General features: G+C 35.9%; 1 protein-coding gene and 2 long non-coding RNA genes across 3 annotated transcripts in view; all 3 read left to right on the top strand.

Moving 5' to 3' along the window:
• The first annotated feature begins 15,648 nt into the window (after positions 1 to 15,648).
• Positions 15,649 to 86,029, top strand: LOC129256771 (general transcription factor IIH subunit 1-like). The gene is made up of 45 exons (XM_064097634.1): positions 15,649 to 18,186; positions 18,681 to 18,793; positions 19,671 to 19,886; positions 20,515 to 20,632; positions 26,033 to 26,073; positions 26,754 to 26,836; positions 28,800 to 28,848; positions 29,104 to 29,186; positions 31,027 to 31,075; positions 31,331 to 31,413; positions 36,388 to 36,436; positions 36,692 to 36,774; positions 38,607 to 38,655; positions 38,911 to 38,993; positions 40,828 to 40,876; positions 41,132 to 41,214; positions 46,192 to 46,240; positions 46,496 to 46,578; positions 48,414 to 48,462; positions 48,718 to 48,800; positions 50,638 to 50,686; positions 50,942 to 51,024; positions 52,844 to 52,892; positions 53,148 to 53,230; positions 55,064 to 55,112; positions 55,368 to 55,450; positions 57,133 to 57,181; positions 61,828 to 61,876; positions 62,132 to 62,214; positions 64,050 to 64,098; positions 64,354 to 64,436; positions 66,283 to 66,318; positions 66,574 to 66,656; positions 68,505 to 68,540; positions 68,796 to 68,878; positions 70,709 to 70,757; positions 74,244 to 74,292; positions 74,548 to 74,630; positions 76,459 to 76,507; positions 79,990 to 80,044; positions 80,300 to 80,382; positions 82,216 to 82,264; positions 82,524 to 82,606; positions 84,083 to 84,136; positions 85,456 to 86,029. Exons 1-5 carry the CDS (start codon positions 18,109 to 18,111, stop codon positions 26,045 to 26,047), a joined length of 540 nt encoding a protein of 179 aa, XP_063953704.1. The 5' UTR covers positions 15,649 to 18,108; the 3' UTR covers positions 26,048 to 26,073; positions 26,754 to 26,836; positions 28,800 to 28,848; positions 29,104 to 29,186; positions 31,027 to 31,075; positions 31,331 to 31,413; positions 36,388 to 36,436; positions 36,692 to 36,774; positions 38,607 to 38,655; positions 38,911 to 38,993; positions 40,828 to 40,876; positions 41,132 to 41,214; positions 46,192 to 46,240; positions 46,496 to 46,578; positions 48,414 to 48,462; positions 48,718 to 48,800; positions 50,638 to 50,686; positions 50,942 to 51,024; positions 52,844 to 52,892; positions 53,148 to 53,230; positions 55,064 to 55,112; positions 55,368 to 55,450; positions 57,133 to 57,181; positions 61,828 to 61,876; positions 62,132 to 62,214; positions 64,050 to 64,098; positions 64,354 to 64,436; positions 66,283 to 66,318; positions 66,574 to 66,656; positions 68,505 to 68,540; positions 68,796 to 68,878; positions 70,709 to 70,757; positions 74,244 to 74,292; positions 74,548 to 74,630; positions 76,459 to 76,507; positions 79,990 to 80,044; positions 80,300 to 80,382; positions 82,216 to 82,264; positions 82,524 to 82,606; positions 84,083 to 84,136; positions 85,456 to 86,029.
• A 15,152-nt stretch (positions 86,030 to 101,181) lies between these two features.
• Positions 101,182 to 111,237, top strand: LOC129256774 (uncharacterized). Its single transcript, XR_010293159.1, has 4 exons — positions 101,182 to 101,252; positions 101,933 to 101,998; positions 107,384 to 108,592; positions 109,202 to 111,237. It is a non-coding gene; the product is annotated as an uncharacterized LOC129256774 (long non-coding RNA).
• Positions 111,238 to 129,869: 18,632 nt separating this feature from the next.
• LOC135153667 (uncharacterized) overlaps positions 129,870 to 134,270 on the top strand; it is a 6,756-nt gene continuing 2,355 nt past the window's right edge. The window contains exons 1-2 of the long non-coding RNA XR_010293158.1: positions 129,870 to 130,363; positions 131,888 to 134,270. The exon at positions 131,888 to 134,270 is cut by the window's right edge and continues 2,355 nt beyond it. This is a non-coding gene — a long non-coding RNA (uncharacterized LOC135153667). The remainder of the gene's footprint in view (positions 130,364 to 131,887) is intronic.

The raw sequence follows: 134,270 nt of genomic DNA, 5'->3' as shown, positions 1-134,270 counted from the left end.
TCTCTGTTGAATGATTATGACAAAATTAAGTCACACACCAATTATGTGATACTCTGGTATGATGTTTTGCCAGAAAATAAAAAAACTCCATGTATATAGATTGTAAAGTTACATGCATCCTGTATCAATTGTTCACCTTATTTTGGATATTATAAACATTTGCCATGAAACAGATGACTATTTTCCTCTTATTCTTGTGAAACAACTGATTTTGAAAATGCAAGAGCAAGACATTGTGAAAAGAATTTGTTCCTTTAACTGTCACTATGGAATGCATGGTAACATTTAGATGAATGAAAGGAAAGAGAAATAGCATTGAAGTAAATTGGAGCAATACAGTGATGAAAGATTGAAAATAAATTTTGAACTCAGTGACCCCATATTCTGAAGTTTGGTGTAATTTAAACACACACACACAATATATATATATATATATACACAACAAGAAAAGTAAGTCCCCCCTAAATCAAATTGCTGTAACTATTGAACGGAATTATTTTGAGATTTTCTACACTCATTAAGCAACTCCTGGTGAAAAATGAGATTGATCGGTTGAGTCATGCATGAGTAATTAAAGATTGAATTAAAAATGACCATTTTTGACAGTCACAAGAGTCGTTTTTCAGATTGTGCAAATACAAAGTTGGGCAAAAAAATGGTGTTATGCTGTTTTACTATCCATCATTTAGCCACTCCACACACAATATTGATATCGTATGTTCATGGTTGAGTGAGCACAATGTATTGCAGGCCCCCCCCCCCACTTTTTTCCAAAAGCATGTACAAAAATGTAAAAATTACCATATGATTGTGATTTTTTGCATGGTCAGCCCCTCCCCCCCCCCCCCCCCCCCTTTGAAAACCGTTCCGCGGCCCTTGTATTGTGACGTATCATCATAGGTGATTATGGTAGTATCCTCTACAACTTGTTAGATCATGTTAAAATTTGAAAATGTTGGTGTCTCCCCCGATTATAGGCCCCTCCCCCATTTTAAAATTCTGGATCCACCACTGGTTTGTCCATAAATTAAACTGATCATGAGAAATTGTTAGGAAAAGAATACATTTATGTAGTATAAAGAGTATTCAAGTTTTCGAATGTGCTCGCTCAACCATGAAAATGTTTAAAGTTCGGAAAGTGTGTGGTGATAGAAATGATGGATGATAAAAACAACAGCAATTAAAGTCACATTTAAAACCGAATTTGCCCCCAATATTTACTTTATTACCCTTTAAAATGAGTCTGTGACATTGAAAATACAAATTTTCCCACTTTGATGCGTGCTCACTCATCCATGAATAAACAAATCGATTTCATTTTTGCACATAATTCTGCCCATAGGTTGATAAACATTACTGCCAAATGACATTGCTAAAGACAGCCTTGAAAAAAAGTTCCACCATATTGAATAAGGGGTTACTTATTCTTGAACATATGCACCCATAATGTACACAGGTCTATGAGAGAAGAAGTCCAAATTTTAACAGATATGAAATGAGGGTTTGTTTCATGGACGGTTTTTGTTACTTCTGCCAACAGTTATTTCATAAAACTTCGCACATGGCTTCAGAGTAACACTATCCAAAAGGCGTGCACACCAAAATAACCATTCGATACGGCACAGAGTGGGGCCAAGGCCTTGAACTTTCTTCTCATTTGCATAATTTTCTAATATTGTGTGCTCACTGATGCATTAAACATCGGGATTTTCATAAAAATCAAATCAAATGGACTATGCAAGGAGGTTTGTGACAGATATCCATAGTTACAAATTGCATTTTTTCCAATAACGTAAAAAATAGCTGATCACATTCCACATGTTCATTCAAGCGTGAATATTTAATTAAACGCCTTTGAATCATTGAAGCATGTTAATTGGTCATTAAAATAACGAAAAAGTTGAGAGAACATCATTTTCAGTAACCAAAATGAAACAATACATGCCTATGATATTTGAAATTCGTATTTTTTGTTTTCAATAAATGTTCATTGAACCGTGAAACGATGAATATTGTTGAAGATACTCTTCCCAAAAAATAACCGTCATCATATTCTATCATTTTTATTGATAGAAATGTGTAAAAAATCAAATTATAGCTAATTTGGACTTGTGTTTATAGTCCAGGAAAAATAAGGTTTGACCGCAAACAAATTGCAATATAATTTATTTAAACGCAATGCATTTCTATGAAGTCCCGAAAATGACATACTAAAAGTCCAGAAAAATCTATTTAGTGGAAAGATGTCTAATTTGCATAAATCCAAAATGGCGGCTACTGTGAGAAATTTTCATGATTATTGATAGTACTACAAACATTGTTCTGATCATAGCACTTTAAAAAATCATGATAAAAGCATAAAACTTTCACCAGTGTTATATCTTACTATAGGCTTCATTTTGAAATCAGAATGCAAGTCAAATTTGACCTCCGCTGACCTTTAGAGGTCAATGACTTTAAGGTCAATGACCTCTAAATATCAGAAAATTGATGTTTTGTATCATTAGTTCATAATAAGTATGGTTATAATGGAAAAAAGTTTAATAATTACTTTGAAGGTATCTTGATATTGTAGAGAGAATTTTGTGCATTATAAGTTTTGACCTGTGACCCTGGAGAGCTGGAAAAGGTCAATGACCTTAACATTTTAGAATATTGTCACTTATCATCTCTGATTTATGATGAACAGGCTTCGAGTGTAAAATTTGCAATACAATTAATTTGAGCACGATGCATTTCCATGAAGTCACTAAAATGACATACTAAAAGTCCAGAAAAATCAATTTAGTGGAAAGATGTCTAATTTGCATAAATCCAAAATGGCGGCTACCGTGAGAAATTTTCATGATTATTGATTGTAGTACAAACATTGTTCTGATCATAGCATTTAAAAAAAATAATGATAAAAGCATCAAACTTTCACCAGTACCATAGGCTTCATTTTGAAATCAGGATAAAAGTCAAATTTGACCTCCGCTGACCTTTAGAGGTCAATGACTTTAAGGTCAATGACCTCTAAATATCAGAAAATTGATGTTTTGTATCATTAATTCATAATAAATATGGTTATAATGAAACAAAAATGTTTAATAATGACTTTGAAGGTATCTTGATATTGTAGAGAGAATTTTGTGCATTATAAGTTTTAACCTTTGACCCTGGAAAGCTGGAAAGGGTCAATGACCTTAACGTTTTAGAATATTGACACTTAGCATCTCTGATTTATGATAAGCAGGCTTCTAGTGTAAAAATTGCAATACAATCAATTTGAGCACGATGCATTTCCATGAAGTCACTGAAATGACTTACTAAAATTCCAGAAAAATCCATGAAGTGGAAAGACGTCTAATTTGCCTAAATGTAAAATGGCAGCCATCATGAAAAAAATTTCATGATTATTAAAAGTAGTACAAGCACTGGTCTGATTATGGCACTTTTAAAAATTATGACTGAAGCATTGAACTTTCATCAGTGTTATATCTTACCATATGCTTCATTTCAAAATTAGGATGCAAGTCAGATTTGACCTCTGCTGATCTTCAGCCCCCCCCCCCACTTTTTTCCAAAACTGTACAAAAACGTAAAAATCACCATATGATTGTGATTTTTTGCATGGTCAGCCCCCCTACTTTTGGCTCAGCCCCCCCCCCCCCCACTTTGAAAACCGTTCCGCGGCCCCTGAACAACAATTGTTAAAAAGCATCTGCATGGATGCAAAGTTCATCCATTTTATTTTAAAAGAATTTCACTCTCGGCTTTGAAATGAGACAAAATTGGGGTAAAAACAGGAACAGCTATTTATGAAGAGCTTGTGGTTATATAGGTTGAATCTAATTCCCCGGGGGGCAGTCAAATGTATTGCTGTACACATCGTGACCAAATTATTTCCAAACACGTACCCCTAATTAAACGAGTTTTTCTCTGCGTGTAAATTAACCCCCTAAACAAGTTTTTAGCGGGCTTTATTTACACATTTTGGCCCCTAAACAAGTTGTGGCCAGACATGACCTCGGGGGAAAAAGGTTGGGGAAAAAATACCCTAAAAACGTTTGGATAGTCTTAAAAGAAAAAAAATTAAGCTTTGGAAAAAAAATACCCTAAATACGTTTGACCCAGTTATATGCACATCCTGATTGGTATGCAAATGAGGAGACTGATAACATCACTCACTCACTATTTCTTTTGTATTTTATTATGTGAAATATGAAATATTTAAATGTTTTCCCTATTGTCGTGTGAAACAACGAATTATTCCTCCCTGAACATGTGCAATTAGCATTGTTTAATCATGGAGCTATTAATAGCTCTATGGTTTAATACTATATGGTTCAATCAAGTTGGTCCTTATTGTCAAATCTGTAAAAAATGAAATATTGTACTATTCAAACAATAAAAAAGAAATAGTGAGTGAGGGACATCATCGACTGTCTCATTTGCATGTCACTGAGTTGTGCATATCACTGTTTTGTGAAAAATAAGCGAAAATTTAAAATGTCATAACTTTCTTATTCTACATCCGATTTTGATGAAATTTTCAGCATAATGCTTCCTTGATTTCTCTCTATTTATTCAAATCAACATTTTTCTGGGGTGGACTTGACCTTTAAATTAAGGAGACCAGTATTGTGTTTTTTTAAACCCATTTCAAAACACCTTTTTCAATAATTTACATTACAATTCTTAAATAAACACTTCAGTGTTGTGGGGGCGTTGTGGCGTGCGCCTGTAATCCAATTAGCTATGTGGGATCGAAGTTACAAATTGAGAGGTTCGAGCCCTGGTCACGTCTTTCGGATGGTGATGTTAAAGGTCGGTCCCAGACGTAAATAATCATATATGATTGACACACGTCTGACAAAAAAAATACACACACACACACTCGGCTCTAAAGTTAATTTTATTGAAAAAAGGAATTTGCAAATAATTGGCATCATTCATTGCAGTCATGCGCCTTACTTTAATTGGCACAAATCAAAATTTACATCTCTGACAGCGGATCCAGGATTTTCCACGGGGGGCACATTTTACCGAGGAAAATTTGACAGAAAAAACAGGGCCGGTTTTCACCAAAAATTTAAGGTCATTTCGTCCACGAATAATTTGACAAGCAAAAAGAAGAAAGGTCCTCACTTGTGTATGAACGATACCATAAAAGGGGAATCCAACCCAAATAAAAATGTGTTTTTATAAGGAAAAAAAAATCAGACAACTGAGTTGATAGGTGAAAGTCAACAATATTGGACAAACAGCAAGAAATTAAAGTTATGAATTTTTAAAAGTTGTAAATATTGGTAATCACTATACCCATGGAGACTTCAAATTGGCCGCATATGGGATGTCTTAGTTATGTAAGGCAAGGACTACTCTTCCATGTACTCCAATACATATTATGGCTAAAATGTAATTTTTCCCAAAAGTTTTATTTCAAATTGTATTTTTTTTCATGAGGACATAAAACAATACACTACCTGGGTTATATTTAGATTACTGCCCCAGGGGAACCACAAATCCCTGTTAATAAAGTACATGGCCTATGGTAAAGTTGTCCTTGCCCCTTGTCATAATTTACTTACCCAGTTGCCAATTTGAAATCTACATAGTATTGGCGATCTCAATTTTAAAGCAGCTATAACTTTCTTATTGCTTGTCCGATTAAAACTTTCACCATTCTGTTTTTTCTTTTCCCAACACAACATTTCATGGCCAAGGCTGGATTCCACTTTAAAATATATGATGTGCTCTCAAGGGGGGGGGGCACACTTGCATGCGTAAGAACGGCATATTTACATTACAAATTTTGATTATGGCTCTTAAAAGAGGGGCTCCCTGGATCCGCCACTGCCTACTGATTATCCAAGCGTGAAGACATCACAGAAATATGGTAATTATTTGGGAGAAGATACAGTACAGCATAATGATTATGCGCAGCAAGAGCTCTGGCGCCATCTGTTGCTTTATACAACACAGCTTATCATATTTGATCAAGCACGTGGCCGTGGCGCGTACGTGTAGCAGCTCGCCATTAACATCTCTATGCAGCTCGCCCATTTACGAAAAATACGCCAGCGGTACCGCCGAACGACATGCCTGACCGGCCGGCCGGCCTTTACCTAGGCTAAGCTTTGGCGTGATGCAGCTCAGGTGAGACTGCCAGAGGCAGAGGCGCTCCGCTTGTTTGATTATTTGAGGCGTTCCTTTATTTGATTTTAGCCTTCAGGTAGAAAATATTCATGATTTTTTTCTTTGTTTACAACTCCTGTCCTGATGATGTTCATGTTTTATTATTGTTATTTAGATCTAGGACTACATAGGCCTACATTAATTTTACTTTTGTGAGTAGGCCTACGTATGGCAGTGAGTGTATCCTATTGCCGGACACCTTTATTTCAGTGCTTTAAAAATGACAACTAGAGGAAATACAATCAAGAAAAAATCGCACTTGCTATTCCAAATATAATGAAAATAATTAATATGATAAAATTATTTTATATTTACCAACCATTTTCTTTGCATCGCACTTGCCGCATACGGTACCCCTCCACGAAAAACAATTATTTTCGTGCGTGACAAATTACATCATGATTCTGGACGCGCGCCGGACGGGTAAAGATATCCTTGATTATAATGATGTAAACTAAGAACAAATTTCTGTGATTTTTTCTTCTTATATCATATCATGAATAAATTATAACTTTTTGTTTGCTTTTTTTATATCGAATTTGAGCAGATGTTGGTAATAAATTCGTGTTTAATAACTTAATTTTTTTTTTATTTTTTGGTTAGCTGCATGTTTCATGGCACTTTCCAGTGCTCGTTCGTATCGTGACGCTCATCAAGTTCTATCGATGCGCTGCCGATCGTCGACGGCTCTACTCACGGTAAACCTCGCGCACGGTACCTTGAGAACTAGCCGTTGACGATCACCCACAATACACCTCACCTCATCATTCGATCGAAGGAGCCGACGAGATTGAAATTCGGCAAATCAGGCCCATATTTCCGTTAGAAAATTTACAAATTGTTAATGCAAAACTATGTTATATGATATTTTAAGCATTTTCTGTCATTTTAGAGATAATTAAGGTAAAAGTTTGATTTTTTTCGCCTTGTTTTTGCAATCTTGTTCTATGTATTGATCTGTGAAAATGAATTGCGGAAGTCTTACGGCAAGGCTCCACATTAACTTTTTTTGGTGGTGGCCCGTTCGGGCCACCAAAACCATCAAATATTTTTTTTGGTGGCCCGATATTAAAGTTTGGTGGCCCAAAAAATATAAAGAAACACATTAAAAATTAATAAAACAAACTGCAGCCACTACCAGTACCACTAAGTTACTTTCACTTTATCATCTTGTATCTAAACCTTGTTTGCTGTTATTTTACTTTGCTAATTGGCTTGTGGTAAAATATGAATTGTTTCTATCGTAAAAATGAAATGATAGAACGAGAATAAATGAATTTTATTGTTCGCAGGTTGTGTGGACTTTTTTTTAAATCTCCGTATAGACACACACTCATAATGGTAAAGTAAATAATTAGTGCATAGCAAACTCAGATAGATGTACAAAACAATGGTTTTTCATTTCTTCCTCTTTGAATCCTAAAACCTAGATTATGCAGGCCCCAAATCCAGTTTATTTCTGTTTTCTCTTTTGCAGCATATTATAGCTGGAGAAAATCACAGAAAAATATGCTGCAAAATTAGAACAATGCAGAAAAGGGGGAAACAAGTGAAAATAATTTTCAAAAAGTATATTACAAAAAGAAAACAAAAATGATAAAAGAAATAAGTGAAATAAAACAAAAGAAAGAAAATGAAGAAAGAAAAAACAAAGAACAGGGAAAAAAAGAAAAGAAAAAATTTAAAGAGAGAAAAAAAAAAGAAAGTGAAAGAAAAATGAATAAAACAAAATTAATATAAACATGGGGAAAAGGGGAAAATTAAGAAGCCATTATGAATATTTTTAACAGCTGTGGCAACAGTCTATTCTGACTGGAATATATTTAAAAGCCAAGCAAAATAGCAAATAATTTTCACTTACCTTCTGGGAATGGCACATTTCTATTTCTATATCCTTTAGTTTGTATTATTTTATTTTCAGTAGAAACATATTTTTAATCAGGCATATTCAATGGGAAGGGGTATAAATGGTTTAACCACTGTAAAAAAAATAAAAGAAAAAAAATAAGAAAACGGCAAAAGTTATATCTGGACTGAAAAAAAGTGTGAGAAAAGTCCTTCCCTATATTTGCCAAAATGTTGGCAAAATTCACATTTCATATCAATGAAATGCCTTCCCAAAGTATTTACTTTCTCAAGAGTGGTTTAAGAAGTCATTTTTAAAGAAAGAAACTGTCTTGTTTATTTTTGGCTAGAAAAGACACAGCTTCGAAAGAAACCAAGTATCAACATACACAAATGCACACGTGGGACTGTGATGTACTTGCCTATGTGTTTTTGTCTCACCTGCATAGCAGAGTGAGACTATAGGCGCCGCTTTTCCGACGGCGACGGCGGCGGCGGCGGCGGCGGCGGCGACGGCGGCGTCAACACCAAATCTTAACCTGAGGTTAAGTTTTTGAAATGACAGCATAACTTAGAAAGTATATGGACCTAGTTCATGAAACTTGGCCATAAGGTTAATCAAGTATTACTGAACATCCTGCCTGAGTTTCATGTCACATGACCAAGGTCAAAGGTCATTTAGGGTCAATGAACTTAGACCATGTTGGGGGAATCAACATCAAAATCTTAACCTGAGGTTAAGTTTTTGAAATGTCATCATAACTTAGAAAATATATGGACCTAGTTCATGAAACTTATACATAAGGTTAATCAAGTATCACTGAACATCCTGCATGAGTTTCACATCACATGACCAAGGTCAAAGGTCATTTAGGGTCAATGAACTTTGGCCGAATTGGGGGTATCTGTTGAATTACCATCATAACTTTGAAAGTTTATGGATCTGATTCATGAAACTTGGACATAATAGTAATCAAGTATTACTGAACATCCTGTGCAAGTTTCAGGTCACATGATCAAGGTCAAAGGTCATTTAGGGTCAATGAACTTTGGCCAAATTGGGGTATTTGTTGAATTACAGCCATAAATTTGAAAGTGCGTTGGTCTAGTTCATAAAACTTGGACATAATAGTAATCAAGTATCACTGAACATCCTGTGCGAGTTTCAGGTCACATGATCAAGGTCAAAGGTCATGTAAGGTCAAAGAACTTTGGCCACGTTGGGGGTATTTGTTGAATTGCCATCATATCTCTATAAGTGTATTGGTCTAGTTCATAAAACGTGGAAATAAGAGTAACCAAGTATCACTGAACATCTTGTGCGAGTTATAGTAGTTTTCAAAATCAGCACTGCTGCTATATTGAATCGCGTGATGCAGGTGAGACGGCCAGAGGCATTCCACTTGTTATGTGTATTAATTCATTTGGAAATCGGTCTTTTGTAGTCAAAAGAGAGGTCATAATTCCTCTTCTTAATGCTTGCAAATAATCAGGGTACACCAAATTTTCGTAATATAGACTGTAGAATGTCATTTCGTTGGTGTAAAATGTGACTTTGACTCAGATTTTCAAAGTTCTGTGGAAGATTTCTTAGCAGCAACATTTTTTATCGCAGCTCCCGAAGTCTGAATAGGCTGAGCTAGATCTAGAGCACAGCTGTATGCAGTGGCTTCATGTAAAGCTCACGCCAGCCGGCCGGCGCGGCTGGCTGGATAATAGCTACTGTATGCTATAGCTGTAGGCCTAATATGCAAACTTTGTGTGTGTGTATTTGTGTGTAGATCAACAAAAAGGGCGCATGACGCACTGGGTTGCAATTTGAACTTTAGAAAGTTGATAAATGCGTGCAAAATCGGGAGAAAAATGGTGCTAATTTGAAAATTATTGGTTGCCCGATTCGGGCCACCAAAACTTAACATTTTATCAATAATGGTTGCCCGAGGTGAATTTCTAGTCGCCCCGGGCCACCGCTAATGTCGAGCCTTGCTTACGGTACGAAATTGTTTTCGAACACATTTATATGCGCGTCCGGAATCACAATAGTGTCCGGTAATACAATACGTGACTATACCAGTAGGGCCTACCCACTCACACTAGTACGAGGTTAGTATATATACACTACTCAAAAAAAGTTAAGGACCACTTTTTAATGTGTGTATACAATTTTCAAACCGGGTGTTGTATTTCTAGAAATACCCGAATATGGCTGTCTTGAATCTCCTCAAACACCCTGTAACAATTTCACACATGGGTGGTTTCAGTTGTTGCATGATGTCTCTCGCATTATTGCATATCCTGAAAAGTGGGCCCATTGTGAAGTGGTACAAATGTGGATTCAAATGCATTTTCTGTCTTTAGTCTCTACAATCAACAAATTGCTGACAACAGCAATGCCAAGATACAGCTGTCCAGGATGCCATCAAACACAATGAAATCAATTTCACACATGCAGTTCTTTCATGTCTCTTGCATCATTGCAATGTGCCCGTACAAAAGTGGCTTCCAAAGCATTTTCTGTCTTTAGTCTCTACAATCAACAACTTGCTGACAATAGCAATGCCAAGATACAGCTGTCCAGAATGCCATCAAACACAATGACATCAATTTCACACATGCAGTTCTTTCATGTCTCTTGCATCATTGCAATGTGCCCGTACAAAAGTGGCTTCCAAAGCATTTTCTGTCTTTAGTCTCTACAATCAACAACTTGCTGACAATAGCAATGCCAAGATACAGCTGTCCAGAATGCCATCAAACACAATGACATCAATTTCACACATGCAGTTCTTTCATGATGTCTCTGGCATCATTGCAGTGGGCCCGTACAAAAGTGGCTTCCAAAGCATTTTCTGTCTTTAGTCTCTACAATCAACAACTTGCTGACAATAGCAATGCCAAGATACAGCTGTCCAGAATGCCATCAAACACAATGACATCAATTTCACACATGCAGTTCTTTCATGTCTCTTGCATCATTGCAATGTGCCCGTACAAAAGTGGCTTCCAAAGCATTTTCTGTCTTTAGTCTCTACAATCAACAACTTGCTGACAATAGCAATGCCAAGATACAGCTGTCCAGAATGCCATCAAACACAATGACATCAATTTCACACATGCAGTTCTTTCATGATGTCTCTGGCATCATTGCAGTGGGCCATAAGACAAGTGTCTTCCAAAGCATTTTCCGTCTTTAGTCTGTACAATCAACAACTTGCCTACAACAGCAATGCCAAGACACCACCTAAGTGAAACAGATGTAGCCAGAGCCCTAGGGATGCTGGAAGCTGGCCTCAGTCAGCGAAGAGTAGCCAGAATGATGGGCGTGTCACACAGTGTCATTAGCAGAGCAAATCAAAGACACCGAGAGACAGGGCTATACTCCGAGAGACCCCGCAGTGGCCGACCAGTTTCGACAACCCCTAGAGATGATCGCTACTTGACGAATCTCAGCCTCCGCAACCGCTTTCACAGTGCACGCCGCCTCAACAATGACTTCGCTGCAGCAACTGGAGTGATTGTTTCCACTCAAACAATCCGTAACCGACTTCACAGAGCCAATATGCATGCCAGACGTGTCCCACTCACCCCTGCTCACAGAAGAATTCGTCTCAACTGGGCCCGGGAGCATGTCAGATGGACCAGACAGCAATGGCGTAGAGTTCTGTTCACAGATGAGAGCAGATTTTCCCTTGACCACAATGATGGACGTTCGAGAGTCTGGAGGCGACCAGGAGAGAGATTTGCAGACCCCTGTATTGCAGAACATGACCGTTATGGGGGAGGCAGCGTCATGGTGTGGGGAGGCATCACCTACGCCAACCGTACTCGTCTCTACGTGGTCCCAGGGGGAGCAATGACAGGAGTGAGGTACAGGGATGAGGTCCTTGAACCTATAGTGGTGCCATTTGCAGAAAATGTGGGACAAAACATCATTTTCATGGATGACAATGCCCGTGCCCACCGAGCTAGGGTGGTGACCGAGTTCCTTGAGGGCCAGGGGATTGAGCGTATGGAGTGGCCAGCGAGGTCCCCGGACTTAAACCCGATAGAGCACGTCTGGGACATGATGGGGAGGAGTCTCGAGCAGCTCGAAGCCCATCCACTTGGACTGCAGCAGCTGGGTGTGGCTCTGGAGGCTGCATGGGATGCACTGGACGTCAGAGACATCAATCGCCTCATCAGCTCCATGAGACAGTGCTGTGAAGCCGTTATTGCTGCAGGAGGTGGTCACACTCGTTACTGAACTGCCTGAAAGACACTCAGACATTCGTTTTTACCACTTCATGTCGGTAGCTGATACCCCTCGGGGCCCACTTTTCAGGATGTGCAGTGATGCGAGAGACATTGTGCAACAACTGAAACCACCCATGCGTGAAATTGATTACAGCGTGTTTAAGGACATTTAGGACAGTTGTACTGAGGTATTTCCAGAAATAAAACACCTTGTATAAAATCTTTATGTACGTTTTAAAAAGTGGTCCTTAACTTTTTTTGAGTAGTGTATATACTAACCTCGTACACCGAACCGTGTTTGACCCTTGATTTCGAAGTAGTCGGCAAACATCGCTTCATTGCTGAAGTAATATTTGCCGAAACTCCTTCTCGCTACTCACGGGGCTCTTTCCGGTAAGTAGCAATACATTAAAAAATTAAAAATGTAATTTGAATATAATAATCGGTAAAAAACTAAAGAGCAAATTTCGCTTACCTCGGACTGGAAAGTAACTTCGCTTGTCTCTTCTACGGAAATACAAGGAGGCCCGTTGGTGGCGCTAATAAATTTCACAACTTTGATTCAGCTCCTCGGTAATTTTATAACTGTGTCTAAATTCTTTGAATGCGCAATTCTTATGATTAATTTACTAATTATGGGCACCAATAAATGAAATACCTTCAAACATGTCAAAAACATAATTCAAGATTATTATTGGCGATGATAACACTTTTCTGCAATTAATTTAAAACGATGACTAATATTAAGTGAGTAATAAAGAAAAATTGAAAAAAATATACGTGCCTGGAACGAAACCAGCAGTACAGGCTTTAACGAACATCAATAATACGGTATACCAAAGTCTTTACAATAAAAAGATTGGACACTTCACGGACTTTGCGTAATGACCTACGTCAATTTGCGTGTAAAATAGTGTAGGTGCCTAGTCTTTCCCTTGTCGTGTCTTTGATATGAATATAAATCGCGCGCCCTCTTTAGACGAAAATTGATATTGGCGCTGACCAAATTTTATCTCCGTGAAATCTTCACTAAAGATCAAGAAAATATACATATTTTTTAGAAGAAACTTCAATTTTCAAGGAGAAGTCACGGAAGGATCTAAATGATTGGGTAAGTGTCATAGCAGAATGTGAAATCCCTAATTATGTGTGATGTTTTATGTGGGCGAAAGCCCAGTAGTATGTGGACGTGTCGTGTGTGTCGCGTTATTATGAATGATATTCCTTCACACGCGAGATGATATGAGCCCATGGGTGGGGCCTACCAAGACCAAGTACCATGTCCATGCCCTACCGAGTACCGGTATAAATAAAGTCAAAGAGCTTCAGTCAGAGTTCAGATATTAAATTATGATGGAAATAATAGATCTGTATCAATTATGATTAGTTTAGTTTACTCCAACGATGTTGCAGACCTGCCAACCAGTACGTTGTAGCCGTATTTAGTACGTTTTTGCAACCAAAATACGGCAGTACGTTTTTTCTTTAAGTTTAAAAAATGCGTTTTTGTAAAAAAAATAAATAAAAAAAAATTGTAATTTATTGAGAAAAATTATCTCTATAACTATATGTCTCTATTTCATAAAACGTACACAAATATGGTTATTAGATCAATGTAATTTCAGGTAACTTTTTTTTTCAATCATTTTGTAAAAACCAGGGACAGGGTGAGATACACACAAGTCAATGGTTATGATTTTTCATCTGCAAGAGCAGTGCGCATTTTAGCTTGCATGCAGCTTGAGCGCCGTGATGGGCGAGTGCGCCAAGCATTTTATTATGAAATACACTTTTTTGGGGAAAAATACAAAATATTTATCTCACATGGATGGTAAAAATACTGATTTTTTGGTCAAAATACTGATTTTGGGGGATAAGAATACTGAAAATGCAAAATACAACTTGGCAGCTCTGATGTTGTAGGACTAGGCCTAAGCCTATTCATCGATCAAAGTAGAATGTCTATTGCTGTTCTCCTTCAGACAAAATTAGATCATGCGCTACTTATGTTGGCAGGGCCAGGGAGGGGTGGCAGGGGTATCGTAGTACTAGTAGGTATGTGCCACGGGCGAGACAAAAATGGGGGCCTTGGAGCAGGCTTATTGTAAAAAGGAGGGTCCTCGGAACGGGCTTCGGAACTAGAAATGTTTGTGAAAACGTGTCGCCTGCGTGCGAGTGCGTATGCATTCCTATGGAACGTGCATGTAGCTAGCCCGGCGGCACAGGCGACAGGTGCGCAAGCGCATCCAGAGGCGATGGTCCGACAGCGCTCTGCGGCTGCTTATCACCAAAATTGCGGCTCATTGTAGCAGATCAATGCGGCGGGAACAACATAACGGAAAATATGCGAAGCTTTGGAGCGGATTTCTTTTTTCTCGATAAGAAAATGCTATGCTTTGGAGCGGCTTTCTTTTTTTTTTCTCAATAAGACAGAAATGCTGCTTTGGAACAGAAATTTGAGTGTAAAAATGGTGGTCCCCTGCGCAGCACATACCCACTATGCATTATATACTGAGTGCAACCCCCCCCCCCCCCCGGGATCGTAGACAGCAAAAAATTCCATGAAAAACACACGAGAATCGAAAATCAATTAAAATCATAGGCAATCTTCTCCCAACGCTTATCCAGTCTATTCTTAAATGCAATCACTGAACAAGCAGTAACTTAACAGGCCTCTACAAATTATTTTTTTGTCACTTGCCCTGTTGGGCAAGTGATGAAAAAATTTGCTTGCCGGATAGAAAAAACTGCTTGCCTAATATGTTTTATCATTTTATTATGACGGCACTACTATTATTTTTAAAGGTCATACAAAATAACAATCGAGAATCATGTATTGTATAAAGAACACACATTTAAAAGTTTACTCAGCAACGTAGGCCTGAGTCATTAAGTTTATTTTGAAAAAACTTTTTGCATATTTATAAATGGGCGTTTAAGGTTTGATATGATATGAGAGATAGTTGTGATTATCCAAAAGATATTGAAATTTAGATGGTTTAATGATATTTTTATTTCCAAAACAACCACTTGCCCGATCGGGCAATTGACTTCGAGAAATGCTTGCCTGCACGTCATTTTCACTTGCCCCGGGCAAGCAGGTTTGTCGCGCCCTGAACTACATCTTCTGGGAGACTGTTCCACACATCTATCACTCGGTTAGCAAAGAAAAACTAACGCACATCAAGACGTAAATATCTTTTCTCTAGCTTTAAGGAATGCCCACGTGTTTTACCACCATTTCTCAGACAGAAAAGCTCAGAACTTGTATCATAGTAACCATGCAGATATTTGTACATGTCAATCATGTCACCTCTTTTACGTCTGTGACTGAGTGATGGCAATTTCAGGAGGCGAAGACGTTCAGAGTATGATAGGTGCTTAATACCTGGGATCAATTTAGTAGCTCTACGTTGGACACTCTCTAACCGCCTCTGCTCACCCAGCTTATACGGTGACCACGCAGCTTGGCCATACTCTAAGATTGGGCGAATAATCTTAAACAAAAGCTTAATAGAGGTCTTATCCAAATGTACAAAAGTACATGATTAGATCTAGATCTATAGAGTCTACCGGTAGGTAAAAAAAAAGAAACAATGTCATGAATGTGAAATATATAGATCTAGCCACGTACCGGACACTGTCTTGATTCTGGACGCGCATATTACTGCATACGAAAACAATTTCGTACCGCATGCAGAAGTGTTTCTACCAATATAATGTAAAAACAATTGGATTGACAACTGATTAGATCTAAGTGCATTAGTTATTTATTGCCGCAACTTATTTCATCATAACTGAGACACATCATTTACACATGTATGAGAAAATGAAACATTTATGATTTCATGTAATAACATAAGAAAAAAGAAAGTGGGGATGTGACATCATCAGCCCACCTAATGAATATTAAATGATTTTTAAATTTATAAGCCTCCAAACATGCACCCCAAAACGTTGACTTGGGTTCTTAACACCATTTTCGGTGACCATTTTTAAAAGTCAGTTGTATGCATTGGTTGCTAAGGGAGGCTGTATCTTAGCAACCATTTGACCTTTCGGAATTTCCCGTCAGACACTTAGGGGAGCATTTGGTGCGAGTTTGAAGAAAATCGGAGGGAGTCGGCTGACAAATTGTCTGAAAATTGGTTGATTTGATATGGATTGACTATTATTACACTGTGTAAACGTATCTGTATTAGTTGCATTGACGCCATCAATGGCGACAATGCATTGTTGTTGTTCCGTATTCCTATTCCGCAATCTTCTTCTTCTTCTTCTTCGTCTTCTGCCAAAAACCCCATTCACTTAACACATAGAGTTTGTTAACTCTGCCCAGGCCACGTCCCTCATCCAAATCCCTCCAAACTTGGTAGACATGTTGTCCAGCACCCCTAGTTGTACACCTATTTCATTTTCCAAAATCACTCATGCATGACCATCCAGGCGCCATTTTGTAAATTCCAAGTCCATTTGCATACCATTCTTAATTTCGTCCTAACTCCCGCATCCTGCATGCTACAGACTTCTAACAAATTGCAGTAGATTTTGAAGAGTTGCCCTTTCATATAAAAAATACGACTTGCCCTTCAAAATGCCGTCTTCTTGCCCTAAATTCGAATCGAAGATAGTCTACGTTCAAAATGTTCATATTTATTGAAATGCAAATTAGGAAAATCGTAAAATAGTAATAACTTCCTTGTTTTTGTCTCACCTGCATAGCAGAGTGAGACTATAGGCGCCGCTTTTCCGACGGCGACGGCGGCGGCGTCAACACCAAATCTTAACCTGAGGTTAAGTTTTTGAAATGACAGCATAACTTAGAAAGTATATGGACCTAGTTCATAAAACTTGGCCATAAGGTTAATCAAGTATTACTGAACATCCTGCCTGAGTTTCATGTCACATGACCAAGGTCAAAGGTCATTTAGGGTCAATGAACTTAGACCATGTTGGGGGAATCAACATCAAAATCTTAACCTAAGGTTAAGTTTTTGAAATGTCATCATAACTTAGAAAATATATGGACCTAGTTCATGAAACTTATACATAAGGTTAATCAAGTATCACTGAACATCCTGCATGAGTTTCACGTCACATGACCAAGGTCAAAGGTCATTTAGGGTCAATGAACTTTGGCCGAATTGGGGGTATCTGTTGAATTACCATCATAACTTTGAAAGTTTATGGATCTGATTCATGAAACTTGGACATAATAGTAATCAAGTATTACTGAACATCCTGTGCAAGTTTCAGGTCACATGATCAAGGTCAAAGGTCATTTAGGGTCAATGAACTTTGGCCAAATTGGGGTATTTGTTGAATTACAGCCATAAATTTGAAAGTGTGTTGGTCTAGTTCATAAAACTTTGACATAATAGTAATCAAGTATCACTGAACATCCTGTGCGAGTTTCAGGTCACATGATCAAGGTCAAAGGTCATGTAAGGTCAAAGAACTTTGGCCACGTTGGGGGTATTTGTTGAATTGCCATCATATCTCTATAAGTGTATTGGTCTAGTTCATAAAACGTGGAAATAAGAGTAACCAAGTATCACTGAACATCTTGTGCGAGTTATAGTAGTTTTCAAAATCAGCACTGCTGCTATATTGAATCGCGTGATGCAGGTGAGACGGCCAGAGGCATTCCACTTGTTAATTTAATGTAGCCACATTCGAGTTCGAGTGAACGGAATAAAAAAAAGTGTAAGTGACTGAAAATGTATGTTATGAATGTCTATATAGCTGATGATAAACAAACAAGATGATTTAGAGATTAGGAACAATTTATTCTCCTTTTAAAATGATGCCTTACATGTATATATCTCCTTTTTGTTTTACTGATTAGATATGACGGAGGAAGCAAACCAAACTGTAAAAGACCCTCTTCTTGATATACAGGGGTTATCTGACAGGACACTAAATGAGGTAAAACTCTCAAATTCAAGATTAATCTCTGTTACCTGTAATATTTCTTTCAGGTGGAGAAAGAAGCTGTTTCTTAGTTTTGTATGACTTTATGTAACTCTGTTTTAAAAATGAAGTTCTGAAATTTTAGTGCTCCAAAAAAGTGACCAAAGAAGAGACCTAAAGCACCATCTCAATAGTATTCTGTAATACACTTAGACTTGCCAGGAGATTAATAAAAAGATGAATTTCAGTCACAGATATCTAGAAAGTGTCTGCACGAATTCGTTATAATTTCCCTTGGTGTTGTTTAAAAAAAAAAATCTGTCAACAATATTAAATACTACACACGTCAAAGTTTGGGTTATTTTAAAGAAAGACATTTGTAATTTTGACCAATGTATTTAAGGCTGGGATGCCAGATCTTGAAACATTGCTCTGACAACCAAACTATTATATAAGATACCATTATTTTTCTCATTTGTATTATTTCATCATCTCTTTTTTTTCTTCAGGAATTCGGGTTTTCTTTGGACAATGTAAAGCATTCAAGTAACGCGGTCAATAAATCCATCATTAAACGGTTTAATCATCACAACACACGGGTATTAGCTGCATCAGAATCAAAGTAAGTTTCAACATGTAAAGGCAGTAATGATGATAATAATTATTCTTGCTTATATACACTTACTTTATCAGAAAGTGCTCTACAGTAATGCCGCATAATTACCCTGGCTTTAGCAGAGTAGCAGTTACGTGCTCTGCGTTTCAAGAAATAAATTTCTACCAGGTACCCATTCACCTCATCTGGGTTAAGTGCAGCACAATATAGATAAACATTTAAAGAGTATCTTACAGATATGTAATCAATTGTTTGTCGGATTTGAGCTTGCCCGCATAAAGTGACATGACGATCTCCACTTCCTGAGCAAAGTGACAACTTGGATGCTGTCTTACAAGTATTAATCCTATATGGTTTTTGTTTGTTTTTGAGCAGATTAATCATGTGTTTATTGTTTATTTTGAGCAGACTGTATGTTATAAATTTGACGTTCACCACCCCAAAATGGAAAATAATTCCCCCCTTGCTATGGAGAAGCTCTCGATAAGTTTTGGGCTATATCAACATTTTATAGAATTGGGAGAGAAAGATGAGTATTTAACAAATTCAGATGTCAATAGTTTTACCCACAATAATTTGAATAAATAACTTGATTTTTATTCAAGGCCTATTTCAGAACAGATGTTATTCCCAATGCATCTTAAATCCTCACTTGATGTAATAATAATGATGATGATATTGATAAAAAAGTATATGTAACTAATAAAGCGTTACATCTACTGTGTAGAGTAGAATGCTCATAAGAACTTGTGAGATAAATAGAAATGTCTTGGGCATCTTTTGAAAAGATTCAAAAGATGTTTACAAAGTAATGAATGAACAGTTAAAGCATATTGACAATTATTTTTATTTCAATCATGTTCTTTCAATGACATCATTACAGCAAGAGAAGCATAGACGACGTCGATGGACCATCAACCAGCTCCCAATCTTCCACACCAAGTCAGAACTCAAACACAAATCATCGAGTGGAGGGAGGAGGGGATGGAGACGAGAGCACTGCAAAGAAAGCCAGGTTACGAGAAGCAATAGAGATTGAAGATCTAGCATCTACCTCGAAGCAAGATGGTGTTTCCTTGAGGCTTGAAAGGACAGACAGGTATGGCATGACTTGTTGGGTATTACAAGATTCTTGAGCTTAATTTTGATTGTCTTTATGATCTTCACAACCTTCACTGTCAACAATCAGCAGTATCATGTTGTTATCATCACCATAATTAGGATACTCTTATCTTGCAGGTACATGTATTATCATGGTCACTTGAAGCTTTCATCATCTGGAATATTTATCATTATCATCATCATCACCACCACCACAACCACCATCACCATCATCATCACTGTCTCCATCATCATCACCACCATCTTCATCATCATCACCATCATCATCGCCATCATTATCATCATCATCATCACCATCATCACCATCATCACCATCATCATCATCATCATCACCATCATCACCATCATCATCATCATGATTCATCATCATCGTCGTCATCATCATCATCATCATCATCATCATCATGATTCATCATCATCATCAATCATCATCATCATCATCATCATCATCATCACCATCATCATCATGATTCATCATCATCATCGTCTCCATCTCCATCATCATCATCATCTTCATCATCTTCATCATCATAGTGATCATGATCATGATCATCGTCATCATCTTCTTCACCATAATGCTAATATTCTTTTGATGTTTTCTCTAGGTATTATCATGGTCCAACCGTTGTCCAGTCTACTGATTACTTCTCTTCGGAGGAAGTGCTTGGTGCCTTGAGAGCTGTCCAGTCCGAGGTCATGTCTTCTGTGCCTAATCTACATAAGGTAAAACAAAACAAAGAAACAAACAAACAAACAAGAACACTGATTCGATGGAAAGGCATCCTAAGACTGCCTCTTGTATATTGTCATGTAGTAAAACACCTATAAAAGGTCCCCAGACAAAAAAGTAAGAAGGAGAAACAGTGTTGAGTGCCCAATCAGTCTTCTGTTCTTAAATTACTCAAGGCAAAACTACAGTAGTACATGTACAAATAACAAAGAAACAAATAACCAAATCAATGAGTTTCAAGCAGTCAACCCAGCAGAAAGTAATCAAGTATCACTGAACATCCTGTGCGATTTTCAGGTCACATGACGAAGGTCAAAGGTCATTTAAGGTCAATGAACTTTGTCCATTTTGGAGGTAATTATTAGATTGCTGTCATAACTTTAAAAGTTTATAAAATCTGGATATAGGGGTAATCAAGTATCACTGACAAGTCTTAGGCCGCATGATCAAGGTCAAATGTTATACAAATAATGAATGTTTATGAGTGCAATGGACAGAATACTTCATGAGGTGAAAGATGAAATGATCCATTCAACGAGGCGCAGCCGAGTTGAATGGATCATTATTTCATCTTTCACCGAATGAAGTATTCTGTCCATTGCACGAATGAAAAAAACATTCATTATTTGGTTTATATGACACATAAAAATAGATTTTTTTTTTCATGTGAAATTTATTAATTTCGATGCAAAACATGCTCATGCAGTGCGAGTTCGGTCTGTTGATTGTTACGTCATTACAACATGCGTATTTATTTGTCTCGGTGCGCGCGTGCAATGGACAAAATCGTATGGATCCAAAATTGCACGATGAATGGATACAAAATTGCACGGTTGATGACGTCATTGCAAAATGGGCTGAATGAACGATATCAAACAACCAATCAAATCGCAAGGATCTATCTAGGTGTCATATAATATTTATTATCAATGAACATAGTATTGTATCATTATATGAATGGTGTTTTTTGTGAATAATTATTTTATAGTAGTTTTCAAAGTCAGCACTGTTGCTATATTGAATCCCGTGATGCAGGTGAGACTGCCAGAGGCGCTTCACTTGTTACTCATTTTCGGCTTATATTTTAATGGTTTAGAAGTGGTATCATCCTTCATTATTCAACAATTTTTTACGCATCAGTGACTTTTAAATTTAAAAATAGCGCCCTCTATTGCAAAATCAACAAATAGTAAAATGACAATAACTTTGTTGTTGTCATTCATTTCGGTCTTATATTTTCAAAGCTGGCTTATGACATCATCCTTCATAATCCATATTCTTTTTACGCATCAGTGATTATTACATTTAGAAATAGCGCCCTCTATTGCAAACTAAAAAAATGTTAAAATGGCCATAAGTTCCTTGATTTCATTCATTTCGGTCTCATATTTTCAGGGTATATTTATTGTATCAATACTCATAATCTGTTATGTTTTTCTACGCATCAGTGACCATTACTATTAAAGAACAAGTCCACCCCAACAAAAACTTGATTTGAATAAAAAGAGAAAAAATCAACAAGCATAACACTGAAAATTTCATCAAAATCGGATGTAAAATAAGAAAGTTATGGCATTTTAAAGTTTCGCTTCATTTCACAAAACAGTTATATGCACATCTCGGTCGGTATGCAAATGAGGAACTGATGACATCACTCACTCACTAATTCTTTTGTATTTTATTATATGAAATATGAAGTATTTTTTAATTTCTCGTCATTGTCATGTGAAATGAAGTTTCATTCCTCACTGAACACGTGGAATTCCATTATTTTATCATTTTGTGCTTCAGGCAAGGAGGTCCTAATCGTCAAATTCGTAAAAACTGAAATATTGTATAATTCAAACAATAAAAAACAAAAGAAACAGTGAGTGAGTGACATCATCGACTCTCTCATTTCGATGTAACTGGCTCGTTCATATAACTATTTTGTTAAAAATAAGCGAAACTTTGAAAAATCATAACTTTCTTATTTTACATCCGATTTTGATGAAATTTTCAGCATTGTGCTCGTCTGATTTTTCTCTATTGATTTAAATCGACATATTTCTGAAGTGGACTTGACCTTTAAGAAATGGCGCCCTCTATTGAAAAGTTGAAAATACTAAAATGGCCATATCTTCCTAGTTTTCAATCAATTTTGTCGCATATTTTCAGGGTTTGCTTAAGGTATCATCCCTCATAATTCAAACGTAGTAATACGCATGACCACTACCTGAATAAATAGCGCCCTCTATTAAAAAGTGCAAAATAGTAAAAGAGCCATAATTTACTTGTTTTCATTTATTTCAGTCTAATATTTTCAGAGTTTGCTGATGGTAATATGTTTTCTAATTCTTGGTTTTTTTACGCATCAGTGACTATTAACTTAAAAAATAGCGCCCTCTATTGAAAAATTCAAAATAGTAAAATGGCCATAATTTCCTTGTTTTCATTCCTTTTGGTCTAATATTTTCAGGGTTTGCCTACGGTAACATCCTTCATTATTCACTCGTTCGTTCTGCATCAGTGACCATTATCTTAAGAAAAAGCGCCCTCTATTGAAAAATCGAAAAACAAATAGTTATATGACAATAACTTTAATGTTATTATTCATTTCGGTCTTATATTTTCAGGGCTGGCGAATAATATCATCCTTCATGATCCATATGCCTTTTTTACGAATCAGTGACCATTACATTTAGAAATAGCGCCCTCTTTTTGCAAACTAAAGACATTAAAATGGCCATAACTTCTTTGCTTTCAATCATTTTAGTCTCATATTTTCAGGGTTTGCCAGTTGTATCATTTCACATAATCTAACTGTGTGTTACGCATCAGTGACCATTCCTTTAAGAAATAGCGCCCTCTAATATTTTCAGAATGTATATCATCTAGAGTTTTCTCTCTATATCCTTCTGTTTCTTGCCCTCCATTAAATCACAGGCGTCAATGCATGCACATCGTTCTGAAACGATTGCAGATCTAGTTTGCTTTTTCCTTTCATTTTGAGTCTACAAGAGACCTTTTCCATAATTTAGTTTTACAGAATAATCTGTTATGCATATATAATTGATTTATTTTCCTTGTATACATGTGTATTCCTAAGTTGGATAAAAGAGACCTGGAAACTCAGATCTTTGCTCTTTTACACATCCAGTAATAAAATTATACTTCTTACTTAGGTATCAATTCAAATTGTCCAGTAGACTCTTGAGGAGGATTGGTCCAATTTCTAAAAATACCTCATTAACCTTGCTGTTAAAAAATAATCTGATACTGAATAACAAATCAGCAAAGAAACTGCATGCCTTTGGTAAAATTCAGCCATGCAATTTTAAACTGATTGGAACCAAGAATAGTTGTCAGATCTGACAATTTTTTCGATGACAAATATCGATGAAGACTGCTAATTGCAGAGATATCAATTAAGGTTGTGTTTTGTCAAGAGTTCAGTATATATGATGATTATCCGTTATACCCCCATCTCACTAGATGGCGATTCCACTGCGATCGTCAAAAATCGACAAAGCGTGGTATAACGTAGCTTGATCGTGCCTTGATCTTTTCAATCTTCTCCGTCGTACCTTGATCTTTTCTGAAGCGGCAAGGATCGCCACCATCTTCCTGGTCGCCACAAAATTTTGAACATGTTCAAAACTTATGTAGCGAGATCGCGGAGGTGCTAGAGCGCATCACAATCGAGTCATGAGCGTATTACAAACGACATATTCGTAGCTGTAACGGAGCCCCAACGCATAAAGCGTAGTATAAGCGCATTAAAAGCGGCACCGATCGCCCGTGGTTTTCAGGCCCGTTCCCAAGACAATTCTGCTACGCTGCTTCCGTTTACAAGGCAACTGCCTTGCGCTCGACACGCTTCACACAGCTTCCACCACCACGCTTCCTTCTTTGTTGGGTGGCATGTGGCACAGGTACTCAGCCCGCTACAGGCGTTCGCGTTGCGCTTTTGCTGCGCCGCTGATGACTAGGCAGCGATTGCGCAACAACCGTCCGCGCTGCTATAAAACGCCGTGCCGATGGTGGCGGATTATCATATTTGCAACAGATTACGAGGCGATACCACGGCGTTTTCAAACATACCTCCCAGAAAAGGGAAAGCTGCCCAAGCTACCCCTCTTAGGCCGGCGGTCGAAGAGGAAGATCAAGGGGTTATGGTGGTGGTAGAGGAGGAGGAGGAGGTAGAGGAGGAAGAGGAGGGGGTACAGGAGGAGGATGAAAATCTTACTGCTGAGCCAGCTGGAAAGAGAAAAAAGACGCTCACATGTCTTGATGACGAAATGGGTTACCTTTGCAGAAATAAATAAATTGATTATGTTTTGAAAATAAATTGAATTCTAACCACAGTGACAGTAGACAACATCAAATTTTGTTAATGATTCGATCAGTAATGTATTGATTGGGAAAGGCAATCTTTAGGGAGATTCTGGCATTGTGCCCCCCTTTCCCTCCCTTTTTATGAGTGCTCTCACATCAGTAGACTACTTCTTGTCAGCAAATTTGAAAGGAATTTACCAAATATTTTTGAGTGACAAACTTTTGTGGAAAAAAATAAACAGAATATCAAAGATTTTTATGCTCTTTTATGAAATTCTGGATGCATCCCTCATATTAACTATTAGGCTCATCGACATCTTTTGAATGAAATTTTGAAAATATTGTATATTATGACTTAGGTGACAGCCAGGATCGGACCCTGTATCTTTTTGGCCTCCTCCTTCTCCTGTCCTCGCATTCAACTTTTAACTGATGTTCTTTTAGAATGTCAAGATGTATAAGTCCAACCAAATTCTGGACATCCATGTTGGTCGGAGGTTGGCAATCGACTGAAAAATGTGTCATGTGCCGTGATTAGTATGCCGATTGCTTGAAATCGTTTCAAGAGCCCATCATGAACGTAACATAATCGCTTCATTCGTAGCACCACCGTACCGAGGTCCTAATTAGCGTATGAACCTCGTTGTACGATCGCTTTGATCGCAGAAGCAGCGCATCACATCTGCCTCGAATCGTCGCAAGAAAGTGGCATCGTTGTACTTTCAGCGTATTACCATCGCCTTCAGCGCAGGTCGGTCGCATAGAAGTTGCAGTGCAATCGTCTCGCAGGCTAAAAATAGAATTCGAGGAAGATTCTGCTACGATTTGCGGGATTTACACAGATCGCCATGGTCGCCACGATCGCCTTCCTAGTGAGATGGGGGTATTAGACTCTTGAGGAGAATAGGTCCAAAAATCATTAATCATGCTGTTAACAAATAATCTGATACTGAATAACAAATCAACAAAGGAAATACATGCCTGCATTTTATCTGTCTCTGATCTTTAATAAATATTTCTGAAATGCATGGTAAGTATGTGTAACGTCATTTTGTTTTCTTATTCATTAAATGCAGTCTTTTTATCCATGATGAAACAGATGGGTCAAGAAAATAAGGTGAGCCATATTTCTGCACAAATACTGAAACAATGAGTGTCTAAAAGATTTAAAAGGAATAAATTTCTTTTTTTCTTCAGTCTTTTCATAATTGCTTTACTTCTTACAAATGTATTTGTTGTATGAAGGGAATGGATGTATACATGTAGTCATTTTAGAAGCAAAATTTTGGTTTCTTAACTGACAATGTTGTAGCCATTTACTTGCATTCAGTATAATTATTTATAATGATTATTTGTTAGACACTTGAGGAGGAATGGTCCAAAAATACCTCATAAACCATGCTGTTAACATATATTCTGATACTGAATGACAAAGATGGTAGTTTGCCTTAATTTTCAATTTAGATTGAAGGTAATATTTAATCTCGTTTTCTTTTTATCATTTTCTATTTTCTACACTTTACCATTATTTTCAGTTGCTCTTTTTTAAAGCAGCACCTATTTTCATTTAATTTTTCATATGATAATGTACTTCAATATAGTAAAACATTTTGAGTCTTCAATATGATGATTCAAGTTTCCCTATTGGTCTGATCAGCCTTGATGTGAAATGTGATGAATCTGATGTTGGCTCGTGATACAACTTTAAAGTCCAAATTCTTTATAACGTATTAACTTTTGTGTTAGATTACTCCTTGTTTATTATCTTTTATGTTTATGTTTTCATTCTACTTCAAGATACAAGAGTCCTTTTCTTTAGTGAAGTGGAAGTTGTTGTGGAATCAATCCATTTACGTGGGTTATACAACCAATTCTGAGAGGTAAGTAGAATTTGAATTTGTAAATCTGTAATGGAAAACGTACCTTAGAAAATGGACCTAATTCATAAAACTTAGACATAAGCGTAATAGTGTATCACTGAAGATCCTGCCTGAGTTTCAGGTCACACGAACTCTGCCCATGTTGGGGTTATTGGAGGAATTATCATAATAGCCAAAGTTTACGGATCTAGTTCATGAAACTTGGACATAAGAGCAACCATGTATCCCTGAATATCATGTGCAAGTTTCAGGTCACATGACCAAGGTCAAAGGTCACTTGGGGTCAACAAGCTTTTGCCATGTATTAGAGGAATTGCCATCATAACTTTAAATTTTATGGATCTAGTTCATGAAACGTGGACATAAGAGCAATCAAGTATCCTTAAACATCCTGTGCGAGTTTTAGGTCACATGACCCAAGGTCAAAGGTCACTAATAGAGTCAATAAACTTTTGTAATGTTGGGGGTATTTGTGGAATTGTCATCATAACTTAGAAAGTTTATGGATTTAGCTCATGAAACAGTGACATAAGGGTAATCAAGTATGAATGATTATTTTGCACATGTCTTAGGTCACATGATCATGGTCAAAGGTCATTTAGGGTCAATGGACATAACATTTTATTATCATGTTAGTGTTTTTTCTGTGAATAATTATTCATTAGCTGTTTTCGAAGGCAGCACTGCTGCTATATCAAATTGCGTAATGCAGGCGAGACTGCCAGAGGTGTTCCACTTGTTTTTATTATCAAACTCTTTACTAAATTGTTCTTTTTTATAGTCTAGACATTAAGTCATTTCTTTTGATTTAAAGAAGGAAATCAGCCATTATTGTCCAAACTTTCACAATAAAATAATAGTATGTATATATTTTGAGAACTACTTAGAATAAATATATTTCCAGTTTCGTTAATCAGGGTAACCAGATGTCCTCATCTGCTAAAAAAAAAAAAAGCTGTCACTGAGAAGCCTGCAAAATAGAAATAGAACATGAAATGAGAGACTTGAAAATACAAGCATTGTGTTTCTGACTTTTTATATTGATTCAAAATTTACTCATGGATATCTACTTGGGCAGAAGTGACACTTTATTATCCTGTGCAAATAGTGCAATAAATGATCCCTATGTTGAAGCTATTTAATTGGGTACTGGTATATAAGGATTATATGAATATTCATAAGTATTATACACAGACTTGCTTAGTTGAATTTATTCAAAGAGACTACACGCAGATCACTTCTCAGAGCTTGGCGGGGTTATATGCAGTCTGTTGTTATATTATATTTTACATGGGGGGGGGGGGGTTTCATGAACTTTGTCATTACTGACAAGTTGTTATTTGATGGTTAACCATAAAAGAGCTTGAATCAAACCAAGGCCATGACCAGTCATGCTCCAATGCGTGTACCCTTCTCATTGGCTGGTCCTTGGATATTCGTTGTGCCTTTTCTTTTTCCTATTTTTGCTGAAATTCAGAAAAAGTAGTGGTTTGAATTTGAAAAAGTCACCTTGCCACCACAATATTAAGTATTAAGGGCTTTGGTGAAATTCAGTCATGTCTTTTTTTTTTTTTATTGAAACCAATAATAGTTGTCAGGTCTTGAAATTTACCACAAGAAAAGATCACCAGTCGCTCTTAAAGTCGCTCTTACAAACGGCTTTATGAAACACCCACCAGAACTGACAAGTTTGTAGATGAAAAACATTGATGAAGACTGCTCATTGCAGAGATTTCAATTGAGGTTGAGTTTTTGTCAAGAGTTCAGTATATATGATGATTATCCGTTAGACTCTTGAGGAGGATTGGTCCAAAAATACCTCATAAACCATGCTGTTAACATATATTCTGATACTGAATGACAAAGATGGTAGTTTGCCTTAATTTTCAATTTAAATTCAAGGTAATATTTAATCTTTTCTTTTTATCATTTTCTATTTTCTACACTTTACCATTATTTTCAGTTGGTCTACTTAGATGAAAACGGTGGTGGAAGTTAGCGGAGAAACAAAGGTAAGAAAGCAGCACCTATTTTCATTTAATTTTTCATATGATAATGTACTTCAATATAGTAAAACATTTTGAGTCTTCAATATGATGATTCAAGTTTCCCTATTGGTCTGATCAGCCTTGATGTGAAATGTGATGAATCTGATGTTGGCTCGTGATACATCTTTAAAGTCCAAATTCTTTATAACGTATTAACTTTTGTGTTAGATTACTCCTTGTTTATTATCCTTTATGTATATGTTTTCATTCTACTTCAAGATACAAGAGTCCTTTTCTTTAGTGAAGTAGAAGTTGTTGTTGAATCAATCCATTTACTTGGGTTATACAACCAATTCTGAGAGGTAAGTAAAATTTGAATTTGTAAATCTGTAATGGAATATATAACTTAGAAAATGGACGTAATTCATAAAACTTAGACATAAGCATAATAGTGTATCACTGAAGATCCTGCCTGAGTCTCAGGTCACATGACCAAGGTCAAAGGTCACTTACGGTCAACGAACTTTGTCCATGTTGGGGTTATTTGAGGAATTGTCATAACTTTAAAGTTCACGGATCTAATTCATGAAACTTGGACATAAGAGCAACCATGTACCCCTGAATATGTGCAAGTTTCAGGTCACATGACCAAGGTCAAAGGTCCTTTAGAGTCAACAAACTTTGGTAATGTTGGGATTATTTGTGGAATTGACATCATAACTGTAACTTTATGGATTTAGCTCATGAAACATTGTCATAAGGGTAATCAAGTATGAATGATTGTTTTGCACATGTCTTAAGTCACATGATCATGGTCAAAGGTCATTTTGGGTCAATGGACATAATATTTTATTATCATGTTATTTTTTTTTTCTGTGAATAATTATTCATTAGCTGTTTTCTAAGGCAGCTATGGTGATAAATCGAATTGCGTAATGCAGGCGAGACTGCCAGAGGCGTTCCACTTGGTTTTTTTTGTTGTTGATCCAACTCTTTATTAAATTGTTTTTTTTTCATAGTCGAGACATCAAATTATTTCTTTTGGTTTAAAGAAGGAAATCAGCCATTATTGTCCAAACTTTCACAATAAAATAATAGTATGTAGATATTTTGAGAACTACTTGAAATATATTTCCAGTTTCATTTATCAGGGTAACCAGATGTCCTCATCTGCTAAAAATGAAGAATCTGTCACCGAGGAGTCTGCACAATAGAGATAGAACATAGAATGGGAGACTTGATAATACATGCATCGTGTTTCTGACTTTTTATATTGATTCAAACTTTACTCATGGATATCTACTTGGGCAGAAGTGACACTTTATTATCCTGTGCAAATAGTGCAATAAATGATCCCTATGTTGAAGCTATTTAATTGGGTACTGGTATATAAGGATTATATGAATATTCATAAGTATTATACACAGACTTGCTTAGTTGAATTTATTCAAAGAGACTACCGGTAAACGCAGATCACTTCTCAGAGCTTGGCGGGGTTATTTGCAGTCTGTTGTTATATTATATTTTACATGGGGGGGGGGGGGGGGTTTCATGAACTTTGTCATTACTGACAAGTTGTTATCTGATGGTTAACCATAAAAGAGCTTGAATCAAACCAAGGCCATGACCAGTCATGCTCCAATGCGTGTACCCTTCTCATTGGCTGGTCCTTGGATATTCGTTGTGCCTTTTCTTTTTCCCATTTTTGCTGAAATTCAGAAAAAGTAGTGGTTTGAATTTGAAAAAGTCACCTTGCCACCACAATATTAAGTATTAAGGGCTTTGGTGAAATTCAGTCATGTCTTTTTTTTTTTTTATTGAAACCAATAATAGTTGTCAGGTCTTGAAATTTACCACAAGAAAGGATCACAAGTCGCTCTTAAAGTCGCTCTTACAAACGGCTTTATGAAACACCCACCAGAACTGACAAGTTTTTAGATGAAAAACATTGATGAAGACTGCTCATTGTAGAGATTTCAATTGAGGTTGTGTTTTTGTCAAGAGTTCAGTATATGATGATTATCCGTTAGACTCTTGAGGAGGATTGGTCCAAAAATACCTCATAAACCATGCTGTTAACATATATTCTGATACTGAATGACAAAGATGGTAGTTTGCCTTAATTTTCAATTTAAATTCAAGGTAATATTTAATCTTTTCTTTTTATCATTTTCTATTTCTACACTTTACCATTATTTTCAGTTGGTCTACTTAGATGAAAACGGTGGTGGAAGTTAGCGGAGAAACAAAGGTAAGAAAGCAGCACCTATTTTCATTTAATTTTTCATATGATAATGTACTTCAATATAGTAAAACATTTTGAGTCTTCAATATGATGATTCAAGTTTCCCTATTGGTCTGATCAGCCTTGATGTGAAATGTGATGAATCTGATGTTGGCTCGTGATACAACTTTACAGTCCAAATTCTTTATAACGTATTAACTTTTGTGTTAGATTACTCCTTGTTTATTATCCTTTATGTTTATGTTTTCATTCTACTTCAAGATACAAGAGTCCTTTTCTTTAGTGAAGTAGAAGTTGTTGTGGAATCAATCCATTTACGTGGGTTATACAACCAATTCTGAGAGGTAAGTAAAATTTGAATTTGTAAATCTGTAATGGAAAATATAACTTAGAAAATGGACCTAATTCATAAAACTTAGACATAAGCATAATAGTGTATCACTGAAGATCCTGCCTGAGTCTCAGGTCACAAGACCAAGGTCAAAGGTCACTTACGGTCAACGAACTTTGTCCATGTTGGGGTTATTAGAGGAATTGTCATAACTTTAAAGTTCACGGATCTTATTCATGAAACTTGGACATAAGAGCAACCATGTACCCCTGAATATGTGCAAGTTTCAGGTCACATGACCAAGGTCAAAGGTCCTTTAGAGTCAACAAACTTTGGTAATGTTGGGATTATTTGCGGAATTGACATCATAACTTTGTAACTTTATGGATTTAGCTCATGAAACATTGACATAAGGGTAATCAAGTATGAATGATTGTTTTGCACATGTCTTAGGTCACATGATCATGGTCAAAGGTCATTTTGGGTCAATGGACATAATATTTTATTATCATGTTAGTGTTTTTTTCTGTGAATAATTATTATTAGCCGTTTTCTAAGGCAGGTATGCTGCTAAATCGAATTGCGTAATGCAGGCGAGACTGCCAGAGGCGTTTCACTTTTTTTTTTGGTTGACCAAACTCTTTATTAAATTGGTTTTTTTTTTATAGTCGAGACATCAAATTATTTCTTTTGATTTAACCCTAAAATGGCCGGGGGGGGGGTTGAATCAACCCCCACCTCAACATTTTCTGCGATCATTCCGCCGTGCGAAATTTTTTGACCGCGCCACTCGCAGAGTTTATACTTTTAAGTCTTGCGCATCTTTTGAGACCAAATTTACGACGCCCGGGTACGCGGTTCCGAAATTACGCAACATTTTGTAAGTGCATGTCAGACCAAAAATTGTTCCAAAACGTGAATTTGTGTACAAAGTCAATGCAAATTGAGTTTTCTTATCTTATTCATAAAGATATGATTATTTTTACTGTAAACAGCTGAAAGCAATTGATTTTAGCATAATTATGCTTCAAAAAGGTTGTGCAATAAATCTGGTGACAAAAACAAAGAAAAACAAAAGGTTGAAAAACAACGAAATACATAAGAAATTCATAAAACAATAAAATACATAAGAAATTGATTTCCAAACCGAAGTTTTTTTCAATTGCCATTGTTAAGAATGCTACAAAGAATATTTTTACCAAAAATTAGCATTCTAGGAGCTTTATTTAGTGAATTAGAGCAAAAAGTATGATTCATGCATAAATTAGCATAATTAATTCATATAAAATAAAATCTCATTATTTTGGAAAATGTTACCATACAGCCTTGTAGATTACATCGCACACTACCAGCGATCAAATTTTTGCGGCGCTCGTGCGATCGGCGGCCGAGATCTCAGGGGGGGGTTGAATCAACCCCCCCCCCCCCGGCCACAGAGCAGCCAAAAAAGCCCGGCCTTGTTAGGGTTAAAGAAGGAAATCAGCCATTATTGTCCAAACTTTCACAATAAAATAATAGTATGTAGATATTTTGAGAACTACTTGAAATATATTTCCAGTTTCATTTATCAGGGTAACCAGATGTCCTCATCTGCTAAAAATGAAGAATCTGTCACCAAGGAGTCTGCACAATAGAAATAGAACATAGAATGGGAGACTTGATAATACATGCATCATGTTTCTGACTTTTTATATTGATTCAAACTTTACTCGTGGATATCTACTTGGGCAGAAGTGACACTTTATTATCCTGTGCAAATAGTGCAATAAATGATCCCTATGTTGAAGCTATTTAATTGGGTACTGGTATATAAGGATTATATGAATATTCATAATTATTATACACAGACTTGCTTAGTTGAATTTATTCAAAGAGACTACACGCAGATCACTTCTCAGAGCTTGGCGGGGTTATATGCAGTCTGTTGTTATATTATATTTTACATGGGGTGAGGGGGACTTTTTCATGAACTTTGTCATTACTGACAAGTTGTTATCTGATGCAGGGTGCGACATAAGCGCTTGCCCGATTGCCCGGGGCAAGTAAAAGTTAGAGTAGGGCAAGTGTTTTGAAGCAAAGACAAAAACTGCTTGCCCGAATCGGGCAAGCAAAATTCTCCTATGGAAATTATATTTTATAAAGATTCCCCATATTTCACCATCAAAATATAGAAAAGAAAAAGAGACCAAATAAAAGCAATATCATTAATTTCTTCTTTCAAAAAAGTTTATAATTCGAATTGCAAAATTTGCGCCATTTTCTGCAATAAACACACAGCTCAGAGACGTACACACACACACACAGAATCAATGGCAGTCTAGCATACCTAGCTAGCTAGCGCCTAGTCCACGAAGCCGGTGCATGTAGTTAAGTTTCTACAGAGTACGGTGCTGCACCAACGAAGTTTGCTCTGGAAGAAATCTCCCACAGAACTGTCAAAATTCACATTTCTTACAATGTCCATATTTCTTAAACATTGGGGTAGCTCTGTCATTTGTAAGCAGTAAAAGGAGAAATTTTCACTTCTGTTATGCTTAAAAAAGATTGGGTTTCGAATGATCGTCTGTATCGCACACACTGAATTACATTGTTTGAAAGTCCCACATATGCATTTGTGTGTATGTTGATAAACGTGGTTTCTTTCGTAACTATTTTTTTTTAGCCAAGGAAATTGATAAATTTTCTTCTTTATTTATGACTGGATAGTTTGAGCTTTCTTCCTCTCCATTTTCTTTCTTTCTGCCTATCTTTCCTTCTTTTGAATATCTCTTTATTTCTTTAAATTTCCTTCCTTCTTTTGTTCATTTTTTCTGTTACTATAGCTGTCTTTCTTTTTGTCATTCTTTTCTTTCTATCTTTTTTTCTTTCTTTCTTCCATCCAACCTTTTTTTACCTCTTTCTTTAATCCTTCCTTCTTTTTCCCCTTCCTTTAATTCTTTCTTACTGTCTTCCTTCCGTCCATCCATTCTTTACCTTTTCTTCCTGTCTTTTTTTTCTTCCTTACTTTCTTCATCCCTTTCATTCTTTCTTTTCTTTCTTTATTTCTTTCCTTCCTTTCTTTTTGTCTTTCATTCTTTCTTTCTCCTTCCTTTCTTTCCTTCTTTTATTTTATTTATTTCCATTTTTATTACAGCAGGGTTGCCCTTTCAGTTACAAAACTGCTCTATCAAGGGGCCCTTTCTTTTTTCCATCCATCTTCTTTTCTTCCTTATTATTTCTTTCTTCCTTCCTTCATCTCTTTCCTTCATTCCTTCCTTCATTTCTTTCTGTCTTTCGTTGTATCTTTCTTTTCTTTTTTTCTTTTTTTTCCTTCCTTCCATCTATCCTTATACCTTTTCTTTCTTCCTATCTTCCTTCTTTCCTTTCTCTCATTTTCTTTCTTTCTTTCTCTTTTCCTTCCTTCCATCAATCCTTTACCTATTCTTCCTTTCTTTTTTTTAACCTTTTTTCTTTATTTTTCTTTTTTTATTCGTTCCTTTCTTTCCTTCCTTTCTCTTCCCCTCAGTTTTTTTTTCTTTCCTTCTTTCTTTCTTTCTTTCCTTCTTTCTTTCTTTCTTTCTGATTTTCTTTTTTTTGTCTTTTGATCTTTTTTTTTCCATCCATCCTTTCTTTTCTTCCTTATTTTTCTTTCTGCCTTCCTTCATCTCTTTCCTTCATTCCTTCCTTCATTTCTTTCTGTCTTTTGTTGTATCTTTCTTTTCTTTTTTTTCCTTCCTTCCATCTATCCTTATACCTTTTCTTTCTTCCTTCTTTCCTTTCTCTCGTTTTCTTTCCCTTTTCCTTCCTTTCTGTTTACCTTTTTTCTTTCTTTTTTCTTTCCGTCCTTCTTTCCCTTCTTTCTTTCCACCTTTCTCTTCCCCGCAGCCATTCTCTCTCTCTCTTTCTTTCTTTATTTCTTTTTTTCTTTCTTCCTTCCTTTATTTCTTCATCCTTTCTGTCTTTCTTCTTACTTTTTTTTCTTTCATTCTCTCCCCCTCTCTTAATTTTTTTTTCTCTGGTTATTTTCAGTGATTTCCCCTTTTTTTATTGTGTGTCCTAGTCCCCTCCAAAATATATGGAAAATATATGAGATTAGGAAATTAATTAAAGAGCATATTTACCATTTATTTTGTCATGATGTTCAAGATAAAAATCATTAAAAAAAAGAAATAAAACTACAAGGTACATCAGTAGTCATGTTGAAAAATGTATTTCAAAAGCCGTCAATGGTATGGTATGTAAGATTATAAGGCTATAACTTGTTTTGAAGCGAAAAAGATTTGTTTTGAATGATTTTTTCGGGCAAGTGAAATCTATATTCGGGCAAGTATTTTCCAACTATTTGAAAACTTACTTGCCCGACTGGGCAAGTGCTTCAAAAAAGTTATGTAGCACCCTGTGATGGTTAACCATAAAAGAGCTTGAATCAAACCAAGGCCATGACCAGTCATGCTCCAATGCGTGTACCCTTCTCATTGGCTGGTCCTTGGATATTCATTGTACCTTTTCTTTTTCCCATTTTTGCTGAAATTCAGAAAAAGTAGTGGTTTGAATTTGAAAAAATCACCTTGCCACCACAATATTAAGTATTAAGGGCTTTGGTGAAATTCAGTCATGTCTTTTTTTTTTTTTTTGAAACCAATAATAGTTGTCAGGTCTTGAAATTTACCACAAGAAAGGATCACCAGTCGCTCTTACAAACGGCTTTATGAAACACCCACCAGAACTGACAAGTTTTTAGATGAAAAACATTGATGAAGACTGCTCATTGCAGAGATTTCAATTGAGGTTGTGTTTTTGTCAAGAGTTCAGTATATATTATGATTATCCGTTAGACTCTTGAGGAGGATTGGTCCAAAAATACCTCATAAACCATGCTGTTAACATATATTCTGATACTGAATGACAAAGATGGTACTTTGCCTTAATTTTCAATTTAAATTCAAGGTAATATTTAATCTTTTCTATTTATCATTTTCTATTTTCTACACTTTACCATTATTTTCAGTTGGTCTACTTAGATGAAAACGGTGGTGGAAGTTAGCGGAGAAACAAAGGTAAGAAAGCAGCACCTATTTTCATTTAATTTTTCATATGATAATATACTTCAATATAGTAAAACATTTTGAGTCTTCAATATGATGATTCAAGTTTCCCTATTGGTCTGATCAGCCTTGATGTGAAATGTGATGAATCTGATGTTGGCTCGTGATACAACTTTACAGTCCAAATTCTTTATAACGTATTAACTTTTGTGTTAGATTACTCCTTGTTTATTATCCTTTATGTTTATGTTTTCATTCTACTTCAAGATACAAGAGTCCTTTTCTTTAGTGAAGTAGAAGTTGTTGTGGAATCAATCCATTTACTTGGGTTATACAACCAATTCTGAGAGGTAAGTAAAATTTGAATTTGTAAATCTGTAATGGAAAATATAACTTAGAAAATGGACCTAATTCATAAAACTTAGACATAAGCATAATAGTGTATCACTGAAGATCCTGCCTGAGTCTCAGGTCACATGACCAAGGTCAAAGGTCACTTACGGTCAATGAACCTTGTCCATGTTGGGGTTATTTGAGGAATTGTCATAACTTTAAAGTTCACGGATCTAATTCATGAAACTTGGACATAAGAGCAACCATGTACCCCTGAATATGTGCAAGCTTCAGGTCACATGACCAAGGTCAAAGGTCCTTTAGAGTCAGCAAACTTTGATAATGTTGGGATTATTTGTGGAATTGACATCATAACTTTGTAACTTTATGGATTTAGCTCATGAAACATTGACATGAGGGTAATCAAGTATGAATGATTGTTTTGCACATGTCTTAGGTCACATGATCATGGTCAAAGGTCATTTTGGGTCAATGGACATAATATTTTATTATCATGTTAGTGTTTTTTTTTGTGAATAATTATTCATTAGCTGTTTTCTAAGGCAGCTATGCTGCTAAATCGAATTGCGTAATGCAGGCGAGACTGCCAGAGGCGTTCCACTTGGTTTTTTTGTTGTTGATCCAACTCTTTATTGAATTTTTTTTTTTTTCATAGTCGAGACATCAAATTATTTCTTTTGGTTTAAAGAAGGAAATCAGCCATTATTGTCCAAACTTTCACAATAAAATAATAGTAGGTAGATATTTTGAGAACTACTTGAAATATATTTCCAGTTTCATTTATCAGGGTAACCAGATGTCCTCATCTGCTAAAAATGAAGAATCTGTCACCGAGGAGTCTGCACAATAGAAATAGAACATAGAATGGGAGACTTGATAATACATGCATCGTGTTTCTGACTTTTTATATTGATTCAAAATTTACTCATGGATATCTACTTGGGCAGAAGTGACACTTTATTATCCTGTGCAAATAGTGCAATAAATGATCCCTATGTTGAAGCTATTTAATTGGGTACTGGTATATAAGGATTATATGAATATTCAGAAGTATTATACACAGACTTGCTTAGTTGAATTTATTCAAAGAGACTACATGCAGACCACTTCTCAGAGCTTGGCGGGGTTATATGCAGTCTGTTGTTATATTATATTTTACATGGGGGGGGGGTTTTGATGAACTTTGTCATTACTGACAAGTTGTTATCTGATGGTTAACCATAAAAGAGCTTGAATCAAACCAAGGCCATGACCAGTCATGCTCCAATGCATGTACCCTTCTCATTGGCTGGTTCTTGGATATTCGTTGTGCCTTTTCTTTTTTCAATTTTTGCTGAAATTCAGAAAAAGTAGTGGTTTGAATTTGAAAAAGTCACCTTGCCACCACAATATTAAGTATTAAGGGCTTTGGTGAAATTCAGTCATGTCTTTTTTTTTTTTTATTGAAACCAATAATAGTTGTCAGGTCTTGAAATTTACCACAAGAAAAGATCACCAGTCGCTCTTAAAGTCGCTCTTACAAACGGCTTTATGAAACACCCACCAGAACTGACAAGTTTGTAGATGAAAAACATTGATGAAGACTGCTCATTGCAGAGATTTCAATTGAGGTTGTGTTTTTGTCAAGAGTTCAGTATATGATGATTATCCGTTAGACTCTTGAGGAGGATTGGTCTAAAAATACCTCATAAACCATGCTGTTAACATATATTCTGATACTGAATGACAAAGATGGTAGTTTGCCTTAATTTTCAATTTAAATTCAAGGTAATATTTAATCTTTTCTTTTTATCATTTTCTATTTTCTACACTTTACCATTATTTTCAGTTGGTCTACTTAGATGAAAACGGTGGTGGAAGTTAGCGGAGAAACAAAGGTAAGAAAGCAGCACCTATTTTCATTTAATTTTTCATATGATAATGTACTTCAATATAGTCAAATATTTTGAGTCTTCAATATGATGATTCAAGTTTCCCTATTGGTCTGATCAGCCTTGATGTGAAATGTGATGAATCTGATGTTGGCTCGTGATACATCTTTAAAGTCCAAATTCTTTATAACGTATTAACTTTTGTGTTAGATTACTCCTTGTTTATTATCCTTTATGTATATGTTTTCATTCTACTTCAAGATACAAGAGTCCTTTTCTTTAGTGAAGTAGAAGTTGTTGTTGAATCAATCCATTTACTTGGGTTATACAACCAATTCTGAGAGGTAAGTAAAATTTGAATTTGTAAATCTGTAATGGAATATATAACTTAGAAAATGGACGTAATTCATAAAACTTAGACATAAGCATAATAGTGTATCACTGAAGATCCTGCCTGAGTCTCAGGTCACATGACCAAGGTCAAAGGTCACTTACGGTCAACGAACTTTGTCCATGTTGGGGTTATTTGAGGAATTGTCATAACTTTAAAGTTCACGGATCTAATTCATGAAACTTGGACATAAGAGCAACCATGTACCCCTGAATATGTGCAAGTTTCAGGTCACATGACCAAGGTCAAAGGTCCTTTAGAGTCAACAAACTTTGGTAATGTTGGGATTATTTGTGGAATTGACATCATAACTGTAACTTTATGGATTTAGCTCATGAAACATTGTCATAAGGGTAATCAAGTATGAATGATTGTTTTGCACATGTCTTAAGTCACATGATCATGGTCAAAGGTCATTTTGGGTCAATGGACATAATATTTTATTATCATGTTATTTTTTTTTTTTGTGAATAATTATTCATTAGCTGTTTTCTAAGGCAGCTATGGTGATAAATCGAATTGCGTAATGCAGGCGAGACTGCCAGAGGCGTTCCACTTGGTTTTTTTTGTTGTTGATCCAACTCTTTATTAAATTGTTTTTTTTTCATAGTCGAGACATCAAATTATTTCTTTTGGTTTAAAGAAGGAAATCAGCCATTATTGTCCAAACTTTCACAATAAAATAATAGTATGTAGATATTTTGAGAACTACTTGAAATATATTTCCAGTTTCATTTATCAGGGTAACCAGATGTCCTCATCTGCTAAAAATGAAGAATCTGTCACCGAGGAGTCTGCACAATAGAGATAGAACATAGAATGGGAGACTTGATAATACATGCATTGTGTTTCTGACTTTTTATATTGATTCAAACTTTACTCATGGATATCTACTTGGGCAGAAGTGACACTTTATTATCCTGTGCAAATAGTGCAATAAATGATCCCTATGTTGAAGCTATTTAATTGGGTACTGGTATATAAGGATTATATGAATATTCATAAGTATTATACACAGACTTGCTTAGTTGAATTTATTCAAAGAGACTACACGCAGATCACTTCTCAGAGCTTGGCGAGGTTATTTGCAGTCTGTTGTTATATTATATTTTACATGGGGGGGGGGGGGGGGTTTCATGAACTTTGTCATTACTGACAAGTTGTTATCTGATGGTTAACCATAAAAGAGCTTGAATCAAACCAAGGCCATGACCAGTCATGCTCCAATGCGTGTACCCTTCTCATTGGCTGGTCCTTGGATATTCGTTGTGCCTTTTCTTTTTCCCATTTTTGCTGAAATTCAGAAAAAGTAGTGGTTTGAATTTGAAAAAGTCACCTTGCCACCACAATATTAAGTATTAAGGGCTTTGGTGAAATTCAGTCATGTCTTTTTTTTTTTTTATTGAAACCAATAATAGTTGTCAGGTCTTGAAATTTACCACAAGAAAGGATCACAAGTCGCTCTTAAAGTCGCTCTTACAAACGGCTTTATGAAACACCCACCAGAACTGACAAGTTTTTAGATGAAAAACATTGATGAAGACTGCTCATTGTAGAGATTTCAATTGAGGTTGTGTTTTTGTCAAGAGTTCAGTATATGATGATTATCCGTTAGACTCTTGAGGAGGATTGGTCCAAAAATACCTCATAAACCATGCTGTTAACATATATTCTGATACTGAATGACAAAGATGGTAGTTTGCCTTAATTTTCAATTTAAATTCAAGGTAATATTTAATCTTTTCTTTTTATCATTTTCTATTTCTACACTTTACCATTATTTTCAGTTGGTCTACTTAGATGAAAACGGTGGTGGAAGTTAGCGGAGAAACAAAGGTAAGAAAGCAGCACCTATTTTCATTTAATTTTTCATATGATAATGTACTTCAATATAGTAAAACATTTTGAGTCTTCAATATGATGATTCAAGTTTCCCTATTGGTCTGATCAGCCTTGATGTGAAATGTGATGAATCTGATGTTGGCTCGTGATACAACTTTACAGTCCAAATTCTTTATAACGTATTAACTTTTGTGTTAGATTACTCCTTGTTTATTATCCTTTATGTTTATGTTTTCATTCTACTTCAAGATACAAGAGTCCTTTTCTTTAGTGAAGTAGAAGTTGTTGTGGAATCAATCCATTTACGTGGGTTATACAACCAATTCTGAGAGGTAAGTAAAATTTGAATTTGTAAATCTGTAATGGAAAATATAACTTAGAAAATGGACCTAATTCATAAAACTTAGACATAAGCATAATAGTGTATCACTGAAGATCCTGCCTGAGTCTCAGGTCACAAGACCAAGGTCAAAGGTCACTTACGGTCAACGAACTTTGTCCATGTTGGGGTTATTAGAGGAATTGTCATAACTTTAAAGTTCACGGATCTTATTCATGAAACTTGGACATAAGAGCAACCATGTACCCCTGAATATGTGCAAGTTTCAGGTCACATGACCAAGGTCAAAGGTCCTTTAGAGTCAACAAACTTTGGTAATGTTGGGATTATTTGCGGAATTGACATCATAACTTTGTAACTTTATGGATTTAGCTCATGAAACATTGACATAAGGGTAATCAAGTATGAATGATTGTTTTGCACATGTCTTAGGTCACATGATCATGGTCAAAGGTCATTTTGGGTCAATGGACATAATATTTTATTATCATGTTAGTGTTTTTTTCTGTGAATAATTATTATTAGCCGTTTTCTAAGGCAGGTATGCTGCTAAATCGAATTGCGTAATGCAGGCGAGACTGCCAGAGGCGTTTCACTTTTTTTTTTGGTTGACCAAACTCTTTATTAAATTGGTTTTTTTTTTATAGTCGAGACATCAAATTATTTCTTTTGATTTAACCCTAAAATGGCCGGGGGGGGGGGTTGAATCAACCCCCACCTCAACATTTTCTGCGATCATTCCGCCGTGCGAAATTTTTTGACCGCGCCACTCGCAGAGTTTATACTTTTAAGTCTTGCGCATCTTTTGAGACCAAATTTACGACGCCCGGGTACGCGGTTCCGAAATTACGCAACATTTTGTAAGTGCATGTCAGACCAAAAATTGTTCCAAAACGTGAATTTGTGTACAAAGTCAATGCAAATTGAGTTTTCTTATCTTATTCATAAAGATATGATTATTTTTTACTGTAAACAGCTGAAAGCAATTGATTTTAGCATAATTATGCTTCAAAAAGGTTGTGCAATAAATCTGGTGACAAAAACAAAGAAAAACAAAAGGTTGAAAAACAACGAAATACATAAGAAATTCATAAAACAATAAAATACATAAGAAATTGATTTCCAAACCGAAGTTTTTTTCAATTGCCATTGTTAAGAATGCTACAAAGAATATTTTTACCAAAAATTAGCATTCTAGGAGCTTTATTTAGTGAATTAGAGCAAAAAGTATGATTCATGCATAAATTAGCATAATTAATTCATATAAAATAAAATCTCATTATTTTGGAAAATGTTACCATACAGCCTTGTAGATTACATCGCACACTACCAGCGATCAAATTTTTGCGGCGCTCGTGCGATCGGCGGCCGAGATCTCAGGGGGGGGTTGAATCAACCCCCCCCCCCCCCGGCCACAGAGCAGCCAAAAAAGCCCGGCCTTGTTAGGGTTAAAGAAGGAAATCAGCCATTATTGTCCAAACTTTCACAATAAAATAATAGTATGTAGATATTTTGAGAACTACTTGAAATATATTTCCAGTTTCATTTATCAGGGTAACCAGATGTCCTCATCTGCTAAAAATGAAGAATCTGTCACCAAGGAGTCTGCACAATAGAAATAGAACATAGAATGGGAGACTTGATAATACATGCATCATGTTTCTGACTTTTTATATTGATTCAAACTTTACTCGTGGATATCTACTTGGGCAGAAGTGACACTTTATTATCCTGTGCAAATAGTGCAATAAATGATCCCTATGTTGAAGCTATTTAATTGGGTACTGGTATATAAGGATTATATGAATATTCATAATTATTATACACAGACTTGCTTAGTTGAATTTATTCAAAGAGACTACACGCAGATCACTTCTCAGAGCTTGGCGGGGTTATATGCAGTCTGTTGTTATATTATATTTTACATGGGGTGAGGGGGACTTTTTCATGAACTTTGTCATTACTGACAAGTTGTTATCTGATGCAGGGTGCGACATAAGCGCTTGCCCGATTGCCCGGGGCAAGTAAAAGTTAGAGTAGGGCAAGTGTTTTGAAGCAAAGACAAAAACTGCTTGCCCGAATCGGGCAAGCAAAATTCTCCTATGGAAATTATATTTTATAAAGATTCCCCATATTTCACCATCAAAATATAGAAAAGAAAAAGAGACCAAATAAAAGCAATATCATTAATTTCTTCTTTCAAAAAAGTTTATAATTCGAATTGCAAAATTTGCGCCATTTTCTGCAATAAACACACAGCTCAGAGACGTACACACACACACACAGAATCAATGGCAGTCTAGCATACCTAGCTAGCTAGCGCCTAGTCCACGAAGCCGGTGCATGTAGTTAAGTTTCTACAGAGTACGGTGCTGCACCAACGAAGTTTGCTCTGGAAGAAATCTCCCACAGAACTGTCAAAATTCACATTTCTTACAATGTCCATATTTCTTAAACATTGGGGTAGCTCTGTCATTTGTAAGCAGTAAAAGGAGAAATTTTCACTTCTGTTATGCTTAAAAAAGATTGGGTTTCGAATGATCGTCTGTATCGCACACACTGAATTACATTGTTTGAAAGTCCCACATATGCATTTGTGTGTATGTTGATAAACGTGGTTTCTTTCGTAACTATTTTTTTTTAGCCAAGGAAATTGATAAATTTTCTTCTTTATTTATGACTGGATAGTTTGAGCTTTCTTCCTCTCCATTTTCTTTCTTTCTGCCTATCTTTCCTTCTTTTGAATATCTCTTTATTTCTTTAAATTTCCTTCCTTCTTTTGTTCATTTTTTCTGTTACTATAGCTGTCTTTCTTTTTGTCATTCTTTTCTTTCTATCTTTTTTTCTTTCTTTCTTCCATCCAACCTTTTTTTACCTCTTTCTTTAATCCTTCCTTCTTTTTCCCCTTCCTTTAATTCTTTCTTACTGTCTTCCTTCCGTCCATCCATTCTTTACCTTTTCTTCCTGTCTTTTTTTTCTTCCTTACTTTCTTCATCCCTTTCATTCTTTCTTTTCTTTCTTTATTTCTTTCCTTCCTTTCTTTTTGTCTTTCATTCTTTCTTTCTCCTTCCTTTCTTTCCTTCTTTTATTTTATTTATTTCCATTTTTATTACAGCAGGGTTGCCCTTTCAGTTACAAAACTGCTCTATCAAGGGGCCCTTTCTTTTTTCCATCCATCTTCTTTTCTTCCTTATTATTTCTTTCTTCCTTCCTTCATCTCTTTCCTTCATTCCTTCCTTCATTTCTTTCTGTCTTTCGTTGTATCTTTCTTTTCTTTTTTTCTTTTTTTTCCTTCCTTCCATCTATCCTTATACCTTTTCTTTCTTCCTATCTTCCTTCTTTCCTTTCTCTCATTTTCTTTCTTTCTTTCTCTTTTCCTTCCTTCCATCAATCCTTTACCTATTCTTCCTTTCTTTTTTTTAACCTTTTTTCTTTATTTTTCTTTTTTTATTCGTTCCTTTCTTTCCTTCCTTTCTCTTCCCCTCAGTTTTTTTTTCTTTCCTTCTTTCTTTCTTTCTTTCCTTCTTTCTTTCTTTCTTTCTGATTTTCTTTTTTTTGTCTTTTGATCTTTTTTTTTCCATCCATCCTTTCTTTTCTTCCTTATTTTTCTTTCTGCCTTCCTTCATCTCTTTCCTTCATTCCTTCCTTCATTTCTTTCTGTCTTTTGTTGTATCTTTCTTTTCTTTTTTTTCCTTCCTTCCATCTATCCTTATACCTTTTCTTTCTTCCTTCTTTCCTTTCTCTCGTTTTCTTTCCCTTTTCCTTCCTTTCTGTTTACCTTTTTTCTTTCTTTTTTCTTTCCGTCCTTCTTTCCCTTCTTTCTTTCCACCTTTCTCTTCCCCGCAGCCATTCTCTCTCTCTCTTTCTTTCTTTATTTCTTTTTTTCTTTCTTCCTTCCTTTATTTCTTCATCCTTTCTGTCTTTCTTCTTACTTTTTTTTCTTTCATTCTCTCCCCCTCTCTTAATTTTTTTTTCTCTGGTTATTTTCAGTGATTTCCCCTTTTTTTATTGTGTGTCCTAGTCCCCTCCAAAATATATGGAAAATATATGAGATTAGGAAATTAATTAAAGAGCATATTTACCATTTATTTTGTCATGATGTTCAAGATAAAAATCATTAAAAAAAAGAAATAAAACTACAAGGTACATCAGTAGTCATGTTGAAAAATGTATTTCAAAAGCCGTCAATGGTATGGTATGTAAGATTATAAGGCTATAACTTGTTTTGAAGCGAAAAAGATTTGTTTTGAATGATTTTTTCGGGCAAGTGAAATCTATATTCGGGCAAGTATTTTCCAACTATTTGAAAACTTACTTGCCCGACTGGGCAAGTGCTTCAAAAAAGTTATGTAGCACCCTGTGATGGTTAACCATAAAAGAGCTTGAATCAAACCAAGGCCATGACCAGTCATGCTCCAATGCGTGTACCCTTCTCATTGGCTGGTCCTTGGATATTCATTGTACCTTTTCTTTTTCCCATTTTTGCTGAAATTCAGAAAAAGTAGTGGTTTGAATTTGAAAAAATCACCTTGCCACCACAATATTAAGTATTAAGGGCTTTGGTGAAATTCAGTCATGTCTTTTTTTTTTTTTTTGAAACCAATAATAGTTGTCAGGTCTTGAAATTTACCACAAGAAAGGATCACCAGTCGCTCTTACAAACGGCTTTATGAAACACCCACCAGAACTGACAAGTTTTTAGATGAAAAACATTGATGAAGACTGCTCATTGCAGAGATTTCAATTGAGGTTGTGTTTTTGTCAAGAGTTCAGTATATATTATGATTATCCGTTAGACTCTTGAGGAGGATTGGTCCAAAAATACCTCATAAACCATGCTGTTAACATATATTCTGATACTGAATGACAAAGATGGTACTTTGCCTTAATTTTCAATTTAAATTCAAGGTAATATTTAATCTTTTCTATTTATCATTTTCTATTTTCTACACTTTACCATTATTTTCAGTTGGTCTACTTAGATGAAAACGGTGGTGGAAGTTAGCGGAGAAACAAAGGTAAGAAAGCAGCACCTATTTTCATTTAATTTTTCATATGATAATATACTTCAATATAGTAAAACATTTTGAGTCTTCAATATGATGATTCAAGTTTCCCTATTGGTCTGATCAGCCTTGATGTGAAATGTGATGAATCTGATGTTGGCTCGTGATACAACTTTACAGTCCAAATTCTTTATAACGTATTAACTTTTGTGTTAGATTACTCCTTGTTTATTATCCTTTATGTTTATGTTTTCATTCTACTTCAAGATACAAGAGTCCTTTTCTTTAGTGAAGTAGAAGTTGTTGTGGAATCAATCCATTTACTTGGGTTATACAACCAATTCTGAGAGGTAAGTAAAATTTGAATTTGTAAATCTGTAATGGAAAATATAACTTAGAAAATGGACCTAATTCATAAAACTTAGACATAAGCATAATAGTGTATCACTGAAGATCCTGCCTGAGTCTCAGGTCACATGACCAAGGTCAAAGGTCACTTACGGTCAATGAACCTTGTCCATGTTGGGGTTATTTGAGGAATTGTCATAACTTTAAAGTTCACGGATCTAATTCATGAAACTTGGACATAAGAGCAACCATGTACCCCTGAATATGTGCAAGCTTCAGGTCACATGACCAAGGTCAAAGGTCCTTTAGAGTCAGCAAACTTTGATAATGTTGGGATTATTTGTGGAATTGACATCATAACTTTGTAACTTTATGGATTTAGCTCATGAAACATTGACATGAGGGTAATCAAGTATGAATGATTGTTTTGCACATGTCTTAGGTCACATGATCATGGTCAAAGGTCATTTTGGGTCAATGGACATAATATTTTATTATCATGTTAGTGTTTTTTTTTGTGAATAATTATTCATTAGCTGTTTTCTAAGGCAGCTATGCTGCTAAATCGAATTGCGTAATGCAGGCGAGACTGCCAGAGGCGTTCCACTTGGTTTTTTTGTTGTTGATCCAACTCTTTATTGAATTTTTTTTTTTTTCATAGTCGAGACATCAAATTATTTCTTTTGGTTTAAAGAAGGAAATCAGCCATTATTGTCCAAACTTTCACAATAAAATAATAGTAGGTAGATATTTTGAGAACTACTTGAAATATATTTCCAGTTTCATTTATCAGGGTAACCAGATGTCCTCATCTGCTAAAAATGAAGAATCTGTCACCGAGGAGTCTGCACAATAGAAATAGAACATAGAATGGGAGACTTGATAATACATGCATCGTGTTTCTGACTTTTTATATTGATTCAAAATTTACTCATGGATATCTACTTGGGCAGAAGTGACACTTTATTATCCTGTGCAAATAGTGCAATAAATGATCCCTATGTTGAAGCTATTTAATTGGGTACTGGTATATAAGGATTATATGAATATTCAGAAGTATTATACACAGACTTGCTTAGTTGAATTTATTCAAAGAGACTACATGCAGACCACTTCTCAGAGCTTGGCGGGGTTATATGCAGTCTGTTGTTATATTATATTTTACATGGGGGGGGGGGGGTTTTGATGAACTTTGTCATTACTGACAAGTTGTTATCTGATGGTTAACCATAAAAGAGCTTGAATCAAACCAAGGCCATGACCAGTCATGCTCCAATGCATGTACCCTTCTCATTGGCTGGTTCTTGGATATTCGTTGTGCCTTTTCTTTTTTCAATTTTTGCTGAAATTCAGAAAAAGTAGTGGTTTGAATTTGAAAAAGTCACCTTGCCACCACAATATTAAGTATTAAGGGCTTTGGTGAAATTCAGTCATGTCTTTTTTTTTTTTTATTGAAACCAATAATAGTTGTCAGGTCTTGAAATTTACCACAAGAAAAGATCACCAGTCGCTCTTAAAGTCGCTCTTACAAACGGCTTTATGAAACACCCACCAGAACTGACAAGTTTGTAGATGAAAAACATTGATGAAGACTGCTCATTGCAGAGATTTCAATTGAGGTTGTGTTTTTGTCAAGAGTTCAGTATATGATGATTATCCGTTAGACTCTTGAGGAGGATTGGTCTAAAAATACCTCATAAACCATGCTGTTAACATATATTCTGATACTGAATGACAAAGATGGTAGTTTGCCTTAATTTTCAATTTAAATTCAAGGTAATATTTAATCTTTTCTTTTTATCATTTTCTATTTTCTACACTTTACCATTATTTTCAGTTGGTCTACTTAGATGAAAACGGTGGTGGAAGTTAGCGGAGAAACAAAGGTAAGAAAGCAGCACCTATTTTCATTTAATTTTTCATATGATAATGTACTTCAATATAGTCAAATATTTTGAGTCTTCAATATGATGATTCAAGTTTCCCTATTGGTCTGATCAGCCTTGATGTGAAATGTGATGAATCTGATGTTGGCTCGTGATACATCTTTAAAGTCCAAATTCTTTATAACGTATTAACTTTTGTGTTAGATTACTCCTTGTTTATTATCCTTTATGTATATGTTTTCATTCTACTTCAAGATACAAGAGTCCTTTTCTTTAGTGAAGTAGAAGTTGTTGTTGAATCAATCCATTTACTTGGGTTATACAACCAATTCTGAGAGGTAAGTAAAATTTGAATTTGTAAATCTGTAATGGAATATATAACTTAGAAAATGGACGTAATTCATAAAACTTAGACATAAGCATAATAGTGTATCACTGAAGATCCTGCCTGAGTCTCAGGTCACATGACCAAGGTCAAAGGTCACTTACGGTCAACGAACTTTGTCCATGTTGGGGTTATTTGAGGAATTGTCATAACTTTAAAGTTCACGGATCTAATTCATGAAACTTGGACATAAGAGCAACCATGTACCCCTGAATATGTGCAAGTTTCAGGTCACATGACCAAGGTCAAAGGTCCTTTAGAGTCAACAAACTTTGGTAATGTTGGGATTATTTGTGGAATTGACATCATAACTGTAACTTTATGGATTTAGCTCATGAAACATTGTCATAAGGGTAATCAAGTATGAATGATTGTTTTGCACATGTCTTAAGTCACATGATCATGGTCAAAGGTCATTTTGGGTCAATGGACATAATATTTTATTATCATGTTATTTTTTTTTTTTGTGAATAATTATTCATTAGCTGTTTTCTAAGGCAGCTATGGTGATAAATCGAATTGCGTAATGCAGGCGAGACTGCCAGAGGCGTTCCACTTGGTTTTTTTTGTTGTTGATCCAACTCTTTATTAAATTGTTTTTTTTTCATAGTCGAGACATCAAATTATTTCTTTTGGTTTAAAGAAGGAAATCAGCCATTATTGTCCAAACTTTCACAATAAAATAATAGTATGTAGATATTTTGAGAACTACTTGAAATATATTTCCAGTTTCATTTATCAGGGTAACCAGATGTCCTCATCTGCTAAAAATGAAGAATCTGTCACCGAGGAGTCTGCACAATAGAGATAGAACATAGAATGGGAGACTTGATAATACATGCATTGTGTTTCTGACTTTTTATATTGATTCAAACTTTACTCATGGATATCTACTTGGGCAGAAGTGACACTTTATTATCCTGTGCAAATAGTGCAATAAATGATCCCTATGTTGAAGCTATTTAATTGGGTACTGGTATATAAGGATTATATGAATATTCATAAGTATTATACACAGACTTGCTTAGTTGAATTTATTCAAAGAGACTACACGCAGATCACTTCTCAGAGCTTGGCGAGGTTATTTGCAGTCTGTTGTTATATTATATTTTACATGGGGGGGGGGGGGGGGTTTCATGAACTTTGTCATTACTGACAAGTTGTTATTTGATGGTTAACCATAAAAGAGCTTGAATCAAACCAAGGCCATGACCAGTCATGCTCCAATGCGTGTACCCTTCTCATTGGCTGGTCCTTGGATATTCCTTGTGCCTTTTCTTTTTCCTATTTTTGCTGAAATTCAGAAAAAGTAGTGGTTTGAATTTGAAAAAGTCACCTTGCCACCACAATATTAAGTATTAAGGGCTTTGGTGAAATTCAGTCATGTCTTTTTTTTTTTTTATTGAAACCAATAATAGTTGTCAGGTCTTGAAATTTACCACAAGAAAAGATCACCAGTCGCTCTTAAAGTCGCTCTTACAAACGGCTTTATGAAACACCCACCAGAACTGACAAGTTTGTAGATGAAAAACATTGATGAAGACTGCTCATTGCAGAGATTTCAATTGAGGTTGAGTTTTTGTCAAGAGTTCAGTATATATGATGATTATCCGTTAGACTCTTGAGGAGGATTGGTCCAAAAATACCTCATAAACCATGCTGTTAACATATATTCTGATACTGAATGACAAAGATGGTAGTTTGCCTTAATTTTCAATTTAAATTCAAGGTAATATTTAATCTTTTCTTTTTATCATTTTCTATTTTCTACACTTTACCATTATTTTCAGTTGGTCTACTTAGATGAAAACGGTGGTGGAAGTTAGCGGAGAAACAAAGGTAAGAAAGCAGCACCTATTTTCATTTAATTTTTCATATGATAATGTACTTCAATATAGTAAAACATTTTGAGTCTTCAATATGATGATTCAAGTTTCCCTATTGGTCTGATCAGCCTTGATGTGAAATGTGATGAATCTGATGTTGGCTCGTGATACAACTTTACAGTCCAAATTCTTTATAACGTATTAACTTTTGTGTTAGATTACTCCTTGTTTATTATCCTTTATGTTTATGTTTTCATTCTACTTCAAGATACAAGAGTCCTTTTCTTTAGTGAAGTAGAAGTTGTTGTTGAATCAATCCATTTACTTGGGTTATACAACCAATTCTGAGAGGTAAGTAAAATTTGAATTTGTAAATCTGTAATGGAATATATAACTTAGAAAATGGACGTAATTCATAAAACTTAGACATAAGCATAATAGTGTATCACTGAAGATCCTGCCTGAGTCTCAGGTCACATGACCAAGGTCAAAGGTCACTTACGGTCAACGAACTTTGTCCATGTTGGGGTTATTTGAGGAATTGTCATAACTTTAAAGTTCACGGATCTAATTCATGAAACTTGGACATAAGAGCAACCATGTACCCCTGAATATGTGCAAGTTTCAGGTCACATGACCAAGGTCAAAGGTCCTTTAGAGTCAACAAACTTTGGTAATGTTGGGATTATTTGTGGAATTGACATCATGGAACTTTATGGATTTAGCTCATGAAACATTGTCATAAGGGTAATCAAGTATGAATGATTGTTTTGCACATGTCTTAAGTCACATGATCATGGTCAAAGGTCATTTTGGGTCAATGGACATAATATTTTATTATCATGTTATTTTTTTTTTCTGTGAATAATTATTCATTAGCTGTTTTCTAAGGCAGCTATGGTGATAAATCGAATTGCGTAATGCAGGCGAGACTGCCAGAGGCGTTCCACTTGGTTTTTTTTGTTGTTGATCCAACTCTTTATTAAATTGTTTTTTTTTCATAGTCGAGACATCAAATTATTTCTTTTGGTTTAAAGAAGGAAATCAGCCATTATTGTCCAAACTTTCACAATAAAATAATAGTATGTAGATATTTTGAGAACTACTTGAAATATATTTCCAGTTTCATTTATCAGGGTAACCAGATGTCCTCATCTGCTAAAAATGAAGAATCTGTCACCGAGGAGTCTGCACAATAGAGATAGAACATAGAATGGGAGACTTGATAATACATGCATCGTGTTTCTGACTTTTTATATTGATTCAAACTTTACTCATGGATATCTACTTGGGCAGAAGTGACACTTTATTATCCTGTGCAAATAGTGCAATAAATGATCCCTATGTTGAAGCTATTTAATTGGGTACTGGTATATAAGGATTATATGAATATTCATAAGTATTATACACAGACTTGCTTAGTTGAATTTATTCAAAGAGACTACACGCAGATCACTTCTCAGAGCTTGGCGGGGTTATTTGCAGTCTGTTGTTATATTATATTTTACATGGGGGGGGGGGGGGTTTCATGAACTTTGTCATTACTGACAAGTTGTTATTTGATGGTTAACCATAAAAGAGCTTGAATCAAACCAAGGCCATGACCAGTCATGCTCCAATGCGTGTACCCTTCTCATTGGCTGGTCCTTGGATATTCGTTGTGCCTTTTCTTTTTCCTAGTTTTGCTGAAATTCAGAAAAAGTAGTGGTTTGAATTTGAAAAAGTCACCTTGCCACCACAATATTAAGTATTAAGGCTTTTGGTGAAATTCAGTCATGTCTTTTTTTTTATTTATTGAAACCAATAATAGTTGTCAGGTCTTGAAATTTACCACAAGAAAGGATCACCAGTCGCTCTTACAAAAGGCTTTATGAAACACCCACCAGAACTGACAAGTTTGTAGATGAAAAACATTGATGAAGACTGCTCATTGCAGAGATTTCAATTGAGGTTGAGTTTTTGTCAAGAGTTCAGTATATATTATGATTATCCGTTAGACTCTTGAGGAGGATTGGTCCAAAAATACCTCATAAACCATGCTGTTAACATATATTCTGATACTGAATGACAAAGATGGTAGTTTGCCTTAATTTTCAATTTAAATTCAAGGTAATATTTAATCTTTTCTTTTTATCATTTTCTATTTTCTACACTTTACCATTATTTTCAGTTGGTCTACTTAGATGAAAACGGTGGTGGAAGTTAGCGGAGAAACAAAGGTAAGAAAGCAGCACCTATTTTCATTTAATTTTTCATATGATAATGTACTTCAATATAGTAAAACATTTTGAGTCTTCAATATGATGATTCAAGTTTCCCTATTGGTCTGATCAGCCTTGATGTGAAATGTGATGAATCTGATGTTGGCTCGTGATACAACTTTACAGTCCAAATTCTTTATAACGTATTAACTTTTGTGTTAGATTACTCCTTGTTTATTATCCTTTATGTTTATGTTTTCATTCTACTTCAAGATACAAGAGTCCTTTTCTTTAGTGAAGTAGAAGTTGTTGTTGAATCAATCCATTTACTTGGGTTATACAACCAATTCTGAGAGGTAAGTAAAATTTGAATTTGTAAATCTGTAATGGAATATATAACTTAGAAAATGGACGTAATTCATAAAACTTAGACATAAGCATAATAGTGTATCACTGAAGATCCTGCCTGAGTCTCAGGTCACATGACCAAGGTCAAAGGTCACTTACGGTCAACGAACTTTGTCCATGTTGGGGTTATTTGAGGAATTGTCATAACTTTAAAGTTCACGGATCTAATTCATGAAACTTGGACATAAGAGCAACCATGTACCCCTGAATATGTGCAAGTTTCAGGTCACATGACCAAGGTCAAAGGTCCTTTAGAGTCAACAAACTTTGGTAATGTTGGGATTATTTGTGGAATTGACATCATAACTGTAACTTTATGGATTTAGCTCATGAAACATTGTCATAAGGGTAATCAAGTATGAATGATTGTTTTGCACATGTCTTAAGTCACATGATCATGGTCAAAGGTCATTTTGGGTCAATGGACATAATATTTTATTATCATGTTATTTTTTTTTTCTGTGAATAATTATTCATTAGCTGTTTTCTAAGGCAGCTATGGTGATAAATCGAATTGCGTAATGCAGGCGAGACTGCCAGAGGCGTTCCACTTGGTTTTTTTTGTTGTTGATCCAACTCTTTATTAAATTGTTTTTTTTTCATAGTCGAGACATCAAATTATTTCTTTTGGTTTAAAGAAGGAAATCAGCCATTATTGTCCAAACTTTCACAATAAAATAATAGTATGTAGATATTTTGAGAACTACTTGAAATATATTTCCAGTTTCATTTATCAGGGTAACCAGATGTCCTCATCTGCTAAAAATGAAGAATCTGTCACCGAGGAGTCTGCACAATAGAGATAGAACATAGAATGGGAGACTTGATAATACATGCATCGTGTTTCTGACTTTTTATATTGATTCAAACTTTACTCATGGATATCTACTTGGGCAGAAGTGACACTTTATTATCCTGTGCAAATAGTGCAATAAATGATCCCTATGTTGAAGCTATTTAATTGGGTACTGGTATATAAGGATTATATGAATATTCATAAGTATTATACACAGACTTGCTTAGTTGAATTTATTCAAAGAGACTACACGCAGATCACTTCTCAGAGCTTGGCGGGGTTATTTGCAGTCTGTTGTTATATTATATTTTACATGGGGGGGGGGGGGGTTTCATGAACTTTGTCATTACTGACAAGTTGTTATTTGATGGTTAACCATAAAAGAGCTTGAATCAAACCAAGGCCATGACCAGTCATGCTCCAATGCGTGTACCCTTCTCATTGGCTGGTCCTTGGATATTCGTTGTGCCTTTTCTTTTTCCCATTTTTGCTGAAATTCAGAAAAAGTAGTGGTTTGAATTTGAAAAAGTCACCTTGCCACCACAATATTAAGTATTAAGGGCTTTGGTGAAATTCAGTCATGTCTTTTTTTTTTTTTATTGAAACCAATAATAGTTGTCAGGTCTTGAAATTTACCACAAGAAAAGATCACCAGTCGCTCTTAAAGTCGCTCTTACAAACGGCTTTATGAAACACCCACCAGAACTGACAAGTTTGTAGATGAAAAACATTGATGAAGACTGCTCATTGCAGAGATTTCAATTGAGGTTGTGTTTTTGTCAAGAGTTCAGTATATGATGATTATCCGTTAGACTCTTGAGGAGGATTGGTCCAAAAATACCTCATAAACCATGCTGTTAACATATATTCTGATACTGAATGACAAAGATGGTAGTTTGCCTTAATTTTCAATTTAAATTCAAGGTAATATTTAATCTTTTCTTTTTATCATTTTCTATTTTCTACACTTTACCATTATTTTCAGTTGGTCTACTTAGGTGAAAACGATGGTGGAAGTTAGCGGAGAAACAAAGGTAAGAAAGCAGCACCTATTTTCATTTAATTTTTCATATGATAATGTACTTCAATATAGTAAAACATTTTGAGTCTTCAATATGATGATTCAAGTTTCCCTATTGGTCTTATCAGCCTTGATGTGAAATGTGATGAATCTGATGTTGGCTCGTGATACAACTTTACAGTCCAAATTCTTTATAACGTATTAACTTTTGTGTTAGATTACTCCTTGTTTATTATCCTTTATGTTTATGTTTTCATTCTACTTCAAGATACAAGAGTCCTTTTCTTTAGTGAAGTAGAAGTTGTTGTTGAATCAATCCATTTACTTGGGTTATACAACCAATTCTGAGAGGTAAGTAAAATTTGAATTTGTAAATCTGTAATGGAATATATAACTTAGAAAATGGACGTAATTCATAAAACTTAGACATAAGCATAATAGTGTATCACTGAAGATCCTGCCTGAGTCTCAGGTCACATGACGAAGGTCAAAGGTCCTTTAGAGTCAACAAACTTTGGTAATGTTGGGATTATTTGTGGAATTGACATCATAACTGTAACTTTATGGATTTAGCTCATGAAACATTGTCATAAGGGTAATCAAGTATGAATGATTGTTTTGCACATGTCTTAAGTCACATGATCATGGTCAAAGGTCATTTTGGGTCAATGGACATAATATTTTATTATCATGTTAGTGTTTTTTTCTGTGAATAATTATTCATTAGCTGTTTTCTAAGGCAGCTATGCTGCTAAATCGAATTGCGTAATGCAGGCGAGACTGCCAGAGGCGTTCCCCTTGGGTTTTTTTGTTGTTGATCAAACTCTTTATAAAATTGTTTTTTTTTATAGTCGAGACATCAAATTATTTCTTTTGATTTAAAGAAGGAAATCAGCCATTATTGTCCAAACTTTCACAATAAAATAATAGTATGTAGATATTTAGAGAACTACTTGAAATATATTTCCAGTTTCATTTATCAGGGTAACCAGATGTCCTCATCTGCTAAAAATGAAGAATCTGTCACCGAGGAGTCTGCACAATAGAAATAGAACGTAGAATGGGAGACTTGATAATACATGCATCGTGTTTCTGACTTTTTATATTGATTCAAACTTTACTCATGGATATCTACTTGGGCAGAAGTGACACTTTATTATCCTGTGCAAATAGTGCAATAAATGATCCCTATGTTGAAGCTATTTAATTGGGTACTGGTATATAAGGATTATATGAATATTCATAAGTATTATACACAGACTTGCTTAGTTGAATTTATTCAAAGAGACTACCGGTAAACGCAGATCACTTCTCAGAGCTTGGCGGGGTTATATGCAGTCTGTTGTTATATTATATTTTACATGGGGGGGGGGGGTTTTCATGAACTTTGTCATTACTGACAAGTTGTTATCTGATGGTTAACCATAAAAGAGCTTGAATCAAACCAAGATCATGACCAGTCATGCTCCAATGCGTGTACCCCTCTCATTGGCTGGTCCTTGGATATTCGTTGTGCCTTTTCTTTTTCCTATTTTTGCTGAAATTCAGAAAAAGTAGTGGTTTGAATTTGAAAAAGTCACCTTGCCACCACAATATTAAGTATTAAGGGCTTTGGTGAAATTCAGTCATGTCTTTTTTTTTTTTTATTGAAACCAATAATAGTTGTCAGGTCTTGAAATTTACCACAAGAAAGGATCACCAGTCGCTCTTAAAGTCGCTCTTACAAACAGCTTTATGAAACACCCACCAGAACTGACAAGTTTGTAGATGAAAAACATTGATGAAGACTGCTCATTGCAGAGATTTCAATTGAGGTTGTGTTTTTGTCAAGAGTTCAGTATATGATGATTATCCGTTAGACTCTTGAGGAGGATTGGTCCAAAAATACCTCATAAACCATGCTGTTAACATATATTCTGATACTGAATGACAAAGATGGTAGTTTGCCTTAATTTTCAATTTAAATTCAAGGTAATATTTAATCTTTTCTTTTTATCATTTTCTATTTTTCTACACTTTACCATTATTTTCAGTTGGTCTACTTAGGTGAAAACGATGGTGGAAGTTAGCGGAGAAACAAAGGTAAGAAAGCAGCACCTATTTTCATTTAATTTTTCATATGCAAAAAGAAGCTGCTGAAAACTGCTTATCTAATAAAAGAGAGCCAATGGAGTAAATTAGAAAGTCAAAAAGGGGCCTAAGCTTTCGATCCTAGCAGAATCTTCGTCGGAGGCAAAATGACAAACATATAAAGTGGAACAACCATGATATAGACCACAAACAAGCTACAGCAACTCTAGAAACGAGACAAAAGGGGCATTAGTGAGTAGAGAAGACCAATCAGGTTAGTGAAGGGGATGAAAGAAAAGGAGTAGGTAGACACAAAGGGAAGTTAGTGTAAGTAAGGCCAAGAGGGATTAAGATAATGAGGCAGGCAACATCAAACAGGATCTGGAACAAAACAGTGATAGAGGGATGAATAACTAGAGAATTAGTGAGAGGTGGGTCAAACAGGTTACAAAGAAAGGCATAATAAACTGGTGCATAATAGTGGGGGAAAAAAGGAAAAGAATGGGGAACAACTGATAATGTGCAAAAGACATATAAGTATATATGATAAAGCATTAAACAAACTAAGAGAAGAAGGTAAGTGTAAATATGTATCTATAAGTGATATGTATATAAATATATCCAAAAAAGAAATGTATATGAAAAAATATAAATACACATATGGTGTAACTGATATTGTAATCCGCCAGGCGTGACGGGAAAAAAACATAGGACTATACAGTAGGAAAAAAAACAAAAAAAACCTGTATATGTGAAAAAGAGGAAGCAAATTGCCTAAAAAGGTAAAAGCAAATATAGAAGAGAGGGGGTGTATTATGAAGAAACCATAGTATACAGTGCGTCCCAGAAAAAACGAAACCGAGATTTAGCGATGATTTATCATAACTTAATCAAAAATAGAATAGACAAATGACCTACCAATGTAAAGCTTAGAATCTCCTCTTTCATCTGATATTACTTAGATTATTCCTCATTCACGCATGAGTGAGCAAAAACAATTTGAAGGAAGGATACCAAAAACTCATTTGGCGGGGGGTATATGAATTTCAAAAGGAAAATCGCATGTCTTAAAAGTTCAATATCTGCTCTTTAATTTGATACCTCAATTACAGAAAATGGTCAAGAAATAACAAAGTTCTGGTTATTTGAAATAAGGCTTGAATTTCCATAATTTCATTAAATAAACTGTTTTCACCGATTTCCCACAGAAGCTATCGCATGGTTAACAAAAGACTTAATGCATGACTGATCGTAAACAAAACAGAGTGTCGAGTGAGTTTGAACGCTAGCCTGTAAAACCTCTTCATTTTATGAAATTATTGAAATTCAAGCCTTATTTCAAATAACCAGAACTTTGTTATTTCTTGACCATTTTCTGTGATTGAGGTATCAAATTAAAGAGCAGATATTGCATTTTTTTTAAATGTGGTTTTCCTTTTGAAAGCTGGATACAACCCGCCAAATGACTTTTTGGTATCCCCTCTTCAAATTGTTTTTGTTCACTCATGCGTGAAGGAGAAATAATCTAATTAATATCAGATGAAAGAGGAGATTCTAAGCTTTACATTGGTAGTTCATTTGCCTATTTTATTTGTGATTAAGTTATGATAAATCATCGCTAAATCTCGGTTTTGTTTTTTCTGGGACGCACTGTACATGTAAATAAGCAAATGTGGTAAATCTAAAAGAGGTGAGTGGAGAAAAAATAAAATATATATATATAATTATTATATCGCCTGAATAAGGAAGGAAAAATTGGAGCTGAGCTTGTATGAGATATGGGAGGAAAGTAGAGGAAGAAACTATAATGTAACTATTCAAAAGAGCTGAGGGGAAAAATGATATGTATATATAAATTGAAAGTGGATAGGAAAGAATAATCAGTCGTTCCCCTCTTGGATGTTCAGGCCATGAGGTTGGGTGGTGCGAAGTCGTCTCATCCAGAGCTTCTCTCTGCTAGTACGGACCGAGTCAGGACGGGTACCTAAAGATTCGATGCCCTGGAGTGGTTGGGGAGGTTAAAATGGCGGCCAACTGGAGTGTCCAGGTTTGCTGTGTTGACGGTGGATCTGTGCTTGTAGAATCGTCTCTTGAGTGTGCTCTTGGTTTCCCCTATGTATTGTACCCTACAAACTCTGCAAGTGATGAGATATACAACATTAGTGGTAGTGCATGTTATGTTGCCCTTGATTTGGTGAGACAGGCTGGTAGAGTTGCTGGTGAAAGTGTCGCCCTCGTGAAAGTGTATTTCACATATGATGCACCTGTTGCTGGTGCATTTGAAGGTGCCATGCTGTATGGGAGAAGAATGGTTAGTGAGGGAGGGCACTTCAGCACGAACAATGAGGTCCCTGAGATTCGGTGGGCGTCGGTATGCTAGAAGGGGAGTATCGGGAACGGCCTGTTGGAGACGATCAGAAGTGTGTAAAATGTGGTGGTTATCACACAGGATTTTGCGGAGAGGGGGTAGATTGGGATGGAAGGTGGTCACAAGCGGTATTCTGTCGGTAGTCTCCTTGTCACTTTTTGGTTTGAGAACTTCAGATCTGGCGAGAGAACGAACTTTGTTAATTGCCAGTTGGACTGCCCTGGCCCCGTGGCCCCTGGCACAGAGATGTTTCTGCAAATTCCTGGCATGGAAGGAAAAATCAGGGTCCTCGGAGCAGATACGGCGAAGTCTGAGGGCTTGACTGTAAGCGATGCCGGTATTGCAGTGACGGGGGTGGCAGCTGGATGAGTGGAGGTACTGGTGGGTATCTGTGGGTTTAGAGTATAGGGTAGTGGTGATACCGTTAGACTTTTTCTGGACTGTGACATCAAGGAAGTGGGTTTCCTGTTGGGAGAAATCAGAAGTGAATTTGATGGTCCTGTGGCAGAGCTTCCAAGTCTCCCGGATCCTGCGGGAGAATACTGGATTTCGATCCAATCTCCCGTTCTCCCGACCCCATGCCAAAATCTCCCGGATAATTGTGATTTTTAGCTGTTAAATTGTCAAATTCATACAAACGACTGTTTTACGAGTCTAGCATGTTCAACTCCCTTTACACCCACGTGGAAACTCCTTATCACATTTTCATTTTACCCAGTTACTTTTACCAGTTTTTGTATAATCGTACATTGATTTCCAATGTAAATGAAGATAATTTTACCGAACGACTGGTGAATTAGTCTAACAAGCAATTTTTTTTTTCTGGTTCTGCAATGTGCATGTGCATGATGGAAACACTTTAGCGGCACTCCATGCCTATGCCCCCCGACGCGCCCCGGCGCGGCACTGCCTGGTCTCCGGCAGACTGCGCCGCGGCAGGAGGCTATGCGAGAAAGGAAGTCCGATGTATTTTTCGGAAGCTTGTGTGCGCTTTATTCGAGCTGAAACTGTGGATCAACGATGGGTTACTATTATAATTACACCCTGACTTTTAGGAATAATTTTATTGACAATCCTGAAGAACAGAAGCAACGTGGAGATTTTTTTTGCCTACTTTTACTTGGGTTGATCGGATCCCGGGGATCGGATTCGAACATTTTCTCTTTCGTGAGTGAGCTAGCCTGGCGCCGGCTGGCTGTGCGTGCTTGCTACAAAAAGGCAATTTTCACAGGAATCCCTCGGCCCTCAGACTTTAAACAGGCCACATATAAGTCTTTACAGGGCCAGGCAAGCTCATCTTCCACTACTGCAGCCCTTTCCCCCTCTGGACAATAAAGGTATTTTCTTGTTGAATGCATTCTTTTGTGAATCATTTTATGTTCTACTGTATTGCCTGAAATCAGGCTTGAACTTATTTTTTTAGTCATGACAATGACAGACAATTCATCATTTCATGAAATCTCTCTAATGTGCATTTAATCTATGTGCCAAAAGTTTTGATGGTTTAGACAGCTGTCGGATACTATCAAATGTTGTTTCTTAATGAGTTTTGCTACCCAAAACTCCCGTCCGTGGGACATTTCGCTGCGTGCTCCCTCACAAAATCATACCTCCGCGAAATCTTCTGGATTCTATCATCCCAATGTTGGCAGCTCTGCTGTGGAAGGAATTGAGTTGTTATCTGATGGTTAACCATAAAAGAGCTTGAATCAAACCAAGATCATGACCAGTCATGCTCCAATGCATGTACCCTCCTCATTGGCTGGTCCTTGGATATTCGTTGTGCCTTTTCTTTTTCCCATTTTTGCTGAAATTCAGAAAAAGTAGTGGTTTGAATTTGAAAAAGTCACCTTGCCACCACAATATTAAGTATTAAGGCTTTTGGTGAAATTCAGTCATGTCTTTTTTTTTATTTATTGAAACCAATAATAGTTGTCAGGTCTTGAAATTTACCACAAGAAAGGATCACCAGTCGCTCTTACAAAAGGCTTTATGAAACACCCACCAGAACTGACAAGTTTGTAGATGAAAAACATTGATGAAGACTGCTCATTGTAGAGATTTCAATTGAGGTTGTGTTTTTGTCAAGAGTTCAGTATATGATGATTATCCGTTAGACTCTTGAGGAGGATTGGTCCAAAAATACCTCATAAACCATGCTGTTAACATATATTCTGATACTGAATGACAAAGATGGTACTTTGCCTTAATTTTCAATTTAAATTCAAGGTAATATTTAATCTTTTCTTTTTATCATTTTCTATTTTCTACACTTTACCATTATTTTCAGTTGGTCTACTTAGGTGAAAACGATGGTGGAAGTTAGCGGAGAAACAAAGGTAAGAAAGCAGCACCTATTTTCATTTGATTTTTCATATGATAATGTACTTCAATATAGTAAAACATTTTGAGTCTTCAATATGATGATTCAAGTTTCCCTATTGGTCTTATCAGCCTTGATGTGAAATGTGATGAATCTGATGTTGGCTCGTGATACAACTTTACAGTCCAAATTCTTTATAACGTATTAACTTTTGTGTTAGATTACTCCTTGTTTATTATCCTTTATGTTTATGTTTTCATTCTACTTCAAGATACAAGAGTCCTTTTCTTTAGTGAAGTAGAAGTTGTTGTTGAATCAATCCATTTACTTGGGTTATACAACCAATTCTGAGAGGTAAGTAAAATTTGAATTTGTAAATCTGTAATGGAATATATAACTTAGAAAATGGACGTAATTCATAAAACTTAGACATAAGCATAATAGTGTATCACTGAAGATCCTGCCTGAGTCTCAGGTCACATGACGAAGGTCAAAGGTCCTTTAGAGTCAACAAACTTTGGTAATGTTGGGATTATTTGTGGAATTGACATCATAACTGTAACTTTATGGATTTAGCTCATGAAACATTGTCATAAGGGTAATCAAGTATGAATGATTGTTTTGCACATGTCTTAAGTCACATGATCATGGTCAAAGGTCCTTTAGAGTCAACAAACTTTGGTAATGTTGGGATTATTTGTGGAATTGACATCATAACTGTAACTTTATGGATTTAGCTCATGAAACATTGACATAAGGGTAATCAAGTATGAATGATTGTTTTGCACATGTCTTAGGTCACATGATCATGGTCAAAGGTCATTTTGGGTCAATGGACATAATATTTTATTATAATGTTAGTGTTTTTTTCTGTGAATAATTATTCATTAGCTGTTTTCTAAGGCAGCTATGCTGCTAAATCGAATTGCGTAATGCAGGCGAGACTGCCAGAGGCGTTCCACTTGGGTTTTTTTGTTGTTGATCAAACTCTTTATAAAATTGTTTTTTTTATAGTCGAGACATCAAATTATTTCTTTTGATTTAAAGAAGGAAATCAGCCATTATTGTCCAAACTTTCACAATAAAATAATAGTATGTAGATATTTTGAGAACTACTTGAAATATATTTCCAGTTTCATTTATCAGGGTAACCAGATGTCCTCATCTGCTAAAAATGAAGAATCTGTCACCGAGGAGTCTGCACAATAGAAATAGAACATAGAATGGGAGACTTGATAATTCATGCATCGTGTTTCTGACTTTTTATATTGATTCAAACTTTACTCATGGATATCTACTTGGGCAGAAGTGACACTTTATTATCCTGTGCAAATAGTGCAATAAATGATCCCTATGTTGAAGCTATTTAATTGGGTACTGGTATATAAGGATTATATGAATATTCATAAGTATTATACACAGACTTGCTTAGTTGAATTTATTCAAAGAGACTACACGCAGATCACTTCTCAGAGCTTAACGGGGTTATATGCAGTCTGTTGTTATATTATATTTTACATGGGGGGGGGGGGGTTTCATGAACTTTGTCATTACTGACAAGTTGTTATTTGATGGTTAACCATAAAAGAGTTTGAATCAAACCAAGGCCATGACCAGTCATGCTCCAATGCATGTACCCTTCTCATTGGCTGGTCCTTGGATATTCGTTGTGCCTTTTCTTTTTCCTATTTTTGCTGAAATTCAGAAAAAGTAGTGGTTTGAATTTGAAAAAGTCACCTTGCCACCACAATATTAAGTATTAAGGGCTTTGGTGAAATTCAGTCATATCTTTTTTTTTATTTATTGAAACCAATAATAGTTGTCAGGTCTTGAAATTTACCACAAGAAAGGATCACCAGTCGCTCTTAAAGTCGCTCTTACAAACGGCTTTATGAAACACCCACCAGAACTGACAAGTTTTTAGATGAAAAACATTGATGAAGACTGCTCATTGTAGAGATTTCAATTGAGGTTGTGTTTTTGTCAAGAGTTCAGTATATGATGATTATCCGTTAGACTCTTGAGGAGGATTGGTCCAAAAATACCTCATAAACCATGCTGTTAACATATATTCTGATACTGAATGACAAAGATGGTAGTTTGCCTTAATTTTCAATTTAAATTCAAGGTAATATTTAATCTTTTCTTTTTATCATTTTCTATTTTCTACACTTTACCATTATTTTCAGTTGGTCTACTTAGATGAAAACGATGGTGGAAGTTAGCGGAGAAACAAAGGTAAGAAAGCAGCACCTATTTTCATTTAATTTTTCATATGATAATGTACTTCAATATAGTAAAACATTTTGAGTCTTCAATATGATGATTCAAGTTTCCCTATTGGTCTTATCAGCCTTGATGTGAAATGTGATGAATCTGATGTTGGCTCGTGATACAACTTTACAGTCCAAATTCTTTATAACGTATTAACTTTTGTGTTAGATTACTCCTTGTTTATTATCCTTTATGTTTATGTTTTCATTCTACTTCAAGATACAAGAGTCCTTTTCTTTAGTGAAGTAGAAGTTGTTGTTGAATCAATCCATTTACTTGGGTTATACAACCACTTCTGAGAGGTAAGTAAAATTTGAATTTGTAAATCTGTAATGGAATATATAACTTAGAAAATGGACGTAATTCATAAAACTTAGACATAAGCATAATAGTGTATCACTGAAGATCCTGCCTGAGTCTCAGGTCACATGACCAAGGTCAAAGGTCACTTACGGTCAACGAACTTTGTCCATGTTTGGGTTATTTCAGGAATTGTCATAACTTTAAAGTTCACGGATCTAATTCATGAAACTTGGACATAAGAGCAACCATGTACCCCTGAATATGTGCAAGTTTCAGGTCACATGACCAAGGTCAAAGGTCCTTTAGAGTCAACAAACTTTGGTAATGTTGGGATTATTTGTGGAATTGACATCATAACTGTAACTTTATGGATTTAGCTCATGAAACATTGACATAAGGGTAATCAAGTATGAATGATTGTTTTGCACATGTCTTAGGTCACATGATCATGGTCAAAGGTCATTTTGGGTCAATGGACATAATATTTTATTATCATGTTAGTGTTTTTTTCTGTGAATAATTATTCATTAGCTGTTTTCTAAGGCAGCTATGCTGCTAAATCGAATTGCGTAATGCAGGCGAGACTGCCAGAGGCGTTCCACTTGGGTTTTTTTGTTGTTGATCAAACTCTTTATAAAATTGTTTTTTTTATAGTCGAGACATCAAATTATTTCTTTTGATTTAAAGAAGGAAATCAGCCATTATTGTCCAAACTTTCACAATAAAATAATAGTATGTAGATATTTTGAGAACTACTTGAAATATATTTCCAGTTTCATTTATCAGGGTAACCAGATGTCCTCATCTGCTAAAAATGAAGAATCTGTCACCGAGGAGTCTGCACAATAGAAATAGAACATAGAATGGGAGACTTGATAATTCATGCATCGTGTTTCTGACTTTTTATATTGATTCAAACTTTACTCATGGATATCTACTTGGGCAGAAGTGACACTTTATTATCCTGTGCAAATAGTGCAATAAATGATCCCTATGTTGAAGCTATTTAATTGGGTACTGGTATATAAGGAATATATGAATATTCATAAGTATTATACACAGACTTGCTTAGTTGAATTTATTCAAAGAGACTACACGCAGATCACTTCTCAGAGCTTAACGGGGTTATATGCAGTCTGTTGTTATATTATATTTTACATGGGGGGGGGGGGGGGTTTCATGAACTTTGTCATTACTGACAAGTTGTTATTTGATGGTTAACCATAAAAGAGTTTGAATCAAAAATAAGGCCATGACCAGTCATGCTCCAATGCATGTACCCTTCTCATTGGCTGGTCCTTGGATATTCGTTGTGCCTTTTCTTTTTCCTATTTTTGCTGAAATTCAGAAAAAGTAGTGGTTTGAATTTGAAAAAGTCACCTTGCCACCACAATATTAAGTATTAAGGGCTTTGGTGAAATTCAGTCATATCTTTTTTTTTATTTATTGAAACCAATAATAGTTGTCAGGTCTTGAAATTTACCACAAGAAAGGATCACAAGTCGCTCTTAAAGTCGCTCTTACAAACGGCTTTATGAAACACCCACCAGAACTGACAAGTTTTTAGATGAAAAACATTGATGAAGACTGCTCATTGTAGAGATTTCAATTGAGGTTGTGTTTTTGTCAAGAGTTCAGTATATGATGATTATCCGTTAGACTCTTGAGGAGGATTGGTCCAAAAATACCTCATAAACCATGCTGTTAACATATATTCTGATACTGAATGACAAAGATGGTAGTTTGCCTTAATTTTCAATTTAAATTCAAGGTAATATTTAATCTTTTCTTTTTATCATTTTCTATTTTCTACACTTTACCATTATTTTCCGTTGGTCTACTTAGATGAAAACGATGGTGGAAGTTAGCGGAGAAACAAAGGTAAGAAAGCAGCACCTATTTTCATTTAATTTTTCATATGATAATGTACTTCAATATAGTAAAACATTTTGAGTCTTCAATATGATGATTCAAGTTTCCCTATTGGTCTTATCAGCCTTGATGTGAAATGTGATGAATCTGATGTTGGCTCGTGATACAACTTTACAGTCCAAATTCTTTATAACGTATTAACTTTTGTGTTAGATTACTCCTTGTTTATTATCCTTTATGTTTATGTTTTCATTCTACTTCAAGATACAAGAGTCCTTTTCTTTAGTGAAGTAGAAGTTGTTGTTGAATCAATCCATTTACTTGGGTTATACAACCAATTCTGAGAGGTAAGTAAAATTTGAATTTGTAAATCTGTAATGGAATATATAACTTAGAAAATGGACGTAATTCATAAAACTTAGACATAAGCATAATAGTGTATCACTGAAGATCCTGCCTGAGTCTCAGGTCACATGACCAAGGTCAAAGGTCACTTACGGTCAACGAACTTTGTCCATGTTTGGGTTATTTCAGGAATTGTCATAACTTTAAAGTTCACGGATCTAATTCATGAAACTTGGACATAAGAGCAACCATGTACCCCTGAATATGTGCAAGTTTCAGGTCACATGACCAAGGTCAAAGGTCCTTTAGAGTCAACAAACTTTGGTAATGTTGGGATTATTTGTGGAATTGACATCATAACTGTAACTTTATGGATTTAGCTCATGAAACATTGACATAAGGGTAATCAAGTATGAATGATTGTTTTGCACATGTCTTAGGTCACATGATCATGGTCAAAGGTCATTTTGGGTCAATGGACATAATATTTTATTATCATGTTAGTGTTTTTTTCTGTGAATAATTATTCATTAGCTGTTTTCTAAGGCAGCTATGCTGCTAAATCGAATTGCGTAATGCAGGCGAGACTGCCAGAGGCGTTCCACTTGGGTTTTTTTGTTGTTGATCAAACTCTTTATAAAATTGTTTTTTTTATAGTCGAGACATCAAATTATTTCTTTTGATTTAAAGAAGGAAATCAGCCATTATTGTCCAAACTTTCACAATAAAATAATAGTATGTAGATATTTTGAGAACTACTTGAAATATATTTCCAGTTTCATTTATCAGGGTAACCAGATGTCCTCATCTGCTAAAAATGAAGAATCTGTCACCGAGGAGTCTGCACAATAGAAATAGAACATAGAATGGGAGACTTGATAATTCATGCATCGTGTTTCTGACTTTTTATATTGATTCAAACTTTACTCATGGATATCTACTTGGGCAGAAGTGACACTTTATTATCCTGTGCAAATAGTGCAATAAATGATCCCTATGTTGAAGCTATTTAATTGGGTACTGGTATATAAGGATTATATGAATATTCATAAGTATTATACACAGACTTGCTTAGTTGAATTTATTCAAAGAGACTACACGCAGATCACTTCTCAGAGCTTAACGGGGTTATATGCAGTCTGTTGTTATATTATATTTTACATGGGGGGGGGGGGGGGGGTTTCATGAACTTTGTCATTACTGACAAGTTGTTATTTGATGGTTAACCATAAAAGAGTTTGAATCAAAAATAAGGCCATGACCAGTCATGCTCCAATGCATGTACCCTTCTCATTGGCTGGTCCTTGGATATTCGTTGTGCCTTTTCTTTTTCCTATTTTTGCTGAAATTCAGAAAAAGTAGTGGTTTGAATTTGAAAAAGTCACCTTGCCACCACAATATTAAGTATTAAGGGCTTTGGTGAAATTCAGTCATATCTTTTTTTTTATTTATTGAAACCAATAATAGTTGTCAGGTCTTGAAATTTACCACAAGAAAGGATCACAAGTCGCTCTTAAAGTCGCTCTTACAAACGGCTTTATGAAACACCCACCAGAACTGACAAGTTTTTAGATGAAAAACATTGATGAAGACTGCTCATTGTAGAGATTTCAATTGAGGTTGTGTTTTTGTCAAGAGTTCAGTATATGATGATTATCCGTTAGACTCTTGAGGAGGATTGGTCCAAAAATACCTCATAAACCATGCTGTTAACATATATTCTGATACTGAATGACAAAGATGGTAGTTTGCCTTAATTTTCAATTTAAATTCAAGGTAATATTTAATCTTTTCTTTTTATCATTTTCTATTTTCTACACTTTACCATTATTTTCCGTTGGTCTACTTAGATGAAAACGATGGTGGAAGTTAGCGGAGAAACAAAGGTAAGAAAGCAGCACCTATTTTCATTTAATTTTTCATATGATAATGTACTTCAATATAGTAAAACATTTTGAGTCTTCAATATGATGATTCAAGTTTCCCTATTGGTCTTATCAGCCTTGATGTGAAATGTGATGAATCTGATGTTGGCTCGTGATACAACTTTACAGTCCAAATTCTTTATAACGTATTAACTTTTGTGTTAGATTACTCCTTGTTTATTATCCTTTATGTTTATGTTTTCATTCTACTTCAAGATACAAGAGTCCTTTTCTTTAGTGAAGTAGAAGTTGTTGTTGAATCAATCCATTTACTTGGGTTATACAACCAATTCTGAGAGGTAAGTAAAATTTGAATTTGTAAATCTGTAATGGAATATATAACTTAGAAAATGGACGTAATTCATAAAACTTAGACATAAGCATAATAGTGTATCACTGAAGATCCTGCCTGAGTCTCAGGTCACATGACCAAGGTCAAAGGTCACTTACAGTCAACGAACTTTGTCCATGTTTGGGTTATTTCAGGAATTGTCATAACTTTAAAGTTCACGGATCTAATTCATGAAACTTGGACATAAGAGCAACCATGTACCCCTGAATATGTGCAAGTTTCAGGTCACATGACCAAGGTCAAAGGTCCTTTAGAGTCAACAAACTTTGGTAATGTTGGGATTATTTGTGGAATTGACATCATAACTGTAACTTTATGGATTTAGCTCATGAAACATTGACATAAGGGTAATCAAGTATGAATGATTGTTTTGCACATGTCTTAGGTCACATGATCATGGTCAAAGGTCATTTTGGGTCAATGGACATAATATTTTATTATCATGTTAGTGTTTTTTTCTGTGAATAATTATTCATTAGCTGTTTTCTAAGGCAGCTATGCTGCTAAATCGAATTGCGTAATGCAGGCGAGACTGCCAGAGGCGTTCCACTTGGGTTTTTTTGTTGTTGATCAAACTCTTTATAAAATTGTTTTTTTTATAGTCGAGACATCAAATTATTTCTTTTGATTTAAAGAAGGAAATCAGCCATTATTGTCCAAACTTTCACAATAAAATAATAGTATGTAGATATTTTGAGAACTACTTGAAATATATTTCCAGTTTCATTTATCAGGGTAACCAGATGTCCTCATCTGCTAAAAATGAAGAATCTGTCACCGAGGAGTCTGCACAATAGAAATAGAACATAGAATGGGAGACTTGATAATTCATGCATCGTGTTTCTGACTTTTTATATTGATTCAAACTTTACTCATGGATATCTACTTGGGCAGAAGTGACACTTTATTATCCTGTGCAAATAGTGCAATAAATGATCCCTATGTTGAAGCTATTTAATTGGGTACTGGTATATAAGGATTATATGAATATTCATAAGTATTATACACAGACTTGCTTAGTTGAATTTATTCAAAGAGACTACACGCAGATCACTTCTCAGAGCTTAACGGGGTTATATGCAGTCTGTTGTTATATTATATTTTACATGGGGGGGGGGGGGTTTCATGAACTTTGTCATTACTGACAAGTTGTTATTTGATGGTTAACCATAAAAGAGTTTGAATCAAACCAAGGCCATGACCAGTCATGCTCCAATGCATGTACCCTTCTCATTGGCTGGTCCTTGGATATTCGTTGTGCCTTTTCTTTTTCCTATTTTTGCTGAAATTCAGAAAAAGTAGTGGTTTGAATTTGAAAAAGTCACCTTGCCACCACAATATTAAGTATTAAGGGCTTTGGTGAAATTCAGTCATATCTTTTTTTTTATTTATTGAAACCAATAATAGTTGTCAGGTCTTGAAATTTACCACAAGAAAGGATCACCAGTCGCTCTTAAAGTCGCTCTTACAAACGGCTTTATGAAACACCCACCAGAACTGACAAGTTTTTAGATGAAAAACATTGATGAAGACTGCTCATTGTAGAGATTTCAATTGAGGTTGTGTTTTTGTCAAGAGTTCAGTATATGATGATTATCCGTTAGACTCTTGAGGAGGATTGGTCCAAAAATACCTCATAAACCATGCTGTTAACATATATTCTGATACTGAATGACAAAGATGGTAGTTTGCCTTAATTTTCAATTTAAATTCAAGGTAATATTTAATCTTTTCTTTTTATCATTTTCTATTTTCTACACTTTACCATTATTTTCAGTTGGTCTACTTAGGTGAAAACGATGGTGGAAGTTAGCGGAGAAACAAAGGTAAGAAAACAGCACCTATTTTCATTTAATTTTTCATATGCAAAAAGAAGCTGCTGAAAACTGTTTATCTAATAAAAGAGAGCCAAAGGAGTAAATTAGAAAGTAAAAAAGGGGCCTAAGCTTTCGATCCTAGCAGAATCTTCGTCGGAGGCAAAATGACAAACATATAAAGTGGAACAACCATAATATAGACCACAAACAAGCTACAGCAACACTAGAAACGAGACAAAAGGGGCATTAGTGAGTAGAGAAGACCAATCAGGTTAGTGAAGGGGATGAAAGAAAAGGAGTAGGTAGACACAAAGGGAAGTTAGTGTAAGTAAGGCCAAGAGGGATTAAGATAATGAGGCAGGCAACATCAAACAGGATCTGGAACAAAACAGTGATAGAGGGATGAATAACTAGAGAATTAGTGAGAGGTGGGTCAAACAGGTTACAAAGAAAGGCATAATAAACTGGTGCATAATAGTGGGGGGAAAAAGGAAAAGAATGGGGAACAACTGATAATGTGCAAAAGACATATAAGTATATATGATAAAGCATTAAACAAACTAAGAGAAGAAGGTAAGTGTAAATATGTATCTATAAGTGATATGTATATAAATATATCCAAAAAAGAAATGTATATGAAAAAATATAAATACACATATGGTGTAACTGATATTGTAATCCGCCAGGTGTGACGGGAAAAAAACATAGGACTATACAGTAGGAAAAAAAACAAAAAAAACCTGTATATGTGAAAAAGAGGAAGCAAATTGCCTAAAAAGGTAAAAGCAAATATAGAAGAGAGGGGGTGTATTATGAAGAAACCATAGTATACAGTGCGTCCCAGAAAAAACGAAACCGAGATTTAGCGATGATTTATCATAACTTAATCAAAAATAGAATAGACAAATGACCTACCAATGTAAAGCTTAGAATCTCCTCTTTCATCTGATATTACTTAGATTATTCCTCATTCACGCATGAGTGAGCAAAAACAATATGAAGGAAGGATACCAAAAACTCATTTGATGGGGGGTATATGAATTTCAAAAAGAAAATCACATGTCTTAAAAGTTCAATATCTGCTCTTTAATTTGATACCTCAATTACAGAAAATGGTCAAGAAATAACAAAGTTCTGGTTATTTGAAATAAGGCTTGAATTTCCATAATTTCATTAAATAAACTGTTTTCACCGGTTTCCCACAGAAGCTATCGCATGGTTAACAAAAGACTTAATGCATGACTGATCATAAACAAAACAGAGTGTCGAGTGAGTTTGAACGCTAGCCTGTAAAACCTCTTCATTTTATGAAATTATTGAAATTCAAGCCTTATTTCAAATAACCAGAACTTTGTTATTTCTTGACCATTTTCTGTGATTGAGGTATCAAATTAAAGAGCAGATATTGCATTTTTTTTAAATGTGGTTTTCCTTTTGAAAGCTGGATACAACCCGCCAAATGACTTTTTGGTATCCCCTCTTCAAATTGTTTTTGCTCACTCATGCGTGAAGGAGAAATTATCTAATTAATATCAGATGAAAGAGGAGATTCTAAGCTTTACATTGGTAGTTCATTTGCCTATTTTATTTGTGATTAAGTTATGATAAATCATCGCTAAATCTCGGTTTCGTTTTTTCTGGGACGCACTGTACATGTAAATAAGCAAATGTGGTAAATCTAAAAGAGGTGAGTGGAGAAAAAAAAAAATATATATATAATTATTATATCGCCTGAATAAGGAAGGAAAAATTGGAGCTGAGCTTGTATGAGATATGGGAGGAAAGTAGAGGAAGAAACTATAATGTAACTATTCAAAAGAGCTGAGGGGAAAAATGATATGTATATATAAATTGAAAGTGGATAGGAAAGAATAATCAGTCGTTCCCCTCTTGGATGTTCAGGCCATGAGGTTGGGTGGTGCGAAGTCGTCTCATCCAGAGCTTCTCTCTGCTAGTACGGACTGAGTCAGGACGGGTACCTAAAGATTCGATGCCCTGGAGTGGTTGGGGAGGTTAAAATGAAGGCCAACTGGAGTGTCCAGGTTTGCTGTGTTGACGGTGGATCTGTGCTTGTAGAATCGTCTCTTGAGTGTGCTCTTGGTTTCCCCTATGTATTGTACCCTACAAACTCTGCAAGTGATGAGATATACAACATTAGTGGTAGTGCATGTTATGTTGCCCTTGATTTGGTGAGACAGGCTGGTAGAGTTGCTGGTGAAAGTGTCGCCCTCGTGAAAGTGTATTTCACATATGATGCACCTGTTGCTGGTGCATTTGAAGGTGCCATGCTGTATAGGAGAAGAATGGTTAGTGAGGGAGGGCACTTCAGCACGAACAATGAGGTCCCTGAGATTCGGTGGGCGTCGGTATGCTAGAAGGGGAGTATCGGGAACGGCCTGTTGGAGACGATCAGAAGTGTGTAAAATGTGGTGGTTATCACACAGGATTTTGCGGAGAGGGGGTAGATTGGGATGGAAGGTGGTCACAAGCGGTATTCTGTCGGTAGTCTCCTTGTCACTTTTTGGTTTGAGAACTTCAGATCTGGCGAGAGAACGAACTTTGTTAATTGCCAGTTGGACTGCCCTGGCCCCGTGGCCCCTGGCACAGAGATGTTTCTGCAAATTCCTGGCATGGAAGGAAAAATCAGGGTCCTCGGAGCAGATACGGCGAAGTCTGAGGGCTTGACTGTAAGCGATGCCGGTATTGCAGTGACGGGGGTGGCAGCTGGATGAGTGGAGGTACTGGTGGGTATCTGTGGGTTTAGAGTATAGGGTAGTGGTGATACCGTTAGACTTTTTCTGGACTGTGACATCAAGGAAGTGGGTTTCCTGTTGGGAGAAATCAGAAGTGAATTTGATGGTCCTGTGGAAGGAATTGAGTTGTTATCTGATGGTTAACCATAAAAGAGCTTGAATCAAACCAAGATCATGACCAGTCATGCTCCAATGCATGTACCCTTCTCATTGGCTGGTCCTTGGATATTCGTTGTGCCTTTTCTTTTTCCCATTTTTGCTGAAATTCAGAAAAAGTAGTGGTTTGAATTTGAAAAAGTCACCTTGCCACCACAATATTAAGTATTAAGGCTTTTGGTGAAATTCAGTCATGTCTTTTTTTTTATTTATTGAAACCAATAATAGTTGTCAGGTCTTGAAATTTACCACAAGAAAGGATCACCAGTCGCTCTTACAAAAGGCTTTATGAAACACCCACCAGAACTGACAAGTTTTTAGATGTAAAACATTGATGAAGACTGCTCATTGTAGAGATATCAATTGAGGTTGTGTTTTTGTCAAGAGTTCAGTATATGATGATTATCCGTTAGACTCTTGAGGAGGATTGGTCTAAAAATACCTCATAAACCATGCTGTTAACATATATTCTGATACTGAATGACAAAGATGGTAGTTTGCCTTAATTTTCAATTTAAATTCAAGGTAATATTTAATCTTTTCTTTTTATCATTTTCTATTTTCTACACTTTACCATTATTTTCAGTTGGTCTACTTAGGTGAAAACGGTGGTGGAAGTTAGCGGAGAAACAAAGGTAAGAAAACAGCACCTATTTTCATTTAATTTTTCATATGATAATGTACTTCAATATAGTAAAACATTTTGAGTCTTCAATATGATGATTCAAGTTTCCCTATTGGTCTTATCAGCCTTGATGTGAAATGTGATGAATCTGATGTTGGCTCGTGATACAACTTTACAGTCCAAATTCTTTATAACGTATTAACTTTTGTGTTAGATTACTCCTTGTTTATTATCCTTTATGTTTATGTTTTCATTCTACTTCAAGATACAAGAGTCCTTTTCTTTAGTGAAGTAGAAGTTGTTGTTGAATCAATCCATTTACTTGGGTTATACAACCAATTCTGAGAGGTAAGTAAAATTTGAATTTGTAAATCTGTAATGGAATATATAACTTAGAAAATGGACGTAATTCATAAAACTTAGACATAAGCATAATAGTGTATCACTGAAGATCCTGCCTGAGTCTCAGGTCACATGACCAAGGTCAAAGGTCACTTACGGTCAACGAACTTTGTCCATGTTGGGGTTATTTCAGGAATTGTCATAACTTTAAAGTTCACGGATCTAATTCATGAAACTTGGACATAAGAGCAACCATGTACCCCTGAATATGTGCAAGTTTCAGGTCACATGACCAAGGTCAAAGGTCCTTTAGAGTCAACAAACTTTGGTAATGTTGGGATTATTTGTGGAATTGACATCATAACTGTAACTTTATGGATTTAGCTCATGAAACATTGACATAAGGGTAATCAAGTATGAATGATTGTTTTGCACATGTCTTAGGTCACATGATCATGGTCAAAGGTCATTTTGGGTCAATGGACATAATATTTTATTGTCATGTTAGTGTTTTTTTCTGTGAATAATTATTCATTAGCTGTTTTCTAAGGCAGCTATGCTGCTAAATCGAATTGCGTAATGCAGGCGAGACTGCCAGAGGCGTTCCACTTGGGTTTTTTTGTTGTTGATCAAACTCTTTATAAAATTGTTTTTTTTATAGTCGAGACATCAAATTATTTCTTTTGATTTAAAGAAGGAAATCAGCCATTATTGTCCAAACTTTCACAATAAAATAATAGTATGTAGATATTTTGAGAACTACTTGAAATATATTTCCAGTTTCATTTATCAGGGTAACCAGATGTCCTCATCTGCTAAAAATGAAGAATCTGTCACCGAGGAGTCTGCACAATAGAAATAGAACATAGAATGGGAGACTTGATAATTCATGCATCGTGTTTCTGACTTTTTATATTGATTCAAACTTTACTCATGGATATCTACTTGGGCAGAAGTGACACTTTATTATCCTGTGCAAATAGTGCAATAAATGATCCCTATGTTGAAGCTATTTAATTGGGTACTGGTATATAAGGATTATATGAATATTCATAAGTATTATACACAGACTTGCTTAGTTGAATTTATTCAAAGAGACTACACGCAGATCACTTCTCAGAGCTTGGCGGGGTTATATGCAGTCTGTTGTTATATTATATTTTACATGGGGGGGGGGGGTTTCATGAACTTTGTCATTACTGACAAGTTGTTATTTGATGGTTAACCATAAAAGAGTTTGAATCAAACCAAGGCCATGACCAGTCATGCTCCAATGCATGTACCCTTCTCATTGGCTGGTCCTTGGATATTCGTTGTGCCTTTTCTTTTTCCTATTTTTGCTGAAATTCAGAAAAAGTAGTGGTTTGAATTTGAAAAAGTCACCTTGCCACCACAATATTAAGTATTAAGGGCTTTGGTGAAATTCAGTCATATCTTTTTTTTATTTATTGAAACCAATAATAGTTGTCAGGTCTTGAAATTTACCACAAGAAAGGATCACCAGTCGCTCTTAAAGTCGCTCTTACAAACGGCTTTATGAAACACCCACCAGAACTGACAAGTTTTTAGATGAAAAACATTGATGAAGACTGCTCATTGTAGAGATTTCAATTGAGGTTGTGTTTTTGTCAAGAGTTCAGTATATGATGATTATCCGTTAGACTCTTGAGGAGGATTGGTCCAAAAATACCTCATAAACCATGCTGTTAACATATATTCTGATACTGAATGACAAAGATGGTAGTTTGCCTTAATTTTCAATTTAAATTCAAGGTAATATTTAATCTTTTCTTTTTATCATTTTCTATTTTCTACACTTTACCATTATTTTCAGTTGGTCTACTTAGGTGAAAACGATGGTGGAAGTTAGCGGAGAAACAAAGGTAAGAAAACAGCACCTATTTTCATTTAATTTTTCATATGCAAAAAGAAGCTGCTGAAAACTGTTTATCTAATAAAAGAGAGCCAAAGGAGTAAATTAGAAAGTAAAAAAGGGGCCTAAGCTTTCGATCCTAGCAGAATCTTCGTCGGAGGCAAAATGACAAACATATAAAGTGGAACAACCATAATATAGACCACAAACAAGCTACAGCAACACTAGAAACGAGACAAAAGGGGCATTAGTGAGTAGAGAAGACCAATCAGGTTAGTGAAGGGGATGAAAGAAAAGGAGTAGGTAGACACAAAGGGAAGTTAGTGTAAGTAAGGCCAAGAGGGATTAAGATAATGAGGCAGGCAACATCAAACAGGATCTGGAACAAAACAGTGATAGAGGGATGAATAACTAGAGAATTAGTGAGAGGTGGGTCAAACAGGTTACAAAGAAAGGCATAATAAACTGGTGCATAATAGTGGGGGGAAAAAGGAAAAGAATGGGGAACAACTGATAATGTGCAAAAGACATATAAGTATATATGATAAAGCATTAAACAAACTAAGAGAAGAAGGTAAGTGTAAATATGTATCTATAAGTGATATGTATATAAATATATCCAAAAAAGAAATGTATATGAAAAAATATAAATACACATATGGTGTAACTGATATTGTAATCCGCCAGGTGTGACGGGAAAAAAACATAGGACTATACAGTAGGAAAAAAAACAAAAAAAACCTGTATATGTGAAAAAGAGGAAGCAAATTGCCTAAAAAGGTAAAAGCAAATATAGAAGAGAGGGGGTGTATTATGAAGAAACCATAGTATACAGTGCGTCCCAGAAAAAACGAAACCGAGATTTAGCGATGATTTATCATAACTTAATCAAAAATAGAATAGACAAATGACCTACCAATGTAAAGCTTAGAATCTCCTCTTTCATCTGATATTACTTAGATTATTCCTCATTCACGCATGAGTGAGCAAAAACAATATGAAGGAAGGATACCAAAAACTCATTTGATGGGGGGTATATGAATTTCAAAAAGAAAATCACATGTCTTAAAAGTTCAATATCTGCTCTTTAATTTGATACCTCAATTACAGAAAATGGTCAAGAAATAACAAAGTTCTGGTTATTTGAAATAAGGCTTGAATTTCCATAATTTCATTAAATAAACTGTTTTCACCGGTTTCCCACAGAAGCTATCGCATGGTTAACAAAAGACTTAATGCATGACTGATCATAAACAAAACAGAGTGTCGAGTGAGTTTGAACGCTAGCCTGTAAAACCTCTTCATTTTATGAAATTATTGAAATTCAAGCCTTATTTCAAATAACCAGAACTTTGTTATTTCTTGACCATTTTCTGTGATTGAGGTATCAAATTAAAGAGCAGATATTGCATTTTTTTTAAATGTGGTTTTCCTTTTGAAAGCTGGATACAACCCGCCAAATGACTTTTTGGTATCCCCTCTTCAAATTGTTTTTGCTCACTCATGCGTGAAGGAGAAATTATCTAATTAATATCAGATGAAAGAGGAGATTCTAAGCTTTACATTGGTAGTTCATTTGCCTATTTTATTTGTGATTAAGTTATGATAAATCATCGCTAAATCTCGGTTTCGTTTTTTCTGGGACGCACTGTACATGTAAATAAGCAAATGTGGTAAATCTAAAAGAGGTGAGTGGAGAAAAAAAAAAATATATATATAATTATTATATCGCCTGAATAAGGAAGGAAAAATTGGAGCTGAGCTTGTATGAGATATGGGAGGAAAGTAGAGGAAGAAACTATAATGTAACTATTCAAAAGAGCTGAGGGGAAAAATGATATGTATATATAAATTGAAAGTGGATAGGAAAGAATAATCAGTCGTTCCCCTCTTGGATGTTCAGGCCATGAGGTTGGGTGGTGCGAAGTCGTCTCATCCAGAGCTTCTCTCTGCTAGTACGGACTGAGTCAGGACGGGTACCTAAAGATTCGATGCCCTGGAGTGGTTGGGGAGGTTAAAATGGCGGCCAACTGGAGTGTCCAGGTTTGCTGTGTTGACGGTGGATCTGTGCTTGTAGAATCATCTCTTGAGTGTGCTCTTGGTTTCCCCTATGTATTGTACCCTACAAACTCTGCAAGTGATGAGATATACAACATTAGTGGTAGTGCATGTTATGTTGCCCTTGATTTGGTGAGACAGGCTGGTAGAGTTGCTGGTGAAAGTGTCGCCCTCGTGAAAGTGTATTTCACATATGATGCACCTGTTGCTGGTGCATTTGAAGGTGCCATGCTGTATAGGAGAAGAATGGTTAGTGAGGGAGGGCACTTCAGCACGAACAATGAGGTCCCTGAGATTCGGTGGGCGTCGGTATGCTAGAAGGGGAGTATCGGGAACGGCCTGTTGGAGACGATCAGAAGTGTGTAAAATGTGGTGGTTATCACACAGGATTTTGCGGAGAGGGGGTAGATTGGGATGGAAGGTGGTCACAAGCGGTATTCTGTCGGTAGTCTCCTTGTCACTTTTTGGTTTGAGAACTTCAGATCTGGCGAGAGAACGAACTTTGTTAATTGCCAGTTGGACTGCCCTGGCCCCGTGGCCCCTGGCACAGAGATGTTTCTGCAAATTCCTGGCATGGAAGGAAAAATCAGGGTCCTCGGAGCAGATACGGCGAAGTCTGAGGGCTTGACTGTAAGCGATGCCGGTATTGCAGTGACGGGGGTGGCAGCTGGATGAGTGGAGGTACTGGTGGGTATCTGTGGGTTTGGAGTATAGGGTAGTGGTGATACCGTTAGACTTTTTCTGGACTGTGACATCAAGGAAGTGGGTTTCCTGTTGGGAGAAATCAGAAGTGAATTTGATGGTCCTGTGGAAGGAATTGAGTTGTTATCTGATGGTTAACCATAAAAGAGCTTGAATCAAACCAAGATCATGACCAGTCATGCTCCAATGCATGTACCCTTCTCATTGGCTGGTCCTTGGATATTCGTTGTGCCTTTTCTTTTTCCCATTTTTGCTGAAATTCAGAAAAAGTAGTGGTTTGAATTTGAAAAAGTCACCTTGCCACCACAATATTAAGTATTAAGGCTTTTGGTGAAATTCAGTCATGTCTTTTTTTTTATTTATTGAAACCAATAATAGTTGTCAGGTCTTGAAATTTACCACAAGAAAGGATCACCAGTCGCTCTTACAAAAGGCTTTATGAAACACCCACCAGAACTGACAAGTTTGTAGATGAAAAACATTGATGAAGACTGCTCATTGTAGAGATTTCAATTGAGGTTGTGTTTTTGTCAAGAGTTCAGTATATATGATGATTATCCGTTAGACTCTTGAGGAGGATTGGTCTAAAAATACCTCATAAACCATGCTGTTAACATATATTCTGATACTGAATGACAAAGATGGTAGTTTGCCTTAATTTTCAATTTGAATTCAAGGTAATATTTAATCTTTTCTTTTTATCATTTTCTATTTTCTACACTTTACCATTAGTTTCAGTTGGTCTACTTAGATGAAAACGGTGGTGGAAGTTAGCGGAGAAACAAAGGTAAGAAAGCAGCACCTATTTTCATTTAATTTTTCATATGATAATGTACTTCAATATAGTAAAACATTTTGAGTCTTCAATATGATGATTCAAATTTCCCTATTGGTCTTATCAGCCTTGATGTGAAATGTGATGAATCTGATGTTGGCTCGTGATACAACTTTACAGTCCAAATTCTTTATAACGTATTAACTTTTGTGTTAGATTACTCCTTGTTTATTATCCTTTATGTTTATGTTTTCATTCTACTTCAAGATACAAGAGTCCTTTTCTTTAGTGAAGTAGAAGTTGTTGTTGAATCAATCCATTTACTTGGGTTATACAACCAATTCTGAGAGGTAAGTAAAATTTGAATTTGTAAATCTGTAATGGAATATATAACTTAGAAAATGGACGTAATTCATAAAACTTAGACATAAGCATAATAGTGTATCACTGAAGATCCTGCCTGAGTCTCAGGTCACATGACCAAGGTCAAAGGTCACTTACGGTCAACGAACTTTGTCCATGTTGGGGTTATTTCAGGAATTGTCATAACTTTAAAGTTCACGGATCTAATTCATGAAACTTGGACATAAGAGCAACCATGTACCCCTGAATATGTGCAAGTTTCAGGTCACATGACCAAGGTCAAAGGTCCTTTAGAGTCAACAAACTTTGGTAATGTTGGGATTATTTGTGGAATTGACATCATAACTGTAACTTTATGGATTTAGCTCATGAAACATTGACATAAGGGTAATCAAGTATGAATGATTGTTTTGCACATGTCTTAGGTCACATGATCATGGTCAAAGGTCATTTTGGGTCAATGGACATAATATTTTATTATCATGTTAGTGTTTTTTTCTGTGAATAATTATTCATTAGCTGTTTTCTAAGGCAGCTATGCTGCTAAATCGAATTGCGTAATGCAGGCGAGACTGCCAGAGGCGTTCCACTTGGGTTTTTTTGTTGTTGATCAAACTCTTTATAAAATTGTTTTTTTTATAGTCGAGACATCAAATTATTTCTTTTGATTTAAAGAAGGAAATCAGCCATTATTGTCCAAACTTTCACAATAAAATAATAGTATGTAGATATTTTGAGAACTACTTGAAATATATTTCCAGTTTCATTTATCAGGGTAACCAGATGTCCTCATCTGCTAAAAATGAAGAATCTGTCACCGAGGAGTCTGCACAATAGAAATAGAACATAGAATGGGAGACTTGATAATTCATGCATCGTGTTTCTGACTTTTTATATTGATTCAAACTTTACTCATGGATATCTACTTGGGCAGAAGTGACACTTTATTATCCTGTGCAAATAGTGCAATAAATGATCCCTATGTTGAAGCTATTTAATTGGGTACTGGTATATAAGGATTATATGAATATTCATAAGTATTATACACAGACTTGCTTAGTTGAATTTATTCAAAGAGACTACACGCAGATCACTTCTCAGAGCTTAACGGGGTTATATGCAGTCTGTTGTTATATTATATTTTACATGGGGGGGGGGGGGGGGTTTCATGAACTTTGTCATTACTGACAAGTTGTTATTTGATGGTTAACCATAAAAGAGTTTGAATCAAACCAAGGCCATGACCAGTCATGCTCCAATGCATGTACCCTTCTCATTGGCTGGTCCTTGGATATTCGTTGTGCCTTTTCTTTTTCCTATTTTTGCTGAAATTCAGAAAAAGTAGTGGTTTGAATTTGAAAAAGTCACCTTGCCACCACAATATTAAGTATTAAGGGCTTTGGTGAAATTCAGTCATATCTTTTTTTTTATTTATTGAAACCAATAATAGTTGTCAGGTCTTGAAATTTACCACAAGAAAGGATCACCAGTCGCTCTTAAAGTCGCTCTTACAAACGGCTTTATGAAACACCCACCAGAACTGACAAGTTTTTAGATGAAAAACATTGATGAAGACTGCTCATTGTAGAGATTTCAATTGAGGTTGTGTTTTTGTCAAGAGTTCAGTATATGATGATTATCCGTTAGACTCTTGAGGAGGATTGGTCCAAAAATACCTCATAAACCATGCTGTTAACATATATTCTGATACTGAATGACAAAGATGGTAGTTTGCCTTAATTTTCAATTTAAATTCAAGGTAATATTTAATCTTTTCTTTTTATCATTTTCTATTTTCTACACTTTACCATTATTTTCAGTTGGTCTACTTAGATGAAAACGGTGGTGGAAGTTAGCGGAGAAACAAAGGTAAGAAAGCAGCACCTATTTTCATTTAATTTTTCATATGATAATGTACTTCAATATAGTAAAACATTTTGAGTCTTCAATATGATGATTCAAGTTTCCCTATTGGTCTGATCAGCCTTGATGTGAAATGTGATGAATCTGATGTTGGCTCGTGAAACAACTTTAAAGTCCAAATTCTTTAGAATGTATTAACTTTTGTGTTAAGGAGATTACTCCTTGTTTATTATCTTTTATGTTTATGTTTTCCTTGTACTTCAAGATACAAGAGTCCTTTTCTTTAGTGAAGTGGAAGCTGTTGTGGAATCAATCCATTTACCGGGGTTATTCAACCAATACTGAGAGGTGAGTAATATGTGAATTTGTAAATCTGTTATGGAAAACTTTTTTTTTAGTCTCGCCTGCATAGCAGAGCGAGACTATAGGCGCTGCTTTTCCGATGGCGGCGGCGGCGTCGTCAACATTGAAATCTTAACCAAGGTTAAGACAACTTTTTAGATTAAAAACATTGATGAAGACTGCTCATTGCAGAGATATCAATTGAGGTTCTGTTTTTGTCAAGATTTTAGTATATGATGATTATCCGTTAGACTCTTGAGGAGGATTGGTCCAAAAATACCTCATAAACCATGCTGTTAACATATATTCTGATACTGAATGACAAAGATAGAAGTTTGACTTAACCCTATCCTAACTTGGCTATTTCAGACCAGAATATACCTCGGCCGCTGATAACGTGATCGCCGCGAAAATGTGCGCGTAGAGCCGGATGTAAACTGCAAGACTGTATAGTAAAATTTTATAAAAATTAATTGTTTCTATTATTTTAATTAATCAATTATGCAAATATGCATATGAAATTTCCCTAATTTTATTTTATACACCCATCCTAGACGGGATGTATTATCGTATCATGCTCGGTGTCCGTCCATAGTTTGACTTAACCTAGGCTCATGTAACTTGGTGTGTATGATTCTAGCATGGATCCCAGGAAGCCTATTGATTTTTAGGTCCAAAGGTCAAGGTCACAGTGACATATTTTAATCTTGCCTACTGCAGTCCTTGTAAATGCGATAACTTCAGTTTTACTTAACGTAGTCTAATATACTTTGGTGTGTATTATACTAGCATGGTTCCCAGGAAGCCTGTCGATTTTGAGGTTAAATGGTCAAAACCCAAGATCACAGTGACATGTTATCATCTTACCCTTCTGAAGTCCTTGTAAACGCAATAACCTTAGTTTAACTTCACCTAGGCTCATATAATTTGGTGTGTATGATACTTGCATGGGTCCCAGGAAGCCTATTGATTTTGAGATGAGAAGGTCAAAGGTGAAGTCGCCACCTTCCACTTTTCATGCCTGACCAATAACTCCATTTTCCGCATTACAGGCGGGTGTATTATGTGCTCGCCTTAGCGACTCTATTGTTTTGATATTATTATCGTGATCGGTCCAACTTTTTATGCTAAAAAGACACATGTCCTGAAAGTCATACATCATAATGTAACAAGTCACAATTTCATTAATTGATTGACTTTAATGACAGACTCAATTGATGAAGAATTAACAACACGTATTAAATGCCAATATCAACTCCAGACACTATGGTATTTATTGGATCAGTATGTGAGTCACAATGAAAAAAGTGAATATGTTCAACAAGCATGACATCCAAGATTTCTGTTTAACAATGTGTATGTGCTAATTAGGGCCTTCCTTGAATGAATGAATGAATGAATGAATGAACGAACGAACAAATGAACAAACTTTACCTAAGTCTAATGAATGTCAGAATATTCATCTTAACTTTCTTTTCCAAGATGTAAGGCCTCTGGAAACCAAACCTCTCCTGTAGTTTTATTCGCTTCTGTGAGGTGAGTATAATATGAACTGGAAATTGATGGTGGTATTGGGAGGAGATATTTTATTTGTTTGATATTAAGTATTTTTCAGGTCAGATTAAATTTGGCTCATAAATGCAAACTTGAAGTAGGACAGACATGACACTCTTTAGTATTCCATTACCAAACATGTTCCTTGAATTCAAGCTTTTTTGGTTGATATAGGAAACACTCAGTGTGAATTCATGGGGTAAGACGGAGAATGTACCATGTAATTCTTCACTGGTACTGCACTAGCATAAATTACTGTGTGAGCTGTTAACCCTAATAAGGCGGGGGGGGGGGGGGTGATCCATCCCCCCCCCCTCGACAGTCATCGTGATAAAGCAGCAACACAAATTTTCTTACTGCGTCGGTCGGTGACTTTATACTTTCAAGTCTCGCGCAACTTTTGAGACCAAAATTGCATTCCCAGAGTATGCGGTTCAGAAATAACTCAACATTTTGTAAGTGCATGCAGACCCAATATTGCTCAAAAACATGAATTTGTCTACAAATCCAATGCAAATAGTGTTTTTTGCCAAAATTCATAAATGTATCATTATCTTTCCTTTAACAGATTAAAATCAATTGATTTCATCTTGTTTATGGTAAAAAATAGGTCCCCGACAATTTCCATTGAAAAAGCACAATAAAAAACGAAAAGTCGAAAAACGTAAATACATCAGAAATTTAGAAAACAATAGAATACATAAAGAAATAAATGTGATGTTGAAATTTATTTAAAGTACATTTGATCAGATTCCTATAAAGAGTCTGTGAACCAAAAAATAGCATTTCATGGGCATTATTTAGTTAATTAGAGCAAACTTTTGATTTTACGCATGAATTAGCATAATAAATTAGCAATGACATCTCTCAGATTTTGATGTTTTTTGTAGATAATGCCATGGGTAACGTGTGTGCCAATTTTCATCTCGATTGCGCGATTGACAGCCGAGATCATAAGGGGAACCGAATCAGCCCCCCCCCCCCCCCTCCCGGTCTTCTTAGGCCACGAAATAGCCCAGTCTATTTAGGGTTAAGTTTAAACAATTTAAGACATTGTTGAGAGTCTTCAATATGATGATTCAATTTCCCTATTGGTCTAATAAAGCCTTGATGTAAAATCTAAATCTGATGACTATTGATATTACCAACTTACATGTACAGCCATACTTCTGTTATTCGTAATATGAAGATTTTGTTGTGTTAAACATGCAGTATTAAAAGGCATTCTAGTTCAGATGTATCTTGAATTGCATACATTTTCTTCTTTTTTTTTTCTTCCTTTTTTTTGTTCTCTGCTTTAGCCGAACATGTCTCTGATGGAAACGTACTTATAGGCAACATTCTTCATTAAAAACTGAACAGGAGTCATGGTTGTAGATATGTCATTTGGAGACACTTTTGGAACTAAAGCTGATGGCCTGTGCATTCTTTGGTAAGGAATCATTTCCTATCTATTTTTGTCTGTCGGTCAGGAGCAACTCATGGATGGCAAAATTGTATAAGTTGGCTGTTAGGCCGCACAAAATATATTAGTGTTTGCTTGTAACACATTTTTTTTTTATGTTAAAAAAATCAGGTTTTTTTTTCTTCTCCAAATGCAAGCACTATATAATTGATGAGCACCAGCATTTCTCTGATGAATAAATTATTGAAAAAGAAAAGGAAAATTCAAGAATGAAAGAAAATACAGTTAAAGTTAAACTGAAAATAAGAAAGAATAATTGAAATCAATATCCTTAACCCTATCTGGGCCGGGATATTTTGGAAGTTCATTGGGGGGGCAGACCTGCCAACCAGTACGTTTTAGCCGTATTAAGTACGTTTTTGCAACCAAAATACGGCAGTACGTTTTTTCTTTGAAAAATACGTTTTTGTAAAAAAAAAAAAAAAAAATTATTATTATTTTTTTTTTTACTAAATCGTAATTTATTGAGAAAAATAATCTCTATATGTCTTTATTTCATAAAACGTGCACAAATATGGTTATTAGATCAATGTAATTTCAGGTAACTTGTTTTTTTTTTCAATCATTTTGTTCAAATCAGGGTGAAGATATACACATGTTTTAATTTTAGCTTGTATGCAGCTTGAGCGCCGCGATGAGCGAGTGCGCCAAGCATTTTATTATGAAATACACTTTTTTTGGGAAAAATACATTTTTTTAAATCACAGAATACAGTTTTTCATTCCCAGAGGTTGGCAGGTCTGGGGGGGGGGGGGGGGGGCTCCCAGGCCCCCCCTTGAGATCTCGGCCATTGGTTGCGTGATCGCGCCGAAATTTGGCTCGCAGGTTGTCTGGGACATAATCTGCAAAACTGTATAGTCATTCATTTAATGCAAATTGCTATTAAGCGATTATGCTAATTAGTATGCAAAATCATATATTTCCCTCTAACTCCCTAAACAAAGCTCCAAATGTTCTAATTTTTGTCTCACCTGCATAGCAGAGTGAGACTATAGGCGCTGCTTTTCCGACGGCAGTGGCGATGGTGGCGGCGTCAACACCATATCTTAACCGAAGGTTAAGTTTTTGAAATGACAGCATAACTTAAAATGTATAATAATAATAATAATAATAATAGGCATTTATATAGCGCCATCTATCTAGAAATATTCTATTCCGAGGCGCACAAGAAAAGAAAGAATGAGAAATTTTGGATGAGTGTCAAAGTGCCAATAACTAATACTGTTAGAAAAGATAAGACTTCAGTTTGGATTTGAAGGTCTCCAGTGATTGTATAATTCTTAAATTTAATGGCAAATTTTTCCAAAGAGAGGGTGCTGAGGCAGAGAAAGCTCGTGCACCATATGCTACACATGTCTTGGGAGTCTTAAGAAGTTGCTGGTGCGATGATCTCAGGCTACGAGCTGGTGCATAAGGTGTGACAAGGTCTTGTAGATATTTTGGTGCCAAACCATTCAACACTTTCCAAGTGAGAAGAAGTATTTTAAATTCTATACGCTTCCGGATTGGCAACCAATGTAACTTTTGGAGAATTGGTGAGATGTGTTGATATTTTGACGTACCAGTTAAAACCCTGGCAGCTGTATTCTGAGCATGCTGAAGTTTATTAACATTGCGTGAGGTTATATTAAAAAGAAGAGCATTTCCAACATCTAATCGAGATAGTACAAATGAGTGTATAAGCATAGCAGCCGACTTATGGTCAAGGACTTTCCTAATGCTGTTAACATTATGAATATTGTGGTATACTGATCGACATATTTTCTTTACATGTGCATCCATAGACATATTTTCGTCAAATACGACACCGAGATTACGAACTGATGACAAGGCTTTAATCAAGGAGTCCCCAACCTGTATAGTCCGGTCCTTAATCAAATGACTTTGTGATTTAGAACTAATAATCAACAACTCTGTTTTACTTTCATTTAATTTCAACTTATTATCTAGCATCCATGACCGCATATCATCTATTGTATTTTGTAAACGAAGCCTGGCAGACAACTCACTAGCAGGGTCAGTTGGATCAAACGACACATACAACTGTGTATCATCCGCATACATATGAATGTTTATGCCATGTTTATGCGCAATTTTTGCCAGAGGACTGGAATAGATGGCAAAAAACAACGGCCCGAGGACTGAACCTTGGGGCACTCCGAAAGGAAGAACAGGAGATGACATATTTTCACCAATCTTGACAACCTGTGATCTATCATGAAGATAAGATGAAAACCAATCTAGAACAACCCCTCCTATGCCACAATATTTCAAACGATCCAATAGCAAATCATGGTCAACAGTATCAAATGCTGACGAAAGATCAAGCAGAAGGAGGAAAACAGCCTTCTTATCATCAACAGCACGAAGAATATCATTTGATACACGAACCAAAGCAGTTTCTACCCCATGACATTTCCTATATGCAGATTGAAAAGGTTCAAACAATTCATTATCAAAAAAATGGTCAGTGAGACGCACAGCCACAACCTTTTCTAATATCTTTGACACAAACTTAAAATTCGAGACAGGTCTATAGTTTTTTAATTCCTCCAAGTCTAACGATGGATTTTTCAAGAGAGGAGTGACAAGTGCTTGCTTGAAATCATGAGGAAAATTACCAGTTTCAAGAGAAATGTTAATAATTTTGTGATTACTGGAAGCAACAGATTCATATGTTTCTTAAGGACCCAGGTTGGAACTGGATCTAATGAGCATGATTTAGCAGGATAAGAGGTCACAATGTTCATAACTTCTTTATCAGTTGTCATTTCAAATGTTTTCATTATAGGAGTGGCTGTATGTGAGGAGTCACATTCTTCAACACTATGAGATAAGGTACCCTGCATTGAGTCTAAATTATCCCGGATAGTGGATATTTTTTATACAAAGAAATTACTGAAACGTTCTGCTAGGTCTAATTGAGATATATGTTCCGGCAATTTTGGTTTGTTCTTTTGATGGAGAGCACTATCAATAACTCTGAAAAACTGTCCACTATCTTTACAATTGGAAAGCTGTTCCTTGAAGTACTTTGCTTTGGCATCTTTTATCATATGCCAAACTAAGAGGCGCTGTTTAGTAAAATTTTCTCTATTTATGTCTGTTCTCTCAGCTCGCCAACGACGCTCAAGTCGTTTGCGCAAGCGTTTTGTTTCTGCTATGTCAGATGTATACCAGACATTCCTCGGTCAGATTGTTACTTTACTCTTTGTTAATGGAGCATGTTTGTCCAAGATAGACTGAAGACTAGCATCATATTGATTGACAAGAGTATTGACATCAGAAGTAGGATGTAAGAGAAGATCTGAAGCAAGAATATCAACAGCCAACTTTTCATAATCAATGGCTTTGAGCTTCCTGTATGAAATAACCTTTCTGTTTCTCATAGGTTTAGTTAATTTCAAATTACAGTGTATTGCAGCATGGTCAGTGAGAAAAGATGACACCTCCAGAGCTCTGATAAGCTCATCATCAGTACGCGTAATCACAAAATATGGACCTAGTTCATGAAACTTGGACATAAGGTCAATCAAGTATTACTGAACATCCTGCCTGAGTTTCAAGTCACATGACCAAGGTCAAATGTCATTTAGGGTCAATGAACTTAGACCATGTTGGGGGAATCAACATCAAAATCTTAACCTAAGGTTAAGTTTTTGAAATGTCATCATAACTTAGAAAGTATATGGACCTAATTCCTGAAACTTGGACATAAGGTCAATCAAGTATTACTGAATATTCTGCCCGAGTTTCAAGTCACATGACCAAGGTCAAAGGTCATTTAGGGTCAATGAACTTTTGCCAAGTTGGGGGTATCTGTTGAATTACCATTATAACTTTGAAAGTTTATGGATCTGATTCATGAAACGTGGACATACGAGTAATCAAGTATCACTGAACACCCTGTGCGAGTTTCAAGTCACATGATCATGGTCAAAGGTCTTTTAAGGTCAATGAACTTTGGACAAGTTGGGGGTATCTGTTGAATTACTATCATAACTCTGTAAGTGTATTGGTCTAGTTAAAAAAACTTGGACATAAGAGTAATCAAGTATCACTGAACATCCTGTGCGTGTTTCAGGTCACATGACAAAGGTCAATGGACTTTGGCCATGTTGGGGGTATTTGTTGAACAACTATCATAACTCTGGAAATGTATGGATCTAGTTCATAACATTTGGACATAAGAGTAATCAAGTATCACTGAACATCTCATGCAAGTTTCAGGTCACATGACCAAAGTCAAAGGTCATTTCAGGTCATTGAACTTTGGCCATTTTAGAGGTAATTATTAGATAGCTGTCATAACTTTCACAGCTTATAGATATAGTTTATAAAATGTGGATATAGGGGTAATTAAGTATCACTGACAAGTCTTAGGTCGCATGATCAAGGTCAAATGTCATTTATTGTCAATGAACGTAGTATTGTACAGTATCATATAAATGGTGTTTTTTGTGAATAATTATTTTATAGTAGTTTTCAAAGTCAGCACTGCTGCTATATTGAACCGCGTGATGCAGGTGAGACTGCCAGAGGCGCTCCACTTGTTGGTATTAAAACTCTTAGTGGTATTCTTAGCCAGTGTACATGAAAAACATTGCGATATCACATCGTACTATTTTTTTTTTTACAATTTCTTATGTAATTACATGTTTTTTAGACTTGTATAAAATGTTGCTGGGGTGACGATAAGTGGAAGAGTTATGAAGACATGATGGTAGTGGATTTTGTGAAAGAGGGAACATTGGGCAAGGATTCAGCGTGTGTGTAGTGCATCCAATTCCAATGACGTCACAAGAGATGAAGGTGATGTGGAAATCCTGTAGTCCGAGTACACGAAGCGAGCCGCTGATCTTTGTACTTGCTCAAGCAGGTTCGTGACTGTGACTGTGTATGGATTCCAGGCCTCACAGCTATACTCTAGTTGGGGGCGCACTAAGGATGTGTAGGCCCTCGACTTCACATCTCTTGTACAAGAGGAAAGAGTCCAAGAGTACGACTTGCTTTCTGCCGGACGAATTGGCAATGCTTGTTCCATCGCAGATCAGAAGAAACTGTAACAAAGCTGCCAACCATTACGTTTTTGCCGTAATCATTACGTTTTTTCATTCAAATTACGGTATTATGGTTTTTCTTTTCAAATTACGTTTTTTGACAATTTTGATAATGTGTGTACATAATTGTATGTATGTGGAGTGCGTGTTGAGCCCGAGATGAGCCTGGTACTTGCGAGTGCGTAGTCGCCTGCCGGCCGGTTTTCCAACGCACTTTAATAATTTGATAGCGTGCACGTACATATACATTAGTTGAATATGCGAGTGGCATGCATGGTACGAATCGCGATGTATAGCGACTGGTAAATACGTCTGTAAGGATGATGACGTCATCCAAGATGGCAACTTACGATGACAAACGAAAGGATCGAGGATGATTATGTTTTGATCATCATTTGAAAGGAAATAACAGTAACTGCGGTCTAAGATACGATATTTCTGAATTTTGTTTATTTTATCTTAAATTTGCATGTAATTTCTTTCCTATAAAGTGATGTTTTATGTACAAAAAAACGATCCGAAAATCAGATTTCCGCCGAATGTTAGATCTAACGTTACTGCTAATACGTTGTCTTTACGCACGGGCCAACACTCTTCAGGTGAGTGGAGCCAACGTTTGTTCTTGCAGCGCAGAGCGAGGAGTACGATGAATTGGGTAGGGTAATTCCCCAAATGTAGTAAGAGAAGAGTCCATTTGTAATGGAGGGGGATTTGGAGGTTTGAGGAAAATTATTATTCCATTTGCAAAATTTTACGAAAATACTCATCATATATATTAAAGATTGAATCATCAAAAGATATTTTTCATATACTTTAAAATTAATTGTAGTGATAAAGAAATGAAATTTTGAGGCTATTTTCTTGAATTGATTAATATAAATTCCCTTCGGATAACGGTACTGTCTGGTTAATTTTCATCAACTCGTATCAAACAAATACGATGAATTTGGCTTTGAAAAGACCTGGGGCGGTATTCTGAAAACGTTCTTATCTTAATTTTGTTCTTATCTATGTCACGATCTCAAATTGGTATTCTGAAAACGTTCTTATCTTTTTCTTATCTTTTGTTCTTATCTTTTTCTTATCTTGCAAAACATCCTATGCTGAGCGCGCAAATGTATTACTCGCGCATAATACAAAAGCGCGCTAAAAAGATAGGAACAAAATGAAGATAAGTGGTATTCTGAAAACGTTCTTATCTTTCACGATATTTATGATAATATTTAAGATAGCTAGAGGGTTATCACATCTCACGATGTCCGCGTTCTTTCTTGCTCAAACTCGATGGTCACTAGTTGTAACAAGTACCCACAAGTATTCCTCCCACCCTTTCTTATGCCCTTCTCTTTTTTCTATCCCTTTTTTCTCTATTTATTTATCTATTTTCTTCCTTTCTATTTGTCTGTCTTTCTTCCTTTCTATGTGTCTGTCATTCTTCCTTTTTTCATTCTTCATTTATATCGTCTTTTTTTTTTCTACTGTAACAATGATTTATGGTTAATTGATTTTCATTTGTAGAATGTGAAATCACACTTGTAAGATAAAATGTACGTGCAGAAAGAAAGACGAATAAATATCTTATCTTATCTTATCTTATCTATCTTATCTTATCTTTTGTTTTATTCTTTTTGAATCTTTTAATTTCTTTAATTTTCTTGGTTTTGTTTCATTTATTCTTCATCTTTCTTCCTTTTTTATTTTCCCTTTCTGCTTTTTTTCTTTGCCCTTTTCTCTCTTCCTTTCCTTTTCTTTTTTTTCATTTTTCTTCCTACCTTTACTTTTTTGTTATCTTTTTATTTCTTCCTTATTTTTTTTCTTTCGTCTGTATATATGCTTTTCCTTTCCCCCTTTTTCTTACTTTCTTCCTTCCCTTAATTTGTATTTTCCCTTATTTTTATTTCTTTCTCTTTTTATTTTTGAGTTATTTTTATTTTTTCGTTAGTTCGTTTGTTCTTTCTTTCATTTTGTTTATTTCTGCTTCCTGACACTCTTGTGTCTTATTTACTTTCTTTCTTCTATTTTATTCTTTATTTTGCTCATTCTGTTTTTTTTTGTTCGTTCTTTATTTACTCTCCTTCTTTACTTTCTTTTCTGTGTCTTTCTTCTATTAATTTTTGAAAATGTTTTTCTTTATTATTTCCATTAACATTTTTTTTTTTTTTTATTCATTCTTCACTTTTCCTGACTTTTTATTTTTCCTTTTCGTTCCTTTTCTTTCTTTGAATTTACCTTTCTTTCCTTATATCTTTCTGTAGTCTTTATTCTTGCTTCCTTTTATTTTATTTTATTTCTTTGTTTCATTGTCCTTTTTTCTCTTTACCTTCAATTTTTACATTTTTATTCCTTCTTTTTCTTTTTCTTTCTTATTGTCTTTCATTTGTTTTTTCTAACTTTTTTTCTTTTTCGGTTCTTTATTACTTCATTTTATCCTTTTTTATTTTGTCCTTTTACTTTTTTCCTTTAAGTTTCATTTTTTTTCTCTCTTTATTTTTTCTTCCTCACTTTATCATTGCTAATCATTCTATTTCTTTTTCCTTCTTTTATTCATTCTTTTTTCTTTCTTTATTTTCTTATTTTTAATTTTTTTTTGCTTGCTTACTTTCGTTTACTTTTTATTTCTTTCATTATTTTCTGCCTTGTACCTTTCATCCTTTTATTTCTGCTTCATTCTGAAACTTTTTTGTTTTCTTACTTAGCTACTTACTTTCTTTCTTTATATTTCATTCTTTATTCGTACCCGCTTTATTTACTTTTTTCTTTACTTTCTTCCTTTCTTTATTTTGTGCACGTGTCTCGACGAAATAATAATCAGTCATTGCGTATAAATTGCCTATTTCGCGCAATGCGCCAGAAAGAGTGTGCGCGCAGCGCCCATGATATTCTCTTGACATAAGGGACGCTTCTATTGGTTAAACTGCCAATATTAAGTGCATTTTGATTGGTAATATCCTAAAAATGGGCGTGTTGAAGATAAGAAGAAGGCAGTACTTACAAAGGTAAGAACGCGTTAAGAAGATTTTCAGAATACCGATTTGCAATGATTTTAACTTCTTCTTATCTCAATGAGATAAGATAAATGATAAGAACAAAGATAAGAACGTTTTCAGAATACTACCCCAGGAAAGCTCTTCATTGTCCCCTGAAGTAATAATTCTGGGTGATATTCAACATTTGTTGATAGTTTCACATGAGTTATACTAGAGAGATGTCCTACTGCCTTTGGAATTCATTAAAAAAGTCGGCACTTTAGCATTCAGTTTAGCAGGAATGGGAAGATTTCTTCCCCGGTTCTGGCGGCCTAGATGTCTGCTCTATAGTGCTGTCACTGCTGGGGATGATTGAGTGTGCGTGCAGTGTGATTGAGGCTGAGCTGTGCACATCGTGAAGTGATTTACGATGGGACTTTTGTGGAATGATTTCAACTTCTTATCTATAGATCTATTTGAATTTTAGATAAGATTGATTTATGAATAATTTATCTATATTTGTGGAATGTTACATGTACACTTCCATTTTATGTCACTTTAATTTTAAAGGGTACTGTTTGGCAAAAACAATGTTACTTGGGAAGAGAAGTCTGAATTGATGTCAACTTTTTTTTTATTTCTCTTAGTCTACAATTTGGTAGTTTTGTCAGGAAACTCAACATAAAACAGTGAATTATTTAAGAAGTGGAAAGGAAGCCCCAGAAAAATGGAGCCCTAAAAATGTTCACCAGAACTGATTTTGGTGCCCCTGAAAGAATTTTTTCTCGACAGATCTTCACTTTGATAAGTGCCGGAGTAGGTTGCACTACAAAATGAAAGGCCTACTTGTCATTTTTGTCTCACCTGCATAGCAGAGTGAGACTATAGGCGCCGCTTTTCCGACGGCGACGGCGGCGGCGACGGCGACGGCGGCGGCGGCGTCAACACCAAATCTTAACCTGAGGTTAAGTTTTTGAAATGACAGCATAACTTAGAAAGTATATGGACCTAGTTCATGAAACTTGGCCATAAGGTTAATCAAGTATTACTGAACATCCTGCCTGAGTTTCATGTCACATGACCAAGGTCAAAGGTCATTTAGGGTCAATGAACTTAGACCATGTTGGGGGAATCAACATCAAAATCTTAACCTAAGGTTAAGTTTTTGAAATGTCATCATAACTTAGAAAATATATGGACCTAGTTCATGAAACTTATACATAAGGTTAATCAAGTATCACTGAACATCCTGCATGAGTTTCACGTCACATGACCAAGGTCAAAGGTCATTTAGGGTCAATGAACTTTGGCCGAATTGGGGGTATCTGTTGAATTACCATCATAACTTTGAAAGTTTATGGATCTGATTCATGAAACTTGGACATAATAGTAATCAAGTATTACTGAACATCCTGTGCAAGTTTCAGGTCACATGATCAAGGTCAAAGGTCATTTAGGGTCAATGAACTTTGGCCAAATTGGGGTATTTGTTGAATTACAGCCATAAATTTGAAAGTGTGTTGGTCTAGTTCATAAAACTTGGACATAATAGTAATCAAGTATCACTGAACATCCTGTGCGAGTTTCAGGTCACATGATCAAGGTCAAAGGTCATGTAAGGTCAAAGAACTTTGGCCACGTTGGGGGTATTTGTTGAATTGCCATCATATCTCTATAAGTGTATTGGTCTAGTTCATAAAACGTGGAAATAAGAGTAACCAAGTATCACTGAACATCTTGTGCGAGTTATAGTAGTTTTCAAAATCAGCACTGCTGCTATATTGAATCGCGTGATGCAGGTGAGACGGCCAGAGGCATTCCACTTGTTAGAAAAATTTGCCTAGGTGCCTATTTGACTAGAATAAAAGTGGCCTTCATGCCCTTTAGAATGGCCTTGATACCCCTTGAAATTTTGGGGCATCCAAGGCCACTTTGCCGGTTGCCCCAAGCTGAAAGTGCCCATTTAAAAATGGCCTTGCCCCTCTCAATTCTTAATTCAAGCCCTGCTACTGACTTAATTAAAGTTGGTAGATTATATCAAACGGCCCAAGACTAAGGGTCCAATTTGTAACACTCCGTTACTTAGCCCAGACTAGGCCTAGAGATGAACTTTTTTTAAATTGTTCACTGCATACATACTCTTTGCATTGGATGTTTGTCGCATGTGGTTTTAAGGTTCGTTTTAACACATTCCTTTTTTTGTTGGAAATTCCTTTTTTTGCTTGCACAAGGTTGGCAGCTCTGCTGTAACACCCAAGTACTTGTAGTTGCTAACTCTAGGGATTACACTATTTGTCAGATGATACTGCTGGATGTTGGGAGTGCGTTTGCGTGATCTAAATCTCCATGGAACGAACAGTAGCCTTAGTGTAAACCCTACAATAGTGGCATGTGTTCCTGTTTTTCCCGAAGCTTTTCTCGAAGCTTTGTCGATGTCCTATACATATGTATGCATGTTGAGAGACATCCTTGTCTTTTCTTTCAGACATCTTTTCTTAAACTGAGTATTTAAGGCGTCAGTTTTTAACAGCCGGAGTCACTGACACTATCGCTGTAGCAGAAAATACCTGAAGGACAACATCAAAGACCACTTAAGCTGATATGCCTCCTCTCCACATTTAGGGACTTTTCTTGTATGCCCCTCCCTGGTTGTCTCAATAGATGCGTGCAAACATCATGACATATTACATAATGACGCTTATATAGACATAGAAAACATCTTCCAATTTAGTAAGCCTTTCTATCTTTAATGGTTTTCTAGTCCTTTTCTTGGCCTAATCAGGAATGATAGCTCAGTAGATAGAGCGGGGGTTTCGGATTCCGGTGACCTGGATTTGATTCCCACTTGGTACATAAGTGCTCTTTTGTAAGGCGCATCCTCATTACCATGTTACCAGGTTTTGGAGAGGACATTAAGCTGTTGGTCCTCTGGTTGTTTGCTTACAAGCATTCATGCTTTCTTAGTAATGAGGTAAACAACCATCATATTAAGGCTTAAGATCCCAAGTTTTCATACTTTCATCCCTCTGATTTCTTGACAGTTATCAAATTGAAAGTGACATTATAAGTTCCCTGTGATTAAACTTCTGACACTTAGTAATAGTATTAAAGTTTCAACAGAAACTTGTCGAACTCACAACTTTGGCATCTTTGGGCTACAGCCTCCACACAGAGACAACCTTGGAAGTTGGACATGCATGGATGATTAGGTATTATTTGACAAAACAGATCCATTTGTAAACCATTCCATATTCACTAGAGGAAAATGATCTGAATATGCAGCCAAAAGCCTCTGCCAATGACTTAATTGAGTATAGGACGTCCCTGAAATTGAAATAAAATATCTGTACAAGCCTTAGGTGAAGACCCACTTTATGATCAAATCAGGGACTGTGCCTTAAGAGTAGTGTTGTCCATTCTTTTATATCATCAATGCTATACCTACTGTAGCACACTAAACAAATGTTATGTACCCAGCTATGAATCCTCCAAACCATATTATTCTCTTTTTATCTTCAACATTTAAATTTCTCTTTGAAGCTGCTCTTTTATATATGATAAGTTTAAATGCCATGCTCATCGCACTGTTTAGAATTGGTAGACAAGCAATATACAAACAAGGATAAATTATTTTTTTTTAGAAATAAGAGAAATGAAGTGGTGTCCTTTAAATTACCATTGCCAGTATGCATGTAGGTATATTATTGAAAGGGATAGTTTGGGCTGGATAATCTCTATATCTCAACTAATAGATTAAAATTCACAAAGCAAAATGGTGAAAATTTGATAAAAATCGGATAAGAAATAAAAAGTTATTGAATTTTAAAGATTTGCATTATTGCTGTGAAACAGTTCTAGGTTTGTCTTTATAAATATATTCATTAGGTGGGCTAATGATGTCATATCCCCACTTCTTCTTTTGTAATTTATTATATGAAATTAGGTTCATTCAAAATTGTTCTACCAAGAACTTAAACAATTGGATTGACAACTGATTAAGTATGTTAGTTATTTATTGCCGCAACTTATTTCATCATAATGCAGACACATCATTTACGGATGTATGAAATAATGAAACATTTATGATTTCATGTATTAACATAAGAAAAAGGAAAGTGGGGATGTGACATCATCAGCCCACCTAATGAATATTCATGACGATGTGCATATAACTGTTTTAAAAAATGTTGATAAACTTTAAAGTTCAATAACTTTGTTATTTGTTATCCGATTTTTTAAAGAAATTTTCAGCATTTAGCTCTGTGAATTTTTCCCTATTTATTTAGATGGAAATATTTTCAGCCTGGACCATCCCTTTAACAAATGGTACTCCACACTTAAAAGTGGATTATTTTCCTCAAGATTTTTAAGGGGAAAATACAACGTTGCTAAGGTAAATAGTGTTGCTAGGCAATGGAATTGTGTCAGTAGATAATGGTACAACTGTTTGCCTATCGATAACAAACTATCATGTTAATTTTCTCAATATTTTTACTCTAAGGCACAACTTCCTCAGCACATTTGGCCGAGATGAAGAATGGTAACATAGCCGTTGCTAGGGAATATTGTTTCTAGGCAACACTTTTGTCTCCAAGGAAGCTATAAAATAGTCAGTTTGTTGAATGATTATTGAAAACGAGGTTGTAGGCATCTATATGATAATTGTGTCAGTATTATTGCTCATAATGGACTATTTTTCCACAGATTTGTCCAGGGAAAAGAGTGTTAACATAGTCGTTGCTATGGAAAATAGTCGTTGCTAGGCAATGAATTGGTATCCATGGGAAATATGAAATGGTCATTTTATTGTTGTTCTATTGAAGACATGATACTACATGTTAATTGATCAGGTATTATTAACTCAATCAACTTTTTCACCACAAAATAGTATGAAGTATGTGACTTGTACATACGTGTTTCAATGCACGCAGTAAAAATGAACATAATATGGCGATTTGTACGATGTGAAGGGGTATGTCAGTTAGAGCTTAGCAAATTTATTTGAGGTTCGCAATGGTTAAAATGGGGGTTTTCAGTTCTTTTTATTATTTTTCAATAATACTTTATAGAATTTCATTGGTGTAATTTATTTGGTTTAATTTAACCTAGTTAAAAAGTTAAGTTACGTTTAAAATGGAAAAATAAGTGGTTTACTTAAGGAGCTAAATGGTTGCTAAGGAATTTTTTGTTGGTAGGCAACAGTTTCTGAGAAAATGTTAATAAAATTCACGCTAAGTTGTTTTTCAGTAATTCTTCTTACAATATGTAGTGGATCTATCCTTTGAAAATAAGAAAAAATACCTGATAATTCAAATTAATGAGTAAAAAATCAATATTCACAAGAAATATTCAATAAGTATTTAAAATGGGCGTGGCTTATTCAAGGCTGGTTTCCATGGTGATGCTACACAGTACGGCATTTTTAATGCCCAATTCCAAAAAATTCAGAAAATTTCCTTTAATTTGATTTATGATTTTACTTTGATCCAGCCGGGGGGATTAAAGTCAAGAAATAAGGCACTTTTTGGCTTCTGGCCGCTCACCTATATGTAGCTAATGTTGTTTCCAAAGAATGATGTATACACACGTGGGGTTTGAAGAGGAATGTAAATTCCTATGAATTCACCCTCTTGCTAGATAGTATCTGACTTGGAAACCATTTTTGTCCCATTTTTTAGGGATCCAAATGTCGTCCACTCGTCACAGACATTATGACACTTAACTCTGTTAAGGTCAAAGGTCATTTTCAGGTCAATGTTTAAAGTTTACATGCAAGACTCTCTTATGACACATAACTCTGCAACCTAAGTAACTTTTCAACCAAACTTACAAGGTAGATGTACTTAGGGGACCTGCATGTTATGTTTTAGTGGAAGGTCACATGGTAAGGTCAAAGGTCATTTTTAGTTCAATGTTATAACACAACTCTGCAACCGTAAGTCACTTTTCACCCGAACTTGGGTTGTAGATGTACTGAGGAGACCTGCATGTCATGGCGCAATCAGAGGTCACATGGTAAGGTCAATAACTCAACTCTGCAACCGAAAGTCACTTTTAAACCAAACTTGGGTTGTAGGTGTACTTAGGAGACCTGCATGTCATTGTGTTCAGAGGCAGTGGCGAACTATGGCGGCCCCCTCCCCCCCCCCCCATCGTCTAGCAAAAAAAACAAAGAAAAGGAGAAAAAGAGGGAGAAAGAAAGAAAAACGTAGTGGGGGATTAAGAATTTATTGTATATTATGTTATACTATGTTATATTATATATTACATTATATTATGTAACATAAGAAATATTTTTCATAACTTCATGAAACATAATTTGCGTAGGGCCTATGTGGTCATCATTCCTGGTGCTCGCATTGTCTGTTTAATTCATGTTGTACTAAAACATCCCATTTTCAAGTCAATATACACCAAATAGGCCTATAATTCCAGTTATTATATTTTTATGCTTTTTTTTTCATGATTACCTAAAATGATTGCCTGCTTTTAAGGTTTGAATATAAAACATTTCCAATCCGTACTTACGTTCGCGTTAGTGGATTGGTGAGATATGTTAGCTCTTCATTAATTCCTAAAAACAATTCTTGAAATGTCCCTTTTTTCTATTCTGAATATCAAAAAAATTTCAGCGCGCGCTTACCGCTTGCATCATTTGTATAGTGAAATACTTGTTGTCTTAGTGAATTTCTACGAACACGCATTAAATGCACCTTTTCAGGTTTGAATTCCAAAAATTTTCAGCTCGCGCTTCACGCTCGCAATATTTGATTAATGATATACGTATCATGTTCATGATTACAATTTCTACAAAAAGTGTTTTATGTGTTTATGTAATTCTAACAAAATAAGCAAGCGCTTGGCGCTCTCATTAGATGGCTATGGTGAGATATGTATGCTCTTCATGAATTTCTTTTAAAAAAGTCCTTAAATTGACCATGTTTGGGGTCAATATATGCAAAAAAAAATTCAGCTCGCGCTTCGCACTCGCATTGTTTAGTGAGACAGGTATGTATCATGATTGTAAAAATTTGCTTATAGTGTCCTTTTTGTAGGTCTGAATATAAAAGAATTTCAGCTTGCGCTTCGCGTTTGCATTGATTGATCAGTGAGATACATATCTGTTTAATTGCACAATCCTTAAAATTTCTCTTTCAGGTTTGTATTGGCCTACCTGGCAATTGAGCGCGCTTCGTGCGCCCACCAAGTGACTCAAAATTTTTGCTGGTGCCCCCCCCCCCCCATGCCGTGACCCAAGGTACGCCACTGTTCGGAGGTTACATGGTTAGGTCAAAGTTAATTTTTAGGTCAACATTAAATTTTACATGCAAGACTCTTATGACAAATATTATTTCATCCAAGTTATTTCACAATGAAGTTTTGATAACAATTCTGTTGCGTGCCCTTGAAAATCAAGATATTTCTGTTTATTTTCATAAGTGGGCGAGACACAAAATCGCTTATGCCTTGCTATGTTATTGGATTCAAATTGATTTTCTGAAACTCCTTGGTGATAAAAGCATGTTTTTCTCTTATTTCTTTTAGGATGAGGATTCATTCAGTTTATCTAGGTTTATGAGACTTTGCTGAGAGTGGAACCAGGAGAGGTATGTAGTCCAGTTTCCTTTATATACCTTCAGAGCAGTTCCACTTGTTACGAGATATTTGATCAGATATCCTTCATTGTCCTGAATACCAAATCTTATGAAATAAAAGCTTATTCAAGCATGAATCATAATGCATGCTTTATTTCAGTAAACACTGTTGTTCTCTGATATTGCTCAATTTTTGGTAATGCTGTTTATTTTGAAATACATGTACCACAATAAAGTAGTAAATTTTTGGAATGAGAGAGTCCAAGGGAAAGAACAGACATTTAATATTCTTAGAATTGAATGATAAAAGACAAACGCAATATACAGGTACACAAACTCTGAAAATGTTTGAAACAGAATTGAATTTCCTTTGTGGAAATGCCCTTCATCGCAGTATTTCTTACCTAAAGAAAATGATCCAACACTATACTACATAATGTAATACTCCTCGATTTTATAACAGTTTTATGAGAATCCATACTAAACTGAATTATTTTTACTGAAAGTTTTCATGGAATGATATATAAAACATTAGGGTTTGAAGAGGAATTTATTTCGATGAATTCACCCTCTTGCTAGATAGTATCTGACTTGAAAACTATCCAGGAAATATTAATATTTGTATTGCAAATTCAGGGAAGATACAATTAGGTATTACATCCTTATTCCTTGGGTTTTTTTTTTTATTGCAGGTCAATTCTGCTGTAATGCATGAAGAGAAGAATGTACATGAATCGAGAGGACATGAATGAAAACTGGTATGCTTCATTCTATATTTATAGATAATGGCTCCATATCTAGCTTGATGGAATAATACTTTTCAGAAGATGATGAAGTGGATCCTAATGATTTGATTGGTTGCATTTAGTGCATAGTCTTACTTTACTATACATGGGTAAACTATAACAACTGGTAATGTTTTTGAAATGACGATGGTTTATCAAATAACAAGGATGCATACCTTATAAAACTTATGAAAAACATCATTTGTTCGGGAGTTCTTTGAAACAAATGAAGTGGAGGAGCCGTGGTGTAGTGGTTCTGACTCTCGCCTTGTAAACAGAGGGTCGTGTGTTCGAATCCAACCACGGTCTGGCGTCCTCTGGCAAGGCGTTAATCCACACTTTGCCACTCTCGACCTAGGTGCTAAATGGGTGCCCGGTAGGATGTGAAGGCCATTGTAGCTTGTCCAGTACTCTGTGCGCCTCATCGGCGACTGACTGGAATACTCCCCAGTGAGTGGAGGATGTGCAAACATTGTGTGCGGGAATGATTGATTGAATCCGATGACTGGGGTAATAATATAACTGTAAAGCGCTTAGACACGTCGTTCCGATGTATTAAGCACTATATAAAAGCGGATTGTTATTATGATTATTATAATATTATAATTCCCAAGGTATCTTGTGTATATAATTCTTTCTGAGACCATTGAGGATAATTTGTTAATCTTTAATTGTAACCTAAAGAGAATTACAATGATGATATGTATTGGTTAAGAAATGGATTATATTTCTGATAGTACTGTTTCCAAAGAATGATGTATACACACTTGGGGTTTGAAGAGGAATTTAAGTTCCTATGAATTCACCCTCTTGCTAGATAGTATCTGACTTGGAATCTATGAACATTGATTTCAATGTGACTTATCTTGTTTGTTATATTCTTTATCTCATTAAATATTCAATACCTTTTTTTTTATTGGAGTCTTTTTAAGGTAGTTATATCATTAGTGCAAGGCTCCACAATAACTTTTTTCTTGGTGGCTGACCAGCCCACCAAAATCATCAATGTCATATTCTTGGTGGCCCGCAAAGCAAATTTGGTGGCCCTTAACCCTAACTAGGCCGGGCTTTTTTGGCTGTTCTGTGGCCGGGGGGGGGGGGGGGTTGATTCAACCCCCCCCTGAGATCTCGGCCGCCGATCGCGCAAGCGCCGCAAAAATTTGCACGCTGGTAGTGTGCGATGTAATCTACAAGGCTGTATGGTAAAATTTTCCAAAATAATGAGATTTTATTTTATATGAATTAATTATGCTAATTTATGCATAAATCATACTTTTTGCTCTAATTCACTAAATAAAGCTCCTAGAATGCAAACTTTTGGTAAAAATATTCTTTGTAGCATTCTTAACAATGGCAATTGAAAAAAACTTCGGTTTGGAAATCAATTTCTTATGTATTTTATTGTTTTATGAATTTCTTATGTATTTCTTTGTTTTCCAACCTTTTGTTTTTCTTTGTTTTTTTTCACCAGATTTATTGCACAACCTTTTTGAAGCATAATTATGCTAAAATCAATTGCTTTCAGCTGTTTAAAGTAAAAATAATCATATCTTTATGAATAAGATGAGAAAACTCAATTTGCATTGACTTTGTACACAAAATCACGTTTTGGAACAATTTTTGGTCTGACATGCACTTACAAAATGTTGCGTAATTTCGGAACCGCGTACACGGGCGTCGTAAATTTGGTCTCAAAAGATGCGCAAGACTTAAAAGTATAAACTCTGCGAGTGGCGCGGTCAAAAAATTTCGCGCGGTGGAATGATCGCAGAAAATGTTGAGGGGGGGTTGATTCAACCCCCCCCCCCCCCCGGCCATTTTAGGGTTAAACAATAGAAAACATTAAAATTTATCAAAACTTTTGTAGCCCAACTGTGTCACCAAGTTTGGGCTTTTACAGAATTTTGGTGGCCCCACTCTTATTTTCGGTTGCCCCGGGCGACTGCTATTGTTGAGCCCTGATTTAGTGACAGAAGTTAGTTTTTAAAACATGGCCAAACGTTGTGTCAGCAACAATTCTCTGCATCTGTAACTATCCTTACTGTCACCAATATGTATTTAAGCCTTTCAGTCACATTTCTGCATATTCTTATCTGTATCATTTAAATGTTTCAAACTGTATTTTTACTGCTTGTGAGGACCAATGTCCTCTAATGCCCTGGTCAGATATGATGAGTCAAAGCTCAGCAACATTTTTATACGCCTGTTTCGACGGGATGTATTATGGTATCAGGCTCGGTGTCCGTCCGTTTTTTCCTTGTAAACGCGATAACTTCAGTTTAACTTTACCTAGGCTCATATAATTTGGTGTGTATGATACTAGCATGGATCCCAGTCAAAAGGTCAAAGGTCAAGGTCACAGTGACATGTTTTCATCTTACCCTTCTGCAGTCCTTGTAAACGCGATAACTTCAGTTTAACTTAACCCTCAATCTCCCGGGGTATTTTGATTCTTGTCATTCCCGGGGGGGGGGGGGGGGCCATTATTTGCATGATGGTAGAGAATGACGTAATCTACGCAGTTGCATTTGTAAATTTCACTGAATTCATATATTTTTATTTTATATGAATTAATTATGCTTATTTATTCATGAAATCATACTTTTTGCTCTGATTCACTAAATAAAGCTCCTAGAATGCTATTTTTTGGTGAAAATATTCTTTATAGCATTCCTAACAATTGTGAAGGAAAAAAATTCTGGTACCAAGACCGATTTCTTATGTATTTTATTGTTTTTTTAAATTTCTTATGTATTTCTTTGTTTTTTTACTTTTTGTTTTTTATTGTTTTTTCAATGGAAATCGTTCCAGACTTAATTCTGATCATAAACAAGGCAAAATTAATTAAGTTTAATCATTAAAAGTAGAAATAATGATACATTTATGAATTTTTGCCAAATACACAATTTGCATTGGATTTGTACATGAAATCACGTTTATGAGCAATTTTGGGTCTGACATGCACTTACATAATGTCGTAACCGCGTACCCGGGCGTCACAAATTTGATCTCAAAATTTGCGCGAGACTTGAAAGTAAAAAGTCAGTGAGCGGCGAGGTCAAAAAATTTTGCGCAGCAGGTATATCGCGAAAATTGTCGAGGGGGGGGGGCCATAATGGCCCCCCCCCCCACCCCCCCCCCCCCGGGAGAATTAGGGTTAACCTAGGCTCATATAATTTGGTGTGTATGATACAACTTGGATCCCAGGAAGCCTATTAATTTTGAGGTCAAAAGGTCAAGGTCACAGTGACATGTTTTCATCTTACCCCTCGGAAGTCCTTGTTAATGCAATAACTTTAGTTTAACTTAACCCTAATTATGGCCCCCCCCCTCGACAATTTTCGTGATATATCTGCTGCGCAAAATTTTTTGACCTCGCCGCTCACTGACTTTTTACTTTCAAGTCTCGCGCAAATTTTGAGCCCAAATTTGTGACGCCCGGGTACACGGTTACGACATTACGCAACATTATGTAAGTGCATGTCAGACCCAAAATTGCTCATAAACGTGATTTCATGTACAAATCCAATGCAAATTGTGTATTTAGCCAAAATTCATAAATGTATCATTATTTCTACTTTTACTGATTAAACTTAATTAATTTTGCCTTGTTTATGATCAGAATTAAGTCTGGAACAATTTCCATTGAAAAAACAATAAAAAACAAAAAGTAAAAAAACATAGAAATACATAAGAAATTCATAAAACAATAAAATACATAAGAACTTGATTTCCAAACTGAAGTTTTTTTTTAATGCGATTGTTAAGAATGCTACAAAGAATATTTTTACCAAAAATTAGCACTCTAGGAGCTTTATTTAGTGAATTAGAGCAAAAAGTATGATTTATGCATAAATTAGCATAATTAATTCATATAAAATAAAATCTCATTATTTTGGAAAATTTTACCATACAGCCTTGTAGACTACATCGCACACTACCAGCGTGCAAATTTTTGTGTCGCTCGCGCGATCGGCAGCCGAGATCTTAAGGGGGGGCCATAATGGCCCCCCCCCCCGGGAAGGACAAGAATCAAAATACCCCGGGAGAGTTAGGGTTAACCTATAGGCTCATATAATTTGGTGTGTATGATGCTAGCATAGATCCTAGGAATTCTATCTATTTTTAGGTCAGACAGTCAAAGGTGAAGTCGCCACCTTCCACTTTTCTTGCTTGACCAATAACTCCATCTTCCGCTTTACAGGCGGGCATATTATGTGCTCGCCTTCGCGACTCTATGGTTCAGAATTATATTTATTATATGCTTTAAGTCTCAAAAAGTGTTTCCAGAGAAGCTCAGAAAGATGCCATCCGTATTGGTATATGTTATGATATTATTATTACATCATGATTAATACTAGGGGAATGATGTCAGATTGTCTATGCAGATGGTCAGGTTTATTTTGCCTTCATATTAACTTGCACCAATTGTTTCAAAAAATTCATGGCTTCAGTTTTTCTTGCAACAGTTGCTTTCTTCTACAACATGTTTTTGACACCACGTTTCATGTTTCCCTTATACAAAAAAAATGTTGCTGTGGTTTATGGAGCCATGTCTTATCCCTAAGTAGACTGGGAGGCTGATTCAGCACCCCCCCCTCAACATTTTTCGCGATAAATCCACTGTGCAATATTTTTTGACCGCGTCACTCTCTGACTTTTTACTTTCAAGTCTCGCGCAAATTTTGAGACCAAAATTGCGACCTCCGGTTACGCAGTTCCGATATTACGCAACATTTCGAAAGTGCATGCAGGCCCAAAATTGCTGGAAAACGTGAATTTGTGTACAAATCCAATGCAAATTGTGTTTTTAGCCAAAATTCATAAATGTATCATTATATTTTGTTTTACTGATTAAAATCAATTAACTTCATCTTGTTAATGGTCAAAATAAAGTCCCTGACAATTTCCATTGAAAAAACAATAAAAAAACAAAAAAAAGTCGAAAAAGAAAGAAATACATAAGAAATTTAGAAAACATAAGAAAATAAATGTGATGTTGTAATTTCTTTAATGTACATTTGAACAGATCCCTGTAAAGAGTCTGTGTACCAAAAATTAGCATTTTAGGGGCATTATTTAGTTGATTAGAGCTAAGTTTTCATATTACGCATAATTAGCGTAATTAATTAGCAATGAGATTTTTCACCGAATTGGACTTCATAGTTTTGTAGATTATGCCATGGGTAACATGCTTGCCAATTATCGTGGCGATCGCGCGATCGACTGCCAAGATCATAAGGGGGGCTGAATCAGCCCCCCCCCCCAGTCTTCTTAGGCATCAAAATAGCCCAGTCTATTTAGGGTTAATCAGCCTTAAATGATTGATTTATTTTATTTTTTTATTCTGTCAAATAGGTTAATGATCTATAGAGAGACATCAATACAATGATTCTGCTGCTTGCCAAGTGACAAATTGCCATTTGAAATTGTTCACAAGATGTAGAAATTGCTGCCTTCTAAACCTCTTCAGCAGGGATGTAGTCTAGTCAACATTTTGCGGGCCCTTGGCCTTGGCCTCATCCCGAGTCACTTGTACAAAGTCTATGGAAGCATTTTTCACCAGCAACCTTGTGACGTGGAACTACCAGCCTCGATTACATCGCAACTCTTCAGTTATAACCAACTCGTGAAGTCAAGTATTTTTTATGCAAATATGATGAATCCAACAATCAGGCCTCTATCAGGAATTAGATATGAAGTAGTTCTCACCATGTAAATTAATACAAATATCATTTTTGTCTCGCCCACCAGAGGTGAAGGCGACTCTTAGGGATCCAAATGTTGTCCGTCCGTCACAAACCTAATGACACATGACTCCACAACCGTAAGTTGCTTGGATGGTAGATGGACTTGAGGGACCTGCATGTTATGCTGCAGTCGGAGGTCACATGGTAAGGTCAAAGGTCATTTTCAGGTCAACGTTAAAGTTTACATGCAGGTCAACGTTAAAGTTTACATGCAAGACTCTCTTATGACACCTAACTCCGCAACCGTAAGTCACTTTTCAACCAATCTTGGATGGTAGATGGACTTGGGGGACCTGCATGTTATGCTGCAGTCTGAGGTCACATGGTCAGGTCAAAGGTCATTTTCAGGTCAACGTTAAAGTTTACATGCAAGACTCTCTTATAACACCTAACTCCGCAACCGTAAGTCACTTTTCAACCAAACTTGGATGGTAGATGGACTTGGGGGACCTGCATGTTATGCTGCAGTCAGAGGTCACATGGTAAGGTCAAAGGTCATTTTCAGGTCAACGTTAAAGTTTACATGCTAGACTCTTATGACACCTAACTAGGCAATCGTAAGTCGCTTTTCAACCAAACTTGAATGGTAGATGGACTTGGGGGACCTGCATGTTATGCTGCAGTCAGAGGTCACATGATAAGGTCAAAGGTCATTTTCAGGTCGACGTTAAAGTTTACATGCAAGACTCTCTTGTGACACCTAACTCCGCAACCGTAAGTCACTTTTCAACCAAACTTGGATGGTAGATGGACTTGGGGGACCTGCATGTGAGGCTGCAGTCGGAGGTCACATGGTAAGGTCAAAGGCCATTTTCAGGTCAACGTTAAAGTTTACATGCAAGACTCTCTTATGACACCTAACTCCGCAACCGTAAGTCACTTTTCAACCGAACTTGGGGGACCTGCATGTTATGCTGCAGTCTGAGGTCACATGGTCAGGTCAAAGGTCATTTTCAGGTCAACGTTAAAGCTTACATGCTAGACTCTCTTATGACACCTAACTCCGCAACCGTAAGTCACTTTTCAACCAAACTTGGATGGTAGATGGACTTGGGGGACCTGCATGTTATGCTGCAGTCAGAGGTCACATGGTAAGGTCAAAGGTCATTTTCAGGTCAACGTTAAAGTTTACATGCTAGACTCTTATGACACCTAACTAGGCAATCGTAAGTCGCTTTTCAACCAAACTTGAATGGTAGATGGACTTGGGGGACCTGCATGTTATGCTGCAGTCAGAGGTCACATGATAAGGTCAAAGGTCATTTTCAGGTCGACGTTAAAGTTTACATGCAAGACTCTCTTGTGACACCTAACTCCGCAACCGTAAGTCACTTTTCAACCAAACTTGGATGGTAGATGGACTTGGGGGACCTGCATGTGAGGCTGCAGTCGGAGGTCACATGGTAAGGTCAAAGGCCATTTTCAGGTCAACGTTAAAGTTTACATGCAAGACTCTCTTATGACACCTAACTCCGCAACCGTAAGTCACTTTTCAACCGAACTTGGGGGACCTGCATGTTATGCTGCAGTCGGAGGTCACATGGTTAGGTCAAAGGTCATTTTCAGGTCAACGTTAAAGCTTACATGCTAGACTCTCTTATGACACCTAACTCCGCAACCATAAGTCACTTTTCAACAAAACTTGGATGGTAGATGTACTTAGGCGACCTGCATGTTATGCTGTAGTCAGAGGTCACATGGTAAGGTCGAAGGTCATTTTCAGGTCAAAATTAAAGTTTACGTGCAATGCTCCTATGACAAGTGTTATTCCATCCCAGTCATTTCACAATGAAGTTTTGATACAATTCTGTTGCGTGCCCTCGCAAATCACGATATTTCTGGTTATTTTCATAAGTGGGCGAGACACAAAATCGCTTTTGCCTTGTAGTTATAATCCGGAGGGGGCATTAAGCGTTGCCCCTGTCCGTCCTTCCGTCCGTCCCCCCCCCCCCACTTGGTTTCCGCGCAATAACAAAAAAAAATATTAAATGGATTTTAAAAAATTTTGGTGTGTAGGTAGATGACACCAAAATTCAGGTTAAGTTTGAACTTGGAGTCCGCAGGTCAAAGGTCACAGCTCATTAAATATGCGAGTGGGTTTCTGCATGATAACTTATGAAATATTCAATGGATTAAAAAAAATATTTTGGTGTGTAGGTAGATGACACCAAAATACAGGCTAAGTTTAAATTCGGAGTCCGCAGGTCAAAGGTCACAGCTCATTAAATATGCGAGTTGGTTTCCGCATGATAACTTATGAAATATTCAATGGATTAAAAAAAAATTTGGTGTGTAGGTAGATGACACCAAAATACAGGCTAACTTTGAATTCGGAGCTCATTATATATGTGAGTTGGTTTCCGCATGATAACTTTGGAAATATTCACCAGATTTTAAAAATGTTTGGTGTCTGGGTAGATGACACCAAAATACAGTCGGGTCACATCAAATGACCAGACTGTCATATCTTCTGTTAGAGATTATTATGGTAAGGGTGAGTCTTTAGGTCAAAGGTCTTAATTTGTTCATTATATAAATGCATATTGGTTTCTGCGATTTTAAGTTCAATCATATAGAATTAATTTCTGATTGCGTTAAGCGGGGGCATCTGTGTCCTTTGGACACGTCAAATTTCTAGTTGTATTTTGTTCAAGATTTCACTTTTACTGACACAGTAACTTTGTACATATATTTGTTTCAAAAAGTGTATTTGGTAGATAACGGGATTATTTTATTCTTTAACCCTTTGAACCCTAAATGATTTGGGGGCGGCCGTGACCCATACCCTAAATTATTTGCACATATCGACCAAATTCACAAACTCCCATGATTTGAGCCCCAATGGCATCTTCCCCTTGCTGGTACCCCGCCCCTGCCCGGCTGAAGTTGTTTAACTCCTTGCAGACCTAGTCTACCAACAGAAATATCTTTAGTGTCTGTTTTAGGCTCAAAATCACTGCTTTGACTCTAGTCGGATTTATCAGTAGCTCCCCATAGTCAGGAGGTGACTCGCCGTGTTTTACGCAGTGTAATTACTGCACATGCCAGACGAGTCTCCGCAGTAGAGTAGCATATTTTGGCCATTTTGGATGCTACAACCTTCTTAAATCAATACCAATCTTGTTTGAAATTATTGATTAAGTATCCCTGTTGTGTAGTAGAAAGATGTTTTTTTAAGATCACTTAACAATTAGAATCCATGTTTTTTCCAGCCTATTGGGTATTGGCAAGTTCACTGCTATGAACTGGTTCAAAGGGTAAAATGTTTGAACAAAATTTGATGAAACAGTAAAAATATTTGGAAATGTTTGCATCTAAAAAGTGGAGAATGATACTTTTGAAATAATATAACAAGGCCACTTTTCACTTTGTATTTAGTAACATTATATGAACTCCACAAAGCCCTGGCTATTTTGAAATTACATGGGGGGGGGGGCTTTGAAAACGGCAAAACTAAATTATCACTAAGTGTTTGTATGATTGAAGAAATATCTGCCAAATTGTAGTAAAGTTAGTGCTGACAAATTATCAAAATAGTTATCAAAGTTAAACACTTAACCAGAGTGGTCTTCAGTGTAATATACCATAACACTTTCTCATATATGCTGGTAGTTCCTAATCTTTGAATAGTGTGACTTTCAAATTTGTTATGACAATTAAAACAAATAAAGAATTCACCTCTATCCATTTTATACAAGTACATGTATTTGTGTGACTTGTTGCCTCCTGTATTCTGGATGGTCCATTTATGAAGTTTACATGTATATGTATTACAGATTTTAGTACTCAATGGGTTAAAGTCTATCTTTAATTTTTGTTTTGCTAAATTCCCCAAAAGTACATGTACATGTCACCATTCCATTTCATTACTAGGTTTTATTGATGCATGTGCCCTCCATTTGTATTGATATGCATTGAGCCAACCCCCAATCCTTTAGGCTTAAAGACCCTGACCGGGGTAAAGACAACCATACATCAACAGAAAGGTAATGATTCATAGTATACAAATATACCAAACATATTACATACATTTCCTTCCATTAGTTAAAAAATTGAATGGAAATCAGAGAAAATCGCTCCTCCCAAACTCGTTTCGATTGAGCACCCCCACGTCGCATGGAAATGATGACGTCATGTTGTGTATGGAGGGTCGTGATTCTAAGGTCTGTGTACAAAAACACTGGGTGATTTTTTAGCTCATCCGGCGCGGAGGGCAAGATGAGCTTGTGCCGTGGCGTGGCGTCTGTCGTCCGTCCACAATTTCAAAATGCTTCTTCTTCGTCATTTCAAGTCTGATTTCAATTCTGTTTGCTTTTTATGATAGCATTAGGTGGGGGATTCAAAACTTCTACACAGAATTTTGAAACTCATTAAATGTGCTAATTTATGTGCATTTTTCAAAATTCACAAAAAATGCTTCTTCTTTATTTGTTGACCGATTTTGAATTTTTTGCTTCCATCTGGTAGAGCTTCATGGGGTTCACCAAACTTCTACACAGAATTTTGACATTTTGAGTAGAACAATTTTTATGCTTATTTATGTGAAATTAATTTATGCATATTTTTAAAAATTCACATAAAATGCTTCTGATGTATTTGTTGACCGATTTTGATTTTTTTCCTTCCATCTGGTTGAGCATCAAGAGCTTCACCAAACTTCTACACAGAATTTTGAACTTTTGACTAGAAAATTTTTTATGCTAATTTATGCGTATTTTTAAAAATTCAAATAAAATGCTTCTTTATTTGTTGACCAATTTTGATTTTTTTTTTCTTCCATCTGGTAGAGCTGCATGGGGAAATCCAAACTTGTACACAAAATTTTGAAATTTTGTCTAGAAAATTATTAATGCTAATTTATTAATAAATCACAAAAAAGACTTTTCTCCTTCATTTGTTGATCAGTTTCAATTTTGTTTGCTTTATATGATAGCTCTAGGTGGTGATACAAAATTTCAACACGGAATTTTGAAACTCGTTAATATGCTAATTTATTCATATATTTTCAAAACTCACAAAAAATATTTATTTGTCGATTGATTTTGATTATTTTTGTTCCATCTGAGAGCTACATGAGGTTCATCAAGGTTCTACACAAGAGTTAAGAAATTTTGACTAGAAAATTATTTAAGCTGATTTATATGAAATTTATTCATAGATCACAAAAAATGCTTCTATGTCATTTCTTCATCAATTTCAATTCTATATCCTCAATTTATGTCACCAATATCGTTCACTACAGAGAGCGAAGTTGGCTCAGTCGGTAAAGCGTCTGCCCGTCGAACCAAAGATTGTGGGTTCGAGTCCACCCCAGGCGGATGACTGAAGCCAGTGCATTGTGTGTAAACGTCTCTCCCCTGTTTCATAGATGCAGGCTATGTTTACAGTGGAAAACACTCCGTCCCTCAGATAGGATGCCAAATGGAGGCCCCGTGAAGAGGAGAATCACCACCTTTGCACGTTAAGGACCAATTGCACTATTCGAATAAGAGTAGGGGGAAACCCCGATGTGGTGATCCACCTGCATTCCCCCAACCAGTTATCGGGAGGAGAGACCTGCGGGTCACAGTTCTGTGTGCGCGCCCTTGTAGGCGACCCAGATTGGCTGGCTCCTCCAATGCGCCTTTGAATGTCTTTGACAGATATATGGCGCTATACAAATGCTGTGCATCATCATCAACTGGGCTGAAATTAAAATTGTGTTAAAAATTTCGTTGCGAGATGCCGGATGAGCTCCACATCATTGATGTGCTAGTCTGATTTCCAGATTATCAATTCATTTTTTTTTCATTTTAAGATGAAAATGGGACTCACAATTATTCTGTGTTCAAATGGAGGGAAACTTACAACTATTCACTACCTTTTTTGTGATTTCTTTGTTTGGCTCTTATTGGGCCTAAATTGCTATGTCAGGAAAAGTCGTTACACATAATCTGAATGCAGATACACGTAGAATTGAAATCTGCGCCATATAAGCAGGAAATATAATATGGCAAAATCTAGTCCAAAACTGTAGATTTCATAAATTCAAGCGTGCAGGAAAAAATATATGTGATATCTCTCTGTGACAGAAGTGAAGAAAATGAAATGTGTAATCTGGAAAGCAAAAATATCACCCAGTTTTTGTCTCGCCTGCGAAGCAGAGTGAGACTATAGGCGCCGCTTTTGCGGCGACGGCGTCACACCAAATCTTAACCGAAGGGTAAGTTTTTGAAATGACAGCATAACTTAGAAAGTATATGGACCTAGTTCATGAAACTTGGCTATAAGGTTAATCAAGTATTACTGAACATCCTGCCTGAGTTTTCAGTCACATGACCAAGGTCAAAGGTCATTTAGGGTCAATGAAGACCATATTGGGGTAATCAACATCAAAATCTTAACCTAAGGTTAAGTTTTTGAAATGTCATCACTTAAAAAATATATGGACCTAGTTCATGAAACTTGGACATAAGGTTAATCAAGTATTGCTGAACATCCTGCTTGAGTTTTGAGTCACATGACCAAGGTCAAAGGTCATTTAGGGTCAATGAACTTTGGCCAAATTGGGGGTATTTGTTGAATTACCATCATAACTAAAAGTTTATGGATCTGATTCATGAAACTTGGACATAAGAGTAATTAAGTATCACTACACATCCTGTGCGAGTTTCAGGTCACATGATCAAGGTCAAAGGTCAATGAACTTTGGCCAAGTTGGGGTATTTGTTGAATTACCATCATAACTTTGAAAGTTTATTAATAATTGGCATTTATATAGCGCTTTATCAATCTACGACTGTTTAAAGCGCTTCACAATTATTGTTACCTGGTCACTGGATTCATAGCATTCCAAGCAGCCTGTTAGGCGCAAACTTGCTAAACCAACCACAATGACGGTTGTTTCCTACCGGTACCCAATTAGCACCTGGGTGAGAGTGGAAAGTGTGGATTGACGCCTTGCCAAAGGGCGCTAGGCCATGGTGGGATTCGAACACACGACCCTCTGATTACAAGGCGAGAGTCAGAACCGCTACACCACGGCGCTTCCACAAAAGATTTATTGGTCTAGTTCATACAACTTGGACATAAGAGTAATCAAGTATCACTGAACATCCTGTGCAAATTTCAGGTCACATGACTAAGGTCATTTGTCAATGAACTTTGGCCATGTTAGGGGTATTTGTTGAATTACCATCATAACTCTATTATAAGTGTATTGGTCTAGTTCATAAAAACTTGGACATAAGAGTAATCAAGTATCACTGAACATCCTGTCAGAGTTTCAGGTCACATGACCAAGGTCAAAGGACATTGGCCATGTTGGGGGTATTTGTTGAATAACCATCATAACTCTGAAAGTGTATGGGTCTAGTTCATAAAACTTGGACATAGAGTAATCAAGTATCATTGAACATCTCATGTGAGATTCAGGTCACATGACCAAAGTCAAAGGTCATTTAAGGTCATTGAACTTTGGCCATTTTGGAGGTAATAGATTGCTGTCATAACTTTCAAAGTTTATAGATTTAGTTTATAAAATGTAGATATAGGGGTAATCACGTATCACTGACAAGTCTTGGGTTGCATGACTAAGGTCAAATGTCATTTATTGTCAATGAACGTAGTATTGTATCATTATATGAATGGTGGTTTTTGTGAATAGTTATTTTATAGTAGTTTTCAAAGTCAGCTCTGCTGCTATATTGAATTGCGTGATGCAGGTGAGACTGCCAGAGGCGCTCCACTTGTTTTGTGTACAAACCTATGGAATCACGACGCTTCTCACACAATGTGACGTCACGGTCTCGAGGCCGGTAAAGAGCACAAAGCCTGTTTTCTAAGCCCGATAATTGGAGCTGTTCTTAAGCAAAATAATCAGCTGTTCCGTGGTGAAAATGCATAAAGCTTACATTGCTGTATTTAGTAGTCTATAAACTTTCGATTGGTATATGATTTGTCATTTTCATTTTTGGGTCCAGTCTGGGTAAAAGAATAGATGATTCATGGTGCTATATAACTACCTGTTATTATTTTTTCAGCAGTATTTAAAAGTATTATTGAAATTAAAACGGAAAAGTATAAAGCTGGAACTTAGAAGTACGAAAATGTTAAAGGTCAAGTCCACCCCAGGAAAGTGTTGATCTGAATAGAAAAAAATCAAACTAGGATAACGCTGAAAATTTCATCAGAATCGGATGACATTGTAAAGTTTCGCTTATTTTTCACGAAACAGTTGTATGTACAACTCAGTGATATGTAAATGAGACAGTCGATGATGTTCCTCACTATCTCTTTTGTTTTTTATTGTTTGAATTATACAATATTTCATTTTTGACAATAAGGACCAACTTGACTGAACCATTTAGAATTAAACATTGAGAATTAAACAATGCTAATTCCACATGTTCAGGGAAGAATTAATCAATGTTTCATCTGACAATGAGGAGAAAGTCCGAATATTTCGTATTTCATATAACAAAATACAAAAGAAATAGTGAGTGGATTATGTCATCAGTCTCCTTATTTGCATATTGACCAGGATGTGCATATACTTTAAAATGTCATAACTTTCTTATTTTACAGCCGATTTTGATGAAATTTTCAGTGTTGTGCTTGTTGGATATTTCTCTTTTTGTCTCGCCCACCAGAGGTGAAGGCGAGACTTAGGGATCCAAATGTCGTCCGTCCATCACAAACCTTATGGTCACATGGTAAGGTCAAAAGTCATTTTCAGGTCAACATTAAAGTTTACGTGCAAGGCTCTTATGACAAGTGTTATTCCATCCCAGTCATTTCACAATGAAGTTTCGATACAATTCTGTTGCGTGCCCTGGCACATCACAATATTTCTGGTTATTTTCATAAGTGGGCGAGACACAAAATCGCTTTTGCCTTGTTATTCAAACCAACTTAATATTGGGGTGGACTTGTCCTTTAAGGAGGGATAATAACCTGTACAGACTACTAGTATCCAGTGAATGTGCCGTAGGCTACAGATAAAAATAGAATAGAATATGGATGTAGAAAGTCAATACAATGGCTCTTGACAATCTCAGATTTTAAACAAAGGAAAGCTCACCCTGACAATTAAAAATAATATATATATATTTTTATTTGTGATGTCATAAGCGAGGAGCTTCCCTATATAAAATGTATAGAAAAATAAATTACAAGTCATTTCCTCAATAAAATGAAAATAGTTTTTTTTGTACCTTTAGTTTATTAACAGAACAATTATTTCATATCCACTTCCAAAAGAAATAATTAGTAATGAACCATTTAATAATTGAAATTTATGCATATTATATTACATGAAACACTGGCAGCTGCTAGTATATGTTTAATGTCACAAAGTCAAAAACTTCAAATTCTAATACCTTTCAGTCTTTATCTTTTGTTGATTTTTCTCAAACCTCCATTATGTTGTTTCTGGTATTGTTACAATAAACTTACTTTCTTCTGGGAGAACTTCCCCTTAAGTGGTTAAAAAAATGTTTAAATTGCTGATTATGGACAGCATTTACAAGATGGTTCCATGACATTTGCTCCAATGGAAAATATGCATGTTATTAAACCCAAACATGAAATCTAACCGCCAAAAATAATCAAATTCTAATACGTCTCTTTACCTTATTCTGAATCCAAAACTCAATTACAATTGTAACTCTAACCCCATGCCCTCTGACAAATTAGACCGGAGCAAATGTCCCAGGAGCAGATGTTGTGTCTCCTTACAAGATAGCTGGAAGATGTACAGAGGTGGGAGAGTTGAATTCAATCTGACAGTGGGAAATAGATGTGCCTTTAATTTGAACTCCCAAAAGCTAAAAGTACAAGCAATTATATCAAATGACATGTTTATATACTGAGGTACATGTATAGTATGGATATGTATGTAGTGGTATAACTTATTCTGAAGCATAAAAATATGTACTGGTGGATGTTTCATAAAGCTGTTCGTTAGTACCTTTCCCACACACTAAATAATCACCAATGCACATTTTATGGTGACTACAAGAAAGGATCACCAGTCATTCTTAAAGTCACTCTTTATACGAACAGCTTTATGAAACGACCCCGGGGGGGCTGTTCATAAAGCTGTTCGTAAGTTAAGAGCGACTTCAAGAACGACTGGTGAACCTTTCTTGTGGTAAATGGTATACACCAAAACGTTCATTGGCAAGGGTTTTGCGCGTAGAGAAGGATCACCAGTCGTTCTTAAAGTCGCTCTTAACTTACGAACAGCTTTATGAAACACCCACCTGGTAACTTGTTCTTGTCAATAGAAAGCCTTCCAAGTTAAACCCCCCCCCCCAAAAAAAAAAAAAAAAAAAAACACCCTCACCCAAGAGTTTGTGTTTTTTATGTTTGTAATTGTATTAGAATAATATACTATTAATGTTTAAGTTCTTATAGGATAAACCTAAAGAATATTCATTTTCAGAGTTGACATTGATTACGATTTAAATGAAAGATGAGAATATAAATTTGAACATTTTGGATAAAATATAAGATTAAACCAAGTCAGTCATGTGTATTAATGCAGTACATGTACCACTCACAAACAAGGAATGGGAAGAAAATTATGAATATAGCTTTGTGACATTTAAGTGTCAGTAGGTCAGCATTGAATTAAACCCCCTCATTGCTGACTACAGACAGAGTGTATGTGTGTGAGAGGGTGTATGAGAGTGTGGGTGTGTGTGCACTAAATCTGAATTTACAGACAAACTTGAATTTTCACAGAGAAGTGTTGGAAATATTATGGATAGATTTATACTTATTAAAAAAATATGTGAAACCGCTTTATCCTCAAAATTTTCTTGGTATCGTTTAGTCATCCTGTCACTTTGTATGCCTGCACTGGCCTACATCATGTACACGTACTATCTGATCAGAGGGAGTGGCTATTCCTATCCTTGATAATTATACAAGACGCATACCTATCCTAGTATTCTACTGATTCATCCGGTATGCAGGGTATTTAATTGATAACTGATGGAAGCTTTGTAAGAAAAAAATATTTTGCGTTCAATTCTTATATGAAAACACGTATGTTCTCAAAGTATCTGGTCAGAGAGGGTGTGGCTATACCATGTATACATACATGATCAATCTCTATCTATTATGATCCTTGATCGAAATGCTCGATCGCGGAGGCATTGGTTGGTTTTATAATATGCATAACTGATTACAATGACTTATTTATTATGTTAATTTTAAACTTGTGTACCCGCATACACCATGTACATGTAGTGTCTGATCAGAGGAGGTGTGGTTATCCTTTACCATGTTTACATGATCAAGCACTGTGAATCCACGTGTCTGATCAGGGAGGGCATGGCTCCTTCATGCATGATGAATTGTATTGTACCTGCACATGCATTATCAATCTATATCCATTATTCATGTTATTATACTCGACTGAAGTGCTCGATAGGGAAGGCTTGGGCCGATTTTACAATATGCGTAACCGATAACATTTATTTTGTTTGATATGTAAATTTCAACTTGTCTATCGGCATACACCAATTACATGCAGTATCCGATCGGAAGGGGAGTGGCTATTTCATGAATGATCAATGTATACTACTGTATACGCCCGTCCAGAGTAGTTTATTGTTACACTCCTGAAATGCTGAATTAAGAATAACTCTTGTTAAAAGCATTCTACACATTTTTTTTTGCTTTAAAGAACCGTATAGGTATAATTATTTGGCTTGTTCTCTCGTGATCTTAATTTGTGCGCCAAAATAATCATCCTGGAATTACAATGACATTTTTATGCTGGCAGATAATGCTTAGTAACGAATTCTTTATTAATTTTAACCATACTCATTGAAATGCTTGATTGGACAAGCATGGATTGAATTCTCAATGTACAATGACAATTTAATTGATCCACTGAACATGTCGATTACATCATTCAGTTAATAGGAAACCATTCTATCGTATTTTTTTGTATCGTCTTATTAACTTGTTAATCACTGTAAACAGCCATCCCAAGGATTAGATGATTCCCCCTCTCTTTAATGTATTGGGTGGAATTTACAATATGCATAGTCATTGCATTGATTTGTTTAACATGTTAATTACATCTTGTTCCCCCGCATACACCATGCACATGTAGTGTCTGATCAAAGGGGGTGTGGCTATTCCATGCATGATCAACGTATACCTAAACAAGTACTACTACACCTGGAATTTAGATTATTTCATTGGTAATTGACATGATGGATGTGAGCTTTATAAAATTTCTTATTATTTTGCAAATCAGTCCTAATATGAAAACACGCAGGTACCCAAGTATCTGGTCAGAGTGGGCGGGGTTATACATGCATGATCAATCTCTATCATGACATAAGACTTGAATGTTCAATAGGGGAACGGACGGGTTGATTTCACACTGTGTAAACCAATTATATTGATTTGTTAAATAAGCTAAACTCAATTTGTATGCCTATACACGCATGTACATGCGCTGCCTGATCAGAGGAGGCGTGGCTATTCCATGCATGATTGACGCCCCTTTATGTTGAATACACGCGCGACTGATCGGGTATTCAAGGCTGATTGATAAGCGCTTTTGAAACAAACTTCGTAATTCCCCAGGACAGGCCCATGCGCATAATTATCCATATTTATTACACTTGCACACATACATCCACGTACTAGTATCTGATCAGGGAGGGCGTGGCTATTCAACTTTAGACCTACTGCGTTAATACATGGAGTTAATGGAGTGATTTACCATACCAACAGTAATATACATTAGATCTTTTATTATTAATACAGATCCGTAGGCATATTTTGGGTTTGCTCTTTATTAATTTGTATGTAATCATTCATTATTTATATGTAATTATTTCAACTCTTGTATATATGTTCTTAGGTGGCAGAGCTCTGCCGTAGTGCTTCCTATATTGTATATGCTGACCAAGATGGGTCTTGTTATTTTTGTAGACATATTTTTCATTTATATTAACTGCACATCAGCACCACAGTTACACATGAATATACACACAATCACTATCACACGCACCTTCACCACAAGCACGCTCGCAGTATATCCCTTACATAATCGCCGGTACTTTACATTATATCAATTTTGATGGATTCACTCTCTTTTATTCCTGATAATTTAATAGAAAATTCACACAACAGTAAATATTACACACCTCAAGAATTTAATAACATATTTAATAATAATCATGATATTTCTCTTTTACATGCAAATTTAAGAAGTCTGAATAGAAACTTCGAATATTTTGAAAATCTCTTACACACGTTAAACAATTTTAAATTTTCTGTTATTGGTATTAGCGAGACATGGTTACACGAAAATTCCCCAGATTTGTTTAATTTACCAGATTATAAGCTGATTAGGGCAGACCGCAAAGGGAAAAGAGGCGGAGGGGTAGCCTTCTATATTGCCGAAAAACTGAAATTTAAGATCCGTTCCGACGTGAAACTTTTACATGCTGAATCTTTGTTTATTGAAATTGAAAACACAGAATTTAAAAATGTCGTCATAGGTTTAATTTATAGACCACCAGGTTTTAATTTTGATTCATTTTATGAGGAAACAGAGCAATATCTCCATATAATAAGTAATGAAAATAAAAACTGTTTTATTATTGGTGATTTTAATATCAATTTCTTACCCTCAATCGACAATAATAAATCAAACAATTTCATAAAACTAATGTACTCATTCGGCTTCAATTCATTCATAAATAATCCCACTAGAATCAACCAAAATTCATCAACTCAAATTGACAACATTTTTTCCAACGTACATAACATGAACAACAAAATGATAGGAGGAATTCTATGCTCTGAAGTTTCAGACCACTTACCAATATTTCTAACTTGTGATTTAAAACTACCACACCTCAAAACATTTAACCAACATACATATAGAAGAGAATCTAAACGTAATATTGAATTATTGAAACAAGACTTAACAATTGAGGAATGGGAGGATGTCTATAATGAAGTTGGAGCAAACACATCTTATAATCGCTTTAATGATAAATTACAACATTATTACGATAAGAATATCCCCATAGGTAGAATGAAAAATAATCGAAAAAAGACCCCCAAACATCCCTGGATAACAAAAGGTATATTGAAATCAATACATACACGTAATCGCCTTTACAAGTCACATTTACACAAACCGTCCGAAGCTAACTTAAAAACATATAAAGTATATCGAAACAAATTGACAAAATTAATTCGTATATCACGTAAAATGTATTACGCGAATAGAATAAAGAATGCCAGTTCAAACACTAATGCAACTTGGAAAATCATTAAAGAGGTAATGGGAACAAAGACAGATTCCCCTCCTACTGATGATATGACTCTTAACGGTTTTAAAATTGACTCTTCCCTTCAAGCAAATTCATTTAATTCATTTTTCACAAATATCGGACCCGAACTTTCAAGCAAAATTAATAGCCCTAATGCGCGTTTTACCGACTATCTCCCCGAACCTAATCCACACTCTATATTTTTTAACCCTACGGACCCAACTGAAATTATCAATATTACACGGTCTCTTAACAGTTCAAAATCGCATGGACATGATAGAATTAGTATGTCTCTTTTAAAAGAAATAATTCACCCACTTGCTAATCCTCTTAGTAACATTTTTAATAAATCATTATCACAAGGAGTTTTTCCTGACTTATTCAAAATCGCCAAAGTCAATCCAATTTTCAAAAAAGACAATCCTCATGAAATTAATAATTATCGCCCCATTTCTCTTCTCCCAACTATATCAAAAATCTTAGAAAAAATAGTATATAACAGACTTTATAAATTCATCAGCAAACACAATCTGCTAAATTCTAATCAATATGGCTTTAGGAAAAATTACTCAACAAACTTGGCTTTAATCCAAATCTATGATAAAATTACAAACGCCATTGCTAATAAAGAACATGTCATTGGCATATTTTGTGACCTTAGTAAGGCATTTGATACACTTAATCACGACATTCTACTCTCAAAACTTAATTATTATGGCGTACGAGGTCAATCCCTCCTTTGGTTTAAAGATTACTTAAGAAATCGAAAACAATACGTCGCATTTAATGGTTATGACTCTGACTCACTTTTAGTTCGTTGTGGTGTCCCTCAAGGCTCCATATTAGGCCCACTATTATTTTTACTATATATCAATGACATTATTAATACATCATCCATTTTATCTTTTGTATTATTCGCTGACGACACAAATATCTTTTTTTCTCATACAAATCCTACTTCGTTATACAATATTTTAAATCATGAAATAAACAAAGTATCACAGTGGTTCAAAGCTAACAAATTATCTTTGAACACACAAAAAACTCACTACATATATTTTAAACATCACTCTCATATTTCTAACACTCAATTTCACCTACAGATTGACGGCAAGTCATTAGAACGGAAAACTCACTCTAAATTTTTAGGGGTTATCATAGATGAAGCTTTATCTTGGAATGAGCATCTGCACCATATTACAATGCGTATTTCGAGAAGCATTGTAATTATTTCTAAGTTAAAATTCATTTTGCCTCTTAAAACTTTATTCCTATTGTACAATTCCTTAGTACTCCCGTATATTAATTATTGTAACGTTGTTTGGGCTAATTGTGGCTCAACAAAGCTGACTTCTATTTTCAAATTACAAAAGAGAGTTATTCGCATTTGTACAGGATCTCATTACTTGGCTCACACTGATCCATTATTTTTCAAACAGAAAACACTAAAAGTTGCCGACTTGTATACTCTTCAAGTAGCTATCATTATGTTTAAGTATATTAATAACCTACTCCCTTCGTCTTTGATGATATGTTTAAGTTCAATAGTTCTGTTCATACCTACCCAACTCGTACATCTGGAAACTTTCATCTCACAAACCCCAGACTGTTAATTACCTCTAAATCAATTCGACATCATGGTCCAGACATTTGGAATAATCTTGCAGAAAATATTAAATCTTGTTCCACTTTATACTCTTTAAAATCAACTGTTAAAAGAAATATCATTCGATCTTATTCATCCCAACCTTCAAATTAATCCTCATTTACCACTATAAATTAAATAAAAAATATGAATTATACAGCTATCTTCTGCACCCGCACCTGCACCTGCATTGCACCCACTTGTTCAGTAATTATACCAATCATAGTCACGAACCCTTTTTATGAGGCCGCCATCAATTACAAGCTTAACCGCTCACGATGGCGGTCTCCTGCGTTCATTAAATTTTGTTAATGTTCCTTTTTTATTATCAAAATGTGAAGTATATGCCCACACCATTTTTTTCCCTTCAAATTATGTATTATGTTTATATTGTATGCATTATGAATTATTTTGTATATTACAAACAATGTAAATATTTATGATAATGTATTGTGAACGCAGAAATAAAAATAAAACAAACAAACAAACAAACAATGAGAAATGTTAACAAGAAAAATTATCCTATGTATTTAAAAGAATAACTTATATTCACTATTTAGGTTTACACCAGTGTAGAGTAACAAATTATTACTTTTTCAATTCTAGTGTAGACAAATTTTTTGTAACCATTGGCCCCTGATTTCTTAAGAAAATATTTCTCCTGGATGAGACTTGTCACTTGGTATTTCCAAACTTCAACTTGAATGCATGTTAATACCAGATAGCACTATTTTTATTTAAAGGACAAGTCTACTAGTTGGTTTGTTTTAAAAGAGAAAAAGCAAACACTCATAACACTGAAAATTTCAAATAAGAAAATTATGACATTTTCAAGTTTCGCTTAATTTCACAAAATAGTTGTATTCACATCCTGGTTGGTTTGCAAATGAGGGGACTGATGAGATCATCCACTCACTATTTCTTTTGTATTTCATAACATGAAATATGAAAAAAATTGTGGCTCAAACAAGAGGGTCCGTTTTGTCAAATCTGTAAAAATTGAAATATTGTATAATTCCAACAATAAAAAAAAGGAAATAGTGAGTGAGAGACATTGACTCTCATTTGTATTTCACTGAGTCGTGCATATATAACCAAGGAGTTGCTGGTAACTCCTTGATATAATAGTTTTGTGAACACCAAGCAAAACTTATTTAATATCTGATTTTGATGAAATTTTCAGTGTTAAGCTTCTTTAATTTTTTTTCTTTTTATTCAAATCAGTCTGGTTTTTTTTCTGGAATGGACTTGACCTTACATATAGGAAAAAATGCCCTATTCTTAATATTAAAAAACCGCCAACTACTCAAGGGTGTGATTATGACTATATCTATTACATTGATTTTCAAAATTAGCAGAGAAAGGTTCCAAAGGTTGGATTGGGGCTTAGGGCAAGAGGCATGTGCTCCCCAATCCCCTTTTGGATTTTTTTTTTCGCCTGTCTGTTTTATTTTCTTAGATTTATCGACTTGAAAGTACCTCCAAGGGTGGTGGCCTATTTTACCCATTTTCTTTTGTCTGTCAGAACTTTTTTTTTTTGGGGGGGGGGGTATAGTCCCTATGAATTTTTTTTTCTTTTCTCAATTTTGCCTAAAAATGTTTGCCATCTGCCCCTGAAGATGATGATCAACAAACAGGATTTTTTTAATGATTAAATAATAATTTCACAATATGTTTGCATTTAGACAGATATATATTCTAAAGACAAAGTTATCTCGCCATATTTTGAGGAATGGGGGACTCGGGACCATGCCGCAGATAGGAACTAGTGACCAGGCGCGGATCCAAGATTTCGTGGGGAGGGGGGCCCAAATTTGACCTGATTTTTGGCGCCCATGTGTACTTTTCGAAAAATGGCGCCTCCTCCCTCCCGGCTAGGCTAACTTAAATGTAACTTAAATGCCTTAAATGTACTTTTAATTATCTTATTACATAATCACATAAATAAAGGCAATTAAAGACCACTTTTTTAATGTGATCTTGAAAAAAAAAATCCATGAATATATAATGTAATATCAATGGGAGCGCGAAGTGCGAGCAATTTTTGGGGGTCTCAATTTGGTTAAACTTCTCACCAGAGTAGGCCTTACTAGAATATTGTGTGAACGGGAGCTTTAGTTTCTTTTCTAGTTGTTTAGAATAGCCTTCAATAATATCAATGATAACCTCTTGGAAATAATGCAATCTCAAAGCAATCGACTCAATCGCCTCATCAGTGGCGAAGCTGTGATTTATTCAGCAGGGTTGCACGGGGGGGGGGGGGGGGGGGGCTTGTTGAACTTTTGTAGAGGGCACCAAGATAAAAAAATAAAAAGGGGGGTATAAGTTAAAGAAATTCCGAAATTTTATACTCAAAAACACATTGAGGTATCTCACAAGGCCTAAATAAATAATGATAACGCGAAGCGCCATATATTTGACATAATATTTGGAAAATAATATTATATTTCACCATAATCCCTTTCCTTTTCTCTCTTTTTTTTCTTGGTCGTGATTTTTTGTTTGTGGGGGGGGGGCAAAACGCCCATGTCCTAACAGTCATTTCCTAGCTTTACTTCATAAACAACATTAATGTACAATAATCTCATAAGCCCTATGCGAGATAAAAAAATCAGGGACCTGGGAAGCGGGGGTGCTGGGGGTGAAGCATCCCCAAAATTTGGGGGTGCTGCGTGTGTTATTTTCCATAAGCAGCGCACCTCCTGGAAATCTAGTGGTAGGTATGATAAATGACGGAAATGTAATGAAAATGAACGACGCTTTGTAGTATATACCCCCCCCCCCCCTTTAGAATTTTCCGACACATTACTTGAAATAGTGTTTAAATTCACCCTCTATCAGATCGGAATATCAAATATTTTCTGCTCGCGCTCGCATTATTGATTTATATAATAAAAAATGTGTTTAGAATGCCCAGATACTAGGTCTAACTCTTAACACGCGCACGCATGTTTATTCAGATACGCAGCTTGATTGGGAGGGGGGGGGGTACTCCGGGCTGAAAATATTTATATCAAATACATTTTATCAAAATAAATAAATTTAACTATTAGTTAAATTATTTAATTCTAAAGTTTAGCAATATTTTATGAAAATGGTGATATGCATGTCGTCATGAATATTAAATAGGTGGACTGATGCTGTCACATCCCCATTATCCTGTTTCTTGTATTACTACATGGAATAAAAACTGTTTTATTTTTTCATACCAGAGTGAATGATATGTCTCCTTTATAATGAAATAAGTTGCAGCAAAGAATATCTAATGTACTAAATCAGTTGTCAATTCAACTGTTCTGGTTCTTGAAAGGAAAATATTGAATAAACCTAATTTTACATAATGAAATACAATAGAACAAGTGGGGATATGACATCATCATTTTGCTCATTGAATATTAATGAAGACATGTCTAAAACTGTTTCACTGGAATAATACTAATCTTTGAAATGCAATAACTGTGAGATTCCTTGTCTGATTTTGATCAAATCTTTATTCTTGTGTTCGTCTGAGGTTTCTTTATCTGTTCAAACCATTTTACATTCATTGTGGAGTTTCAGATCAGAATATCAAAAAATTTCTGCTCGCGCTTCGCGCTCACATTATTTTTTTTAAATCTAAGAATATATTCAATTACCCATCATTTTCTTGATTTACAAAACATGAATAGAATGTCCCGTTTTCAGGTCTGAAATCTCAATTTTGTTTCCGCTCGCGCTTTGCGCTCGCATCAATTGTATAGTTATATACCTCCTGTTCATGATTGGAAAAGTTCAAAAGATGTCTCGTTTTTAGGTTTGAAATCTCATCTTTATTTCCGCTCGCGCTTCGCGCTCGCAGCAATTGTATAGTTTTATACCTATCCTCATCATGATTAGAAAAGTGCTGAGAATCTCTCGGGGTTTTTTGGTCTGAAATCTCAATTTTGTTTCCGCTCGCGCTTTGCGCTCAAATCAATTGTATATTATATACCTATCCTGTAAATAATTACAAAACGTGCTTAGAATGTCCAGTATGTAGGTCGGAATGTCAAATTTTTCAGCTCGCGCTTCGCTCGCATTATTTGATTGTTGATATATGTATCGTCTTCATGGGTAACTGCAAACAGTCCTTATAACACGTCCCTTTCGATCAGACCAGAGCGTATATAAAAATGTCTGCTCGCGCAGATCGCGCTCACAATTATTATTTAGTACATAGACATCTTGGACCACAAACATTGCTCAAAATGTTCAATTTTCAGGACAAAATACATGAAATTTCCACAAAAAATAGCTCGCGCTTCGCGCTCGAATTATCTAATTATGTATTCATGTTTTTTTTACAAGAAGAAAGCTAAGAAGTGACTGTCATATATATGTATATATATATATGTGTGTGTGAGGGTGTATGTGTGTAATTATGGAAAACTCAATGGTGTCTGTCCCCCCACTTTTGAGGAGAGATTTCAGCACCCCCACTGAAAAAATCGTTCCCAGGTCCCTGAAAAAAATAATTAAATTTCATGTATTTTGACCTGAAAATTGAACATTCTGGGCAATGTTTGCGAACCTGAACAAGATGCGTATGTAACTAGATAATTACTACGAGCGCAAAGCGCGAGCAGAAATTTTTAATGTGCGTTCTGGCCTGGTCGAAAAGGGACCTGTTAAGGAAGTTTTGCAGGTAGCCATTAAGACGATACATATTTCAACGATTTAATAATGCGAGCGCGAAGTGCGAGCTGAACATTTTTGATATTCCAACCTAAAAAAATAGATTTCAAACCCGAAAAAATGATGGGTAGTTTTTGGTATCTTCCTACATTAATAATGCGAGCGCAAAGCGCAAGCAGAAAATTTTTGATCTTCTGATCTGAAACTGGATAATTTTAGCACGTTTTTAATAAGATCAAGATGCGTATCTCAATAAACATGCGTGCGCGTGTTTAGAGTTAGACAGAATCTGGGCATTCTGAATACATTTCATTTTTCATCATGAAAATCAATAATGCGAGCGCGGATCGCGAGCTGGAAATAATATTTGAAATTCCGATATGAAATGGGTCAATTTAAGCAATATTTAAAGCACTGTGTATATATGGGAATTGTGAAGTGGATGTGGAAAGCACTTAATAAATGATGCGAGCGCGAAGCGCGAGCTGATATTTTATTATTATTTTAAACTAGGATCGAGACATTTTAGGCCTAAGGACATTTTGTCATTATATAAAAATGATGCCTATCTTCTATTCCTCTTCCTAAAACTTGTCGATATTTTTTTCTGAAAAAGGGACAATTTAGTTATGAATTCATAATTTTTTTTATTTCATATTAATTAATCTAATAAGCCTAATGAGTGCGTGAAATTTGTTGACAGTGCAGGAGGCAGGAAAAACTGGATATTTCATATTTTTTGTAATCATGAACAGCATTCATGGAATTATACATTTCTAGCAAATAATGCAAGCGCAAATCGCGATCCGAAATTTTTAAATGGGGGGGGGGGGGATTCAAGTAGTTTGTTATAGAATATATAGGTACAGTGGCGTACCGTGGGTCACGGCATTGGGGGGGGGGCACCATTACAAATTTGGTGTCACTTAGGGAGCGCGCTCAGTTGCCAGGTATGTATGAGGCGCCGAATGTACCAATATTATATAGAACAATTATTTGTTATATAATAAGATTATTCGAATAAGCGAAGAAGATAGTTTGCGAGAGAAGACAGGTCTTCTCAAAAAACCAATTATTGGCAAGCCATACACGGCCCGCGAAAACAAAGCGCGCCCCTGCGATTCCGCGGGAATTCTCCAAGGACACGCCCCCAGCAACATGTCTGTGATTGGCTGGGCATGTCATGGATGGCGCCGTTACACAGCGCCCTTGGTGACAGCCAGGCAACGGCAACGGGGGCACAGCCTCTACGCTAAAAAGAACCAATGAAATGCATTGAAAGAATTCAGGGACGTGCGCAATACGCGACAGATTTGGAAGCACATGTTCATTCTCAACTAAGCTCTGGGGGATGCAAGACGTTAATTCGTAGTTCGCTATGAAACCGTTCTTGGATCATCATAGTTTAGGCCTCACTTTAGCAGGCTAATACAAACAATTCAAGTACTAGTAATGCTCATCCCAGGTCACAGGGATGTCAGGATAAAAACGGATCCCGGGAAAATTAATTCTCAGCGTTTTTATCAACATTATGAATGGCTAGCCGTCCAGATCTCGCTGACGACACGCTGGTGGAGCTGCAGAGTGCAGTGAAGGGATGGACGGATACAACGCTGAATTATTACCGAACCCCTACAGGGACTATCTCAGTTAGGCCGGGATCACCGTTCTCGTTAGAGGTCTAACGTTAGATCGACCGCTATTTTGCCACGGTCTATCGGTGAGACTGCAGAGTTGGAATATACATCAGCTTCCACAGGAATAATAAGTACTTTCAGTCAAACGGAAGCTCTGACCAATGCCGTGAATGAGGATATTTGCCGGAGTTGTTCTCCTATGAGTACAACTAGGCCGATTGTCTTAATTTGAGGCTGTGCCTGTGATAAAACTGCCGGCGATGCTTCGAGTTCGATGGAGCTGGATCTAATTGATCGTTGATGCGAATGGAGTGGAGTTAGGGCCCGGACCACAGTGTATATATCTTGACCCGGTGAGTGTTTGGATCCATGTTTGTACTTGTAGTTGCACATCTTGACCTAGACCTTAAATGAATTTGGCCTGAACCGGCCGCTATAGTATAGCTATTACTTAACTTGGGGCCCGGAACTCTAACGTTATAACTTGTGATACTAGATCTAGGCCTAGGCCTATATCTATTGACCAAATTCAAAGTTCCAACTCAGACTAAATGTTCTCTGGGCCTGGATCTATCACTATAACCCCTTTGGCTTTGGTTCTAGGGCCAACTATGATATACGATATCGATCTAATAGGACCGAACACTTTTCAATATATTTCTAATGTGGTTGCGGGAATGCAGGATAAATGGAAACTGAAGGACCTAGGCTAGCTTCGACTCGGCTTGGTTTGCGACTTGAGTTGAGTTGCTCCATGAGTTAAGTTGATTCAATGTGACTTTATGAGAGCGTTGGTAAGGGTCGAATCAGAGGGCTTGGCGTCGCGCCCCACTCGGAAAGGCAGCGTTGAACAGTGGACTGAGTTGAATTATCAAATATTAGGTCAAAACCTATCACAATATGAGTTTTTTGTATTGGATCTAATTAAAGGATCAACATTCCGTTTCGCCAGCTGAGTCCCGGCTCATGCTACAAAATAAACAAAAAAGAAATAAACGATGCTCCATACACCAAGCTGGATCCCACGATAATTTGAGCCCATTGATCAACTGGCATTTTGTAACCAAATTCCCCAAAATGAACAGGATAGGGGCTATAAATGAAACTGGGGTGGCTGCCTTCGGTGTGAACAGGGATACGATAAATATGATGAAATAAACTGCATTTGCCTACCGGTACTAAAACGATATTATTTATTGAGATAGATGGTAGAGGTACCGTATAGGTCGATGTACCGTAATCCGTATTTTGCTGTCCATTGGGCGTGTGTAATAATAGTTATTTGCTTGGTCAACTTTATCCTGTCTGGACCTACATGAATTAACTGGCAGCTTAGTTGCTTGATGAGGTTGGGGAATGCTAAGATACGTCATTTTTTATAGACCTCTATTACCAAATTTCAGTTCGGAAATGTAGTCAATGTATGCCCAGTGTCCGTACCACTTATCCCTTCTCGCCGGCCTCGAGTTTATAAGATGGCGTAAAGATAAAACATAACCACAATAAAATATACGTCGATTGTATCATTCCGGGTGAGGAGGGGAAGTTGAGGGCGTTTGTGCCCCCCCCCCCGAAATGCTCAAAAGAGCCCTGGAAAACCCCATTTATTGCCATGTTAAAGCTTATCCAACGCTGTAGGTTCGGCCCCTAGTTGTGAAAAGTGAAGGGAACGAGTGCGGGATTCACAAATTTATTGGCATACTTTTTAAAAGGGCGCCTTGGAAAATCCCCTTTTATTGCAATTCTGGAGCGTTGCAAGTTAAGGCGATTAGTTGTGGAAAGTATAAGGGAACAGGTATGGAATTCCTTGCACACATTCTTGTCACGTTGTGTTGAACAATACTCTGCCGGAAGATTTGTTTGTTTTTTACCTCCAGGGACGTGGAGTCTGAAGTTAATTGGCCAGGGCACAAATGATCAAGCCTAGACCCAGACTGATGTACGAGGAGACTTGACCTGGACTGGTGTACGAAGGGACAGGGCTTAGACTTGGCTTACTATGGTTCACATTGGATGACAGTGGTTGCAAAGGTTTTCACACTGCAAGATGAGAAATCCGGATTTATTTGAAGATGCCGGATTTATGGTTTAACGTAATGCTCTAAATAGACGAGAGGTTGAGAAATGCAGTGATCAAGATCCTTAAGTCCAGACTTGAAGAGGAAACATGAATAATCTCGAAGTTGTTGAGAAGTATAACCCTTTCGGAGAAAACTAAAAAACCTTGGAAAAAAGGGGCATTATGGGAACACCTTCAGTTCGTATCTATTTGCCATTCTGGGCAGCCAGCAAAGTCGGTTGAAGCATCGATAACCAAGAATATAAACAAAAACTGTGAGGCATGTCCCTCTGGTGCATTTATGTGCTTATATATGTCTCTTCCTTTAAGACAAAACCTCACCTGTTGTAAGAGGCGATCTCATATATGAAGCCAACTTGAATGTGGGAATGCACGCCTTGATTTTTATGCCCCCATTTAACTTCATTAATCGATGTGGAATGGATATTATTTGTTTCGATTCACACTGGTGACCAAAAACGAAAAAAAAAAAAAAAAAGAGAAAAAAAAAAAGAGAGAGAAAAAAAAAATCCCGGTTCTTAGCTTGAAGGAAGGCATTCCTACATAAACATTACACATGAGAAAATCATGCAAAATTTCCTAATGCATGAACTGTTACCAGGGATGATGAAATTCAATGGTCTTATTTAACGGTTATGGAGGCCACAGTTTGTTCACTTGAAAAGAAATACACATTTATCAAATAGTTGTGGAGATTGATTTTGTATGGCATTTCATCAAACAGTTGAGTTGTACAATAATGATAGAATTACTAGCATGGTTTGGCTATACATTAATTTGATATATTCTTTGGCCTCAAATTATTTCATGTTAGAGTCACTTCGATGACCCCCTAATTGACATTAAGTTGAAATTAGTTGAAAGAAGGGTACTCCTTTTTAAGGTGTGCCAAGACATTTGTTGATTTGTTGTTTCACATTTCCGCAAAAGTGGATCCGAAGGTTTTCCAGAGTTTCTTCTCACCGAGTTTTATCTCTGGTTTTTTACCCTGGACCTACTTGACGTGGAATTGGTTTCAGTTCTCGTTGCATGAGTTATGTTTAGTGCAACGAGGGCTTAAACTTGCGAACAACATTCACTCGCAGGGGGAATGAAACAAGCAAGGATGCGATGTTGTCAAGCTTGTTAATGCCAATGGTTTAGAGTGAGAATGGTTGGCCAATGTCCAATTGATGTAGAGATTGGAGGTGTAGACGAAGAGTATGGTATATGCAGAGCTGCCAACCATTACGTTTTTGCCGTAATCATTACGTTTTTTCATTCAAATTACGGCATTATGGTTTTTCTTTTCAAATTACGTTTTTTGACAATTTTGATAATGTGTGTACATAATTGTATGTATGTGGAGTGCGTGTTGAGCCCGAGATGAGCCTGTTACTTGCGCGTGCGTAGTCGCCCGCCAGCCGGTTTTCCAACGCACTTTAATAATTTGATAGCGCGCGCGTACATATACGTTTATTGTTGAACATGCGAGCGGCATGCATGGCACGAATCGCGATGTATAACGACTGGTAAATACGTCTGCAAGGATGATGATGTCATCCAAGATGGCAACTTACGATGACCAACGAAAGGATCGAGGATGATTATGTTTTGATCATCATTTGAAAGGAAATAGCAGTAACTGCGGTCTAAGGTACGATATTTCTGAATTTTATATATCTTATCTTAAATTTGCATGTGATTTCTTTCCCATAAAGTGATGTTTTATGTACAAAAAAACGATCCGAAAATCGGATTTCCGCCGAATGATAGTTCTAACGCTACTGCTAATACGTTGTCTTTACCCTTACGCACGGGCCAACACTCTTCAGGTGAGTGGAGCCAACGTTCGTTCTGCAGCGCAAAGCGAGGAGTACGATGAATTGGGTAGGGTAATTCCCCAAATGTAGTAAGAGAAGAGTCCATTTATAATGGAGGGGGGTTTGGAGGTTTGAGGGAAATTATTATTCCATTTGCAAAATTTTACAAAAATACTCATCATATGTATTAAAGATGGAATCATCTAAAAATATTTTTCATATACTTTTAAATTAATTGTGGTGATAAAGAAATAAAATTTTGAGGCTATTTTCTTGAATTGATTAACATAAATTCCCTTCGGATAATGGTACTGTCTGGTTAATTTTCATCAACTCGTAATCGTATCAAACAAATACGATAAATTCGGCTTTGAAAAG

The sequence above is a fragment of the Lytechinus pictus genome, chromosome 3 (assembly GCF_037042905.1).
Source record: "Lytechinus pictus isolate F3 Inbred chromosome 3, Lp3.0, whole genome shotgun sequence".
In the NCBI taxonomy this organism is placed as follows: Eukaryota; Metazoa; Echinodermata; class Echinoidea; order Temnopleuroida; family Toxopneustidae; genus Lytechinus; species Lytechinus pictus.
The sequence above is the reverse complement of the archived record's forward strand: the minus strand, read 5'-3'. Positions and strand labels throughout refer to the sequence as shown.

Coding starts and splice junctions, on each gene's coding strand:
- LOC129256771 (XM_064097634.1), top strand. CDS start 18,109: ATGACGGAGGAAGCAAACCAAACTGTAAAAGACCCTCTTCTTGATATA. Junction 18,187..18,680: donor CTGACAGGACACTAAATGAG/GTAAAACTCTCA, acceptor TTTTTTCTTCAG/GAATTCGGGTTTTCTTTGGA. Junction 19,887..20,514: donor AGGCTTGAAAGGACAGACAG/GTATGGCATGAC, acceptor TGTTTTCTCTAG/GTATTATCATGGTCCAACCG.